Source organism: Xenopus laevis, chromosome 1S (assembly GCF_017654675.1).
Source record: "Xenopus laevis strain J_2021 chromosome 1S, Xenopus_laevis_v10.1, whole genome shotgun sequence".
Lineage (NCBI taxonomy): Eukaryota > Metazoa > Chordata > Amphibia > Anura > Pipidae > Xenopus > Xenopus laevis.
Window position 1 is genome coordinate 88,008,241 of NC_054372.1, and position 144,179 is coordinate 88,152,419.

Sequence of the window (144,179 nt, forward strand, 5' to 3'; positions counted from 1 at the left end):
TTGCAGATTGGTTTTTAAGCTGTTTGTACAGGTATGGAATCCATTATCCAGATGCTCCGAATTACAGAAAGGCTGTCTCCCATAGGCACCATTATAATAAAATAATCCAAATCTTTAAAAATTATTTTCTTTTTCACTGTAGTAATAAAACAGTACCCTGTACTTGATCCAAACTAAGATATAATTAATCCATATTAGAATAAAAACCAGCTTATTGGGTTTATTTAATGTTTACATGGTTTTCTAGTAGAGTTAAGGTATAAAGATCCAAATTATGGAAAGATCCAATACCTGGAAAAGCTCATGTCCCAAGCTTTCTGGATAACAGGTTCCATATCTGAATATGTATTGCTATTGAAAGCAGTGTTTGTCTGTCCCTTTCTATTCTCTGCCCTGATGGCTCAGACTGTTGAAACTTGTTAGACAAGGCAGTTGTTTAACAGACCTGTCTTTGCTGGACTGCAAAAACTGTTTCAAAAGTAAGAACCAGGGGTTAAACGTAACTATTGCAAAAATAATAATTTAATTTAAGCTTCATCATACTGAAATAAGACTTTTTTTAAAATACAATCAATTAAAAATTCTGCATTGTTTCTAATCAAGTTTATCTTTACTATTCCTCTCTCAGCATCTGTTTCTCTTCATTCTCTCTTCATACAGCAGTTGGGTGTCAAATATTAATTCACAGTTTGATCCAATATATCTCATAGGGGGGCTTCCTTTCTTTTTCTGTGTGCCTTTGCATCGACGCTAGCGTCCAGAGGGCCTCAAGGTGGTGCGGGCCTGGGTGTGATTAAACTCCCTGCACCCCTGGTAGTTCAACCCCTGAAAAAAATGCACAAGCTGCGTGCATCCAACACGATACGACTGTCAGATGCAAACGCCGCACATTGCGTCTTCACCCAACAGTTGTGTTGTGTCAGATGCACACAGCTTGTAAGTTAGACATTCCAATTACTTACATTATATTCAGCAAATCCGTCTCGTCACATCCGCTTCCTCTCATCGCATTGGATCTGAAGAAGGGGCACCATGTGTTTCAGCCCTAAAAAGAAGGGCTTACAAATAAATGTTAATTCCATTGAAAAATTATAATGAATATAAATTGTAAAGTTACTTAGAATTAAATTTATTAGACAAACATTTTCATCCACCAACTGATGCAGTTGAAATGAGATGCAAGTTAATAGAAAAAAAAAATAAGGGGTTGTTCCCCTTCCAACACTTTTTCAGTTCAGTTGGTTTCAGATAGCTCACCAAAAATAAAGACTTTTCCCAATTACTTTCTGTTTTCTATGTGTGCCTATTTTTCTCATAATCAAGTGGAATGGCATTATAAGTCTTAATCAACATTTTTGATTAGTAGAACAGATCAATTGCCACATAATAGGGGTGGAATGATATTCCAGCACCTGAAGTAAGGAAAGGCCAGCTTGTGGGCTGCAACTAAGTGTCTCTACAGAAAGCAGTAACCCAGCACCTTGAAGCAGGCCTAGTACAACAAAACAGCAACAAAACAAGGCACTGCTTTTAGACAATGCAATGGTAACAGCCCGGTACCTTGAGCCAAGCCCAGGAACATGAACCAAAGCTCTAAGGTTAAGTATAATGACAATCCAGCCCCCTGAGGTAGTGTTAGAGAAGCAACTAAGTAGAGGTGACAGACATATGACAGTAACCTAACATGTGCTGACAGTACATTAAAGCAGCACTTCAGGGCAACAACACTAAAGTAACCAATCACTCTGAGAGAGATGCAACCATGCAACCTTGTGCTTCCAGGCAGTGAAAGTAGTTACCTCACAACAATCCCGCTTGTCCCGGGGCAGTCCAAGTTTTTTAACATTCCCAGCAGCCACGAATCGATGTTCAAAAGTCCCGTAGCGGTCCTTCCTGAGTTAATCCATACGTCAGAAGTTATGTGTCGTGAGACTGTAACGTAACGCTATACGTCTGCTGTGGAAAGTGCTGGCTGGAATTCATAGTGGGGGTGCTTGTAATTGCTGCTGGAGTCCTTTCACCTATAGGAAGGCATGTATATAATTGCTGCACACAGTTTCTACTTGTGTTAATTAAAAAAAGGTCTCTACTTGTCACTATGAGAGCCTCTTCTACCAATTTGACAAAAATTAAAGAGTTTAACAAGGGGCAGATTTTTCAGAACTAAAACCAATGGCTAGTTTAGGAGAAGACAATAGGTAAACTTGACCAGAAGTAATAGTTTACTCTTTATTTACGTCAGTCCTAAAACTCAAGTGTGCATATTCCACACCAGAAAGTTCCAGGACCCCAAAAGGATGTTGGTGAAGACCGGTACTGTTTTACTGAGGGAGTTAAACCACATCAGCTGTCGTCCACTGTTAAATCATTAACAGACTGCTAGTTATTATGAGCTCTGGTCCTGTGCTTTATGTGAAGACTAGAGGCAGTAGTTTTTACAATTTAGTAACAAATTATAATCTAATTTCAGATAGTATAATCCGTGAAATATACAAACATTTAATTTTTTTAGGCTCTTTTTTTTCTACAGTGGCATCAGAGGGTCACACTTATCACAACTTGGAGATAAATAAATCTTTTAGGAGAAAGACAAAGTTTGGTTCACTGTCAGTTCTGCTGCAGAACATTCCGATGCCTCAAAAGAGAATTGGTGAAGATTGGTGCTGGAAAGGGTTTTTTCCTGTTTATAAGTAAAAGTAAAGCTCCCTGGCAAATGTTTGCACATAGTTGAAAGATCCATGATGGAAAAGGAGGTTACATGGCCAAAGATGGGGGTATAATTCTGCAGTTCTGGATGCGTCATGGGCCCCAGTTATGATGGTGCAAGTGTTACTGATGTAGTTGGGGAGGTAGGATGAAGGATTTGTGCAATGAAAATTTTCCAGGAGGTTTTAATTCCCCTTTAACACAAAGCAACATGTAATGGCTGCATTCATCAATTGAGAAATGAGAATTCAACTAAAATTTTAGGCAATAAAGCATGTGTTCTGCTATACTGGCCATTCAAAATCTTCTCTGAAAGTAAGGATTATTAGTACCAGGCACAGGTACAGCTGACAGCCATCTGATAACAGACTGACAAGTTTAGTAAAAATGTTGTACGAATGGCAAAATGTGGAAACTGTTTAAAAGACAAATTTGCACATTTGTGGTTTGTGAATATGGTGGGAAATCCAACAAATCTATCTCCATTTTTATTATTAGCACTTTTGTGAATTTCTCCCATAGATTTCCATCTTTCCATGTGTTTCATTTGCACCTTATACCCTTAACTGCTGCCACTGTGTACCTGGTAAGGACCCGAGTAAAAACATTAATTTATTCTCTTTACTAATTTAACATCCTCTCCTTGGGGCCCTGAGTGCAATGCAGTTTTAGATAATACTACCAACTTCTGTATTCTTACCGCCCACCAGACCTGTTTTGCAAACCTTGGAAAGCAAGCTTGTTTCTCTTGGAGTCTCCCCTAACGAGGGTGGGAAGCCTGCCCACTGCCATGTTCCAGTCCAGGAAAGGAAAATCTCGGTAAGTATGATATGATTTTCGCTTTTCCTGTTCCTTTCACATGGCAGTGGGCAACAATGGGATGTACAAAAGCAACAACTACTTAATGCTAGGGAAGGTATTTCTTTTATTTTTGACCCATAACAGATTTCAAAATGGCCGTTCCAAAAGCCGTAGATTTGTTTATAAAAACATCAAATTTGTAATGTTTCAGGATAGTGTGAAACGAAGATTATACTGCAGCTTTGCAGATGTCTTCAGATGAGGTTCTGGCTTGAAAAGGCCAGGATGCTGCGATTCCACTCGTTGAGTGTGCCTTAATGTTAGCGGGTACTGTGCTGGAATTGACAGAATATGCTGATCTGATGCATTCTTTTATCCATACCGCAATAGTGGATTTTGCCGGATGCTCGTCCCGTTTTTTTTCCTTCAGGTATAACCAAGAGGGAGTCTGTTTTCCTAAAGCTGTTCACTATGTCCAGGTAAGTTAAGATACATCTGACTACGTCCAGTGTGTGCCACTTTTCTTCTTCAATGTTTTCCGGATTGGGAAAAAAAGAAGGTAATGTTATTTCCTGTGTCATATGGAAATCTGACACTACTTTTGGGATAAACCTATCCGCTGTTCTCAAGACTACTTTGTCCTCGGGCTAACAGATAACGCATGCAGTTCCTCCTACTCTTCTTGCCGATGTGATTGCGAGCAGAAAACACATTTTTAGGTTTAACATTTTTATTGGAATTTCAGCTATAGGTTCAAACGGTTCTCTTGTTAGAGCTTCTAAGACTAGACTCAGGTCCCAAGGAGGGACTTGTGGTCTGGATATAGGAAAAAAAACATTTAAGTCCCAGAAAAAATCTTTTGATCAGAGGTTTGTTTGCCCAGGATATCTCAGTGAAATTTGATATTGCAGTAATATGTCCTTTAAGCGTGGAAGCGCTTAACTTCAAGTCCATGCCCTTTTGCAGGAATTCTATAATCTGAATTTCTGAAATTTCTCGGAAATTAATTCCATTAATTTCACGCCAATTGTAAAACTTTTCCCAGACAGTGAAATATTTTTGAATGGTGTTGGTTTTTTTTTGCAGCCATTAATGTAGATATGGAGGCTGCTGAGAGACCCGATGCTGCCAGGTTTATCCTCTCAAAAGCCATCCATGACATCCATGACATGAATTTAGTGAATTTTGTCGGTGCTATCCCTGAAGCTTCTGAAAAGCATTTTTCACATAGCCTTTTATCCGGCATAGCTGACAAGATGCACACTGTCTCCTTGTCTTTTTCCTTTGTCCAGAAGGAGAACTCCTAAAATAAAATCACCAGCATTGCGGCTGACAGCATCAAACGGCACCATTTGGCCTTAGTCCACCTTTGGACTTCCCTGGGCACACAAGAGGGTTTGGGAACCTCGGCCTGGGACCTCAGGAAAGGAGAGCTACTTTCTCTGGCAAGTCTGGGGGGAGCGACAGGAGAAAAAAAGATGGCGGCCGGGGGAAGTCAGGAATTTATTTGGTATTTCTTGTCCCATTTGCATGGCAGGAGGAATTAACCCATTGTTGCCCACTGCCATGTGAAAGGAAAAGGAAAGATTAGCTCTGTAGTATTCTATGGGATTATTCAAAACGTACCTGTTCCTTACCATCTACTGTGTATCTTATGCTTGAATAACTGTGTAGTATACAATGGGATTCTTCAAAATGTACCTGTTCTATACCTATCTATTGTGTATGCTTAAATGACTACACAGCAACTTGTTTATATAAACTATGTTTCTGAAGCACGAGGTCTGCTGGTAGATCCCGATCTACTTTTTGGGCACCCCTGCTTTAAAACACTTTAATTTTTTGGTGTTACTGTTCCTTTGAGTCTGTTTTACAAAAAAAAAACCTTTAAGCATTAAATAAACCCAATAGGATTGTTTTGCTGCTAATATGAATTCATGCAAATTAGTTATTATCACGTGCAAACTACTTGAAGTATTTAATTACTAAAGAGAAAATGAAATCATTTTGAAAACTTACATAAAAGAGGAAATACCCCTAGAATTAGAAAATTGTAATACAATTCAGTGGAACTCATTTATAAACTTTGCCAATTTGCACCTGGACAGTAACCCATAGCAAACAGTCATATGTTTGTTTTCATTGTTCTACCTGCAGCTAGATGAAAAAATTCAAGTCATGATTGTTAACTATAGTTTATTGCTCAATTGAAAATTTTTCCAAAAATAAAATATATAAAGTAATAGGAAGCTTAACAATAATGGAACATAAAAAGATTAAAGGTATACTGTCATGGGAAAATGTTTTTTTATCAATTAATAGTGCTGCTCCAGCAGACTTCTGCACTGAAATACATTTTTCAAGAGCAACATTTTTTTAATATTTAATTTTGAAATCTGACATGAGGCTAGACATATTGTGAGTTTCCCAGGTGCCACCAGTCATGTGACTTGTGCTGTAATAAACTTCAGTCACTCTTTACTGCTGCACTGCAAGTTGGAGTGATATCACACACCCCCCCCCCCCCCGAGCAGCCCATCAGCTCCCTGGTAGATATAAGAACAGCATTCAATAGTAAAAATCCACATCCCACTGCAAAACCTTCAGTTACATTGAATAGAGAAACAATAGCCTGCCTGAAAGCAGTTCCACCCTGAAGTGTTGGCTCTTTTTGAAAGCATATGACCAGGCAAAATGACCTGAGATGGCCATTTTGGCCATTTTTGACTGTTTGAGGCAGAGAGTTCTAGAGAAAAGAAGCCAGAGAGAAGTCTTGTAGACAGAAGTGATGAGATGAGAAGAGAGGTGAAGGTCAGAAGCTGAGCGAAGGTTGTGTGAAGTAGTGTATTTTGAGATCAGAGCTGAAATATAGGGAGGGGCTTCATTGTTAAGGGTCTTGAATATGTCAGTAATATGAATTTAATTCTAGAGAAGTATGGGAGCCAGTAAAAGGATATGTATAGGGGAGCAGCTGATATTAAGTGGTGAGATAGATGAATGTATTCAATTGTTTGCTCCTGGGAAGGGTGATGCACATCACATGAAACTTTTCTGGATTTATTATACCACGAGGATGGAAAATGTCAGAATCCGAAAATCCGGCATCTCGGAACTGCTGAGGTTGCATTGATGTATTGATAAATAATGGGAAAAAACCCATGCGGATTTGGTCAAAGTAGTTTTCAGAAAATAATGGACTTTGATAAATGGGCTTCTAAGTGTAACCTTCATAATCACTTACACTTTGTGGTGTTATAATTAGTTGAACATACTACACTATATTATTTTTATCCGCTTCCTCATAGTTGTTTAGTATTTACAAGCCTAATCAGAGGGGTGAAAGCAATTTAATCATCTGTTTGGACTTATAATCACAAAAAAACCATGTCAGCGCAGAAGCAGCATTTAGAACAGATTTGGAAATCCCATAGGAATGAATGGAGAGTGGTGGAATTTTACTCGAGATGACTGTGGTGACCTTTTAACTTCACTTTTTGATAAATATACTCCAAAGTGTCTTAGCAAAGCCAATTAGCTGCTACTAGTAGCTCTGTGTGTCTTCACGCTTAGACTTTGCCAGGAGAAGATCGTTGGTTACTTTGGCGAGTGCAGTTTCAGCTGAGTGTGTTGGGCAGAAAGCCGATTGCGGGGGTTTATATGGGAGTTGTGATTGAGATGCTGGACCAGGCGTTGTAAACAAGCCTTTTCAGCAATCTGGATGCAACAGAGAGCTGAGGTCAAAGGAAGGTTTTTTGAGGATAGGAGTGATTAGTGATTGTTTGTATAGAAATTGAAAGGTTAAATAGGTGGGTAAATGTCTATCTGGGAGATAGGGTAATGGAGGTGAAAAGGTATTGGACTTTCTCCACTGGCATTCAACTGATCTACTATATCTTCTGAGTTACCAAGTTAAACTAGTGTGCCAGGGTTGGGGTTTAGCTGGTCAACTCTGATGGGTGGTAGAAGGGACAAGGGAGTCAAGCTGTTGAAAGGGCATTGTTGCCGAGAGGAGCTGCCATTTTTGGACAGGAAAAATTGTTAATATGAGAGATCTGCTGTGCAGCTACTATTGATAATTGTTGTAGATCAAAATTTGTAAGATTTCTGTATGTGTGGGTGGAAAGAGAAGGTTATGATAGCGAAATTGAAAGTGTTATCTGAAAGGAAACATGATGGTCAGATGGGGAAAGGGAGTGTTTATAAGGTTTGAGCGGTGGCAGGAGTGGTAGAATATAAGATCAAGAGCATGACCCTCAATGTGAGTCGGTCCACTGAGGGAGACTGTAAGAAAATTACCTGAGTCGCGGCGGCGTGGACGGCCGCCACGCCGCCGCGCTCCTTCTCTGTCGGCTTCCGGGTCCTAGTGCGTGCGCGGCGCGCATGCGCATTATTTAAAGGCGCAGGCGCGCTGACGTCATACAAAGGCGCGAATTTCAAATGTATTTAAAGGTACAGTTTTACTTTATGCATTGCCCGTGATAGGATATTGTTTCCTGGTGCTTCTGAGCCTTGTGCTATATTCTGAACCTGTTTGAATCCGGTTTTTGACCTCTGTCTGTTTCCTGACAACGCTCCCATCTGAATCCTGACCTGTGCCTGTTAACCGACTACTCTATTGCCTGAACCCCTTCTGCTTGTTACCCGGTTTTGACCCTTTCCTGCCTGACGATCCTTGCTATCTGCCTGCCTCGACCCAGCCTGTCTGACTATCCTCTCTGCCTCATCCTTGCCTGTAACCGTGATCCTCGGCCCAAAAGACTCTAGATACCTGCCGTGCCCCATTGCCTGCCAGAACTCTAGCCTTGCCCACTCATAAGTCCAGGTGGCACCCCAGTAGGCGGAGGGCCTTCCCGAAGCCCAAAAGTGGTCACACATACTGGTGAAGAGAGCTCTGACCACGGTGCTTGGCTCTAGTTCTGGTATTGGGTGCCGGCCGTGACATTATCACGGGCCCACCTAGCCTGTCTAGGGTTTAATCGCTTAGCTGACTCAATATAGAGCAAATTCTTATGGTCAGTATAGACCGTAATCTGGTGTTTAGCCCCCTCCAGTAGGTGCCGCCATTCCTCAAAGGCCCACTTGACTGCCAACAATTCACGATTCCCTATATCATAGTTTACCTCAGCGGGCAGGAACTTCCTAGAGAAGAACGCACAGGGATGCAATTTGTTGGTAGTCTGGTGCCTTTGGGAAAGAACCGCCCCTGCTCCTACCTCAGAAGCATCTACTTCCACAATGAAAGGTAAAGCAGTATCAGGATGGCGTAAAATTGGGGCGGAACTGAATTCCCTCTTGAGGGTTTCAAAAGCTTGAATAGCTTCAGGGGGCCACATGCTGGGATCAGCACCTTTTTTGGTTAAATTAGTGATGGGCGCCACTATGACAGAAAAGTTTTTGATGAATTGCCTGTAATAATTTGCGAAACCCCAAGAATCTCTGGGTTGCACGCAGTGAAAGGGGTTGAGTCCAATCCAGGACAGCTCTCACCTTGCCCGGATCCATTTCAAGACCCTTAAAAGAAATGTTGAACCCCAGAAATTGGACAGAGGTTACCTCGAATGTGCATTTCTCTAACTTAGCATACAGACAATTCACCCTTAACCTACGTAATACCTCACAGACATGAATGCGATGTTCGCAAAGGTTTGCAGAAAAAATTAGTATGTCGTCAAGATAAACCACAACATATACCCCCAACAGGTCCCGGAAGATGTCATTGACAAATTCCTGAAACACTGCTGGGGCGTTACATAGACCAAAGGGCATTACGAGGTACTCATAGTGGCCATCCCTGGTATTGAAAGCAGTTTTCCACTCGTCCCCCTCCCTGATCCGTATGAGATTGTAAGCTCCCCTCAGGTCTAATTTGGAGAAGATTTTAGCATCCTTGACCTGGTCAAACAATTCAGAGATAAGGGGTAAGGGATAGCGGTTTTTCACAGTGATCTTGTTCAAGCCCCTATAATCAATACAGGGGCGTAAACCACCGTCTTTCTTGCCTACAAAGAAAAACCCTGCCCCCGCAGGGGAACTGGAAGGCCTAATAAACCCTCTATCAAGGTTCTCTTGAATATACTCTCTCATTGCCTGGGCCTCAGGCAATGAGAGGGGAAAGGTTCTGCCTCGAGGGGGAGATGATCCCGGAAGCAGATCAATAGGGCAGTCATACTGCCGATGTGGGGGTAGTGTCTCAGCTGCCTTTTTGGAAAATACGTCAGAATAGGCAGTGTAGGCAGATGGTAGCCCCTCAAGGATGGTATTACCCACTACAGATGGAGTACACACCCCACTACAACCAGAACCCACTGAATAACCTCCTAGAAACCCAATCTATCAGAGGGTTATGCCTCTGGAGCCAGGGTAAACCCAGAATGAGAGGACAGGAAGCTCCCTCAATGAGGTACAAAGCTATTTCTTCAGAATGCAGATTACTTATACACAAGGACAGGTTGATGGTCTTTTGGGAAACCACCCCAGACCCCAAGGGTCTTTTGTCTACAGCAAGGATTCTCATGGGCGGATTAAGGGCAACCAGAGGAATTTTGAATTTTGCAGCAAAAGCCGCGTCCAAAAAATTACCCTCTGCCCCAGAATCAATGAAAGCCGACACTTCGATAGTGCCCGTAGGCCAGGTCAATTTAACTGGTAATAGAACCTTAGAGGCAGATTGGGGAGAGGAAACGCCTGCACCCAAATGGAGCTCCCCTTCTCCATTTAAGCTTGGGCGTTTCCCGGCCTCTTGGTGCATTGATTGAGAAAGTGACCCTTCTCCCCACAATAAATACACAGCCCAAGGGACCGCCTGCGTGCCTTTTCCTCAGGAGTAAGGTGTGAGATGCCTAGCTGCATAGGCTCCTCCTGAGGTTGAGACACAGAGGGGTTTGAAAACTTAGCACTATGAACATGTTTATACCCAACATAAGTATCCTGTTCATCCCTATTCACCCTTTGTCTCCTATCTATCTGGATGGCCAAAGACATAAGGTCATCCAGACTAGAAGATAGGGGATAGTTAACAAGGCTGTCTTTGACAGATTTGGCCAGACCAATACGAAACTGACTCCGTAGAGCCGTATCATTCCACCCCGTTTCCACCGCCCACCTACGAAACTCAGTACAATAAGTTTCCACCTCCCGTTTACCTTGGCGTAATTTACGAATCGCGGAGTCGGCCGAAGAGGCGCGATCCGGGTCATCGTATAGAATAGCCATAGAACGGAAGAACTGGTCTAAAGATAAACGGGCAGGATCGGTGGCTGGCAGTCTAAGTGCCCAGATTTGGGGGTCACCCACTAATAGGGTCATAACGAATCTGACCTTTTCCTCATCAGAGGGAAAAGAATGGGGGAAAAAGCTGAGGTACAGCTTGCAGGCTTCTTGAAAAACAAAAAACTGGGCTCTGTTCTTCACCAGGTTTGATTTTTCTTTAACCTTTAGACCTGGTACAAAGAACATCAAGGCAGATGCTCTCTCTAGGAGCTTCGACTCAATCTGTTCTGACTTAGATGATAATCCTTCTATTATCCCAAGTGAATGTATTGTAGCCACATTGGAATCTGACCTCTCTTCCTTATTGTCCTCTGTTCAAAATGATGCTCCCTCCAACACTCCTGAGGGGAGGCTTTTTGTTCCTGAAAATCTCAGAGAACAGGTGTTAAGAGAGGTTCATGATTCCAAAATGGCAGGACACCCCGGTGTAAGTAAAACTACATCTTTGTTGTCCAGAAGTGTGTGGTGGCCAACTTTCAAGCAAGATGTAAAATCGTTTGTAGACTCTTGCCCTGTTTGCCAACGCTCTAAATCTTCTAAAAATTTGTCCCAGGGATTACTCATTCCCCTGCCTATTCCTGAGAGACCGTGGACCCATCTTTCGATGGATTTTATAGTGGACTTACCATCGTCCCAGGGGAAAACAGTAATTTGGGTGGTCGTGGACAGATTTAGCAAAATGGGTCATTTTGTCGCACTTCCACATCTCCCTTCCGCTAAAACCTTATCTGAGCTTTTTATTCAGCACATATTCAAGTTACATGGTTTTCCTGTTAATATTGTTTCTGACAGAGGGGTTCAGTTTGTCTCCAAGTTTTGGCGAGCATTTTGCTCTTTAGTGGGGATTAATCTTTCGTTTTCTACTGCTTATCACCCACAAACCAACGGGCAAACTGAAAGGGTAAATCAGACCTTAGAACAATTTCTAAGGTGCTATGTCTCTGAGAATCAGTCTTCTTGGGCAGAATTGTTACCCTGGGCAGAATTTGCCTACAATAATGCTTCACACTCCTCCACTGGGGAGTCTCCGTTTTTTATTGTTAATGGGTTGCACCCCAAGGCATTTTCTTTTTCAGGGTCTGGTTCCTCTGTTCCATCTGCCAACTCCTCTGTCGAACAGTTTTCTAAAGTCTGGTCACAAGTTCACAACTCTCTTAAGACAGCTACATCCTCTCAGAAGAGGGCTGCTGATAGGAGACGCAGGGAGGCACCCCAATATAAGGTGGGAGACTTGGTGTGGCTCTCCACCAAGAACATTAAATTGAAAGTTCCTTCCCTAAAATTGGGTCCCCGTTTCATTGGTCCATATCCCATCACTTCTGTTATCAACCCTTCTTCTGTTCGTCTTAAGTTACCTGTTAATTTCAAAATTTCTGATTCCTTTCATGTCTCGCTACTAAAACCTGCTTCTAACACCCGCCTTGTTTCTGTTCCTCCTCCAGTGCAAGTTGACGGTCAGCCTGAATTTGAGATCCAGGAGTTCCTTGATTCCCGTTTGGTACGTAACAAACTCCAGTACCTCACTAGATGGAAGGGATTTGGTCCTGAGGAGAACTCCTGGGTCTCAGTTGATGACATCAAGGCTGACCGCCTCAGGAGGCAATTTCACATTAAGTTTCCTGGGAAGCCTGGGGGTCCAGTGGCCCCCCCTAGAGAGGGGGGTAATGTAAGAAAATTACCTGAGTCGCGGCGGCGTGGACGGCCGCCACGCCGCCGCGCTCCTTCTCTGTCGGCTTCCGGGTCCTAGTGCGTGCGCGGCGCGCATGCGCATTATTTAAAGGCGCAGGCGCGCTGACGTCATACAAAGGCGCGAATTTCAAATGTATTTAAAGGTACAGTTTTACTTTATGCATTGCCCGTGATAGGATATTGTTTCCTGGTGCTTCTGAGCCTTGTGCTATATTCTGAACCTGTTTGAATCCGGTTTTTGACCTCTGCCTGTTTCCTGACAACGCTCCCATCTGAATCCTGACCTGTGCCTGTTAACCGACTACTCTATTGCCTGAACCCCTTCTGCTTGTTACCCGGTTTTGACCCTTTCCTGCCTGACGATCCTTGCTATCTGCCTGCCTCGACCCAGCCTGTCTGACTATCCTCTCTGCCTCATCCTTGCCTGTAACCGTGATCCTCGGCCCAAAAGACTCTAGATACCTGCCGTGCCCCATTGCCTGCCAGAACTCTAGCCTTGCCCACTCATAAGTCCAGGTGGCACCCCAGTAGGCGGAGGGCCTTCCCGAAGCCCAAAAGTGGTCACACATACTGGTGAAGAGAGCTCTGACCACGGTGCTTGGCTCTAGTTCTGGTATTGGGTGCCGGCCGTGACAGAAACCAAATTAAGTTGCTATCAAGAGGAGTTTAGAGGTGACAGGAGAAGCAGAGCTGTCAATGGTTATGCTAAAGTCACCTAAAATGAGAGCTGGAGTGTCTCTGGAGAGAAAGTATGAGAACCAAGCAGCAAAGTGATCCAAGAAAATTGATGGCTTTATATGAATAAGGTTTGATGGATTAGAAGTGCATAAGGTCTTAGAGACTGGAGAAGACAATGACAAGCGTCTGTGTGTGAGAATAACTGAGGGTAGGAACTATGAGAGAGTCGGAACAGGGTTTGGGGAGATGTACCCAGCTGCAAGTAGTAGCAATATGGAAAGTGACACAAGGCATGACCTAGACTTGAAACTTGCATTGCATTGTTTGATTCATAAGGGTTACTTGATTTACCAATGCAAAACAGTGTGCTTAGATTGAGAGAGGGTGATGGGAACAGTGAAAATATAAGAATTTCAGAATAATTTAATGGATGTTGGAGTGCAGATATATGGAGAAGAATAGAAAAGAGAGAGAAAAAGAAGTCAATTTAAACATAGTTTAATGGTATAACCAGGCTTATCTTATTTACAAAAGTAAAGATGAGCAGTGATGTCTGGATGAGATGTCTGCTGGGAGTTTCCAATCCAACTGAGTTGATCCAACTGTGCTCCAACTCTGTCTAACTCTTTATGTTATACTTGAAATTTCTGGACTTTAAATTACCTTAATTTAATTTTTTAATCTGCCATAACTCGCCTGCTATGCTCACCCCTACCATGATTCTCCTTAAGTGAATGACTTGATATACACAGCAAGGGTGTCACATGGGTGAGGGTGGGTAGAAGATCTTGTGGTTACTATATAATTCCCTCTAAACACTTGTTTATGTTTCTTCTCTGTCTCTTTGTGATCTGTACATATTTAGTTAGATGAGTGTTCAGCCGTAAAATGAGTTAGGAGATGGGGCAAAATTTGTCTTCCCTCAAATGAGATAGCTACCAAGTGCAATCTTCTGTTGTATTATCACTCACAATAGGCAGTACCTCCTCCCACAGACTAATGTTGTTGTTTGGCAAAAACCAGTGCACTAGAGACAAACAATATTTTGATGTTGAGTCTTCAATCTTGGATTATGTGTCCTTAGAAGAAGAGACATTCTGAAATGTTGCTTAACATAAAATAACATCTGCCATGACTGGCCTGACGTAAGACCATCTTTTTAAAAACTGCTAAAAGTACCCTAGAATGGCTGTGTTGTGTTAGTATTGAAAGTCAAGGCCTATAAATTTAATTTCTTTTTTTCAACACATGATAATTTCACTTTAAACAAAATGGCTTCCCACTAAATTTGGTAAAGAATGCATCTCTCATTTGAAAGTTTCCCTTCGCATCTGCCATTAGCCTGATCTGCCAATAGGATTTAGTTATTCCGACTGTAAGAGCAATCCACTTTATGTGAATTATTAGTGTGGCAAAAGCTAGGTGTCCTGTTTGGGAAAACAATTATATTAATGTCAACATTTTATATGAACTACCCCAGTTTAATTAATTTGTGCTGGGATAATCTAAATACTATTTCTAAGGTGGCTATTTCACTTCCAAGAAACAGCATCATTTGTGTTGTGGCTATTGTTTACCCTTCTTTAAGAAATTCATTATATTTATTTGATATGGCTATAGAATTTAATTTTTAAACCTAATCTATGACAATTTGGGGGTTAGCATAAAATGATTGATCTGGAATTGTCAAAAACTAGATGGAAATCCCTTAATTCCTCCTTAGAAATGATGAACCCTTCTGAAAAACTCATCTTAATTGGCTTTTTGGCTGCTGGGATATATTTATATGAATGGTTGCATTTCTTGGGGGAGGAGCCCTAGGGGTAAAGTTGTAGACCAAGTATAAAATGGTCTGGGAATTAGCAACCCCATAGACAGATTCATGTCTCTTAAAAACCCAATTTAAGCAGTTAAAAACCCAAGTTAAGCAGTTAACTACAATTTTCTGCCAAAATTTATGTTCTTTAATAAATTAAGCTTCCCCTCCATAACTGTTTTAAGCCTCTGGAACAATACCTATATGCTTGAAAAGATCAAGTGGTTCTTCAGGAATATATTTGCAGAAATACAAAAGGCCTGCAGCCAGCTTGACAAGGTATCAGATACATACAGTATCTACACCAGGGGGCAGATTTGCTAAGGTTTGATTTTGAATTTTTGAGTTGGGATTTTTGGTAAAATTTTGAGTTATAAATTCCCCAGCTCGAATTCAAACTTGAATTCAAACTTGAATTCGAATGTGAGATTTATTACAGTCAGACCCTTCATCCTAAAATCTTCATGAAGAAGTCGAAGGCAGAGGTCCCTTGAACTATGTGAAGATGTTAATAGTAGTGATGAGCCAAATTTTTCCCAAGTTTCGCTGCGAAAATGATGCCCTATAGACTCCAATGGGAGAAAAAAAAAATTCATATTGCTCTAAAATTCGGCCTTTGATAACACCCTAAGTATAACTTTTTCACTGTCCCATCTTTTTGTCTTTTTTAATACATATGTTAGATAGTGGTAACAATAATAGTATATGTATTTACCCACTGTAAATGGAGACCTAATGGAGAATTGACATCTCTGGTAAAGGCACCTCTAAAGTTTTATTGTTGATGTACCAGGAGTGTTGGATAATTTAGCAGCAATTAATTCTTGTAAACAGGCAATTAACCGTCAGTCTTACCAAGCTCATGAAAAATGCATGAATCACCTTGTGGCCCCTGCTGGTTGGCCTGTGTATAGGACTGTTGTGTGGTTGTGATGTCCACTTGCCTGCATCTGCTGATCTGGGAAGACAGAGAGAGGGAGGGGGGGGGGTGCTGCAGCTATGAGACTGTCAGCTGGTCTCGGCTTCCGATCCTGTGTGAGGAGGAGGAGCAGCTGTGACAGTGTCTGCTGTAGCAGCTGATTTTGTCAGGATTGGCTTGAGATGGGAACCGATGCTCTGCTAAAGCTTCCCATACCCATTGGCATTTCAGATGTGCAAGGGGGAAAGGGAGGGCCAGACTGATGTGCTTTTAGTGATGGTATGCGTCGCCAGCCTAGTACAGCCACTTTCTGGTTCACCCTCCTCCTACTTATATGTGCTGATCCGGATGTAGACACTTTAGGGGCAAACGCCTTCTTCTTCCTCTTCAAAGGATTGGCCCTGACAGGTTCCTGTGCATCTTCAGCACCCCCCTCCTCTTTGGATACGCAGGCTTCGTTCACCTCTACTTCTTCCTTTTCCTGCCTGCAACAGCAGTAGGCTCTGGCAATGGCCTCCACTCATCTTTCCTTCCTGAGCCAATCAAACATCTTTTCAGCACTCAGCTGTAGAGTTGCCACGGCTTGAGAACATTTTGAAATCATCTTGACACGCTGGGAGTCTCAAGACCTGTCCCAATTCCAAGGTGAGCGTCCTGTTAAATCCTCTGAATTTATACGCCTGGTAAACCACGTTTTCCATTTCCATCCTCTTGATAATTCCTACTTTCCCAATGACCTCACCTCATAGCCCCTGCAATACCTGTATGCAATAGGATTCTAACTCTGTTGACATTGTTGAAAATGTATCTATTAGCTGTCACAACCATTTGTTTCCCAGCAGCTGCTGTCCCATGCAAGTTGAATGCTAATGGACTTCCCCTATACTTGTCAGATATGTAGCCTCTGAACATGAATAGTGCTTTGCAGTTCTAGCACTGCCCATCTGATCATGCAAGTTATAAGTGCAGTTCAACACCTGAAGTAATTTTTTACCAAAGATGCATGACTTGCGCTGTGCCTTATAGGCAACTTATGTTGTGCATTACATTTTCGACCCGAATTTGGTACCTTGTGGTGCTTTGCTGCTGCATTTTGTTTTGTGCCATGCACCTGCAACCATATTTATTGTTGTTCCCTGAAGTAAATACATGTGCAAGTGATGGCTGGAATAACTGCCATCCTGAAGGTGGCAGCAGTTCCAGGGTTCCACTAGAAAGTAGATGACTTGTGGCAAATAAAAAAGTAATACCATCAACTCTCAACAAATGTTAGCTGCAACTTGTGTTTGACTTGACACAATATATGCATTTTGGTGCACTGCCTGAAATGGTGGCAGAGCACACATTGGCATGCAAACTGTAATGACGCTAACGTTCTGGAGGGTAAAACACTGCATTGTGTGTGTGTGTGTGGGGGGGGGGGGAATATTGAAATCTTTGCCTGAAAAGTAAACTTAGCATCATGCTCTGCAGGTGTTTTTGCCTTGTAGCCTTGGCGTCGCCACATCATTAAAAAATGGGATATGGTAGAGCATCATTTTCTTTACAAGAACGGATGTTCTACAGTATGTGCTGTTGTGCCATGTTTACCTAGATTCAGGTGCACATTTACTAAGGGTCAAATATCGAGGGTTAATTAACCCTTGATAATCGACCAAAGTAAAATTCTTCGACTTCGAAGTTGAAGGATTTACAGCAAATACTTCGAATGATTAAATCCTTTGAATCGATTTTAATCCATCGATCTAAGGATTTTCCTTCAATCAAAAAAAGCATAGAAAGCTTATTGGCAAGGTCCCAATAGGCTAACATTGATGCTCGGTAGGTTTAAAGAGCCGAAGTAGGTAGTCAAAGTTTTTTTTAAAGAGACAGTACTTCGACTATGGAATCGTCGAATAGTCAAACAATTTTTAGTTCGAATCGTTCGATTTAAAGCCGAAGGTCGAAGTAGCCTATTCGATGGTCGAAGTACCCAATAAAAAACTTTGAAATTCGAAGTTTTCTTTACTTCGTTTCCTTCAGTCGAGCTAAGTAAATGTGCCCCTCAATGTGCATGCACTGATGTGCTTACAACATGGAGCTTATTTATAAAAAGGTAATCAGACCTTGCATTGTGGATGCATATTCTTCAATATCAGTATCCTAGCACACACCACAATACCAGTATCCTATGGTTTCCCATACCATAATTCTCATAGCTTAAAGCTCAAACTTCCTAGTTAGCTTGCCCTCTGTGTGCTAAAGCTGTACAATACCCATTGCAACACAAAGGTGTGATTTATTCAGTCCTATTGTCCTTTGGCCTGTTTTATAGGATGGTGAGGATGCGCTGTGCAAAGAATTGCTGTAAAACATGAGATAAAATACACTTTCAGCCCTATGGTGATCTTCAGTGTTTTGGTTACATTGACAGGAACATAGAAAAGCTTTCCATCCCTTTTTGTTTATAGAAACAACTGCAACACTAGAAAGAACAACACTAAGCTATTTGTTTGATCCGTTTTCTGACATAAGCTGAGAGAAATTGTGTTTCCACATGAAATTGTGTTTCTGCATGGCACTGGTAGCCCACTTCTCCTGTCAAAGAACCATGGGAAAAATTCCCCTTATTCTGCAACTCATATTTAACCTGTTGAAAGCCATACATCATCATGTCGTCTGGTGAGCAGGGCCACCATCAGGTAGAATCCTGGCAGTGGGGGACCTGAACAAATCTGGTCCTGTTAGCTAAAGAAAAGCTATCAGATGTAGCCCAAAACATTGCTATGATTTTGACAAATTCAAAATAAAGGCAGTTATGTGTGTGCTGAAGTACTTTGCTATATGGGATCAGAGGTAGACCAGGGGTGCTATTTAAAAAAAATACTGTTTCCCCATTCGATGTGGCCCAGGGGGCCCTGTTTGTCAGCAGACAAATGTACAAATGTTGTTTTTTTCATGGATATTGGATTTGTAAAGTCAGGTGCAACAAGAGTAATAGAGACATAACCAATTATATGATCAGACATCCTACAAGAAGAAGGAAATCTTTATTCATATACATTTAAAAGTAAATACTGTTTATACATGCTTATGCACATAATTCATTTTTTCATTGTATTATTGCAAAAACAAGATGTGACTTCTAGCAACCTATATACTAATCAGCTTTATGCCCTTATTTATTCTTATTGCTTCTCCACCTTTTGTTCATTTTGATAAAAATGTATTTATACTGTACCTAGCTGTTACTACTAGCTTCCCTTGCATGTAAAAATACATATTTTAATGGCACATGAGCAAAACAGCCCATCCCCCATATATACAGACTAACATAGATTAATTTACAAAGTGAGATGTTTTCCCTCTGTCTCCGATATATTCTGCCACCCCCATCCCATCTTTGCACCATTTTTTCCAATAAAAAAACCCATAAAATTCCATGTAATATCCAGAATGCGGACACTAGAAAAGAAGATAAGGATTGAGGTAGGAGAGAAAGGGGAATTATTTCAGGGAAGTAAGTAAATGCAGGGTCAGATGAGGTGAGATAAAGCAGGCTGGAAAATGCTGCAGATTGTAGGGAGCTTGAATGCAGTGCTACAGCAGGCGGCCGCGTTTTAGCATGTCAAGAAACTGATGTGCCTGTATAACATTGCTTATACTCAACGATTTTTTAAAATATTAATTTAGTAACGAATGCTTTTGTCTGCCATCATTGTATGCCTGAAACATTTATATAAAGATAGCTTATTAGCTGTGTTTCGTTGAGAGAATGCTTCATGGATATTTTCTACAGGGAGACATCTTATTAGTGTTGCTTCTTGAGGAAACCTGCTGGAAAATGAGAGGAGCCAAAGATATACAGCAAGGAGGAGAACTGCTATTGTTACCCCAGAAAACTGGCAAATGGAAGATTCCTAGACATCCTTTGAAAATAAGGAAACATTGTTTATTATTGGGGATATAAGTGGATTAGCTGGTCATCGCTAATCTTTCAATCCAACTGGGGTTTTACTGCAATACCCTACATTTTGCGTGTCAGTCACAAGCCATAACTGCTTAGCTGCACTGAGACATGGGTAAATTAGAACAACAATATTTTACCTCCAGATAGCAATGTCACTATTTGGATTGATTTTTTTCAGGTTAATGTATGCAATTAAGTACAATAAGCAGGCATTCCCAAGTGCAAGACTAAAGTCACTGCTGATGTAACTATGCTGCCACCACTTCTCCTCAATCAGTGTCGAACTAGGATGCCTGGGGTCCACCAGGAATCCTGATCTCAGGGTCCCGCATGCAGGGCCGGACTGGGAGTAGAAAGCAGCCCTGGCAAAAAAAAAAAAAAAAACCAAAGCAGCCCACACATTAATGCGTGATGGTGTTTTACTTATATACACGCATATTTTATATATGTCAGGACATAGGCAGCAGAAGATGTTTTTGTCTGGGGGGGGCAAAGGGAAAGAGTTTTGGTGGCGTGCGTATCGTGGCAAAATAGGCCACGCCTGTCGTTTTAGGCCACACCCACTGAAATCCACCAACTTCTACATTTATTTTTACAAGATTTTTCGGAGCACCATAGCAGCAGCAGCAGAAACATTTGCTGAATGCCTTATAACCCAGAGCAACAGCATAATATTAAAGGAATTGTTTAGTGTAAAAATAAAAACTGGGTAAATAGACAGGCTGTGCAAAATAAAAAATGTTTCTAATATAGTTAGTTAGCCAAAAATGTAATGTATAAAGGGCTGGAGTGACTGGATGTGTAATATAACAGCTACAACACTACTTCCTGCTTTTCAGCTCTCTTGGTTTACACTGACTGGTTACCCTGGTTACCAAGCAGTAACCAATCAGAAACTTGAGTGGGGGCCACATGGGTCATATCTGTTGCTTTTGAATCTGAGCTGAATGCTGAGGGTCAATTACAAACTCACTGAACAGAAATGTACCATGTGGCCCCCCATCAAGTCGCTGACTAACTCAGAGTTATAGAGCTGAAAAGCAGGAAGTTGGATTCTGGCTGTTTTATTAGACATCTGTTTACTCCAGCCTTTATATATTACATTTTTGGCTAACTAACTATATTAGAAACATTTTTTATTTTGCACAGCCTATCTATTTACACAGTTTTTATTTTCACACTGAACTGTTCCTTTAAGATTATTCTGCAGTAGACTAATAGTAACCTGGGTTCTATGTATAGGTTATAAGACCTAATTTACAGTAATAGAAGAGGACACTGGACCCTCAAGCACATTATATAGTGACTAGGCAGTACATTATACATTAAATGTTAGGGTTTCTGGTACTCCCATCAGATTATACAAGATGCAACAGGGACTGTCACCCCAAGCACAATATGTCATGAAAGCAGGGGGCACAGAAATCGAAATCACAATAAATAGAGAGAGGCAATAGATACTGCTATCCGATGCACATTGTAGACAGTGAGAGGTAGTGGGGGCTGACACCACAAGAAAAGCAAGCAGAAGGCAACACCAGTTCTTTGCCACTTGAAATTATGAGTATATTTTCATCAGTTGTTTTGCTGAATACTTGCTGCTCTCAGTTATGCTATGAGATTTTGCAAGTTCTTTCTGTGCTTCTGTTTTGAATTTTGGCAGACAACTGAGAAACACAGCATAGTCAATAAAACAGTGATCTTAAACTAAAACTGGGTAAAGAAGAGCAAGTGTGCCATTTACTCTTTCTAGATGTGCCTCTCCTTCTTTTCCACGATTCTTTATGTCCAGTCTCCTTATTCTCCATGAATCTCCATACCTACCTCCCACACACACACTCGTGTCAGTTTTTCTTTTCACTCTAATGATTTATTTGTAGGTCAAGCTCCGGAGTAGCATTGGTGGTTCACTGGGCTCTCGTCCTTACACTATTCTGTAATCTCCTTGGTCAGACGCATGCTGTGCCTGCGTGCAGCTCTCTCAGGGGCAAATTCACTAACATTCGTAGTTTCGCCAGGCGTAGTTTCGCCAGCGCTCCGCAAATTCACTAAAATCCGAAGTTGCGCACAGGGGTAGTGTAAGATTGCGAAGTTGCGCTAGCGTTGATTCGCTTAGTGAAGCGAAGTTACGCTAGCGAAGGCTAATTTGCATACGGCGCCAAATTCAAATTTCAATGGAGGAATACGTATCAGCACTACAAATGGCTAGAAAACCTTCAAAACATCAAATAAAATTTTTATTTTGCCCTACGCATGTGCCCACTGTCTAGGTAAGTTGCCATGAGTCAGGAAATGTAGGGGGGAAGAAGGGGAGCCCCAAAAAAAATTTGGATCTTTTTCAGTCTATCACCCATAATGTAGAAAACACGCCAGCGTTTTTTGTGACTTAGAAAAAATTTTGACTTTTTTTGAAGCAATCCCTATCTACTCTATTGCGCTTCGCCTGGTCTGAGGTGGCGAAGGAAGTCTAGCGTAAAAGGTAGCGTTCAGTACACTGAGCGCGTTAGTGAATTTGCGTAGTTACGTCGCTAGCGAAACTTCGCCAGGCGTAAGGGTGCGAAGTAACACTAGCGAAACTACGCCAGCGTTCGTTAGTGAATTTGCGCAGTAACGAAAATGCCAAATGCTAGCGAATTAACGCTAGCGTTCGGCGCTTCGGCGCTTAGTGAATTTGCCCCTCAGTGCGCAGAACAAGCCTGGGCCAGGAAAAGCAAATGATCACTGAACGGAGAGTTCAAGCCACCCACTGAAACACCAATGCTGCGATCCCCTGACATGGCCCCCTGGTTCTGACGCCTACAGGTTTACTTGAAGTGTTTAATAGTGCAGCAAGTGCCGCATCAAATCAGGCAGTGGGCGGCCCACTTAAATACAGGGTAGAGCGGCCCCTCGGGCATTTGCCCGAACAAACAGGTTACCAGTCCGGGCCTGCCGCATGCCTCCTCGGTCCAAAGCAGCACCCACAAATAAATATCAAATTAACATTTTAATTTAAAAAAAAAAAAAAACTTAAATGGGAGCAACAATATTAAATTAGCTAATTAAATTTCTCTTTATCAATGAATAAATTGTGACAGTGAATGGAAACACCTACAGTCCAGGTTAATTTCCGTCTATGTTTTTAAAACAACAGATTCAGTCAGTTTCAGCAGTACCTAATGCAGTGGACTCACAAACGGTCTGGAGAGTTCAAGTTGATTTTTTTGTTTGCTGCCAGGGGATGGATTGTGCCAGGCCTGCCTGCCTGCCAACTCTAAGCTCTCTTCCTGGCCCATAGTATTTTTTTCAGCAGCAGCTTGCAGTCTGCTTTACAGAAAGCCCCACGCCCGCACCTCCACGAATGTGCACTGGAGTTGGGGTTATGTGCAGACGCACCACACACAGACAGACCAGACATCATGTAAAAGAAAGGAAGGTGATGTATTTCATGTCCGCACCGGCACCACTCTAGTAACTTAAGTACAGGCTAGCCATACCGACACGAACCTGCTGGCTGATGCTCTGCACTGGTTTGCTGCCCTTGCACTAAGCTTCCTGCACTAAAAAGCAATGGGGGCAGCAGTGGGCTTGCTCACTGCCACACTTGCGAGGGCCTACGGGGTCTTTACCTGGTGCCCCGGGAGGCCAGTCCGACCCTGTCCTCAATCTTTGGAACGATCCCCAACCAGTGACTCAAGAGCAACACGTTGCTCACCAACCCCTTAGATGTTGCTTTCTGTGGTCTCAAACAGGTTCTTATTTTTGAATTCCAGGCATGGAGGCAAGTTTTAATTGCATAAAAAAGGTGTAGAGCCTCCTGCAGGCTGCCAGTCTGCAAACAATCTACCAATAGTCAATCACAGCCCATAACTTGCACCCCAAGGAACTTTTAGCATACTTGTGTTGCTCTCCAACTTTTTTTCATATTTGAATGTGGCTCACGGTAAAAAATGTTGGGGATCCCTGCTCTAAACTGTTTCCCCCAGCAGATCAGCCCAATAACCTAATTATCACTGTTTCTCCTCAATTCTGTGTAAATGAAGGCCTGTTTTGAACACTATTTTATATATATGTAACACTATTTTGGGCTTTACAGGCCAACGGGGTTGATCACCAGCTAGTGAACTACAGCATTGGTTACACATGACTCTAACACTTCAGGCTAGGGCCTTCGCTAAATGGAGAATAAAGGTGTGGTGTAGTATAACTACAACTCCCACGTGCTACTGTGCAAATAAAACAGTTTGCAATCAAACAGAACAAACTTTTATTTGCCAGAGACAAATGATCCACAGAGTACTTACATCAGTACAGAGGCATTTGCAGAATATATAGGCACACCCCGCTCACACAGAGTTTCAGAGGTGAATGCAGATGCATTTCCTGAGGATGTAGTCAAGGCAGTACAGCATACCTCAAGGTATAAATACCTCACACATGGTCTGGGTCCCACCAGTGGAGTGATCAGGGAGGAGAACCTAAAGCCTAACACCCTATCATCGTTGTCCCTTCACTGTAGGCAAATCTTACAGCCTGGGAAGCTACTTGATGGAGCACAAAGCTGCTCTTTCTATCTTCCCTCACTGTCTTACTCTCCTAGAGAGTCTATAACAAATATATTCCTGCAACTCACTAGCCATATCACTTATCTCTCATGGTGTACACAGGCTCCCTGGAAACATCCAGCTGGGTCAGCAACCAGAAGCCAAAGAGGAAGATCCACCCCTTCTCTCTCACTATACCAAAGTTTTACAGGGTGTGGTCACAGCGCCTCCTGGTCAATAACTTTGATATGCAAATGGTAAACTAGATACATGGGCTTTTGCCCAGTAACTAGGGAGAAAGGGTAGAGAATTAAAGCCATAGGGACATATTAACCCTATGGGTCCCATATATATGTATAGGCTAGAAGGGAGATCAACCTTATGGTATTTGTTATAAGTTTGACATTGTCAGTCAGGGCCTGTTTTATTTATCTGTGTATAGCATACACCTTGTATCTCATTTCTTTTTAGACTTTTCCTATTTTGAAGTACTGGATAACATGTTGGGGCTTTTAATAATTAATAATATACAATAATGCATTTGTATGTATAGATTATTCCACAAAACTTTTTTTTAAAATCTATTTCTGTTTTAATTTCTTTTCTAGCTGGCTCTTACAGAACCTATTACTATGGAAAGAGGAAGAGGACAGCGGGAAGGTGCCGGTGTGAGCCGTAATATTTACCCACAGCAGTACAGCTACCCTTCATCACAGAATTTAGAGATACAAGAGCTTGCATCTAAAAGAGTAGATATTCAGAAGAAAAGGTTTTACCTGGATGTAAAGCAGAGTGCAAGAGGACGTTTCTTAAAGATAGCAGAAGTATGGATTGGCAGAGGAAGGCAAGATAATATTCGGAAAAGCAAGCTGACTTTGTCTTTGTCTGTAGCTGCTGAATTGAAGGACTGTTTAGGTGACTTTATAGAGCACTATGCTCACCTGGGACTGCGTAGCAGTCATGCACAGAAGAGTGAACATGGAAGTGAGAAAGAACATGAACCTAGAAGGAGGCCACGCGCATCTTCCCCTTCTGGATCTGTAGGATCAGAAGAACCTATGACACACAGTGTTCTGAAAACTGAATATATTGAAAGGGACAACAGAAAATATTACCTTGATCTTAAAGAGAACCAGCGAGGTCGGTTTTTACGTATTAGGCAAACAATGACAAGAGGTCCTGGAATGATTGGTTATTTTGGTCAGAGCTTAGGTCAGGAGCAAACTATAGTTTTGCCAGCACAAGGGATGATTGAATTTAGAGATGCTTTGGTCCAGCTTATCGAAGATTATGGAGAAGGAGACATAGAGGAAAGAAGAGGTGGGAGTGAAGAACCTCCTGAGCTTCCAGAAGGAACTTCTTTCAGGGTAGACAACAAGAGGTTTTACTTTGATGTGGGCTCCAACAGATATGGCATTTTCTTGAGAGTAAGTGAAGTTAGGCCCCCTTATCGCAACACAATTACTGTCCCTTATAAAGTGTGGACTAGATTTGGGGATAATTTTGTAAAGTACGAAGAAGAGATGAGGAAAATTTACAACAGCCATAAAGAAAAGAGGATGGATGCACGTGTGGACAGCAGTGAAGAGCAAGAATGTCCTGAATAAAATATTTGTAAAATTACTGTGTGGAACATTTTACATTTCTTTTATTTGGAGACAAATTCTGTAGGCTTTCAAAAGGATTTTCCATTTTTTTGTTAATTTTTTGTTATTTTTAGCTACGCGTCATTCAAGAGTCTGGTATGTGTAAACTACAACAAAAAACACATGTGAGTATACCAGCCTCCTTAGAGCTACTTCAATAGAATTTAAGACTATAGAAGTATGTTTTTGATCAGCACAAAAATGTCAACACTTAAATACCTTAGGTAAGGCTTGAATTGCACTAATCAAATCTAATTCCTTTATATCTATATTTCTACCTGTATAGATATATTCTACACGTACAGAAAGAATTATATATTCAATGACTTTTGCTGTATGTATTTGGTTTGAAGAGAAAAGCTTTGCCAAGCTTATTATATACTGGGCATTTAATACTGTGAATGTATAGGAAATGCATTTACATTTTTAAAAAGATGAAATATACAAGTTTAAGTAGCTGCTGGATACTATATCAAACTGTCAGCGTAACAGTATAGGAAGCTGGACAGTGGGTATTTTAGTGCTCAGCTGTTTACAATGGTTATAGCCAAGGAATATATATACATCTCCTTATGAAATAAGCTATTTAAATATATGATTATAGATGCACAGTTGGGAAAAATGGGAGGGAAAAAGAGCCTTTACCTTTTTAAAAATCCCAGTGTTGCCTTCAGATTTATTAATATTGCAGAGGTAAAATAAGGTAAGACAAATTATATATAAACAAAAATGTTCTCCTTTTTCACAACTGTTCTATAAGGGGTTAGATTTATCAAATGCTCACCACAGAAAAACGCATTCATGTTCTATTCAATCCTATGGGATTTTTAGAATTATATTTATCATTTGATAAATATGCTTTTAAAAATCCCATAGGAATGAATGGAAAGTGAGTGAGTTTTATTGTGGGGAGTTCTAAATTCACACTTAGATAAATCCGCCCCTTAAATATTGGTGCACCAACACGTAGTTCTGTTCTAAGATGACAATTTGTTTAAACTGTCAGAATATCTATTTGTGTATGGTTATGGTTAAAAAATGTCAGTTGTTTAGATATTATTTAATAGCAGTGTGGTGCAGCATCCCATAGCAAAAAGAGCGGATGGGTACAGATATTGGATCCACAATAATAATGAGAGAGGGGTCTCATTAGTGTTTGTGGACAGCAAAATCATATTAAATCTGCCCTTGTATTTTTGCACAATGGTTGCTGAATTGGTGAAGAACCACTGAAAAGTTTTATTTTGTTAAAAATGTATATATATATATATATATATATATATATATATATATATATATATATATATATATATATATATATATATATATATATATATATGTATGCCATTAGTGTTAATTTGATTAGTTAAATGAAAAAAATTAAATATATATATATACAAGTATATCAGAATTATGCATGTAAGCAATACCCAGAAAGTTATTTTAGGGCAGTTAATAAGTGGGGTACATAGTTTGTATCACTTAATGCATTTGCTGCTAATCTCAGTGCCTGTAGTAATGGGGGGAATTACACAGTGTATTTGGTGTATGAATGTAACTGCGACTATCATTTATGTTAGGCATTATCAATAAGGAGAATCTGTTACCAATAGTTGGAATTATTAATGGACCACTAATTCCAGCATTTGAAATTACTTAAAAGCATTTTCAGTTGGGACAGGTTTACTACAATCCATGAAAAAACTACTTTTTTCTGCTTTGTCAGGGAAAAACTAGTTTTCTGATTTTTAACTATCATGGGTTTCAATTTTCTCTTGTACAAAATCATGCAAGAAAATATTTTTGCACCCATTGAAAGTTTTACATAAGCAGCTATTATCAGAATTTTCTCGCAGCATAAAAAATTATTTTGGGGACTTTCCAGATTATTATTGTGATAGAATTCTGGCAGGCTTGCTGTAATTTTAATTATAGGATAAAAATAGGTGAAAAACACTGAGGGAAAGCTGGAAAATGTTTTAATAAGAAGTGTAAAACCACATTTGCATACAAAATACTTAAGAAAAAAAGGGGGCAGTTGAAAAATTAGAGAAATATTCTCACTTCAAAAAATGTGTTTGTTTTAATTAATTAAATGAAAAATATTTTGAATCTACCCTAGTGTGCAGTTTGAAAAGCATGACATTTCTAGAAAGCATGATATTTGTATACCACTGTATACATTGTATTCAGTACCTGTTTGGGTTTTTGGCCATTCAGAAATATGTTTTTTTAAGGCTTGTTGAATGCAATAGACTGGATGGGGCTTTGTTTAGACAACAAGTAATATATGGCTAGACGTTAGACGCATCAAAACCAATAGTAAACTAGCTGCAATAAAACCTAAATTTTTGGTGTTGCTGGTACTTTAAGAATGGCCATTCTGTTAATATATATTAATATTACATTTTAAAAACAACACAACTAACTCAGTATGCTTTATGGACAAAATGAAATGAATGGTAAACATTTATCTCTATTAGTTGGCTAAAGGCCAGTAACAAACATAGGCATTTACAGTCTTAATCACCCCCAGAATAAAGCAGGGCATGGATATGTGTCTACTGAGATTACATTTTTTTTGCCGTGTTCTATAATGTCTGATCAAAAAATATTTTTATGGTGTGTACCCCAGAAGACTATAACATATTTACTGTCACAATAGCATCAGTGAAACATTTTCAATACCATGTTAATTCTGAGACATTTTGTGAGTATATGAAAGTGTTTACCTGTCAACATAATCATCCTACCAAAAGACTTATTGAACTAAGCACACAATCACTTTAGGACAGCAGGGATCCAGAGTTCTGGGTTTCTCTGTTCTCTGCATCATAAAACTTAATACGATTTTTTTATAGCCACAAAGTCTTCTGTAGCATTTCAGAAGTTTAAACATATCTTTTATCACATTCATAATGCAAGCATTTATACATGCTCTGTTTGAAGAAATGCATTCCATTTTCTTGATGACATTTAAAATTCAATTTTTTTTATTATTTGGAAATAGAATTATTAAGTCATTTTACCCGGAAATCTAATGCTTATTATGACTGAGAAGTTAGCATTGCTTCTGCACTAAATTGGAGACCACTGAGTATTCTGGTCTCCCACACTCCAAAGACATACAGGCGGGTTAAAATGCTACTGATACAATTTACCCTAGTGTAGGGTGATGGTGATAATAGAATCTGCATTATAACTCTATTTGTGGTTTACACCTTATGCTAAAGTAGTAAACCCTATTCTTTCAATGCAGTCTATATGACTAAGAAATATATAGCAACATTTACCTAGATTAGTGGAACTGTAGTTACAATGCTGCTTATGCTATAACATTTTATATGTGTTAGGCATAGAATAGGTTTTAAACATGCTCCAAACAAAAACCTGGGTCAATTTCAAGACAGCTAGAGTTGTTTAGTGCTAAGTGTTCCAGTTGCATTTATGGTGGTTTGTGAAGCCTTGTTAATTGTGTGAATAAAATAGCTTTCCATAGGGCATAACGTACATTCCTGGATGGTGTGTTGCATGGTTTAGTACATTGTTTTTAAAACTTACTTTTGTTACAACATGTTTTCTGGATGTACAGATATTCATGCTGGCAGATCAGTAAATACAAATACTGGACAATCCTTCAAGCTATTCAACCAATTAGCCTATTGTCAGACAGAGAGATAGTGTACACTTATTTGAGCAGAATTAGAAGTGAAGAAGAGCTGTGGATTATCTTTGTTTACTCCAGACATGTTCAGCATGCTGGAGGGCTTGAGAGACTAGAATTTACTGCAATCTTTACATTACAGATTGTCAAAACCTTTCCACGGGTTTCTACAGAGTCGGTTTTGACTTTGAGGATGCTGGGTGTCGTTATTTACAGCAACTGAAGTACCAAAGGTTGATTATTCTAGTCTTGGGGTTTGCCAAGAGATGTGCGAAAGCGTACAATACACTTGACCATCAAAGAAGGACCTCAATAAAAATCCATTCCGCTACCCAGGCTTTCAATTTAAGTTTAGCCTTATACAATGTCTTTTAAGTTCTAGTAGACAACTAAACAAATTATGGACTTCTGTAGTATGGTTATCCAGTCTAAAATATGTATGTTGTTTTTCATATCATGCCCTGTGACACCAAGGGGCAGATTTACTAAGCTCGAGTGAATAGTTTGAATGCAAAAATATTAGAATTTCGGAAAAAAAAATTTGGGTAGTTCGACCATCGATTTGGTCAAATTTGATCAAATCGAATGATTCGAACGGTTCGAAGTAAAAATCGTTCGACTATTCGACCATTCGATAATCAAAGTACTGTCTCTTTAAAAAAAACTTTTTATCGAATAAAAATTGTTCGATCGATCGCTTAAAATTGTTCGATTCGAAGGATTTTATTGTATATTTTTATATGATCGTTCAATCGAACCTTTTGCGCTAACATCCTTCGAATTCGATATTCGAATTCTAAGGATTTTACTTCGAGGGTCGAATTCAAGGGTAGAAACTTGCTGTGTTTCATGGATACTGTAAGAATAAGCCTGCATAGTTAGCCTTCTGGATACTATATTCCTTGGTCATGGGATTTATCTAGTAGTTTTACAGCTGTACAGGGGGTAGCATGTTGTGCAAAGCATGTTGTGGATTGAGGAGAAAAGAATGGCCATAATAGTGCCCCCTAGAATGTTAGTCATTTCCTGCTGTATACGACCGGTGTTCCTTGGAAGCAGCCCTATGTAGTCATTCAAACAAAACAGTGTAAAACTTTTTTTTTCGAGATTTATTATACCCCGAGAATGAAAAAAGTCAGAATCCGAAAATCTGGCATCTCAGACCTACCGAGGTTCTATATAAGACAATGGAAGAGGCCCCTATCCTATTTGGACGTTTCTGTGATTTGCGCTGGAATTATCCCGAAAATACAACTAGTTTGGACATTTCAGGCTAAAATCCGAAAAACTTGTGCTTTTCGGTAGAAAGCCTGAAAAAAATCAAGCGATTCAGAAAAAAATAATCCGATTAAATCAGGCTTTTTAAAATAAGGTCCAATCGTGGATTCTAGTTTGGTCATACTTTTTTTAATTAAAGAACTAAATAAGGCCATTCAGAAAAGTCTTTGTTTATAGTGATTCATCTGAAAACAACTTAACTGAAAAAAACGTGTTTGAAAGATGAACAACCCCCTTTAAAGAAATGTATACACTGTTGCAAAAATGGAAAGAGTTACAGTAGGTATTAAAGAAATATCTATTGTACTTGATGGCTTGCTTAAATTGGCTAGCCGCCTAGCCTATACACTACCTATTTTATGTTTGTCTGTGTATGATAGAAGCCTCTACTAAGACAGTGGCTAAAGATGATGTTCCTGATATATATTATGAAACATTCAAATGAATGTTACTTTATTGTTGTCTGCACTGAGCAAACAACATTATGATTTAGTTAGTTAGGGCTGGTTTCTTGTTGCTGTAGTCTGCCTACTACTAAAGAGTTTTGTACTAAATAGTTAAAATGTTAAAGGGTAAAACTTAAAAATGAAAAAGAATTAAAGAATGTAAAGCAAGTACTGTAAAAAATTAAATTTTAAATAATAAAAGGAAATGTATTTCGAAGACATACATTAAAGGATAAGGAAAGGTAGTCTAAGTACAGTCTATGATATAATGATATATTGGGTTAATACTGCTCTTCTAATCTGCCAGATTTTTGGTTAAATCTTTGTAATACCTGAATATTGTAACCATAAAAAAGTTGCTTATTTTCACTAAAGAAAATAAAAATGGGATTTTATTTTTGCCTTTACATCCCCTTTTCATATGATATAGCTAGTTATAGCTATTTGCAATGTATGTTTATTTGGAATTTCCACAGCTATCTGTTTTCTAGGGTACAATTTACTACTGCTTAGAATGAAATATTGTAAAATAAATAGAAGAGGTCTGACCTGAAAGATACATTTTAGAAATAAAAAGTATATACAATAACAAAATTGCAACCTTACAGGGAATAGCTTTTTAGATTGACCCCGACATTAAACCTGGAAAGAGGCACAACAGTTTGACAGATAAATCAAAAACTATTTCAAGAGGAAACAGGACAAATCAAAACATGCTAAAAGTTAACCCGTTGGCAGCGGTGCATGTGGAATAAGGCAATTCAAAACATACAAAAAGTTAACTCATTGACAGCGGTATATGTGGGGCTTGTATGGATAGGCACATAAGCTTCCCTTATCATGCTCCCAATCTATCCTCTAACTTACAAAGATGCAGAAGTTGAAAGAGCTTTAGCAGGAACAAGGTACACAAGTTATTTGGGGGTTTTCCATAGTCAGTGACCCCAAACAGCCACATAGTATTTTAGAAGTCTAATACATAATAAATAAAAAATTAACTGCTGATGTCCAAGGTCTAAGCCATGTGTTTGGAATAAAGGCTTTTTATCGTGATATATGTTTGTTCTATAAAATTCCTGAGATGGGAAGTGACCATTAATATATGTGCATCATGAAGAGACAAAGAGGGAATATAGCAGCTGTCTCTGAAGTTTGTAATAAAATATATAGGCCAAATGAAAATTTGCTTATTGCAGGTCCATCTATGACACATTCAAATAGTTAAAGGTGAGCGTCTCATTAAGCAACAGGCTAATACTAATTTTATTAATATTACTTTTACTACTACACTATACAACTTATACTTATACCTAATACTACTACTAATAATACTTATTATAATATAATGGCACCCTAACAACTAAGGATTGGTAGGGTGTTTTTTTTACATTTGTGGTTATGATAATTAATAACAGTAAAGCCTTGTACTATCTATCAATTATTAGTATCTATTATTAAATAATTTAAAGGAGAAGGCAAGTCATTTATACTCTGGGGTGCACCCAAGTGATTGTATTTACTTACCTGACACCCAGGGCCGTGCTCGTATCAGCAGAAAACTGGGGTTCTGCCAGTGAGCACCACGGAGCGATCATTTTCTTCACTTCTCTTTTCAAATTTCCCGGGACAGACACAGTAGAACGAAATAGCTGGCTTTTTCGGTAAAGCTTAGCTTTTCTCTCTACTACACAGCTGCATACTGAAAGAAGAAGCTGGAAGAGAATATCTCCGTGGTGCCTAACTTTTGGCACCCCCAAGTATAAAAACACTTTTCTTCTCCTTTAAGTTGTTAGCTACATTTTGTCCCAAAATTAGCTATAATTTTGTTGTGATAAAATATAAACCACAGATTATGTCAAAGATATATAAAAAGTAATGAAAATAATATACTTGCCTCATTTTAATTCCTAAAGGATGGAATAATAGTTTAGTACAGTGTACTGCATTATATTGCTCCATCAATGTGTTTTCTCTAAAGAAAGGATTCTTATACAGGTAATATGTTTATAACACAGGGAAAAAATAGAATCGTAATGGAAAGGATATTTAAGTAGAACAGGCATCATTTTCAGAGTCACAGTAGTTTTAAAATAATGGGCTGCATAACAGGATAGATGACCTCTGAATTGGTGCAGTTTTTAAGATACTTGAAAAACAGGACACCTGCCCATCAGAGTACATTTAAAAGTAAGGCGTTTCAAGGACTTGGCACAATAGTGTAGCCGTTCATAACACACAGTTTCACATCTTCACTCTTTAACACAAATTGAGATATACAGGTATGGGATATGTTATCTGAAAATCCATTATCCAGAAAGCTCTGAATTACAGAAAGGCTGTCTCCCATAGGCTCGATTATAATCAAATAATCCAAATTTTTAAAAATGATTTCCTTTTTCTCTGTATACCTTGTACTTGGTCCCTGCACATGTTACTACATATGCCTATTGGTTATTTGGAGAGTACAGGTATGGAACTTATTAATCAGAATGCTCAGGACCTCGGGTTTTCCATATAATGGCTCTTTCCGTAATTTGGATGGCCGTGCCTAGAAAATCATGTTAACATTAGGGGGCAGATTTATCAAGGGTCGAATTTCGAGGGTTAATAAACCCTCGAATTCGACCCTCGAAGTAAAATCCTTCGAATTCGAATATCAAATTCGAATGATTTTAGCACAAATACTTCGATCGATCGATCGAAGGATTTTTATTCGATCATAAAAAACTTAGAAAAGTGCTGGGGAAGGTCCCCACAGGCTAACATTGAACCTCGGGAGGTTTAAACTGGCGAAGTATGTAGTCAAAGTATTTTTTAAAGAGACAGTACTTCGATCGAATAGTCGAAGGTTGTAGTAGCCTATTCGATGGTCGAAGTAACCAAAAAAAAAATTCAAACTTTTTTTCATTCGAATCCTTCAATCGAGCTTAGTAAATGTGCCCCTAAATAAACCAAATATGCTGGTTTTGCTTCCAATAAGGATTAATTATAGCTTAGTTTGGATAAAGTACAAGCTACTGTTTTATTATTACAGATAAAAAGGTAATTTTGATTTTTCAGATACAATGGAGTCTATGAAAGATGACCTTTCTGTAATTTGGAACTTTCTGGATAACGTGTTTCCGGATAATAGATCCCATACCTGTATTAGAAATGGAGGCACAGTTTAACCCAGGTGTAGTAACCCATAGCAACTAATCTGCTGTCATTATCCTGAAACAGACCTATAAATGCCAGCTGTTGGTTGGTTGCTAAATATGGAGAACACGAAGCTATTGCTAAATTTCCCATACTATTTCTTATCCAAAGTGAACTGCATATTTTATAAGAGCATAGTTGTGTAGGAAGGTTTTGCAAAGGAAGTAGAAAATAGAATTATATATATATATATATATATACACACACACACACACACAGACACAGAGACATGCACATATTTATAGGTAGCCATTATTAGATTTGTTTAGTAGTAAAAATGAGCCACGCTCAAATGCCATCTCCGGCTGCATTATACATTGTTCTGCTGTAAAGAACAAAACTCCACAAGTGATATAGTGTTATTACCATATGGCAAAGTTGTTACCTTTGGTGATTATGATCTCTAGGGGCAATAGTCATGCTGACAGTATTCCTGGAAACACATACAGTATATAACAGGTAATTGCAATCCCCCTATCTTATGTTGCTTGCTGCTTTAAGCACACAGAGCTACTAGTAGCAGCTACTTGCCTCTAGGACACTATGGGGCCCATTTACTAACAATTGAATTGTGTTTTTTCCCCACGAATCTGTGTTTTACTATGTTTCTAAAATCTTTTTTTAAAACTCTAAATTTATTGAGTGAAAAAAGCACGACCGAAAAGTTGTTGCAGTGTTATAGAAGTCAATGGCAGCTGTGCTGATCTTATTGGACTGCTTTAAATTAAATCAGACTTTTTTGAGGTTTGCGGATTTTTTTTCGTTAGGAATTGTCTGAAAACTTTTTTAGCGTTGTTTGAGGTATTTGTATTTTTTACTGCATTGTTCAGCATTTTTTTTTGTTCACACTTTTTATATTTGGATCTTTAAATAAATTCAATGGCAATTGTGGTTTTAGAGAATGTGAGTTTATTCGTGGTTTCAAAAACCTCTAAACACCACTAAAATTTGACCTTCAATAAATAAGCCTCCACGTGTATTTTAGCAGAGGCAATTCTCAGTATTGTCTGTGGCAGGGTATTTTTTGGGCATTTTGTAGCTGTGATCACTTCTGACAGAAATTAAGAGATTGTTTTGGTTGCTTTTCTTTTATAGTTGTTATTTACCACTACTTTAACACTTTAACAGCTGCTTTGAAAACAAGTTCTCAATTTCTGTTGATTTCTGTTCTAATGAAATAAATTCCTCCTTGTAAGACTATACCAGCATGCAGGTCCAGACTGAGAATTAAAATAGGCCCTGGCATTTCAGGTATGCAGAGGCCCAATCAGCCCACACAGAGGCCCAAACAGCCCCCACCAGCCTGTGGTCTATGGCGCCTTATAGCAGCCCCTCTGGCATTTTCCAGAACCCACAGATTGCCAGTCCAGGCCTGCCAGCATGTACCATAGATCTGCTTCAAAATTCAGGTACTAATATTATGTTTTGGTAAATGTAAACCTTCAAAATTAATTTGCATTCTTACTTAACCTTGACTTTATTTTCTTTGTAAAGTGACTGCTAAGTGAAACATCAGACAAAAGTAGGTCAATTACAAGGATTCTAAATGCTGGCTGAATCAGTAACGTTGGAAACGACTTAGTTTGTTCAGTTATGTAATAGTTGCTTTCTTTCTTTATTCTTGGATTTGAGCTTATTTTCCATCACAAATCTGTATTACGATGTTCATTCTATAATTTCCATAGTGCAAGACTGCATTTATTAAATCAGTGGCCTGTTTTTCACTATTTATAAAAGGTATTTGTCCATCTGTGCATTAAAATACTTTTTAATTTCAGGAAAAATTTTTGAATAATAGAGCCACCTACTATGTTATAAGAAATGGAAACTTGGCCCTTACATTTACCAGAGGCAGAATTCTGCTGCCAAGGTGGGGTTTCCACCTTGTGACACAGATTCTGAGACACAGATTTACTAAGCATCCAAAAAATGTAATGATTTTTTTTAATAATAGTGACAATTTCCCTTTAACTTTTTATTTGGTAGTACTGGGATCCTGAGTCAGTTTCTAACCTAGTTACTATTTGCCAAAAATGTTGTATGTTTTGCCCCTGCCTGCATGGATTTCCTCCAGGTACTCCGGTATCCTCCCATGCTCCAAAACATGTAGGTGGGTTAATATATTCCTTTAACTCTTATTGTTAAAGGAACCGTAACTAAAAAGTAACTAAGCAAGTGAGGCAGAAATGTTGTATATCAGTGATCCCCAACCAGTGGCTTGTGAGCAACATGTTGGTCTCTGATCCCTTGGATGTTGCTTCCAGTGGCCTCAAAGCAGGCTCTTATTTCTGAATTCATGGCTTGAAGTCAAGTTTTAGTTGTATAAAAAAACATGTGTACTGCTAAACAGAGCCTCCTGTAGGCAGTCAGTGCACATAGGACCTACTTACAGCAATTCACTTCCCAATTCTGTTTTTGTTGTTCCCCAACTCGTTTTACATTTGAATGTGGCTCACAAGTAGAAATGCTTGGGGACCCCTGTCATTATAGGGGTGACTCACCTTTAAGTTCTGTAAGATCACAGTCCTTTAACAATGAAGATCTGTGTCTCTAAAGATGCCCTCAGTATGTTTCATCTTCTTTTTTGTTGATTCACTGCACACTATGGTAAATTTTACCACTGTCTGTATGTTTGCCATATTCAGCCAAATGTTTTAAGAATGGTTCAGTGATCCAAATATTATGGTTTCTGTCCACCCCTTGTGCTGTAAACTAAAAGGCCAATCATCTTATGTGACTGCGGCTTGAGAATTCTGTATATAACAGCTGTAGCTCTGCAAGACAAATTAACCTCTAGACAAAATGTTTTTTTTTTTTTAAAAAAAAAAAATCATCATTCTTTAATGTGTCAGATAAAATATATAAGTTTTAGAAATAACCAATATCCAGTTTTATATATGTGTGGATATATGTGTTGCTGATATATTTTATGTAATTACTACCAGTTAAGAGGCTCACCAAAGAATACACTAGGATTAAATTGTGATTTTATTTTTATCATGGTTAATATACTATTTTAGCAACCAACGTCTAATATCAGTTGTTAAGTGTAGAGAAGTTTAGTATGCATGATGTACAGTAAACTATTGCATTGAGAAGCACAGTAGAAATTAATCTTCTGCTGGACATACAACAGATAAGGCTTTCTGCATCATCCCAAAAAAAGGGCTGCAATGCAGTTTAATTATTATGAACTAACATACATGGTGATAACTATTCTGGTTTCCCAGAGATAAAATTCCTTGGCGGTTGTGGGATTGACCCCATAGTTGTTACTTTTGTCCCGTATAAGATGCCAATGGGTCAGAAAACGTAAGATACGTAACTTCATCCATCATGGTTAGGTATATATGATAAGCTTCAGTGGTACAGAATAACGTTGGCATGAAAACTTTCCCAGCAAAATGTGGCCTTGTTTTAATCAGCTTGAATTGTTCTCTAGTAAACAACATCTACTTTCTTTCAAATAATTTTAGGCTACAGTCATTCATTCCATTTTGTTCTTTTAGTACTTTATTTTTAAAATATGGATTTTTTTTTAAATTTTGATAATATATTTATTCACTGCCCACTATGTCCCTGTAATGAATGCCCTGGTTGAACCCCATCTGTTTCCATTCAAGCATGAAAAAATATTTTATGCTTTAATAGCATTGTGCTGCTGTACTTGCAGTATATGGTAGTAAATGTTTTGGTGCTAACATGTATGTCTAGTCTGGTGCAGATTTCAAGTTTGCTTAGTTTGCTTAGTAATATAAATATTGGTAAAGATAGATATATTCTCCCCAGTGGTGCTGTTATACTAAAACTAAATCTATTTCCCTGCTTGTATTTTGATGAAGAAACAAAAAAGATGTCTTATTGGAATATTGTGTTAAAGAAAGTGCAGTACTGTATAATTGATGTGTTGCATCTTTGTCTTTCATGTTGTTACCTTGGAAAGATTGTTTTAATACTGGACATATTGCTTGGCTGTGGATACCAATGTTAGCTACATTTCAGAAAGTCCCAATATCCTGCTGGTGTTCTTTTGATTAGTTTGTGTATTTAATAAAAGTGATAGCTGACATAGCAAATGGGGGAGTTCAACAGGGCAAATAGACTTTCTGTGAGTGCTGTGGCTTATTGTGTTTTATAACATATTCAGCTCTTTGTTGCACATATCCTCCTTATTCTGATGTAGCAGTCTCATTCTAGCTTGAAAATATTTAGACCTATCTCAGATGAAATGTTGTACCATGTTAGCCATGTATAGAAGCAGGAAGAAGTGTACTTAAATGCATATGCTTTTTGGCTAAACAAATTAAGTCTTTTTTTCTGCCCCATTAGGAATATGCTTGATAATGGGACTGATTTAGTACTGAAACCTTAACATCTGAAATACTTAAAGGCTTTACTTTCAGATTTTACTGGAAGTGTATATGGAAAACACTGTACAGTATATAAATACTTTTAACAGTTTATTTTTCTGATGAGCTAAAATAAAATAGAATGTTACTATTCACAGAGATAAATGATAAATCTGAGTATGAATAAACTCCCTATATTATCATAACTCATAAAGATATAAAGATTCTGCCCAAATGCTATGAGATTTTTAAGTCAAAAGTAGTCAAAAGCTTGAATTCGGTCTCCAGAGCTTTATCCATGCTGTTATAGACATATGTACGTGTATATATGTGCACTGCAAGTAGAATTAAGTGTACAGGCATCAATGGGGTGATTGTAGTTTGATGGTTTGCCGGAGTTATGCTTGCTTGAAATACTGTAATAGAAAATGTCCCCTTTTCTCTTTTATTAAAAGCTGTTATCCTACAAAATAGTTGTAGCAAAATTACCCTCTATATCTAATTAAAAATGAAATAAATTATGGCTTGACTATTGGAATCTCTGCTAAAACATGCTGCTGCAACACATTGCAATAAAGTCATTGTGGTGTCCGCTCAAGAGTGGTTGCAGAGTGCAGCTGCAAATGCTCTGTCTGTTTGAGATTTGTAAGTCAGATTTCCCCAGCACTTCCACCCTTTATCATGTGTATAATTGTGTGCATTTTATACCTGCCACAGGGCAATTCATTGAAAGCAAAGCAACCATTGTGAAAGGAGAATGCTCGTCTTTAATTAAAAAGTAGACTAATCTGCTGTCCAACTGCATTTAACAGACAGTGGTTCACTTTTGATTTAATGATACTCCAGTGTCAGTGGGGCGCATGGTGGTATTCCCATTGTACTGTACTTTAAATGTGCTATATTAAATGTATTGTACTGTATTCAGATATCTTTAAATTGCCTTGTATTGGACCTAAATGTGTACCATCACTAATTTTTCAAGTTTTTCTATGCAGATTGCCAGTTAGCTTCCACAACAATTACAATTTTCCTGTGGTGCTATTTCTTCTTATGGTGCTTCTGTGGTTGCTAACTGCATTCATGCTAAGCAAAGCTTGAAGAAAAAAAATGTCCTATATTGCAGCGTCTGTCTGTAACAGCATAAGAACAATTTTTTGATAAACTTGAATTTCCTTTCAGACTCATTGACAATCTAAGTGAGATTTTATATGTGACCTTTTGTTTGTGTCTTCTGATTCCCTTTTTCTTGATAAAGCAGCTCCTACACAAATCATACTTCACTCTCAGAAACCACAAACCTGTCTGTTCTAGCCAAGGAATTAACAAGACAATTCTGTTTAGTCCCTTCTTCAGTATTGAAGGGGTTATTACTTCACTCTGTAATCCTGATATGGCCAAGAATCTTCTTCTATGCTTCATATTAACCTGTACAGAACTAAATGGATATGGACTAACATATGGGCTGACCAGCTTAGTACAGTGACAGTCTGTAAAAATGTTATGTTATTGTTACTTTATTGCATGGTGCTTTTGGAATGCAGTTTGCATGGAACTATATTTGCCACACAGGCCCTTTAGAAAACAGTTGGTCACATTCGCACAAGAATTGCTGAGGAAAATAGCACCTGAAACTATACTGTGCCTAAATAATCTTAGGGCTTTTCTTTTTTATCCTGTCAACATACCTCATGATTTACTTGCTAGAGTGGTTTATTAGTGCAAAGGCCTATGAAGGGCACAAACTGCAGGGCATAGACAGGAAGCATCCATATTTTGTTAGAGAAATAGTTTTGTATTAATACTATGCACTAACATTTTACCATTTATCTATTGGGAATGACTTACATTAGTGTATGGTTATGGGAAATAAATGGATTGTGAACACAGCTGAGAGGATGATTCTCATTCCTCATTATACATTGCTGCACACTCATAATAATCTACTTAGCCTCTAAATTCAGTATTGTACAAACTGTATTCAAGGCTACAGCTGAATAAGGTGATTGAATAAAGGAAGACATTTACATTAATGTAAATATTATAATGCATGTATTATGGTAATGCACTTGAATGATAGCTTCGGCAACAACTTCTTAAAGTAAAAGACAGTGACATCCAGGGCAACTTTAAATAAAACTCTGTCTGTTTTATTCACGACAGAGGTATTCAAGAGAGAAATGGTATTAGTACATCATAAAAGTAACAGCAGCTCACAGTTTTTGTCCATTAACCAGAGCAGCCTGGTTCCCTGGCAGACTGACCACACAGGTCTTGCTTCCTGCAAAAAAGTCCTAGTCCAACTTAGGGCAGTTATTATATATATATATATATATATATATATATATATATATATATATATATATATATATATATATATATATATATATATATATATAGATTTATATATATATATATATATATATATTTTTTTTTTTTTTTTCTTCCCATTTGCTGTGTCTCATAGAACAAAACATCCTGTAAGGTACCTTCCCTCTAGTGCTTTCCCAGACACTGTGCCACAGTATGTAGAATATTGAGTGCAGTAGTTCAGTAAAAAGAAACGCTTAAACGTCATAATGGTTAATATAATATTGGTGGCTAAAATAATTTGCAATGCGAATAAATGTTATCAAAGTGAACAATTTCATCTTTGCAAACTAAAATGATATTGATTGCAAATTTTGTAGTTATAGGTTATAACGTTTGTTTTAAAAAATTACACCACCTTCAAGCAGGTGTTAATGGTTTGCAATGCGCAATTAAGATTCACAATGAAATAAAAGTCTAATGAAGAATATTACATTGTACTATGGGAATTTTTATTCACCAATTTGTTCTCTTCAGAAATGTTATTACATTTCCCCCATAGTGTTTCCTGCACTTCTTGCTTTAGTATTCAGAGAAAGGTCTGATATTCCCTGCATTTTAAAATTGACATAAGGAAATATATTACGGGTGAAGGTAGCTAATTATTTCAAAGAATGCAGTTGTGTTCATATCTCCCAACATTCTCAGAAAAAAAGGGGACATTTTAGTCTTATTATAGTTTGCCCAGATCCTAGTTTTTCAATATGAAACCTGACTGTTGTGTGACTCTGAATTAATTAATTAATTCATTCATTTGGAATAAATACTGCTGCAAACACAAGGTTGAGTTTCTGTGATGTGCCCATGACAAGGCAAATATATACAGTTTCATTGATTTGATATTTATTGGCCAGCCTTAACAACAGTGTGCTGTTACATCATATTTTTTACAATTATAGTTGCAGCTTACATATTTTTGAGTTCTCATATTGGTATGTGAGCAGCCCTGCAGATAGAAGTTACAAACTGGTGCTGACTGGTGTAAAATAGCAAGCAGTTGTTTCAGTGCAATTTTCCTCATTACAAAGAAGGCTTGTTCATTCCATCTGGATTGAGTCAAGCTTTAGGTAACTCCTTTCCTTTGCTTTCTTGGCCTGATGGATTAAACCGGAAATAGAAACTTGCTGTGCAAATATCAACAAACACAAGACATGAGCTGCTGTAAAATAATTTCAATAAAAGCAAACACAAAATAATATTAAAACAGTCAGTATATTTTGTATCAATTTGAAACAAAGTCTTGAGTAAACTTGCATATTGGTGTTTGCCACTATATTTGTTCTGTCTTAGAAATAAATTTGCTTCTGTGTGTCATAAGTGTCTGAGTATTATTTAATCAAGGTAATTTTGTTTAATGAATTCATTATTAATTTTGTATATGGGATTTTATTTATGTTGGAAGAGGTAAAATATTTAAAGAAAGCAGTGAAAACCAAATATTGTTTTAATATGGGACCTTTGGGAGTGGTCTCAGTATAAATGTGATAGATACATGCACCAAGCTTGCAAATGTTACATAGATAAATACGTTTCGACATGGTCATGAGGCATTGTGCAAATATCTGTAGTCCTGTGTACTATTCCTTGAATCAAGCACTGCCTTCTTTAGGCAGAGCTCAATTCAAGAGATGCGGACATGGAGAAGCACATAGTAGGTGCAACCCACATCAGGGCCCAGACCTTACCGCCTACTCTAAGACAGGCATTGAAGCAATAGTGGGATACACCTCCTGATGCTGCTTTTTGATGATTTGTGATCCAGCATCACCCCTGGGTGCTAGTGATTAGTTGATAAGAACCCCTTAGAGATCTTGCACTTACGCACAGGTGTTTTGTAAAGGACCTCTACTGTTTTCAGTAGTTATTACATTTACAAAAAACTTGTTATTTATGTTATGTATATAGTATATATAGAAAGTTTCTTAGAATGTAATTTATTTATTAAAAAAATATTTTTGGTTGAAGATGCCCTCTATAGGCTTGCTGTTTTAAAAGGATACTTGAAGGAGCAAAATTCTTTATCTGATCCCGATTGCACAATGAGTGTCCAGATCTAAAACATCACTGTGCAAACACCTGATTGAGTCCAATCAGCAATTATTGGTGGAATGTTGGAAAAAAGGTAAGCGATGGAGCAATTACCACCAGAACACTTATGTACTTAGAGCATCTGTGCTTATGACAGTTTGTCCCCCACAGAAAGTGTTTGTCTATCCATGTATCTATTGTTCATTGTTCTGCACTACTAACCTTTTAATATGGGGTTGAAATATGTTGTGTCTTTTGCAATCATTCCATTAATGTCCCTTAGGCAACAAAATACCTACAGAAGTCACTTACCAAGCTACAGCCAGCCATGCTAGTACTATGCGGATCAATCAACTAAAATCTTTCAGGCTGGATTATGAAAAGAGAATAAGGAAATCAACTGATTACCTGCCCTCATAACAATTACTGTGCTATGGTATATGTTGGGTACTATAGAAAGAAAACAGGAAAGCACACAGAAGTTCTGAACAACTGTTGCACCATGGTAAGCACCTGTTACAGCTCTTAAAGGTGCCACCTAGCAGAACCTACCTATATTCTCCAGTTACAGATTTTATGCATGTCTCTTTTTGTGTACGCTTTTGGGTGTGAGGTTGAACTCCCTGTTCTTGCTCTTATTATTAATTCATTAAATTTATATTTAATTTAACACTGGGCAAATTTGCACCTGGCAGTAACATATGGCAACCAATTGGACGATTGCTTGCACTGTTAAACCTGCAGCTGGCTGATTAAAGTTAATTACTGATTGGATGCTATAGGTTGCTGCCCAGGTGCAAATTTGCCCATTGTTGATAAATGAGCCGTTTTTGAATTTGCCCAGCCCTCTTGTCTCCTCTAGAAGGGTTCTATTCATTATTCCTACTCAGCATACCATTTTCCTAGTATGTGAGATTAGCTGTAGAATGCTTTATTATAGACCTAGAGCTTGCTGTTCTGGAGAGGTTACCTAAGTATATATGGGTAGCTTAAATTTAAGTACAAGTATAGTACCCGTTGCCCAGAATGGGGTTTTCCAAATAATTCCATAATTCAGATCTTCATACCTTATGACTACTAGAAAATCATATAAACATTAAATAAATCCAATAGGACTGTTTTGCCTCCAATAAGGATTAAGTAAATCTTTGTTTGAATCAAATACAATGTACTGTTTTATTTTTACACAGAAAAAGGAAATCATTTTAAAAAATGTGGAGTATTTGGATAAAATGGACTCTGTTGGAGATGGCCTTTCTGTAATTCCGAGCTTTCTGGGTTTCCGGATAACAGATCCCATACTGTAATTGGGGGGCTAAAACTTTGCAAGGGAAGCTGTCCTAATAGACGAACCCCCACAATCATCTGCTATAAACATAAAACCCTCTATTGGAAATCCAGGAAGTGACCTAGCCGGATTAATGCCCCAGCACTGCCAGAGCCTGGTCTAGCCCATTCTTCCCCTCTAACCCAATATTCAATATGGCTATGGGATTAAGATGCACTCAATCTTTACATAAAATTACAGAAGTGTCTGCTTCCAGCTCCTTATGTCTTTTAGCAATACCCCCAATGTGGTGCATAAATGTTGAAGACACATTAAGCTTTCTCCTGAATCTCTCTAATGCATTCAAATTTACGCCCCCCCCCTCCACACCTTACAGGTTATCATCTCTGACCATCTCTGATCAAACCATTTAACACGTCACTTGGCAATATTTTGCTTAATGTTGCATATCAAATATAATTTCTTTGTCTGTTCCTTCACCCCACCTCTGTGTGTATTAGAAGGTTCTTGGGCCCCACCCCCATGCAGCTGCACACCTCAGAAAGCACCTGGGACCAATTTATGTCATGGATATCCCTCCGGTGTATATTTATTACTTCTTGGGGTGTTCCTAATTGCTTTCCATGGGGGGTACCGCAGTTCTCTTCACTGCCCAGAAAAGGAAGGAGTGACCCAATATCTGTGCCGTGACTGGAGGGACTGATGGAAAATGTGAAGAAAGCATTTACATTAAGTGGGGGAGAACATAGGATTTAATTGTGCTGATTTTATCTGCCAATACATTTAAAGTGATACTGACACTTAAAACTAATTTTAAAATATGAATGTACACTAAGGGTCGAATTTCGAAGTTAAAAATACTTCGAAATTCGACCCTCGAATTGAAATCCTTCGACTTCGAATATCGAAGTCGAAGGATTTAGCGCTAATCCTGCGATCGATCGAACGATTAAATCCTTCGAATCGAACGATTCGAACGATTTTAATCCAACGATCTAAGGAAAATCCTTCGATCAAAAAAAGGTTAGCAAACCTATGGGGACCTTCCCCATAGGCTAACATTGACTTCGGTAGGTTTTATCTGCCGAAGTAGGGGGTCGAAGTTTTTTTTAAAGGGAAAGTACTTCGACTATCGAATGGTCGAATAGTCGAACGATTTTTACTTCGATTCGTTCGATTTCGTTCGAATTCGAACGAATTTAACCAATTCGATGGTCGAAGTACCCAAAAAATACTTCGAAATTCTAATTTTTTTCATTTGAATCCTTCACTCGAAGTTAGTGAATCTGCCCCTAAAAGTTACCTATACAGTATGTCATGTTGATCAATTTTTATTGAGAGGTTTGTTTTGAATGTAATTGTTAGTTGAAGTTCCTAAAGCTGACTGTTTTACCAACCTGACTGTCCCATCTCAGCCTGTCAGTTATAGTTTCTAATGCTACAACAAATATGGCAGCCCCTTCATACAGGAACATGGGGGATCAGACAGGTAATGTAAAAGCATTGTGCAAATACTTTATGGCAAAGTTATATAAGTTGCTTTCAAAGGCAATATTATGATAGATGTAAAAAAGACTTTAATTTCTGGTGTCCATATCTCTTTAAAATATCTCATTTTTCATCAAATGAAAGCCCAATCTATTTGCTAGTTGCTGCTTTAATTCTGAAAGAGTGTGTGCCATAGGCACTCCATTAAAGTCTAGCTGCTGTTACTGATTGCCTTTGTCTAAGCCTAAAGTATCTGACATTAAAGTACTGAGATTAACAGGTCCCTGCATTGTTCGCTGCTCAGATTCAGACCATAAAAGCACTGCATTGTTCACACCTGTAATCCAATGTACTGTGCACAACTGTTTTATTTACATCTGTAAACCCTGCATTAGCTTCCATTATTGTCCCTCTATGTCTCAGGCCAGCAAAATTCCGACCCTTGGTACCACAGAAGTTGGACAGTACTGCTCTACAACATATGCTGAGGCATTTGCAGATGAGAATGAGCTCTCTAAGGACCATTAATATCGGGCTTGATATTTATCCTGCACCTCAAATTAGCACCAAGACCAATAATGGGAAGAGCTCAAGGACTGTCATATTAAAGGGTAACTATCATGAAAATCAAATTGTATAAATGGACAGATATGGTAAAAATAATAATATTCTCAAGTACATTTGTTTAACAAAAATGCTTACTTTTTAAATTAAAGAAACACTATTACATTTTTTTAGGATCAAGTACTTGCTGAATGGGAGTGGCTACACCTTGCTGTGATGTCACAAACCCACATGCAATGTCCCACCCTCCCTGAATGCAAAGCATCCTGCCAACAGCTGTAAGCACTGAAACCTCATTCAAACTAAGGCTATTTGACAAAGGTTTTTCATGTGTTTCACCACAGGGGAATCCAAGAAAACCATATATTTATGGAAAGTGGGCATTCAGATGAAACCAAAATGGGCAACCATGTCTTTTTAACTCAAATTACCAATTTGCAAAGCCTTCCTAAAATTAGTGGTTTTGATCTGAAAATTGCCTCAGAGCTTGCACTTTCTAACATCTTATCTCCCAGATGTCATTAGGAACCAAGATAAAACAGCCTAAATATAAGTGTCAGGATTCTACTGAATGCCAGTGTGCCCCTAGGTATGTTCACATGTAGTCAATATTGTGTATTACCTGCATTATGGTAAAAGGCCCATAAAACCATATGAACCGTGTAATGCTTGCAATTTACAACATCATATCTTCCACAAACATTATGTACCACCATAAACCATCCTAAAAATAAATGCCAGGGGTCTTATGAACAGTTTGATGCCCAATGTGTACAGGATCACCTGTATCTGGAATGTAGAGACCACAGAATGTACATTATAAATACATAGTTCATGTCATATATTTCTACTACTTTTAGAAAGTACACATTATGCCTAATCCAAAATGGATATACAGTATATGTCTTTGTATGGAAAAGCACCAAACTGCAAAGCTATGCTAATTTCTGAAAATTGTCTCAAAGCTTGCTTGTTACCCCAACATATTCCCCACATCATAATTATGAATGCCCAATATGCATAGATTTACCAAAGTGTGTGGTGTGCAGAGGTAGCCAGATGAAAGTGTAGCACACAAAAAACTAAGTTTTGCAAATTTTTTGGCAAGTTTTGCTGCGAAAAATTATGGCCATAGACTCCAATAGGTTAAAAAATTTGTGACGCGTCAAAAAAAATTTGTTGCCCATTGACCAATGCATTACAGCAAATTTTTGGTCAAAGGAAACATGTCAGATTCACCCACCATTAGTTTGGGCTCATACCGACAAGCATTTTTCTCTGCACTTAATTGCGTTTTGTCGTCCGCTCATCTGTAGTGGAACGCATTAAAAATATGCGGGGGAACGCAGAAAAAAATGTTTTCAGTATGACTTTTTAGTGTTAAAAATGTGTGTGTTTGTGAGTGTGTATGCATCAGTTACTTGTAAAACAAGACAGGAGGGCTGAAGCAGCAGGTGCCATCAGCACTCAATGGGGTAAATTTATCAAAGAGTGAAGTTCCGCCACTAGAGTGAAATTCCACAGCTCTCAATTCATTTCTATGGGATTTTGAAAGGTGTATTTATCAATGGGTGAAAGTGAAAGTTCACCCTTTGATAAATACGCCTATAAAAATCCCATTAAAATGAATGGAGAGTGGCGGAATTTCACTCTAGTGGCGGAACTTCACTATTAACTTCACTCTTTGATAAATATACCCCAATATCTGGAGAAGGCAGTGGTAGAGACCACAGGAACTACAGGCAGCAGTATACAAGTACGTTTGCTGCTGCCTATGCATCCCTGGACCTCAGGGACTACTGAAGTGAAATCCCCCTGCACACTGTTTGCCGCCACCAAGATAGCTGACTGACGCAAGTAATCGAGCAGCGGTGGTGGAGCCGATGCTTTCCAATGGGGGCTGGAGGGGATGAGAGCCCCCCTGAAGATTATTTTTGCAGGGGGGGCCTGGTTAGCTGTAGTTACACCACTGACTTCAACAAGATTAATATGCAAAAATTTATATGAGCAAGGAGATAGGGGGAAAAAAACACAATATAATGCAGTGTGTATAATAAGGGGAAAAAACACTATATAATGCAGTGTGTATACTTTATAGAAAAAAATATTATATACTCTATTATTATTAAATCATACTTGATAAAATCACAAAAAGCTATTTTTGGTGCTGAGTTATAGATGTATGCTCATTTAAACATAAAGATCCAAGTGCTTCTACAACTGAATGTATTCATTCATATTATATTATCACTTAGTGCTGTGAACAGCGCCGACCCCGAGGCAGCAGCCCAGATGCCGGCCTTCCTCTCCTGCTCCGTGCTTAAGAACCAGTGTCGGAGCGGGTCAAAAGGGGGCAGCATCGCTAGTGCATTGAGTGCAATTGCGCTCTTTACACTAGCGGAGCCGAGTTTAAAATCCGGAAATTTTGGCTCTTAAAGGTACAAGATGTGGCTTTTTGCTGCCCCTTGTAACTGGCCGCTCGCTGCCACCTGAAGCAAGGTTCTCACCTTGCCTCATGGCAGGAGCGGCCCTGGCTGTGAACACTGTCTGTTGTAGAAGTGCTTGCACTGTGTTGTTTAAACTAGGATACAACTATAACAATAAATAGCTTTTTATACACACGTATGCTTAAATAATAATAGTATTATTGAGTTTATATATTTTAGTTGTCCACAGTTATCACTAGTAACACACTATATGGAGTTTCCTTCATCTAACTCCTCTTTACAGACTGGTAGCTCAGTGGCTTTAAAGAGTGAATTGATCATGTCAGCACATACACACAGAGAGAGAAATCTCCTGCTCTTTCCTTCCTTGCCCCTACCCCAGAGGCAAAAAGAAAAGCCAGCAGCATCTTAGTGAAGTAACTGCAGAAGCTCTGTTTTCTGTCCCTGACCAATGCAGACATAACTGCTCTCACCCCCCCTCCCTCTCCCCATAGAAAAGCATAATCAGTATCTTGACCCCTGACTTTACCATGCTGATGTGCTTGGGGGGCAGGGGTTGATAAGGAAAGAGCAGAGATTCGGTTTAACCTTTGAAGTAACTTTCCACATGCTTTTCTGGAGGGGAGATTGAAGATACCAAGCAGGAGTTTGTGTCTCAGGGAAACGAGAAGGAAGCCTGCACATTGCCTTTCTGGTGGCGTAGGATTGGAAACTGGCTGACTGAATGACAGCAGTAATAACCAATAAGCGTGATGGCAGACCTGTCAATCAAATGTATTTGATTCCGACGCAGAACCTGCCAGAGGCCAGATAGGATAGCAGTAGCTGTTGTTAGGACCAGTATAATAGTTGAAAATCTTGTAAACTATAATACTATATTTAGAGAATTGAATAACTTGATGTAATGATTCATTTTGATGATTTTTAATTTCGTGATAATTCCCCTTTAACTATCAAATCTGATTCAGACCATTCCTGTAGCCACTTTTCAGTGCACCAATGCGTATAAAAATGATCCTATTCCAACACTATCCAAAGTTAAAGTCCTGCAACGGTCTGGTTTGCCAGACCCGCTGACCTGACCTACACTCACAGTCACAAGGGTTTACTCACCATCACTTTGGTCACTCTGGAGGCACATCAAGCAAGTAAAGGAAAAAAAATAGCTAAATCAGCGAGGGTGGGAGGGAGGGATAGACCCACAGCTGAATGGATACCCAACAGGTACCTGTGGACTGCCTGCCTGGCTGGTGAACTGGAAACTTTGTACCCGCTACCCACTGCAGGTCTCTACCCAATGCATCAGAGACGAGGTTCATATCTACATTAGAGAAATTCTTTCCTGCCAGCAAGTTCAGCCATTGCACCAGGAATTGTTGCCAGTCCAAACGGCTGTCCTTTGACAAATAGAATGGTGAGGAGCTGACATACCTTTAGTCACTAATGAGAGACTGCAGCATAAAATCCTACAAATAAGGTTAACTCTAGTGGCAAATTTTAAATGGCCCAACAGCATCTGAATTTGCCTCAGCATATACTACTTAGTCTATCCCCTCCTTATCAGAATTAACTTTTGGGAAAGCGAGGTTGTGATAAGGCACACCTTGCCAGCCTGACACTTCTAATGGGTATACATGATTATATGTACAAGGTGCTCTACAGGAGGCATATACATTGGCAAAACAGGACAAAAATGACGTACATGGATTAACCATTAAAGACATAGGATCAACACCAAATCATGTGACACACCAGTGGGGCAACACTTCTGCAATCAAAATCACAGTCTTCAAGACATGAAGGTCTTTATTCTAAAAGGAAACTTTAAAACTGATCTGTAAAGGAAGATCTATGATTTCAAATGTATGGAGTTATGTAACACATTAAGACAGGGCCTTAATTTAGGGTCAGGTTTCATGTCACACTATGTGACCTGACTGAATCCAGACACCTGGACTATTTACAACCCACCCTAATTAATTTTATCTGTACAATTGATCTCTATCTATCTGTAACTTCCTCATTTATTGCCCATGAATACCTCTCACCAATCTAACAGTATATTTGCTATTCCTTTCCAGCTTTCATTTGTATATTGCCAGAGGAAGGGGCCTTGGTGCTCCGAAAGCTTTCAATAAATTTTTATTGTAAGCCAATATATGTATAACTTCTACAATAATTTTTGTATTTGTTATTTTATTTGTTATTGTAACCAATAAAAAGTGGGCACACCCATAGGAAATCATTTCAGTGGCCCTCATCACTCCATAAAGGATTTAAGAATTTTGGTTCTTAAGGGCAATTTTAAAAAAAGTAATGAAAAAAAAGTGTGGCAGTACAAATTAATGGAAACGTTCAATTCTCTGGAAAAGGTACTACACCTGGGTCTTGGATTTATGACTAATTCCTTTTATTCCACACTCTATTAAAGGGGTGGTTCACATTTGAGTTAACTTTTATAATGATGTAGAGAGTGATATTCTGAGACAATTTGCAATTATTTTTAATTTTTTTTATTAGTTGTGGTATTTGTGTTATTTAGCTTTTTATTCAGCAGCACTCTAGTTTGCAATTTTTGCAATATAGTTGCTAGGGTCCAAATTACCCTATCGACCATGCATTGATTTGAATAAGAGACTGAAATATAAATATAAGATGACCTGAATATAAAGATGAATAATAAAAAATAGCAATAACAATAGATTTGTAGCCTTACAGAACATTTGTTTTTTAGATGGTGTCAGTGACCCCCCATTTAAAAGCTGGAAGGAGTCAGAAGACAAAGGCAAATAAGTAAGAAATAAATAATAAAGACCAAGTAAAAAAATTGTTTAGAATTGGCCATGCTATAACATCCTAAAAGTTATCTTAAAGGTGAACCACCCCTTTAATTCAGCCCTAATTTATATTCAGAGAACACCACAGCTTCATTGTAATCAGCTTGAAAAGGGAATTAAAATGTCCTGAAAGCTTTTTATGATTAGCAAATAAGGTATCACCTTTATAACACTTTGTTATTTTTTAGTTTAAAAGGGTTGCCCTGGAAAAAAAATTTACTGGCTAACACGGTACAAAACTTTACCTGCAATAACCATGACTATGGAATACTTTGCAATAGATAAGGTGTATGGCACAAACTATGATGTAAAAGGTTATTTTGATCAGTACCATTTCTAGATGTAGACATGAAGGGTATCAAACCGGATACCGTTAATAATAAAAAAGGAGATTGTCAGATTGCCAATATGGGTTGTAAAGCGCATTGTGGTAGGGTGATTGTTTAGTTCCAGAAACATTGACCAGAATTATTCCAACGAACCAGTTCATAGCAATAATAGATTGTCAATAAAGTGGAACAGTTTAAAGATACCTAATATGTATGTCTGCTCATCATATGACATAAAGATGGGGCCACATTAGACCACATACTAGTCCCACTGATCTATAGATAATGTAATATTAATCAAATCAAATAAAATAGTTAAGTGTCACACAATGTCTTACAAATGATAGTAAGAATTCTGTTGGTGGTCTGGACGGTTCACCATCACCACAAAACCCCTGATGACAGCAATATCCTTGTCTGTTTTTTGAATGACAATGTGGGATCCTTATTGAGATTATAAATCAATTGTCAGTTCCACATCTTGATTAATCTTCACTTCTTTTAAGTCCTGTGAGTATGGTAGGTTGATCCTTCACTACACATAATTACTTAGGACTACATCCAGGCTGATTTATATATCTTCTAAATGTGAGTGCTGGCTTTTTCTTTATATATACCTGTATATATATATCTACAGAAAGCTCCAAATTATAGGAAGGCTATCTCCCACAGAGTGGATTTAACGAAGTAATTCTATTTTTTAAAAAAAGGTTTTACTTTTTGTCTAAAATAATACAGTAGTACCTTTTACTTGAGGGTAACTTAGCTGCATGAATTCATATTGGTGGCAACATTTATAATGTGTTTATTTAATGTTGAAATGATTTGTTGCAGACAAGGTACTGTGATCCAAAATATGGAAATATTTGTTATCCGGAAATCCCAGATCCCAAGCATTCTGGATAGCAGATCCAATACCTGCATACAGTTTCCTGTATAAACTTTCCTGTGAAAAGCCATCCACAGTTAACCTCTACAATGGTGTCCACAGGGTTGGGAGATAGTGATGTGTAGGCTGCAAATGTTCCTTCGCTACAGACCTTATTATAGTTAACATGAACATATTCAGCAGTACTGTAAAAAACTGTACTGTACATAAGATGAAGAGGTCAAAAGAGATATTATTTTAAAACCTCAACCTTTTCAATTGTAAGCTCTTGCATTAGGGCCCTCTGATCCTTGTGCAGGGTACAACAGCCAAAAAATGCAAACATAGGTCAGATTTATCATTATGTGGTGTAAAAACAAGTCGGAATTATTCGCCACACATTGCTAAATATGTCTGTGTAAAAAAACACTTTTTCTTTGAGCAACTTCCGCCGGAACTTACAAATAAATAAAATAACAGCATTAAATCTGATGTTCACATGGCATAAAAAAAAAACACACCCTACAAATTCGCCATATAATTGAAACAGCTTTTTAAACAATTTTTTTGCAAATTTAATTTTACGCATAGGGATGCCACCTTTCGCACAAATGGCATCACAAGGGCCTGATGATGTCAAAGGGGGTAGGGCTAGGGTTGCCACCTTTTGGCCCAGTTAAATCTGGATGGGGAGGGGCTGTGGCGCAATGGGGGCAGGGTTGATGCTGCGGGGGGGGTGGTAGTGATGTCAGGGGCTGGGCTATGAACTGGTGATCGGTCAGTCATAGGCGCGACATGATTTTCCAAATTAGCAAAACCGGGCAGGCAGTTTTGACCCAGGCAGCCCTTAAAAAAACCGAGCTGTCTGCAGGGCTGTATTTAGGTTCGATGCCGCCCCTACGTTGTGTACGCCGTCACGCGCCGTATGCGCTGGTGTCACGAGACACGTTCAGCAGGTGACATCATCACATCGAGCGCGTGACGTCACTTCCGCCGTGTTCCTCGGATCCCCTACCCCTCAGCTCTGTCACCAGATTTCCTATGGAAATCCATGGTGGAGGGTTTTAAAAAAAAAATAGGCACACTCAAGGGCCACCCCCAAAACTGTGCCACCCTGGGCACAGGTCCTGGGGGGGGGCTATTTATAAATACAGTCCTGGCTGTCTAGATGAAAATCTGACAGGTGACAACCCTATGCGGTGATACAAGGGGACAGGGACATAAAAGGTAGAGATCGGGAAAGGAAAAACACTCTATTAACCCTTGACAAGCCAGTAAGATCACTGCAAGAATGGGTAATAAGCATTCTATTAAGTACAGAGGCATCAGTAAAATGAATACATACAAATATAAATTATAATCTTTAATCTGGTTTAAACCTCTGTAAAAAAAATAAAGCGTTCCATGGCGGAGGGGTACAGAAATTTGAATTTTTGTTCCCAACATGCAGAGGGCTGCCAGCGCCAAGGAAAAACCAAAGAGTAGACAGGCAAAATGAAACAATCTGGGACAACGGGACGAATATCGATACAGCTGAATGTTATTGGTATGTTGCCTATATGCCACCCCAAGCCCACAATATACAGCGTCCATTTTATCGCTCCCTATCCCTGTGCGAGCGAATGCTTCTCAAGCACAAAAATAGGAGGCAGGAGCGCCGTTCTATTAGGGGCGTGGCCACAGACGTAGGCATCGTGATACTGCCAAGCTCCTCCTAGTAGGAAGGATTCCATTCGTGAGTCCCGTTGATGCGATTGCTCCTGCTGTGAGTCCCCTGCCAGGCTTGTGACTGAGCAAGTAGTGCTTATTCTGAGAACAGGGAAGGTGAGTGAAAAGTTGTTTTATGTTTTAGTAATTTGGAGTATCATGTTTGTTTTGGCGCAGTCTCCTATTTTCATTGGGCAGAAAAGCTGCGTGATTCGGTTTAGAACAAACTTTGAGGTTTTTATTCCGTAATGCTACAAAATTGAACTCGATTATGCCCAGTCTTACCCAGAAATCTCATCTCCCACTGAGGCTGAATTATTGAGAGTTGCAATCGTAGTGGAGCCGTGGGTTAGTCGTATCTGAATGCAGTACTGGGGGAAAAAAACCCATAGTATAAATAATTTCTTCTTCCAAGCTGGATTCTGATTTCTGATCTGCTTCTGCACTGATAGATTGATTTGTCCGTTATTATCATTATCCTAATTGGTCTTCTACAGGCATAGCTACATTTTGTTCCATGGTATGATTTTGTAATACAGGCATGAGCATACTACACACAAGTAATTCCAGATTGCACTGAGACATTGGTATTTAAGTTTAAAGAAGCACAGTCACTTAGATTGTAAGCTCTTCAGGGCAGGGGTCTCTCCGTCCTCTATTTCCTTAAAACTTAGCTCTTCATCTTTAATGGCAACTGTACTTTGTATTTATTACTGTTTGTCCTATTCATTTATTCTACTGTACAGTGATGCATACAGTGACACTATATAAATAATAAGATACATACATACAATAAACAACAAGCTTCGGATTTTTCCTCGTCGTCTGAGAACTGAAAATCTGAATTGCAATACCATATAGATAACATAATAATCACATCTGTAGTACGGATTGATATAGTCTGTAACAATGTACAGCATGTCCAAAAATGACACTGCATGCACTGTTGTTATGGAATCACTGTACAATAATAATTGCATGTGCTTGACAAGGGGGAGAAATAACCAGCCGGGTTGCCTAGGAGGCCCGGCAGGCTTGGCCCGCCACTGGATCCATTATCAGGAATCCTGTTATCCGGAAAGCTCCGAATTACGGAAAGGCCATGTCCCATAGACTCCATTTTATCCAAATAATCCAAAATTCCAATGTTTTTACCTTTTTCCCTGTAATAATAAAACAAGACCTTGTACTTGATCGAAACTAAGATATAATTAATCCAGCCTATTGGGTTTATTTAATGTTCACATGATCTTCTAATAGACTTAAGATATGAAGATCCCAATTACGGAAAGATCCATTATCCGGGAAGACCCAGGTCCCGAGCATTCTGGATAACAGGTACAATACCTCTGCCTGCAACAGTTGTAGGATAGGAAGGAGCATCACAATCCGCAGACTTGGCTGCAAAATTCCTTTAGTGATAATAAAGGAATTTTGCAGCCAAGTCTGCGGATTGTGATGCTCCTTCCTATCCTACAACTGTTGCATGAGTACAAATTTGGCCTGGCTGGTGTGGCCTGAGTAGGAAGGTGAGCTACACAGGTGGAGATCGTTTGGATAAAACTACATTTTTGCAAATACCTCTGCCTGGTATTTATGCTGTCATACAGAAGGCATACAGAAGAACATGTCTATGTTAATGCTTAAGTCAGTGGCTTATCTAGAGTGCGCCTTGCCCCCCTGCAAAATAAATCTTCAGTGCCCAGCGCACTCTAATCCACATCCTCCCGCCCTGAACTCTCTTTGTCAAAAATGTTTGCTGTTGCTGCTGGGCTGGGCGCTGGCACAGGTACATAAATACTTGGGGGCAAAATGATGTGATCAGATTTATTTTTGGCTGCTGCTGACACAGGTAAAGATTGGGGGCAATATGATGGCTGCAGGAGGGCTGTATGATTGGCTGCTGAGCTTGCTTGCACAGGTACAGGCGGGTTGTATTATGGATGGCTGCTGGGCTTGCTGGTACAGGTATAGGGAGCAGTAATATAAATTAAAAAATGTTGTACACTTTCTTGCTCTCTTTATTTAAAAACCATCATGGTAAGGAGGGAAATGGTAATGCAGGACAGGGGGGCACTGATTGAAGCTCTTGCCTAGGGTGCCAAACTACCTTGTGCCTGCCCTGGCAAGGATGTCACTCATATGTGAAAAAAGTTAAGTCATATTAAGACATACCCACAAATCCATACGCCCCCTCCTCCCCTTTGTATAATACAGTAGCCCAGCATATGATTAAACACCTTAGGGGCCACTAACAATAATTTTCAATTGCTAACAAACCCCCAGAACAAATACCAAAGTATGACACACACAGGGAGCATAGGGAAGGCAGAACAGAGCAGGAGACAGGAATCAGGACCAGTCTAATATGTACTACATACAGTGACACAGTGCTGGTGCCTCATTAGCTTTTTTGTGAACAGCAGTGGCGTAACTAGACCCCCAAGGGCCCTGGTACAGAAATTTACAACTGGGCCCCCCCTAAAGGGATTGTTCACCTAGGAGTTAACTTTTAGTATGAGGCAGAGAGTGATATTCTGAGACTATTTGCAATTGTTTTTTATTTTATTTGTGATTATTTAGCTTTTTATTCAGCAGCTCTCCGGTTTACAATTTCAGCAGTCTGGTTGCTAGGGTCCAAATTCCCCTTGCAACCATGCCCTGATTTGAATAAGAGACTGAAATATGAAAAAAGAGGTATGAATACATAAATGAGTCATTATAAAGTAGCAACAACAGTAAATGTAAAGGTTACACGTAAAAAGGACACCTAAAATTGAGCTTTTGCTGTATTATAATGATATACAGGATAATGTACTCCCTTCTGTAAATTATAAGGATATTAGAAGTCACTGAGGGGTTGTTCTGTGACCATATAAAGACACAAGACTGCAGGCTGAGTTATACAGGGAACTCTGAGTATAACTCATGTATTATAAGGGATAATGTACTCCCTACTGTAAATGATAAGGATATTAGAAGTCACTGAGGGGTTCTGTGACCATTGTGCTTAGTACAGGGGAATACCTATGATGCAATAGTTTTATGGGATCTCTCTGTACAGACTATGAGAAAACTTAGGGGCTGTTCCTGCTGAATTTAGACCATGCCCACTATGGTAGAAATATTAAATGTATAGATAGCTAAACATTTCTTTTAGCTGTACCTAAAGCACAAATCTCATCATTCTGATATAAAAGACACTGATGCAATTTAATTATTAAAACATTAAGCAGAATAAACACAGTTGCAGTTCCATGTATAATAGCACAGAACTAAAAGTAGGATGAACATAATAACAATTTCATTTTTAAAACCCCCAGAACTCATAGTAGGATGATACATTGGCAATTCCATGAATAAATAACCCCATAAATCACATAAGGTGGCACACTGTCAGTTCCATGTACAAATACCACATTTTATAATAGGAGGTCAGAAATGAAATTTTTGCTGTTGAAAGCAAGGAAAGGGTTAAAACCACAATGCAGTGTAATAAATGTGATTTGTATCCTTACCAGCCTGCCTTCTTTCTTTCTTCACTGTTAGTCTTGGGGGTGGGTGGAGAGGAGGAACCTGCACCAGCAGCACCACTGTCTGCCATCCATTCATCCTGCCTGTTAGAGTCCTGGGCAATTTGAACTAATACAAGTGCCCTTTTCCCCTGCTGCATTTGGCAGTAATTTATCCTGCCCGCACACTCTCTCAACCCCCCCTGCACACTCTCTCTCAACCCCCCACACTCTCTCAAAACTCCTCCCCCACTCTCTCAACCCCCCCCCACTCTCTCAAACCCCCCACTCTCTCAAACCCCTCCACTCTCTAAAACCCCCACTCTCTCAAACCCCCACACTCTCTCAAAAAAAACCCCACTCTCTCTCAAAAAAACACACTCTCTCAAACCCCCCCACTCTCTCAAATCCCCCCACTCTCTCAACCCCACCCCACTCTCTCAAGCCCCCCCACTCTCTCAACCCCCCCCCACTCTCTCAACCCCCCCACTCTCTCAATCCCCCCACTCTCTCAAACCCCTCCACTCTCTAAAACCCCCACTCTCTCAAAAAACCCCACTCTCTCAAACCCCCCCACTCTCTCAAAAAAAAACCCCACTATCTCAAAAAAAACCCACTCTCTCAAACATCCCCACTCTCTCAAAAAAACCCACTCTCTCAAAAACACCACCCCCCACTCTCTCAAACCCCCCCACTCTCTTAAAAACACCACCCCCCACTCTCTCAAACCCCCCCCACTCTCTTAAAACCCCCCCACTCTGCCACTATATTTATATATACCGGGTCCGTATATCAGCCAGGGTCAGACTGGCCTGGGCCGGCTCCAGTGGGTCCTGTAGGCCCAGATCCGCACTCTGCGGCAAAAAAGCTAATGCGCAAGCGCGAGTGTACACCTGATAACGCGCATGCGCGAACGCATGCTTGCGTACATGGGTATTGTTTCTGTTACCGGACGGGAGCTAGTGAGGCAGCATCCCCCGGCGTATTGAGGGGGGGGGCCCTGAGGCAGAAGCCCCTGGTGAACAGGTGAACAATGTGGGCAGTTTCAGTCTGGGTCTGAGGTGTGAACAGTACAGGGCTTTAGGGGTGTGAACAATAGAGGTGTCACAAGTGTGAACAATACAGGGGGATCACAGGTGTGAACAATGAGGGGAGATTACAGTGTGAATTTGAGGTTTAAACAATGCAGGGGCCAGTTAACCTCTCTAGTGATACCTTTTAAAATTTACATATGGTAAACAGACACAGCAGGCAGACTTTGATGTGGAGGGCCATAAAAGGGGGGGTCCAGTTGGACAGCCCTGGACTAGAGTGTTACTCGGCTATACCTCTGTGTATAGATATTTATTTGTGCTATATTGGTGTACCTTTTCTAATTTTATTTAATTTTTCTACTTTAATACCATCTTCTTATCTAGGATGTTAGAACTGGAGCATTATCTGCACCTGGATAACGCTGGTCTATGCATCCTACCATTTTCGCTGCAATGGCACATTAAGGTATATCCCATGCTTTTCGTTATGAATGCAAAATGTCTGAAACCTTCAGTACAGGTGCTTTTAGACAGCTCTGAACAGGATCTATCAGTGGTGCCATCAGAAATCTTGGGACTCTGTACAAGTTTTGCATGGGGCCTCTCCATAACTTCAAGTACCAAAATGTTTAGTCACGCCCCTTATATGCTCCCTTTCCAAGTGGCTTTATTTAATCTTTTAGATATCTCCCTTCTTGCACAGCAGAGTTCAAAGGCACCATCTTCTGTCTGTCTTGTGATCTTCTTCTGTAGAGCACCCAGATCTTGGAGGGGCATACAAAGTTAAATCTATGTCCTGAATCAGCTTCTACTGCACATGCTCCCGCAAGAACCATTTTGGCAACTGTTAGAAGGGGATGAGAATACAGACAGAAGATGGCTCCTTTGAACTCCGCTGCACAACTAATTTTGTAGCATGTCAGCAGAATGGAGACATCTAAAAACAATAAATACTGCGGGTAGGGAGCTTGGAGTGAGGGCAGTGAAGTGAGCAATGGAGGGGTGGAGGAGGTCAAGGGTTTAGTTCTCCTTCTTTTAGTCTACTAAAAATAATTTAAATGTTAACTAAACTTAAAAGGATTGTTTTTCATCCAGTAAGAATTAATTGTGTCTTAGTTTGGCTCAAGCACAAGTACTATTTTATTATTACAGGGGGAAAGGTCATTTTTATCACCTTGCTTTATGTGTAGTATTCATCCTGAAACTAGCCCCCCTCCCCATAACTATTGTCTCAAAGTTGTGAGCACATAAGTCTTGAAAATGGGTTTTTAAGGTCCAGGTTTTTTTTGTAAGTTAATGTGACAGTTATAAGTTTGATGTGCTGTTACCTTTTAGTATTTCCTTTATTGAGATTATGAGTGGAAACCAACAGAATGCATTTGAATTCAATATGAAAAATAAAGCTATGTCATGCACTAAGTCAGTTGGAACCTGTGACATCTGTCCACAGATAATTATCTAGATGAGGTTATATACTGTTTACATTGTCATTTGAGGTAAAGGAAATCAAATAGAGGCCCTAGTAAATTTTCAGAAGATCCACAAATCGAAACTAATATGACCATCCTATAATGAGAAATAAATTAGTCATAACCACCCCATTCCCTAAAATGTGCATGTGAGGGTCACGGGTACATACCAGGGTTTGTCTTATTAATATGGACAGGCTAAATAGTGTTTAGTACTCTAATCAAACATGTAGTATGGTGGGAAATGTGTAGGTTAAATGGCATGTACCCCCTCAAACATCCAGTGTAGTGGATATTTATATACTAATATAAACATACAATAATTATAATATATACTACATTAATTGTTTATTGGTTATACTTCACTGGCAGTGATTATAAAGGTCTGGGATGCTTGAAACCATTTATCCAGAAAGCTCTGAAAAACAGCAAGGCCATCCTCTATAGAGTCCATTTTCAGCAAATTATTGCAATTTTCTAATGATTTCCCTTTTCTCTGCAATAATAAAGCAGCACATGTTTTATGTTTGCATGAGTCTATTGGAGGCAAAACCATCCTTTTGGGTTTATGTAATGTTTAAAAAATAACACATGGTATATAGGTGAAACCTTTTTTGGCTAATTAGTATGTAATCAAAGCAAGCTTTCAGAACATTTTAGTTCCCTATAAAAGCTGAATATAATGAAGCTGTGATGTTCTCTCTCTCTCTCTCTCTCTCTCTCTCTCTCTCTCTCTCTCTCTCTCTCTCTCTATATACACACACACAACATTCAGCTCATAGATCAAATGACCAACAAAAATGTAATGTAATGTAATCAAAGCAAGCTTTCAGAACATTTTAGTTCCCTATAAAAGCTGAATATAATGAAGCTGTGATGTTCTCTCTCTCTCTCTCTCTCTCTCTCTCTCTCTCTCTCTCTCTCTCTCTCTCTATATATATATATATATATATATATAATATCAAAACAGGGGGGTTGTGGGAGCACTCTAAAGGCTTTAAAGTATATATATATGTATAATAAATGCTATTGCATATGTACCCAAAGCAGGGGTTATTTTGTTACAAAGTTATGATCATAAAATTGATAAGCCACCATACCACGTCAAGGTAAACCCCGAATGGCGGTCCCTAACTTGTTTTATATTTTATGTGCATTTTAGCATTACCTGTAATCAATGTCCGTTGAACGCTGTTTTTTCACTGAGGGCTAAATCCTCCCCAGCCAGCAATCAGGCTTTTAAAGGAGAGATATTCCCAAAACAAACGCCCAATTTTAAAAGCATAGGATCACCACTAGTTAAAAGGGGGGTATGGGGTGCTACAACCACTGAAGCTATGCCACAGCTCCTGGCTAAATATACAATATCAAAACAGGGGGGTTGTGGGAGCACTCTAAAGGCTTTAAAGTATATATATATATGTATAATAAATGCTATTGCATATGTACCCAAAGCAGGGGTTATTTTGTTACAAAGTTATGATCATAAAATTGATAAGCCACCATACCACGTCAAGGTAAACCCCGAATGGCGGTCCCTAACTTGTTTTATATTTTATGTGCATTTTAGCATTACCTGTAATCAATGTCCGTTGAACGCTGTTTTTTCACTGAGGGCTAAGGAGCCAGGAGCTGTGGCATAGCTTCAGTGGTTGTAGCACCCCATACCCCCCCTTTTAACTAGTGGTGATCCTATGCTTTTAAAATTGGGCATTTGTTTTGGGAATATCTCTCCTTTAAAAGCCTGATTGCTGGCTGGGGAGGATTTAGCCCTCAGTGAAAAAACAGCGTTCAACGGACATTGATTACAGGTAATGCTAAAATGCACATAAAATATAAAACAAGTTAGGGACCGCCATTCGGGGTTTACCTTGACGTGGTATGGTGGCTTATCAATTTTATGATCATAACTTTGTAACAAAATAACCCCTGCTTTGGGTACATATGCAATAGCATTTATTATACATATATATATACTTTAAAGCCTTTAGAGTGCTCCCACAACCCCCCTGTTTTGATATTATATATATATATAGATATATATAGATATATATACACACACAACATTCAGCTCATAGATCAAATGACCAACAAAAAAGGAATGTCCCTCTCTGTGTGAGGTTTCATATACAAAGTACAACCAGATAAGGTACAATATAATGTGGATCAAAGTGGTTGAATACCAGTTACGGCAGAATTAATGGAGTGTGAAATAAAAGGAATTCCATATGAGCAGTTAGTCTAGTGTCCCAACACACACATGTTTGTGTTTCTGATTTGGTGCAGGCCGTTCCTAATCCACATAATTAGCCATAAATCCAAGGCCAGTTCAGTCCCTTCTCCTCTCGTTTTCTGTTTTAAAATTTCCCTTTAAGAAAATAGGTCATCCAGACAGAGTACAGATTCCAGACTCATTTGATGAATACAGCATCCAGAGACAGTACAACTGTTCTTCTAATGTGGTATACTTAATACAACACATCAGACGCCAAACAGGAGGACTGTATATAGGAGAGACTGGTCAAAGTCGGAGAAAGAGAAATATCTTTCTGTAATTTGGATCTTAATACCTTAAGTCTACTAGAAAATCATGTAAAAATTAAATAAACCCAAATAGGTTGGTTTTGTTTCCAGTAAGGATTAAGTATGTCATATTTGGGACTGTTTTATTATCACCATAACCAATAAAAAACTGGACACTCCAGTACAAAACCATTTCAACAGCTGTCACAGAATCTTGGTTCATAAGGGAAACAGAAAACAATTTGCACTGGTGCACTACAGTAAATACAATAGGATTTAAACTGTAATTCTGTTTGTATTTTTTAGCTTTATTGACTCTTCATTGAGTGGACCAGATATTGTAAGTATATACAGTTCCCTCACTGGAAAAATAAACTGAAAGATATATATTCAGTTACTCCTAAATATCTTCATCTGTCAGACTCATTACAATTTTCTTTTATCGTTTTTATTGGTATACTTTATTATGAATATCTTTATGTTATGCATTATATTTTCATCAATTCACTTGATGCTACACAGTATGCAGAACTTGTATCCAGACAGAGTACAGATTCCAGACTCATTCGATGAATACAGCATCCAGAGACAGTACAACTGTTCTTCTTCTAATGTGGTATACTTAAAGGAACAGTAACGTCAAAAAATAAAAGTGTTTTAAAGTAATGGAAATATAATGCAGTGTTGCCCTGCACTGGTAAAACTGCTGTGTTTGCTTAAGAAACACTACTATAGTTTATATAAACAAGCTGCTGTGTAGCCATGGGGGCAGCCATTCAAAGGAGAAAAGGCTCAGGTTACACAGCAGATAACAAATAAGCTCTGTCTGTCTAATGGTGTTATCTTTTATCCATTAGTTAACCTGTGCCATATAGCCATTTTTCAATTTCCGCCATTGCTCCCCAACAGCTTGTTTATATGAACTATAGTAGTGTTTCTGAAGCAAACAGATTAGTTTTACCTGTGCAGGGCAACACTACATGATATTTTCATTACTTTAAAACACTTAAATTTTTTGGTGTTACTGTTCCTTTAATACAACACATCAGACGCCAAACAGGAGGACTGTATATAGGAGAGACTGGTCAAAGTCTGAGAAAGAGAAATACAAGGGCTTTCCGATAAATAACTTTCTGTAATTTGGATCTTAATACCTTAAGTCTACTAGAAAATCATGTAAAAATTAAATAAACCCAAATAGGTTGGTTTTGTTTCCAGTAAGGATTAAGTATTTCATATTTGGGACTGTTTTATTATCACCATAACCAATAAAAAACTGGACACTCCAGTACAAAACCATTTCAACAGCTGTCACAGAATCTTGGTTCATAAGGGAAATAGAAAACAAAAGTAAAGTATGGGAATACAAATTAATTAAAACTTTAAACTCTCTGGAGAAGGGACTGAACCTGGATTTTGGATTTATGGCTAATTATGTGGATTAAGAACTGCCTGCATCAAGCAAGCAACAAAACCATGTGTTGGAACACTAACTGTTCATATGGAATTCCTTTTATTTCACACTCCATTAATTTAGCCCTAATGATATTCAGCCACTTTGATCCACATTATCTTGTGCCATATCTGGTTGCCCCATGCATGTCCCCTTGTATATGACTCTGTTAACACCAAACACAGAGATGGACAATCCTTTTTGTTGGTCATTTGATCTATGAGCTGAATGTTGTGTGCGTGTGTGTATATATATATATATATATATATATATATATATATATATATATATATATATATATTAGAGAACATATCAGAGAACACCACAGCTTCATTATATACAGCTTGAAAAATGAACTAAAATGTTCTGAAATCTTGCTATGATTATCTTAGTTAACCAATAAAGTTATCACCTTTATACCAATTTTTGTTATTTTTTTTTGCCATGTGACTGGCTAACACGGTACAACAACTTTACCTGGAATTGTAATGGTTAAGTGATTTTTAGCAGACTTAGGGTAAGGTCACACTGAGCGTTTCGGGGAGATTTAGTCGCCTGGCGACTAATCGCCTCGTCTTTGCGTCGATTTTTCATTCTAGCCAGCGCAAGAGTGAGGGAAGTCGTTCTGGGAGATTGGTCGCCGCAAAGACGAGGCGATATGTATATATATATATATAATATATATCGTTTTTAACTGAGTTCAAAGCTATATGTGTGTATGCACATGTAGCACAGTTACTATCACTAGCTAGCCATCCCCAGAATATCTGGACCCATGGGATTGACACTGCTGCGTCATTTAGAAATATGGTTTTTGCTTTCAGTATTCCTTGTTAACATACCACCTTTAGGGAGGTGCTGATATAATAGGGATAACAATTAGTGTTGTGCAGGTTGACCTGAAACCTGTGGGGACTGGTTTACTGTCAGTTGGGTGGGTTTGGGTTGAAATTTGGCCAACCATTGCGGGTTGGGTGTGGGTTAGACTGCATTAGTACACTCCTCTGCTGTCAAAGACTCCCTGATTTGGTACTAGAGGCTCGCAGAGAAGTAGCGTACGGGATAAGCCTGGCTCCAACTATGGCAAAATTTTACAGGTTAAGGTTTTTCTGGGTCAAGGTCAGTGTGGTTTGGGTTTTTCCTAACCTTCACATCACTAGTAATGATCTGTTAACAGCCCAATAACTATAAAGTGAATATGAAATTCTAAGATGAATGCAAATTTTTCTGTCTACATGGTGCACTACAGTAAATACAATAGGATTTAAACTGTAATTCTATTTGTATTTTTTAGCTTTATTGACTCTTCATTGAGTGGACCAGATATTGTAAGTATATACAGTTCCCTCACTGGAAAAATAAACTGAAAGATATATATTCAGTTACTCCTAAATATCTTCATCTGTCAGACTCATTACAATTTTCTTTTATCATTTTTATTGTTATACTTTATTATGAATATCTTTATGTTATGCATTATATTTTCATCAATTCACTTGATGCTACACAGTATGCAGAACTTGTAAAAAAAACTGTAGTATGCAGAATTTGCAAACAACTAGGGACCTGTGTTGACGGCTTATTAGTGTTAGGCTTATAGCGCTCCTTAAGTTTCTCAGACAGGCTGTACAGTCAGGGTATCAAGCATTTCCAATATAAAAGTTCTCAGTATTTTTGGAAAACTACTCCAACCAAATCCACACTGACTTTCCCCCCAAAAAAAATCAATAAAACAGTGAAAAAAATGACACATTTTTAAAATTTTGTCGCTGAAAACTGTGACTTTTTCGTATTTGATGCCCAAAACCTGCAACTTTTTCAGATTTAATGCCTGGATACCACAAATTCTTCAGATTATTGAACGAAACCCAGTGCAGATCATATATTAAATGGGACATCTGCCATTGACTTCTACATGAACTTGGCAGGTCTGAGTTGGAGTACTTTTTTTATTCTGACTTTTAACACCATCAGGTTTAATAAACCACAAAAAGGTTTGTTTCATTTTAGGTTAAAGGGGAGGTTCATATTTTGGACAGTAGAGCTAATTTAACAGCCCATGTCTTAAAAAACTCTTTTGTAATTTATCTTTATTACTTGAAATGTTTCTTTTCAGAGATGCATACCATATAAGCTGTGGATCAGCACTGCAAAAGCTCTCTCAGCTCACTCCCCTGGATTGGCGACACACTGTGTAAAGGTGGCCATAGATGTTACAATTACAATTTCCTGGAAAAGATCTTTCCAAGAAGGGTCGTTAGTTTCAACACACACATGTAGAGCTGAATCGTCAGATATACAGATAGAAACAATGGAATTCTACCAGTAACTGACAATGGTCGATGTTCGGATTCCTTAAAGGAAAACTATACCCCCAAAATGAACACTTAAGCAACAGATAGTTCATATCATATTAAGTGGCATATTAAAGAATCTCACCAAACTGGAATATATATTTAAGTAAATATTGCCCTTTTACATCTTTTGCCTTGAGCCACCATTTCGTGATGGTCTGTGTGCTGTCTCAGAAATCACCTGACCAGAAATATTACAACACTAACTGTAACAGGAAGAAGTGTGGAAGCAAAAGACACAACTCTGTCTGTTAATTGGCTCATGTGATCTAACATGTATAGTTCGTTGGTATGTTTGTGAGTACAGTGAATCCTACGATCCCAGGGGGCGGCCCTTATTTTTTAAAATGGCAATTTTCTATTTATAACTACCCAATGGCACATACTACTAGAAAAGTATATTATTATGAAAATGGTTTATTTACATGAAGCAGGATTTTACATATAAGCTGTTTTATGCAATATCTTTTTATAGAGACCTACGTTGTTTTGGGGGTATAGTTTTCCTTTAAAAGGTGCCTGATCAAAATTTTCAGGCTAGCCTGCCCGACAAGCTAACTGATATCCAAGTCTTCTGCCAATATAGGTCCTCTAGTCTCCCACCATAGACATACCAAAAATTAGCTTTGAACAATATTACCGGTGCGTCTATGGCCACTTTAAGAGATGCAGGCTGGAGAATAAGGAAGTTCAGGACTGAATCTGCACTGTACACCTTCTCTCTCCTGCTTCATTTGCATAACTTCGATTCCATTGACTGTCAAGATTCAGCCAGTCGGAGCAAAGATATGCAAATGAAGCAGGAGAGAGAAGGTATGCACAATGCAGATTAAGTCCTGAACTTACTTATTCACCAGCCTGCATCTCTTACACAGAGTGTGTCTCGATCCCACAACAAAGAGAGAGAGCTGAGAGAGTTTTTGCAGCTCTGATTCACAGCTTCTCTCTGAAAAGAAACATTTTAAGTAATAAAGATAAATTACAAAAATGTTTGTTGTGGCATGGGCTGTTAAATTAGCACTATTGTCCAAAGATGAACTTCCCCTTTAATGTGTTAAAACATATCCTTCAATATTTAAAAAATTATTTTCTGGCTTGAAAAGATCATTTCAGCAAAGAAAATAATTGTCCAAAATCATTAATCTCCCACATGTGATTTGCATCAGCAGTTAACAGCTGGCATTGCTAAGTGCTGCTGTTTAGCTGCACCGAGTACTAATATGACATTATATGCTTTAGGGCCGTTAAACACAGGAGTCTTACCTTACGTTCTCCTGTGGTGGATTTTTACCATGTTCCACTGCATGGGAGCATAGGATGAAATGCAGACCATTGTTCCATATCCGACTGGTCTCATTCAGGTACATACAAGTGACAAATGCAGGTGGAATACAACTTGATGTGTTTAAGGACCCTAAAGCAGTCTAATACATGTGGATGACTTAACACAGTTTAGTGTAAAAATAAAAATTGGGTAAATAGATAGGTTGTGCAAAATAAAAAACATTTCTAATATAGCTAGTTAGCCAAAAATGTAATGTATAAAGGCTGGAGTGGCCAAATATCTAACAGAACAGAACACAACTTCCTGCTTTTTTGCTCTCTAACTCTGAGTTAGTCAGCGACTATAAGGGGGGCCACATGTGACATAACTGTTCAGTGAGTTTGCAATTGATCCTTAGCATTCAGCTCAGATTCAGAAGCAAACAATTATGGCCCATGTGCCCCCCCCCCCCTCAAGTCACTGATTGGTTACTGCCTGGTAACCAATCAGTGGAAGCCAAGAGAGCTGCAAAGCAGGCATTAGTTTTCTGGCTATTATGTTAGACATCCAGTCACTCCAGCCTTTATACATTACATTTTTGGCTAACTAACGATATTAGAAATGTTTTTTATTTTGCACAGCCTATTTACCCATTTTTTATTTTTACACTGTACAATTTCTATAAAGCAGTCACCATGAACTGTATATCAATCATTATGAACTGATTGTCAGGAAATTGCTGATAAATGGGAGAGAAATGGTCAAATGACTTTAAATCCTGAATCAAGCAGAGAATTGTAGCTATTCCTCTAGGGTGGGTATTGTTTCACACAGTTATAAGCAAGGCATAGCACTGGTACTTGCTTAGCCAAGAGCTTTAGACACAAGAGTACAATACGTGAATTTCTGCAATTGTTGCACAATTAGATGTAGATGGTGCTAATAGTGAATGCATTGCACATAATGACTTACAGTGTATCAGAATGTAACTCTTATGCTTTTGAATGCCATTTATGAACTTGCAAGAATGCTTTAGCAGTTAAGTCATAAGTATGCAAACAATTTGTTATGGTTTAACACAGCCCTTTCTTTTGTATGTTGAAATGTACTTGGCAGTTAAACTGTAAAAACCTAAAGTAGAAGCTTTCACTTTACAGCAGTAAACTTACCTTAAAGTGGACCTGTCACCCACACATAAAAAGATGTATAATGAAAGTCTTTTGCAAATTAAACATGAAACCCAATTTTTTCAAAACACCCATACATTTTATATACTCATTTAAAAGTTTGAACTGTCAATCATATATTGCCTGCCCCTCCTCTAGAGGCGGGGCAGTCACTTCCTTTCACTTTCCATTTAGTACTTCCAAGATGTCACTGCACTCCTTACATTCACCCTCCCTCATCATACTCTATAATTGTGTAGGGTACCATGTATGGGCATTAGGTCCCCAATTCTTGCACATACACAAGATTTTGGGTGATAAACAAAATTGCCTTGTCACAAAATAGCACCTGCCTGCTTACTATGATTGTGAATTCCAAGACTGAAGGAAACCAGATTTACTTTAAGAATAAATAAAGTGTGAGTAAACTTTATTTTGCTCAACCAACATGATAGAAAAGAATTTGGAATTATTTCTTAGGGTGATAGGTCCCCTTTAATTTCCCCTTTTGCCATTATAATAGCAATAGAGCATAGACCAGCAGATACAAGTAGTCACAGTGAATGTTTCTAGCTCTTTTCGCATTGGGCCATCTTGTGGACAATAGATAAAATGCATTTCATTTCATCATCATTTAGTTAACTATCATTTTAATATACAGATCAGTAAGAAAACATTCCTGAAATCTCTACCAGGCAACTAAAAATATAAAGGCTAATTGTTTTCTTAAGATGTCAAAATTAGGGGGGTACTTTTCACTCTAAATTCTGTATTTGCTATGCAAAATGCCCTTTGTGTTTTGCTAGTTGTAAGCTTAATACTTGTGTTATATTTTAGAAGAGAGAAAATGGAAGACAGCATGAAGTCCCTGAAGAACTATATCATTCCTAAAATTAAAACAGCTGCTGAGAAAGGTTGGTATTAAACCTTTGCCATTTAAAGCATAAAAAAATTAAACTATGTTTAAGTTTCATTAGAAATAACATTTCTTGGATTGGAATTTTAGGTTTAATAATCCTAATGCATGAGATATCAGATATATCATCAGATATAATTTATTTTCAGATAGCATGATCCTTAGCATGCAGCTCGGATTCAAAAGCCTTGTTAGATATTTATTTATCTAATATATCTATGTTTGATATCCAGTCACTCCAGCATTTATACATTACATTTTTGGCTAACTAACTGTATTGAAAAAAAATCTTATTTACCTAGTTTTTATTTTTATACTGAACAATTCCGTTCAAAAGCTTCAGCGGTGCCTTTGTATTCTTGTACTTGAATATGATTGTTAAGAGTGATGTGCAGGTATGATCACAGATTTCACCTACTGTTATGGGTTATGTCACTCAACCTTAGAGCTAGTAGTTTTAGCCCTTTGATCACAGAATGATTTAAGCAAATTTGCCCAAGCACTATTGGAGCTTGGGGACAAGATGTGATGCTAATGACCATCCGTGTCTTATTTTCGCTGTCTGTATTGTAGATATTATATTTAGAAAACTATATACATTTGCATCGTAAATATCTTTCGTTGATAATTATATAATAAATTAACATTCCATGGCTAATTGTTGGTATTATCAAGATTATAGGTGTGACGCATGATAATATAAATTGTGTTGGTCATTTAGTTTTATTACATTTTTCTGTTTGTATCCATAGGGTATCTTGCACGTGACATGACCAATAAGAGGGAATATAATGATGTTCTTAATATTCTGAATGAAGCAAGACTAGACATATGCTATGATTTAAAGTCTTCATGGAAGTTGGAAGATCCAAAACTAATTTGTAATTACAATTTGGAAAATCATTTTATTGAAAAAAGGTAACTGTAATCTGTAAATAGGGTTTTTGTATGTCCAGGAGCCAATTAAAGGTGGGGCTTGTAATACTATTTTATGTTTAATTTGCTCTATTTGTGTAAGTATACAATTGTAACATACTGTAACTATTGAACACATACTCAAAGTTGCTTGTGCTGTCCCACTTATGGCCTTATTCTAGCATTTGACATATAATATTTATCAGTGTGATGAATTACTTTTTTTTTTGTCATGACTCCATGGGCAAGATGTTTTGTTATCTATTTTACAGCACTGGGATGTTTATGTATATTTTTCATAATTCATATTAGCCCCTGCCCCAGTGTAACTTATAATATATGTTCCTTATCACACAGCATGTATACACTAGAGTCAATCTTTGAGAATTCTTTACTACTTTACTAATTATAGTATGGATACACCTACACCATTATCACATTGGATTCAGCTGAGTAAGTTTTCACTAGACATTTGTTTAAATAACAAAATAAATCCAAATCAAACTTAAAGCCTCATCTGTTAATCATTTTTAGTACAGTGCTTTAATATTGCTTTGTATTAAAGGGGTTATATAATAAAAGGTGCAAAGTTTGCTACAGCTCCATTCACCTATAGCAACCAGTCAGCATTTACCATTTACTGGGCATCTCTTTAAAAGGAAACATTTTATTGGTTGCTATAGGTTACTGCTCCTGGACAAACTTAGTTCCTTTTATTTCATTATAGGGAAAGAGTACTTGATTTGGATCTATTTGGTTGAATTCTAAGAATATGGGCAATTCATCGTGATAGGAATTTTTTAAGTGAGTCCTGGATTCTGTGCTACCTTGGTTTTTGTGGCACTAAGAGATCAGCTTTGAACAGTATGTTCTGCAAAAGAAGATACAGCCCAAATAACCTGCAAGCAGGTAATGTTCTCTTAGCATCCTTCAATCTAAGACTCTTCCTTTCAAATGCAATATGGAGAAGTACAAATCATTAGTACATTGAACATTCCACTGCTCCAAAGTCCTATTGCAAGAGATGTTTGTATTTTTTTATTTGACATTTGGCTTTGTGCATGGTAATGTTAGGCATTTGTTTGTTTGTTCTTTCTTGACAAACTATATTCTTAAAGGAAAGGGAAGACATCTGTATAAGATCAGTATATAAATATAGAACCACCTATTAGCATGCAATATCTGCTTTGTTTGAAAGTATTTGTAGCTGCCCTATCCGAAACTTGGCTACTAGCAAATGGCATTCTGTGAGAAGTCACTTTGCATATCGTTGATTGGGTCAATTCTTGCAGGGCCTACATTTCTTGACAGGTGTCAGTGTTGTTTAGATATATATGTGTATATAGAAAACAAATGGGTGTTTGTTTTATTGTTGTTTAGGTCTGAGATGCGAGAACTCGGAAAAAAAGATTTCAAAGAACAGTTCTGCTTTCTAGTGGTACCTAAGACTGCAGTTGTTGACATATGCCAGCATGGCCTAAGTGTTAAAAGTTCAACCATCACAATTTTAGGGAATCCTCAACTAGGAGTATACGTCTTCAGGCACATTGATGTTGCACTGCATTATGCAAAGATGAAAAATAGTAAATCAAATACCATTGTAGTTTTTAAGGTACGTATTCCTAAACCTCTTGCGTGGACTACCTCTCAATATGAAGAAAATAGTAATTAAAATAGTTTTATAAGATAACTGCATTCCTTTTTGCTTTAAAGTTTAAATAAATACTCCAGAAATATTATTCGTTGTGGCTTTCAGTTAGGCCATAGTTCATGCAGTACTATTTTCTTGGTTTCCTGTGATGTGGAAAGAGTCAGAAGAAAAGGGCAAATGATTAAACAACTATAAAAACCGAATACCATTTTAAAAGTATATTACAATAGGCCATTCTATGAAGTACTAAAAGTTAACTCAAAGGAGAACTAAAGCTTAACAAAGTAGCAGGGTCGAAATATTGCACATTAAGCTCTGGAGTTTTATACCCTACAACCCTTTGTTCCTCTACAGATGCTCATGCTAGTTCCTAATTATTTTGGGACTATGCTATATATTGTATATCATTATATCTATCACTATATATATCCTTTGAGTTAACTTTTTATATGTTATAGAATGACCCATTCTAAAATACTTATAGAATGGTGTTAATTTTTTATAGTTTTTGATACACACATATATGTCACTGTAGTAATAAATTCAGATTTTCATTAAGTCAGCCCCAAAATCAGCTCAATTAGCATCAGAATGAATAAGCCCTGTAGCATCAGCTTCATAGCAAACTTTTATTTTCTTCTTGATGGTTTGCTATGACTCATGCTTGTGTTGCTTCCCAACTCTTTTTACATTTGAGTGTGACTCACAGGTAAAAAAAGGTTGGGACCCCTGTATTAGACCACAACACTTCACCAAGATTAAAATATTGAATTTTTGAAGTGTTTAAATGCCATTTACAATGTATCACTATTGGATAAAATAAATAGAATATTAGCTGGATAAGTTGGCATTTACCTATTGCTTTCCTATTATAAGGCACTTTTTCAGTAAGGTGATCTCTTGGCCTGTGACTGCAGACGTTTATACAGTTCAGAGTTGAACACTTGGTTTAAGACTATAGTTGTATGATGGAGATGAAAAGTAAAATGTAGCTGCATATACTTTATTTAATAAGTGTATCTTATATGTGTATATATACGTGTATTTTTAATGAGATAGCATATTGTGTTACATTTTAACTTCTTTTATATTTTAATGATGCAGATGTATGCAATGTAAAATGGAATGCATACATTGTATAAAGACATTGCAAACTGAATTGAGAATACTCACTCCTAGCACCATTTTTCAAGACATCCATGTTATTGTTTTATCCCTATTAGGCACTCTTTGGCAGAATTAAGAAAGTACAGCCAGTTTTGAATTCTAAGAAAACTCCACTGGATCCTGCACCTAACTATGATAGCCATATGTCAAAAAAGTCTCCATCTTGGACTGATTCCTTTGAAAAGCAAACAGCAAATTCATTAGTATGTATTTTACATGTATTCACACATGTATTTGTATGCTACTGTTACAAATAGCAGTGGGGTAGTAATGGGGTTGCCAACTCAGAAAAAGTTAGTGGGGGTTGTAAATACTCGTTTATGAACCTACTAGGATTAAGTCTCTTTTGGACCTGGTAATAACTATTAATACAGAACTCATCTCTAGCATTTGCGTGGGTGAGCATTTAGAGAATAGTAATTATAACATGATCTCCTTTGAGATTATGTTGCAGAAACAACTCTATAAGGCAGGAACTATAACACTAAGGGGCACATTTACTATGGGTCGAATATCGAGGGTTAATTAACCCTCGATATTCGACCGTCGAAGTAAAATCCTTTGAATATCGAAGTATTCAAAGGAGTATTTCCTGCGATCAATTTAATCCATCGATCGAACGATTTTCCTTCGATCCCAAATTGGCTAGAAAGCCTATGGGGACCTTCCCCAAAGGCTAACATTGATGCCCGGTAGGTTTTAGGTGGTCGAAGTTTTTTTTAAAGAGACAGTACTTTGACTATCGAATGGTTCAATAGTCGAACGATTTTTAGTTCGAATCGTTTGATTCGAAGGTTGAAGTAGCCAATTTGATGGTCCAAGTAGCCAAAAAAATACTTAAAATTCGAAGTATTTTTTATTCTAATCCTTCACTCGAGCTAAGTAAATGTGCCCCTAAACGTTGGCATGCAAACTTTGACAGTATAAGGGCATCTCTGCCACATATAAACTGGGAAAGCTTGTTAGCAGGGTTAAACAGAAGAAAAGTGGGATGTCTTTAAAATATATTCCCTTGTAAGCAAGCAACGTCGTTGTAAAGCAAAACCTTTGTGGTTTGACTGAAGTGTTGCTGTTGGTAAGAAAAGACGTCCTTTTAAGGCTTTCAAGTTAGCCGGGACAGCTAAAACATTTCTCAAGCACTGTACAGGGAGGCCATAAAATCATGCAAAAAACCGACCAGACAGGCTAAATTTGAGATGGAAAAGGGTATTGCAGCAAGGATTAAAATTAATCTAAAATGTTTTTTAAATATGTAAATAGTAAAAAAAAAATTAGCAGGATGGGGTGGGACCCTTAGAGGCACATTTATCAAGGGTCGAATTTCGAATTCATGTGAGTTTTTTAAATTTCCCATAAATTCAAAATTCGACCAATCGAAATTAAACAGCAATTGTTATAAATGTTTTAAAGGGCGTATGATGTTACTTTTCATCAGTCTACACAAATGGTGCCGCTATTCAAAAAGAGATCCCGTTCTCAGCCTCAAAACTATAGGCCTGTTAGTTTGACATCAGTAGTAAGAAAGCTTTTTGAAGGGGTATTAAAGGATAAGATACTTGACTTAATTGTAAGTCACAATACTATGAGTTTGCGCCAGCATGGTTTTATGCATAACCGATCACTCTAGGTTAATTTAATTGCCTTTTATGAGGGGTGAGCAGGAACTAACTTAATTGGCTTTTGACACAGAGCCAGAATAGATACTTAGATACTTTTGTAACAGTTTAAGATAAGCAGGTCTCTTGGGAGAACTCACATCTTAAAGAGCAATTCACCTTCAGTAGCAAAACTGTAATACTTGTACTTAAAAACAACAGAATTGTGTTCAATCTTTCATAACCTGCCAAATTTTGTAAAATGGCCATGGTAATTAGGGGTGTGACTAAAAATGGGCCTGGTCAAAGAATTTTCACTGCAGTCCGTGCAGCAAATCAGCAACTGTTGCAAACACACTTCAACATTAGAGAATTTGTCCAGGTTCACTATGATCAATATTTTACTGCACTTACCATGCACCCAGATTTCACCTCCAAAATAGGCCTCCAATTTGGCACCTGTCTCCATATAAAGAATATGCATCCTGTTTGTGGAATATAAATGCATGTTAATAGTCTATGTAAGCACTCATCTGTGTAGCTTTATAGAGATACTCACACTAGAAATGAAACCTTTTTTACATCTAGCATAACATTGCCATAAAAATGTGTACACTACCTATCTGAGCCCCCAGTATTTCTTTATGATGGGACTGCTTTATTTGTATAGCAGTAGTCAGTATTAGAAACTCACTCTTATGGTCAACATGACTTATAGGTAACTTTTAATGTAGATAAGTATTTTTAAAGGGCACCTGTTGGCTAAATATATTATCTCCAACCAAAGATGCGGTATAATATATAATAAGTGTCAGTATCACTTTCATATCACAAATACATTGTATAGCCCAAAAAAAATCAGTTACAAACCTATAACAGCAGCAGCATTCCAGATGTTTTGCTCACTTTAACCTTGTGAGAAAAAACAAATTATTGGTTGCTATCTCCTGTTAAAGTATATTTGCAGTTATGCTACCTGTGGCGCAAACAAGTCAGTATTTGTGGGGGAAACAACAGCATAAAAATAATGTTATTTTTATGTGTGGGGGTTCAAACATTTTGAGACTATGACATTTTTCATAAGCATATAGTGAAACAGCTTATTAGCCAAGGCCCCATTGTGCCTCCTATACATCATGAGTCACCTCAATAGTTGCTATCCTCTATAGTTGCACAGCACAGTTCCATTTCATTATAATGAGAGTTCTCTGCTGATCACTGGTGATTTAATCTCAGGTATTGGTTCAACAGATTTTTCTGTCTATACAACTGTTAGTTTTGTCATTTTGTTCCATAGCATGCCTGGTAGTTTACCTGGCATGTTTGGTAGAAGCAGTCATGAATTAGCTTCCTCTGTAGGCTTGTTAACTGAGTTTGTGTGTAAATTATTACACCTAAAATCTTTTATTTTTTGTCTTAAGAGGGATACCTCTGGTTGGCTTTTGCTGCTCAGAACTCAGAACAGTTTTTTTTAAAAAATGCATGCTGAAATCTCTGGATCACAACAGAACCAACTAATATAACCATATATGTTTTGCTGTGTCAGGTGTATTTGTATGAGTACGACCAAAATTTCAAGCCTGCCGACAATCCAAGACATTGCCTTCCATATGCTTCAGTGTCTGTCACATTTATTGAACAGAAGACAGAAATAGGGCCAATACTGCCAACGGTAAAACTTAAACCAAAGCTGGTTACCTCTGGTAAGATCACCTTTGTTATGATTTCAAGAATAATGTATACTGAAAGTCTTTAAGGTGGTTTAAAGGTTTTTGCTTTGCAGTAAAGTAAGAGAAATCTTTGGACCTGCATTTTTAACAGACAATAGAAACTCAGTGCAACAAGGGGCTTCACAAGTTAGTTTGAAATTACTTTTCTTGCTCATAAGTTCCTCCAAACTGAGTGTATGCCGACATAACCATATTTGAGGCATATTTCCACTTTGTCTCTTCTTTGTACTTTTCTATAACAGAATGTATTCTGAAGCGTCATGAGCAGTTTATAGATAGTTACAGATAGATAGATCTGGTAAATCTGCTTTGTCATTATTTCAGGCAAAATTTCTGCTGGTTTTACACCCAGAATCTTATCAGCTGTCAAAACTAAAGTGTGGCAATAATTACATTTGTATTAGGATAGTAATAACAGATCTACTGATCTCTTTTACTTCATCTAGTGTGTGAGGGAGTTTGAAACAGTAGATAGTCAAATTAGCTTACTTTTATAGCATTGGTCTGAATCATGCTTACATTTTGGATTTCTTCTAGTATGCATATGGCAGTACTAATAATCTATCTTGGTGATGGGATACTAAAATTAATAATTATGAGATTAAATAAAAATCATAAATTAGGCATCTGCAATGTACTACAATATACATCTGCCGTGCTGCTGAATAATGCTTAGAGCTATAATTAGTAGCAGTTGGAGATCAACGATATACTACATACTTTTAAAACAAACTTTCTCTGACTATGTAGCTGTGTCACTGAAAATTATTCTGAAATGTTGGCATTATTGTGAACGTTTTATGCCATTTTATGCATATTGCATAGCCGATGTTGCTTCCAGTAAAGTGTAGAAATGTAATAAAGACTTGAGGAGCAGTCCTGATGCTTTCCCTTATAATTTATGTAACTCCCACACAAAAGACCACGTTACTCCATTGTAATACAGGTATGGCACCTGCTATTCAGAATACGGAGAAAAAGTAAATCATTTTTTAAAATTTGGATTATTTGGATAAAATGGAATCTATGGGAAACAGCCTCTCCGAAATTAAGAGCTTTCCGGATAATAGGTCCCATACCTTTAATAGAAAGAAGCAGATTCATGCCATCTTTAGTGCTGTTACAAGTGCCACAAATTCATGTAATAAACCGTGCATTGTAGAAGTGTTTTTTTTAAAAGGCTTCTATGTTTTGTTTTTTAGGCAGTGCTAACTTAATGAACTGCACAGTAGCAAAACGAATTGGTAAAGGCAAGGATGCAAAGATTGTTTTTGAAAATGTTCGCACAGTAGCGCCAAAGTCACCTCTATTATGTCACAATGCACAGCAAAATGAGTTCCTCCTTTCTTGTACTGCCATAAATCTTATGATGGAAAATCTTCTAGGGACTTCTTCCTTTGGTAAGCAAGCTGTGGACCCCACTATGCATTTGCCTTATCAGTTGCCTCACCAGTTTGATCAAAAGGAGAAAACTGGAAAAAGAACAGATCATGACATGGATGGGCTGATTTCTTCAAGCATGGTGATTACATCTAAATCAATAAAAGATCCCAGAATAAGAAGAGAGGAACAGGAATTAAAACCTTGTGATCAGAAAATATATTATCAGTGGAATTCTCAGAAATGTGAGGAAAAATTAAAAAAGTCATTTTTTTTGAGTTTTGAAGAAGCTCGACTTTATGACAGTTTAATAAAAAAGTCTGAAGTAAATAAACATTCATTGTTGAATGAATGTGAAAATGACAATAATATGGTGATGAAACAAGATGAAACAGTATGTTATTCTCAAAATCTACCTGAGAAAGCGATAGTTGAGGAAAAGGGAAAGCAGCAAAATCCAAGTACACTCTCTGAAAAAGAACATTCCTCTGCTACACAAGATTTTTTTCATGTATCTAAGACTTTATCTGTCACTAACACAGTCTGTGGAAAAGTTGTTAAAAAAAGTGATCACATTTTAAAGAAACACAAAAAAGAAAGAAGTTTCAGTATTGGGTCAACAAAATCGGAATTGACAAAGAAAGCTTTCATTTCTAAAGAAAAAAAGAAATTTGCAGGAGTGGTGCAATCTAGTGGATGTAACTCTTTTGAAATAAGCCATAAACATAAAATGCAGAAAAAGACAGCAATTTCTAATGATAATAAAGAGAAATCAATCAATAGTAAAAAGATTGTTGAAGTTTCAAAGTGTAGTACAAATTTTGAAGAAAAGGTATTACCAGCTATTTCAACAAAATCAAATCACAGAGTAAAAGCTGAAAACATGGCACAGACTGTAAAGAATGTTTTTAAAACATCACAGAGCAATCACAAAATCAAAGGTAGTAAGGTTCATGGTCAAAAAAGCTCTGAGAATTCAAGAAAAGCTTCTTTACAGAAAAATGCCACCTTACCAGTTAATAAGATGGATGTTGGCACCAAAAGAAGATTTGGAAAAGGTACAGATAAAAGGAAAGAACACTCATCACTTGTGAAAGTACAGAAGAAAACAGCTAAAAATGAGACCTCAGAAAAGCTATTTGCAAATGCAGAAGGACAACAACAATGGTTAAAAGAAAATCTAACTGACAAACAGGAACATCAGTGCAGTAAAACAATGATTACTGGTATAACATTGGCAAAGGAAGAAATACTGATCCCTCCAGAGAAAAAAATATCACAGATACCATATGTCACTTCTAATGATAACTCTGAGATGGGTGATTTCCAAAATGATCATTTTGCAAACATGGAATTTCAGAATGAAACTGTTTGCTCTCAAGAACCTGTTATTGTGAAAATGAATTCCCTTAAAGAAAGATGTAAAAATATGTTTACAGCAAAAACTTCAGAATGTACACAAAGTGAAACAACAGATTATTGTGTAGAAAATATTTCCTCCTTGCATTTTAAAGAACTAGCCTTTGAGCATCAAATTTCTTATATACTTTTACCTGAGGCAATTGTAAATCAGAATTGCGTAACTGATGAGGTTTCTTTGTTTGATGCTGGTAATGTTGGCATACCTATGGAAAATAGCATTTTCGGGACACATTTGTGTTTGCAGAGTTATGAAACAGAAATAGGGAATGAGGATTTATTTTTTGAAGATATGGAGGTTGGCGGTGAGATTGAAATTCCATCTTTCGATAATCTAAATGACCCAAAAGCCCAAATGCCAGTTGATTTAAACATATCCTTAAACGTGTTGCTTGATGATATTGATTGTAGCCACTTGGCAAACCGCATAGATTGGAATAGTATGTTTGGTTTGGGCGGTTCCACTACAGTAGTAGGAGAGGTGCTAGTGCCACAGTCTAACAAATCACCCCTCCAAAAATGTGAGCTCCAAAAATGTGAGCTCCAAAAATGTGAGCGTGAAAAGATAATCTACCCTGATTTACAAATAACAGTAGAGAACCATAGTAAGCTGCATGGTAACCTCACTCCTGCTTGTGGGAATCAAGAAGTACAACATAAAGTTCATAATGATGACATTCTTTCATCACTTGAGACTACTGAGAACAAACTTTTGGTGGATAGCTTTGAAAGCAAATGTAAAGGAAATGCTGCACCTTTGATAAATTTTATACAACCACCCCTTGAAAATGTCAGTATAAATCTATGTGATGAACAGCAGGACTGTTATGTTGGTCTACACATTTCCTCTTCTACGTCAAATAACATGCAGGCCATGCAAAAAACAGATGACACTGCCAAACAAGAACAAGACTTCAAAAGTCACATGGGGGCAAATAATGGCCAGAGTGAGACAGATGTAGAAGGCAAAATGAAAGGTTTTACACAACAGAAAACCAGGTCCCTGAACAAGTGTTCAACTGTTTCATTAGACTTATGTTCAATTTTAAAAAAGGCAGATGAAACATATTGTGTAAATGTATTGCAGGAATATAAATTAATTTGCGAGAAACAGCTTCCCAGATTTATAAAAGCTTTTGAAGAGAAGCAGCTTTGCACAGTCAAAGAAGTCATGTTTGACCGCAATTTTTTGGTTGAAAGCAAACTCAAAGCAGACTTTAAGCATGTCTTAAAACCACAGGCTATAGAGTCATTTATTGAATTGCAAATGGTCATGGAAACCAAACAATTTATAGAAAATCGAATATACAATCTAAAAGGTGAGCCCACATTCAGAAGTCTTCTGTATTATGACAGCTCTCTCTACCTTGAGTTACTTGATGGAGACAGGGGATATCAACAGCAGTCCAATATTTATGTTGGATTTCAACAGAAGCTAAAAAGTAGTGCTCTTGTTACACTTCAAAACCATTACACTCAACTTTGTGATGTTTTTGAGAAAATTCATGAAAAGCACAAATCATATTATGTCTTCCTTAAATACCGAAGAGAAGCTGAGGAATGTGAAGCTGTTTTAAAGAACTCAGCTGATCATTTGGATTTTTGTCTCTCAGTCCCATTATCTTGTGGAGTTCATATTGGGGACACATTTGAGGACTTAAAAATGTTGCAGACAAGAACTTTAGAGATTATTAAGGCCTATTATAATCTTCCAAAGTGTGATGCTGGAAAACTTGAACATGCACTGTGCCTTTTAGAATTAATCTGTGCAAAGATTGATTATATTCAGACCTCTGAGTCTTTGAACACTGAACTGTCCCTTTTTGGAATTGAACATTTATTGTTTGATGCAGCCAAATGCACCATTTTGAAGGAAAAAGCAAGATATATTAAACAGAAAAAAATTCCCTCACTAATATCAGAGTCTATACACAAACTGAACCATTCTGCCTTATTAAAATTATATGAAGTCTATGGTACATGTCATGAAGAAACCACAGTTATTTGCCCACAGCAAAAACACAACCAGTCAAACATCAATCCAGAGTTTAACAGTCAGGAAGATGAATATTATGTTGGAAAAATCATAGACCAAGCACAGTGTGCAGACTCTACAACAATGAATGAAATGATCGCTGGCTGTAAAAAGCACTTAGAAGCTCTAAAAAAATATTTTCAGATAATGCAAGAATGTGATGCAGATGAAGTCATAATCACAGAATATAATGTTTTGGATGCAGCTAAAAAACATAATCAGACCACAATTCTTCTGAAGCCAGAGGCAATAGAAAGCTACATTGATATCCTTATGGTTTATGAAACTTTACATTTCCTAAAGTGTGTAAAGGCTTCCAGAAAGAACAACAAGAGATTCAGGGGGTTGCTGTGGTTTGACAAATCTCTCTTTCCTGAATTACTTCAGTTTCAAAACAGAATTGGATTGTATCTTAAAGGGAACTTGAATTCGGATGTCTTACAAATTATAAATACTAATATATATGAGATCAAGACAGAGCTAGAAGCAATAAGCGATTATTCAGATTCTGTCAATTATACCTATGCCCTTCAGATAATGACACGGGAACTTTCAGAGCTCTCAGAACTCAAAACATTTGTTTCAAAATCCAGGTTTGCCATGCATTCCTATGCTCACTTCTCTCCGCATATTGCCTCTCTAAACTACGGAAGTACTTTGGCGGATCTTGATTATAACTACAACCAGTTTTCTGATCTGCTTGGCCTGTTAATGTCTTGTCCAAAAAAAGATTTGGGAAAAATTGCCCAAACAATGAAAATCATGAAAACAATTGAGTTCATGAAACAAGCCACTTCTAGGTCAGACACTTCAGCATTTGATGTATGCATTTGCCAGATAATGGAAAACAAAAGGAAACAAGATCAGCTACGAGGTAAAGATGATCAAGGTTACGGGATGCTTAACACAAAGAAAAGGCCACCATTGAATCAGGATGAACAGACACATTCCATGAGCCCAAAAAAGCGAAAGGTGAAGTATAATTTAATTTTACTGAAAAGGCAACGTGTTTTTTCTAGCGGGGATCTCAATATGGTATGTTCAAGTGTTCTGCTAGAAGCAAAACAAAAATACTCATAGATTAAAGAGCAATACAAATTATTATGACTTATATGGAAGCCCTTTGAATAAACTGTTAATATACCAAACCCCCCTCTATAGTAGAGGTATATGTTTAATATCTGTGCAAGTGTATATATTTTCAAAAATGGGTTTTTAGGTACAAAATTATGATCATAAGATTGGCTAGACACCATACCATGCTAAGGCAAACCCAATATGGTGGTCCTAACTAACAACTGACTAGCCATATCCTCCCCCACCATTAGGGGGGGAGGATTTCAAAATTGACAATATGTCTAGCCCCATGTCAGATTTCAAAATTGAATATAAAAAAATCTGTTTGCTCTTTTCAGAAATGAATTTCAGTGCAGAATTCTGCTGGAGCAGCACTATTAACTGATTCATTTTGAAAAAAGATTTTTTTTCCCATGACAGTATCCTTTTAAAGGAGAAGGAAAGGTCTTCTAACTTGGGCATGTACTTACCTTAAACCCCCCGACCGGTGCTCCAGGCCCAGGATTTTTCCAGCGAGCACCATGGATCGATCGTCTTCCGGCTGCTTCTATCTTCAAATTTCCCGGGGCAGACGCATGCGCAAAACAACGAAATAACTGGCTTTTTTTATTAAAGTTCAGATTTTCATTCTACCGCACATGTGCAGTCGCGAGAAGAAGCCAGAAGACGATTGCTCCCTGATGTTTGCTGGAAGAATCCTGGGCTGGTGCAGTTTTCTTCTGATAGGAGGAGCACCAGTCCAAGGTTTCATGTAAAAACATGTGGTCTAACTTGGCACCCCCAAGTTAGATGCTTAGTGATCAATTATAATTAATGCTTAACAATGTCACTTTTATCACATGATTCGCTAAAATAAGTGAGGATTTTAGAAGTCACCTTGGAGTTCCATGACCTGTATAAGTATGGTCATGAACTCATCAGTGACTTCTAATATGCTATTTTGCTGTCAGTCTCTCTCCTTCTCTGTAGCAGTATCGTTTGCTGTAGCAGCCTTGATTTTTTGAGATTGTTTTTCATTTTCACTAAAATTGAATTGAATATTTTTTTCTTTTATAGGTGATGAATTCCCCTCCACATGATTCCAAAGAAGAGCTAGAAATAAGCAAACAGAAAAGCAACTCAAGGTATCTATATTATTCTGTTTTCACAATATGAACTGGTGATATTAGAGCAGCAGTGCTGGAATAATTTCAAGTAAATTAAGGAAAAGCACATAGATGATTCTATGAAGAAGAAGGAATCCTATTGAGGCAGTTTATTGCCAATAAATTAGCCACAATAGTGCAAGCTATAACACTATATTTATTCTACAGAATGCTTTACCATACCTAAATAAACAGCTCTAGAAACCCTCTCTCTGCTTGTTTAGGATAGCAGCTGCCATATTAGCTTGGTGTGACATCACTTCCTGCCTGAGTCTCTCCCTGCACGCTCATAGCTCTGGGCTCAGATTACATCAGGATGGGGGGGGAGCAGCAAACTGTGTATGCTCATGTCGAGCCCTGTCGAGGTTTAAGCTGAAAGAAGGACGTGTGATACAGAAGCCCATGTGTACACAATAGAAGGAAAGAAATGTGGTGTTTCTTTTGACAGAGGACAAAGCATTACTTTGAGGGTTTACTGGTGTATTTATATTTGTATTTAGACCTTTCTGATAAAGCTTACTTAGTTTTAGCCTTTCCTTCTCCTTTAAGGTATCCTGACAAGCAACATACTTTTTTGTTTTAATCCTTTTTCTAAAAAATCATTTACTGTTTATAAAGTATATTAGGAGCTATTGGGGGAGATCTATGACCTTATAAAAGTGCAGGGCAAGAAGGCTATGTCACACAGCTTTCATATCATTTTTAACTTTATTAGTAGGAGGTTTTAGTAATTATCCTATATAGTAGGTAATAACGTATTGTAAAAATTTGCCTTCACCAAATCAGTCATAATCCAGCAAATATTTCTGCTTTTCAATGGTGATGTGTGCTGATATTATAGTTTGTATTTTTCTTCTATTTCTAGGATGAAAAACAAAGATTACAGTAACGCAGCTGATAAACAATGCAAAAACTCTGAAAAGACTCCAAAGGGCATAACAGCTGTAGAAAAAAAAGATCAATCTTCATTTGCTATTGAACACATATTTCATAGAAATTATGTATTATCTCCAGTCAAAGCAAAAGTGCTAGATCATGCAAATGACAGAGAAGCTAAAATAAAATGTTCCACTGATGGTTCAGTAAAGGAATTACTAAATGATTCACAAGTCACTCTCCACGCAAATGGTCAACTTCAGGCACCAGATAAAAATATAAATGTTGCATCAGGATACCAGTATCTCTCTGATCGAAGTAAAAAAAACATAGATGTAGTATCTCAAATGCCTCGAGGTCAAGCTGAACAGAAATCTATTCTTAAAAAGCTGTATTTTTCAGATAAACAAAAGAAGAGCTATAATGTACACTTTGCTGACAAATGCACATTACATAGTCCTTTGAAGGAACAAACAAATGAAACTGCAACTTCCATTATTGAAGCAAAAGACAAGAAGAATGAACCGTTGTTACAACAAAATGGCCTTTCCAATTGTAGTGATTCAAACAGCCATTCTCAGAGTCAGATGACTGACACATATTCCCAGCCATCCAGCTGCCTCTACCCTTGGCAATATTATTTACATTACTGGTATCTAAATAGCAGTAACACAAGTGTAGTGACCCATCCTTACCAAGCAATGCCTTACAATACACAGCAGTCCATGCCATGTAGTGGGACATCCTCATTTACAATACAAAATCCTTATACTGGGAACCAGCCATACCCAAACTTTAATAGCCAGGTTCAGCCTCAGAGGTTCCAGACAACAGATGCACTTAAAGCTGCTATGAATTACAGTTACTCTGCTCCACACCCTGCATCACACCAAGCTTCTGGGCAGGCTAGGTATTCTTATGATGTTACACCAACAGGAACATGGTCATTGGGTAAGTTTTAGATTATTTCCTTAAATACACTATTTTTTAATTGTCTTGTAAAGCAAACAAATGTTGTAATTCTGCATAGTTTAAGTTTATTTCAATATGCACTTTTACAATTATAGAATAAGCAAAACATAGTTAATACTTGCACTGGTAATAAGTAACTTATTCAAAAGTACAGAAGAAACGTACTGGCAAATGTCAAAATTTATATTTTGTGTCCATTCATAAGCTCTTAGTGGCCTCCCTTATTTCAAGAACTGACATCTATGAAGAGACATGCACTGTGATGTCACCACTATTGACTATACATATTCTGTGTTAACTCCAGAAGTTGGTTATTTTAACAACCTTATCACACACTAATGCTAGAAGTTAAGATTTGTACCTATATTTTTGTTTAACTTCTGGATGATGAACATTAGTGATGGTTGAATCCGACCCGTTTCGCATCACCGAAAAATTATTTTTGCATTGAAACCTGGCGAATAATTTTGCTCATTGCTAAATCACACACAGAGTGACCTGTTCCAGGTGTTGGTGTATTAACTTCATGTTGTCTGCAATTTCATATGCAAATATAAAGGATTACAAAGAAAATTAGGAAATTGATTTTACTATACATTATAAAACAGTCTCTGCAAGTTAGGATATTGCTTTTATTATATATTAAAAAATGGTTTTGGTAAACACACTGTGTGAAAGAAGTAGTGAAACATTAATTTCCTGAAAGTGTGCATTTGAAACACTTTTTTTACCAAGGGGTTTCCCTAATTTACCTAACATTGGCCTCATTCTTAGATTTACTCCTGAAGTACCCATCGCCAACAAAATTAGATCTCTCAAAAACTAAACTAATATTGTTTTCCCTTGATGTGGACTCATATACTCCTCTACTTTAACAGATGATGGAAGAACAATAAAAAGGATGGGCTAACTTTTCTTCACTGATCAAATCAGTCCCTTGATTCACCTATGGGACTTTCAGGCATATATTATACTTCTAATTCCTGTCCTGTATTACTTGCAATCATTAGCTAACTGCCCTATTACTAGTATTATTAGTAGTAGTAGTAGTGGTAGTAGTATTAACATGTATTATTAAAATGTCAACATATTCTGAGTGTATTCTGATTGCACAATAACTGGAAGTATAAATAAAACATACAAAAGCAACCAATACAATAGTTAGGGACGACCTTGCCCAAAAAACTCAGAGGTCAGATTTATCAAAAGTTGAATTTTGAAGTTTTGTGAATTTTTTTAACTCTAGTAAATTTGAATTTACTCACAACTCGATTGTAGGTTAATTATGAAAATACTCGAAGTCTAATATTTGATTGAATATGAACGACCCTAAAAATTCAAATTGAATTCGAATCAATTTTGACTGGTGTTTTCCGTCTGAAAAATACTTGACTGTCAAGACAATTAACATATTCAAATGGTTCAACGGGCCGCTGCCATTGACTTGAATGAACACAGGTTTTGGGTGGAGAATATTTGAATTAGAACTGTTTCCATTTTCAAGGTGTGAAAAATCTCACATTCAAATTTACATTCGAATTGGTGCTTTTAAATTCGTATTTGTGAGTTTTGACTCAAAAAAGAAAATTGAAAATTTGAATTTACCAATCAAACTTTAATAAATCTGCCCCAGAGTGTGGGAATGGGTAATATCAAGTAGGAGATGTGGAACTGAGCATTCCATTGCGTTGTCCCAATGGAAGTGAGGTCTCCAATATTTCTTGATGACATTGACAGCATACAACAGAAAGAAGATGGAGCAGCACCAGTCCTGTGCATGATTTATCTCTTTCTTCCCTGTTTGCTGAAATGGTGATATTTTGGTCAAAGTAGAATACTTGGACCACTGTATTTACCACATTGACTGCAAGCAACTTGACCCTTTAAATTGGGCTCTTCAGTAAGGTATAAAACATAATAATTCTTGGAATATTGTCCAAATCTATACAGGAGTCCTCCGTATACAAATGCTTTAGCAATTCTGTGAATAGGGTGTCATTGTCAAGATTTCATGAATGGCCTGTGTTTGCTGTTATTTTACTAAGGACAAACAGCAAATGATCATTTTGCAATAGAGGAATATACCATAGCTACTAGTTGTCAGATGTTTTTATGTTGCTTCAAATGATCATTTTGCAAATAATTTGTGAAATATGTATGCCATATCTACTAGTTGTTGTTGTAATGTTGCTGTAGTCTCCACCTTCAGTACAAAACTCAGACTTTTGTTTTTCTACGTCTTTTCAGGTTCCTGGTAGTAAGATTTCCTGTCCTTCATCTGGATGATATTGTCATCACCGGAAAAGGACAATTCAATGGAGCATTCTTCCTTGTGATTACTAACATAACAAGATTGCACTTAATATAGTGAATGGTGAAACAAACTGTGTGTAATGTGTACTGTTGATAAAGTTAGACATAGCTTATTCTGCCCAGTAGTTTTGAGATTGTGTGCAAATGTGTTAACGTGGTAGCGGCAGCAGTACAGATAAAAATTAACATGGCCTCACTAATGTTTTTTTTCAGTTAGGAGAAGCAAAGATACACTTCCAGAAAATTCTGTATGTGCAGTTTTTATTTTTATATTTTTTCATTTATTTAGGCTATTGGAAATACAGTTGATAGCAATAGACCAAAGCAAATGTTTAAATGGCTGCCAATCTGCCTTAGGCACTAGACACTATTAGCAGCTGTTGAACTTTGATTATTTTTTTACCCCACTTAACACTCAACAGCCATAGTGATCATTGTACACGAGGAAGACATCACTTTGAACACGTCCTACTACTCAAAGCTGATTAATAAATTAGCCCAATTTTGCTCATAAAATTCAGTACATTTTCTAGTATTACCAACTTTATTCAAAATGGAACTAGAAATGCACATTGCATTTTTATCTTTTAAAAATTATTAACTTTGCTTTGGGTACAATTTGTACTATTTCTTGTTTAATCAAATTTATGTTTATAAAGTATGAGGGCTTGCATATTTGTCTTTATATACACTTGTGGATGGTTTCCCTCAGGAGAGGATCTTTCCATTTCTGCAACATCACTTTAGTAAGCTTTTATAGATTTTTTTTTTTTGCCACTTGAAACATATCTTTGTGATATGTTCAATGCACAAAATAAGCCATTCATCTGTTCCCAAGTGCCTGTATAAAAAAAACTATTGAATTGCAGTGTTTTCTTAAAACTAGCTGTAAATGAGATTGTGGTACATGTGCAGGGTCAGTGGCTCCATTTATCTGTGTTAAGTTAAGGCATTCGTTTGGTGTAGACCCCCATAAAAAGAATGTCCTCTTCAGTGCTGTCAAAGAGATATCATCTTCTGTCCTAGACAGCCTTTGTGTTGTGTGATGTCTAACTATCCTATTATTTCAGTTTATGGCTCTAAGGGAAGAGGTCAATAGCTTTCCATTGATTTAATGATAGCCCTTCCCAGTGGACATCCTAGTAGGACATCCTACTATAGCGTTTAGTGGATCACTGGTTAGCACTAGGTGGTGGTTGTTGTATGGCACTGGGTAGAATGTGTGTCAATATATTAAATACAATAGTTCATCTTTAAAATACTAACCACAGTTTGTCAAAAGCAAATATAGTCACTTTGCCTGCATCTGTCACTCATTTAAAAGTAAAGAAAAAAAACCCCTTCTGCAGGCCAGGATGCCAGTTTTGTTTTGTTTTGAAATCTTTAACTACTAATTTGCTTACTTAAAAGGAAGCAGTGTCCAAAGGGCCCCTTAGTAGTGATGTGCGGGTTGACCCGATACCCGCAGGTTTGGGACGACTTCTGCACACTGTTTGTGGGCCGCAGGCAGGTGCGGGTTGACCTCTTCTTTCTGCTCTCCCCACGACCTTACTGTGCCGGCTTGTGCTTCCGACAGCTGCTATATAGAGATGCTTACCCGCCTCGGCCCAAAACCTTTCGTGACATCATGCTGGTTGGGATCTATAAATAGAAGTGCCGGTAGGGTTTGGGTCAGATGCAGTTTAGGAGCAGGTGGGTGCACATCACTACTCCTCAGTTCAATAACAGGATGGTGGAAGCAAAATATCATTCTTTTTGAGGGGCTGTAATTTCACAAGCCTGAAATGTAAAGAAAAAGAAGTGCTCATAAAATATTCTCCATGTCCATAACTTCCACAAGAATAGACAATATTGTAAACCAAAAGATAAAATGCACACAATATCACATTGATTTAAGGCAATGTTAAGGTTCCTGTACTGAATAATGAGTTCTCTCTGAAAAAAATGCACCCAAAATATAAAGAAAATCATGGATGGATGCATCTTCAGAGCACAAATGGAATAGGCTTTCGTACCCAAGCTCTTGTTTAATTTCAGCTCTCTGGCTTATTATCATTAAGGGAGTTTAGTTGAACAACAGCCTCAACACTAAAGGTATCCTGTACTGATAATATGTTATTGCATGACACAGTTATTCCACAACCAGGGGAAGCATTTTTTATTTTGAGTGCAAACTGTTTTCCGTGTTTATAAAAATGGCTGAAAACTGCTATAATTCTTGCCTTGGTAGAGGCAATGTCTGTAAAAGTGTTCATCTCGGGTTGTAGTGATCTAGTAATGGCTATGAAGAATGCCTCTTAAAGGCTCATTTGCATGTGCTTCTAGATTGAACCATATTTATCCTGTCTACAGTTTTACCATTGGGTTTCCATATTACAGCGCTGCCTGTGAAATTGGTTCCGTATTAACATACACTGATGTCTTGTTTCCCAGGACTTAATAAGTATTGTCTGTGCATCTTTGTATTGTATTTCAACTTTTTTACTATTGCTGCAACAACACCACGTTTTTATAAGTATTGTTTGTGTTGTGGTTTATAATTAAGCTTTTTGAAAGTTTTACTATTTCTGCAGTATTTCTTTTTAATAAGCAGAGCTAACTTATTTTCATATTTTTGTACCATTTCTACGAGAGAATAAAAAATCAATCTCAGGTTAATGTAGCATAGCAAATTGTGTTGTTTGGAATTTTTTTCTGAAATGTTTTGTTGTAAATTGTAGTATTGTTGTTGTATTAAAGTAACACTGTTACCAGAATTTAGCATCTTGTGTTCTCTGTTTGGGTGGTGGCTTTTTATTCTTATTTCTAAAATATGAAAATGGCTATCCCATAAACACAACCTCAAGTATAAGACTTGGCTCTGATCCCAAAAAAATCCCCCAAAACAAGATTTATTTACCTTCTTCCCAAAAAAAATCTAAAAACAAGAATTATCTTCCTTACTCCAAATTTCCAAAAATAAGAATTATTGACTTCCTTCCAATAACCCACATTATATTCAGTAATATTGGAACAAGCTATACACTGTATAATAGATTTTCTCACTTGAAGTTAAAATATATATCAATTAACTGCTGAAAGAGGTAAGATTTTGTTTATTTCTGCTCCTAGTTTTTTTAAAAATAAAATGTGTATAGCACAGAGATTTTTATTACATCTGCTAGAGATACTGACTGTTAACTGTAATAAATATTTTCATAGGTATCAGCATTTTGGGGTATTTTAGCTTCAGTTTAGTAACACCTCAACATCTCAGGTGAAGCCCACAATGAAGCTTGTCTCTCTGTATATTTTAAAAAGGGGAGATGTTATTGGTTGCTGGAAAATTTGTAGCAAAATGGGCTGTGTTCAGGTCTGACTAGGATTTAATTAGTGAGATTTGAAAGCACAGCAGTGTTTTGACCCTTGAAGAAAACAAGTATCTATTACTTAAGAATAGTTGGCACCATAACTGTGAGTAAACTGATTTTTAACAAGCCCTGGTCAGAGTTAATTTGGTGGAAGTGACATCACATGCATGCACACAATGTCTCCTGAAGCCACGGATTCTGTGCTGCGCATGTGGACATTGCTCTCTGTATTCTGTGTATGCGCACATCAGAATTTTGCCCGTTTTGGTGAAAATTGGTGTTTTGGTGAAATACCTGAAGATTTCCTTAAAGCTTCAACTTTCCAGCATTGTATTGTCCATGTATCATTACATACAAAAAAAAACACCCTAAATATGATTGCCAGGGGTTCTCCAAACTGTTTGATGCCAATTGTGGATAAGTTTAGAGACCCCAAAATGAAATTACCGCATACAAATTGTCCTGGAGGTCAGTTGAAAAAAAGCAACACATTTACTACAGTTTTTGCAGGGTAAAAACCAAAAAAAAATGTTGACCCCCAAAACCATATATTTTTGGAAAGTACGCATTCAGACAAATCCAACGTGGATAACCACATCTTTCTACTCCAATATTTTCACAATATTTTCCCAAAACTGTCAGTTTTGATGAAATAGCGGAAAATCTTTAAATTCTTCCACTTTCTAGTATCTTATCTCTCACATATCATTAGGTACCAAGAGAGAACATCCTAAATATGAATGCCAGGGGTCCATGGAACATTTTGATGCCCAATTTGCCTAGGTTTACCAAACTATGTGGCGTACAGAGGCACCCAAATAACAATAGTGTATATAAATGTTCACAGCTGACGCTCTGGCTGCTGTAATACAAGCTCCTGGTATGTGTACTAAACTACTGAGTCATAATAGTTTCCCAAAATTGTCAGTTTTGATGAAATAGCAGAAAATTGCCTCAAATATTCCACTTTTAGTATCTTGTCTCTCACATAGTATTAGGTACCAAGAGAGAACATCCCAAATATGAACGACAGGGGTCTACTGAACATTATGATGCCCAATATTCATAGAAAATAATTGTTACAAAATTTCAATCCAGTAGAAAAACATCTTACCGTATTTTCAAAACATCATACAGTGCATTATATGTGAGTTAATAAATATCTATAATGATATTATTACCACTGTGATTATTTAAATACGATACCTAAGATACCGTTTCCTTAAGAACACCTTTATAAAACTATGGTATCAAATATATTCAATGAAATACCTAAACATATCAGCCGGTCAGTCTATTAATTCTTCAGAACCTAGTTCTTTTTTTGTATATATAAAAAATTTACACACTATTAAGAATTAATCCATATACACAAACTGGTAAAAACAATTCATCAGTTGTCTTAATGTCCAGTTCAAATATATTAAAAATCGACTGATCAGATGTATATTAAAAGTGCCTACCGTTAATGTTATATATTTTCATATTTTACATAGTTAAATTGGGTTGAAAAAAGACAAAGTCCATCAAGTTCAACCCCTCCAAATGAAAACCCAGCATCCATACACACACCCATCCCTACTTTTAATTAAATTCTATATACCCATACCTATACTAACTATAGAGCTTAGTTATTATTATGATATTTTTTATTTGTACTCTTAAGTTATCCTTTATATATTTATATTAATCGGTGTGCGGTATTATCCTTGGTATTTGTTGTCCTAGCCCAACATGTTGTTTTAATATAATGCTAATGCTATTATTTCTTTTAATTAATTATTAGTAGTACTAGCGTGTTTTACGGGGTTATTTACTAGGTGTTGCAATTCTTATTGTGCAACAACCCTTATTTCAAGGTGTATATATAGAGTTGATAAAAATTGTAACTACAGTCTTATACTCATATTTCAGTCTATGACTGATTTCACATTGCATTCTTTGTTAAGTCCCCATGGTGTCACTGTTTCCAACAAAACCAGCTTTTATAAAGAAAAAAAACGAAAACCCTTATGATTGCGCCCTAGGCAGGCGCTTAATCTGCCTACCCCTAGTTCTGGCCCTGAGATGCACCAGACCAGTATATACTGCCCAATATGGATGGATTATTCAAGAGTAACTAACTCTGCACCTGTTCTTACAACGATCAGCTTAATTAGCATTAGGTATTTTTCTGCTTTGTACCACTAGGTGTCACTATTTAACTATTCAAGCTGCAACTATGGGTTAAAACAAGTACTCCAGCCTTCTCTATTCAAGTATCTGTTTGCTTTGCAAGTATTGCACAACAAAGGGTATCTCTCCCAAACAAGCCAATACCACATATGTATAGTTATATGGAAATGTTTGACTTCTATGAATCAAAAACTCCCCGCAATACACTAAGAAATTTCTAATGCTCCAGAAATCTGCATACTTTACATTTCAAGGCCAGAAAATTCCACTAGGATTAAACAAGGAAACCATACTTTTTTTTTTATATAGAAATAACACCTTCTAACTAACCCAAATAATGAACTATGTCTTTCTACTCTGTACTACCCACTGGGATACTGATAACTCACTCAAGTTCTTGGAAAAATTACCTGCAATTTTCAGTTTTCTATCTCCCACAGGTCATTAAGTACCAACATAAAACACCAGCAATATGAATGCCAGGGGTCTACTGAACAGTGTGATGCACAATGTAAATAGGTTTACAATGTGGCATGTAAGGACCCCAAAATGAAAAGTGAATATGATCTATCATTTCTGTCATTTCAGTTACTGGAAAATCAACACATTTGCTACAATTGATGTAGGCTAAAGCCACAGAAATTAAGTTCTCCCCGGAAAGCCATGTTTTTAGAAAGCATGCATTCTCTCAAATCCACAATAGGTAAATATGTCTGTTTACTCCAAATTATCAAACTGCAAAGTTATGATAAATAAAGTGCTTTTAAGAAGATTTCTGAAAATTACCTATAAGTATTGCACTGCTGAATATGAGAAGGAACTTGGACTTCAAGAATTTCAAGTAACCTGCAGGCAACCGCTCCCTAAGCCATAAAGGGGTTGCTCACCTATAAACGAACTTTTAGTATGATGTAGAGAGTAATGTTCTGAGATAATTTGCAATTGGTGTTCATTTGGTTATTTTTGAGGTTTTTGAATTATTTAGTTTTTAATGCATTAGCTCTTCAGTGTGGTATATCAGTAGCTATCTGTTTGCTAGAGTCCAAAGTACCCTAGCAACCTGGCATTCATTTGAATGAGACTGGGATATGAATAGGAGAGGGCCTGAATAGAAAGAAAGTAATAAAAACTAAAAGTGAACATAAACTTTTAGTCTCACACAGCAATAGTAAGTTGGCTGCCAGGGTCAGTGACCCCTTGGAAAGAGGCAAAAGAAGAAGGCAAATAATTAATTTTTTCTTTAACTTGATCTTTTGTGCTGATAGCTCATAGTAACAGTACATCTTTGCTGCAGCTGTCTTTTTTATTATTATTTTTGAGAATCTAATATGTGTAAGATGAGAGAAAAAATAGTTACCACACAATTATCCATGTTGTTATTTTATATATTTATTTTTTTAGAAAATGTCCTGTCATTTCAGTAACAACAGCCTGTTATTGCAAAGTAATATGATTTTGTATGCAGCTTTTGTATATTTTCCTCTCTTCTGCATATTTATGCTAGAGTGCAGAACAATAGAAACCCCTACTCTTTCAGACATACACTGTTCTTGAAATTAGTCTTGTAAGAACACTGCTCTATTTTACTGAGGTACTGAAAATTACAAGCATAAACGTTTCTGACAGAGAAGAATTGCCACCTCTAACAAGAATGCATTTATCCATGCAAACAAAAAAAAGGATTATATCGTTTTTTCGCTCTACTCTGGGATGAAGACAATCTGTTTTTATGGAATAACAGGTTGTAACTAAAAATACATTTTTTGCATTGACAAAATGAATGAAAACAGATCAAAATTTAATTAGTGTAACCCAGTGCAACAATCTACATAAAGCACCGAGAATTAAAACCAACCCTGCACAGAAAGAGAGCAGATTAGAGCTACAAGCATTTGTTCTGCTACATGACATCATATTGTATCAGTGTGTCTGTGTGCCACAAGCTGTCTCCCAATTTGGCATGTTTTGAACAATTATTCTTTATTGCTCCTGTACTCGATTAAGGAGGAGGCTCCTGCAGCTTCCCAATATATTGATGCAGAGATGCACACATTAAACTGTAATGATGTTTTTACTCGCCATTCTTTATCAATCCAAACTCTGTTTTTCAAATTCAAATATGAGAGAGAAGGAAGAAAGAGAAAACAATATATAAAATTGTTGCTTTTTATTGTCCAGCAGTTTAAACTTACATGACTTTGAGGATTTCAACTGAAATTAAAATTTGGCCAAATACCAATACAAACTGTGGATTCTGTGCTCCCATACAAATAACAGAACAGAAGGCATACTATTTTTAAGGCATTTATTCTACATTAAAGGAAAACTATACCCCTGAACAATGAAGGTCTCTATAAAAATATATTTCATAAAACAACTCATATGTAAAACCCTGCTTCATGTAAATAAACCATTTTCATAATATACATATATACATTTTTAGAAATATGTGTCATTTGGTAATCCTAATTAGAAAATTGCCATTTTAAGAACTAAGGGCAGTCCCCTGGGATCCTATGATTCATGGTGCACAAAAACAAACCAAGGACACACATACTTGTTAAGTCAATTAATGGACAAAGTTCTGTCTTTTGCTTCCACACTTCTTCCAGTTACAGTTAGAGCTGCATTTTTTCTGATCAGGTGATCGCTGAGGCAAACAATATCATATATACAGTATTATACAATGGGAGCTAAAGGTAAAAGATTTAAAAGGGCAATAAATACTGATATCTAAATTTCAGTTTAGTAAGTTTTAATTTTGGGGTTAATATTTTCCTTTAAACAGTTATGTGTAAGAAGGTAACGGTTTTTCCCACCTTTACTTTAAAGTGGACCTGTCATCCAGACACGTCCTTTTGAAATTAAACATGAAACCCACGCATAGCTGTTGTAAGCGCATTTAAAAATCTCAGCTGTCAATCAAATATTATCTGCCCCTCCTCTATGCCTTAGGCATAGAGGCAGGCAGACAATTACTTTCACTTTCCATTCAGCACTTCCTAGATGTCACTGCTCTCTTCACCATTTAATTGTTTAGCAAGGGCATGGGGATGGACATTGGTTCCCCATTCTGGTGCACAAACAAGATTCTGAAATGATGCAAGGCTTGCTTTAAAGGAACAGTAACACCAAAAAATTAAACTGTTTTAAAGTAACGAAAATATCATGTTCTGTTGCCCTGCACTGGTAAAACTGATGTGTTTGCTTCAGAATCACTACTATAGTTCATATAAACAAGCTGCTGTGTAGGAATGTCGGAAATTGAAAAAAGAATGTATGGCACAGGTTAAATAGCGGATAATGGATAACACCATTCTGTTCTACAGAGCTTATCTGCTATCTGCTGTGTAACTTGAGCTGTTTCTACTTTGAATGGCTGCCCCCATGGCTACACAGCAGCATAATTATATAAACAATAGTAGTGTTTCTGAAGCAAAAACAACTGTTTTACCAGTGCAGGGCAACACTGCATTATATTTTTATTACTTTAAAACACTTTCATTTTTTGATGTTACTGTTCCTTTAATAACAGTGTCCACAAAATGGCTCCTGCCTGATTGCTATAATTATGAATTCCCAGACTGATGGAAACAAGATTCAAATAATTTATATAGTGTAATTAAAGTTGACTAATGTGATAAAATAGGATTTTGAATATTTTTTTTGGGTGATGGTCCCCTTTAAGTAAACCCATAGTGGTTAACCAGACAAGGGCTGGGCCTGCTCACAGTTGAGAGGGGAAGCTGTTTCCCCTTCAAGATTAGAGGTTCTCTTGTAGTGCTGTAATTGGCAGGCCTGGACTGGCAATCCAGTTTTGGCAAATGGCAGAGAGGCTGCTGTATGATATGATAGTCACTATTTATTTAGCTGGTTGGCACTGTTTGGGCCTTTGTTTACTTGAAATGCCAGGGCACATTTCCCTGTCCTGGTAATTAGCCGGGTATATCAGGTGACCCTAGTCTTAAAAAATGGGAGTCAATGTGTGCTCTGTCTCTTTGGACTCTATTCAAGGGGAGGGGTGGATGCTACTGGAAAGCCTGAAGCAGGAGACCTCAGTAAGGGCCTTAAGTGGAAGAAGACCTTAAGATTGTAAAAGAATTAACACTTAGAGAATTTGGGGGTGCAGGGTCCTATGATTGAGGATCACTAAGTGACTTTCTCCTGTTATAATACACCCCAGGGGTTAAAAAAGTCAGGCCCACAAGGCCTGTTTGCCTTTAGAGCAGGGAACTCAGTTGATAGGCATCTAGGTTAGCAAAGGACTGCCTGTACCCTACCTGATTGATCCCGATCCCCTCATTGGCAATGTCGGTTAAATGAGAATTGATGTACACCTGTCTGCTGATACCTTTAGGAGTTACGCTCTGATCTGACTGTGTTTGCCACTCTGTCCACTGTGGTTCCTGCTATATCCTACAAATACGTGTGAGTAAACCTGATGTCATTTGCCTCTGGCATAATAAACCTGTTCCATCTGTTTTACCATCAAAGAACCTCCTGACATCCAATCAATCTATCTTTTAACCTGCCTGTGTTGTGTAGTTCTACTACCTCTTAAAGGGAGAGCTTCCACTTAGGGAAGGCCCTGCCCTGTAGTGTAGGTTGTAACCCATGCTCATAGCTTAGCCTGGACCTCTTTATTTGTGTGCTATACAGCCAAATAGATGTTACAATTATGACATCATGCCTTTGCTCAAGTTGGCACATGTGCATTTACATTGGAATTCACAGCCCCCATTCTAGTGTACTAGGGGTGTAGGGGAGGAAGAAAGTCAGAGCAGCCAGGGCTTCCCAAGATCTTTCTACCTAAACATAACGTAAAATGGGCCCGATTGCTGTAAATGTCAGACAGAACAATAGCCTTATGCATGAATATAAACAAATAAGCAATGCTTTTTAAACATTTTGTTCCAGTTGACTACATTATAGATTTTATCTTGGATTGTTGTTCTGTTTTTGTTGTTTATTCCTTTTGATTGTGTAAAATATGATGAGTGCTATATAATTACCTCTGTCTTATAGTGTATATGTAATTTGTTTTTTGAAAACCAAAAACCCCAGTTGTACACTACATTTGGACTACATTTGGTATAGCATTTTTCTTATATTTAATACTTACATTTTAGATATTTTATGTTGTTTCCTTTTCTTGAAGTTGTGCAATAAATGCAGTTTTACAGCATCTCTGATATTTTTCCTTATTGGGATTTCTATTGCCTTAGACATGAATGCTCTATTAGTAGCAACAATCAGATTGTACCAAACATTTCTTGGCTTGCTATCAGAGTTTATTATTCTGCTGTTCATAATATGAGAACAAGCTTTTTTGTCAATACAATCAGTGGTATTGACCTGATTTTAAAGGAACACTAAATGCCTGTTAGTCATGGATTTGGCGTTGTTTCTATATATTTAATGTTCTAATTTTCCATACAATAAAATTACATGCTCAGTGCTTTATTGTTTGCAGTGAATCATTAATCCAAATGCATGTTTATTTTACACTATGAACTCATTTATACCTTTTTGGATCTTGCCATCATTTTGCTATATCTGAATATGTGTGGGCAAGGAAAATGAAACATTCTTTTCTGAGCTGTGCTATAAACTGGCATTGGCCTATGTACAGCTTTTTTAATATTTAACATTTAACGGTCTTTTGAGATTTCTGGGAAAATAAGTTATCACATGCCATTTCAAATTAAGAAAGACAGAAAAGTCTATAGAAAATACTGTAGATAACATTATTGCCAAACAAAATCTGTGTTAAGTAAGAAGAAGCATATCAAAAAAAGAAAAAATATGGTATTTGGTGGGTACATAGCTGCACCATTAAGGATTGCTCTGCGTGTTGGCAGTGAGTTTTGATAATTTTGGTCTCTTTTAAAATTTGCATTAAGGGTAACTAGTGAATAACCACCTGCACTTTCAGCCCATTATATTAATGAACAGTTCAATGTAACAATAAAAACTGGTTAAATAGATAGGCTGTGCAAATTAAAAAATGTTTCTAATAGTTAGTTAGCCAATAATGGAATCTAAACAAAGTAATTTTTCCAAAGGGGAAAAGAAAAGCACCCCACAAAAACTATCTTAAATTTCCCTTTGGAAAAATTACTTTGTTTAATTTTACTATTGCTGACCCAAGTCAGACCTCAACAGCAACTGAGAGATACGATTACAGGTAATCGGGAGTAATGATTTACTCTGCTATTCCAATAATGGAATCTATAAAGGCTGGAGAGAAAGGATGTCTAACAGAACAGAACAGAACCCAGCTGATTTTCAGCTCTCCAAGTCTGAGTTAGTCAGTGACTTTAAGGGGGGCCCACATGGGACATAACTGTTTATGAATTTGCAATTGATCCTCAGTATGTAGCTTTGATTGGAAAGCAAACAGTTATGCCCCATTTTGATTGGTGGTATATTGCCACCTGATTTAGGCTGGATTGGTTGGAAATTATTAATATGGAAAAATGGAGAGATATACAGGTATCATATTTATTACAGGTTTGGGACCTATCATCCAAAATGCTTGAGACCTGAGGTATTCCAGATGAGGGGCCTTTCTATAATTTTCATTTATCTACTAAAAAAATATGTAAACAATAAATAAACCAAAGAGGATTAATTTACTTCGGATAAGGATTGATTAAATCTTAGTTGGAATCAAGTACACAATACTGTTTTATTATAGAGGAAAAGGTAACCATTTTCAAAAATGTGAATTATTTGCTTAAAATTTAATCTATCGGAGAAGGCCTTCCCATAATTGGGAGATTTCTGGATAGTAGGTGGATAACGTATCTTATACCTGTATCTGAAATTGTTTGAAATACAGGAATGCCATTTTCCACAGACTCCTTTTTTAAAAAAGCAATTCTTATTGTATGAATGATTTCCATTTTCTCTATAACAATAAAGTGGGTGCTATGTAGTATTATGGTAGGGCTGGCTAAACTGGGGATGATATAAGCTGCAAAGATAATAGAATGTTGACTCAGGACGGGAATTGCTTACCCTGCTACACATTGAAGATTTGCTTAAAATGCAAGTAGAATATTAATAAAAAATCAGCCATTAAGTATAAAGGCACAATGACACCCATTTTTGTAGCATTTATCCATTTGTGGGCCACTGTTTTTTTTATATTCCATCAACCAAATCAGCAAATGGATGACGTCTGTCTTTCCATGCAAGTAGCCAAATCACACAACATACAGCTGTTTATCCTGAGGATTGTGGAATTGTGAGCAAGCAAACATGAATTATTAAAGGGTTTGGGATCTTCTTAGCTTAAGTTTATATAGCTTATATTTCTTTTTAACAATCAGTTCCAACAACCAAGTTGTTTTATTTTATGGGATAACTGCTAGGTTCAAATACTTTTTATTTTTCAATTACCTTGACAGTCATTTAAACCTTTCCAAGTCAATCAAAAAAATCCACTGCTTCTTTTATGATGCAATGCCTTCTGTTCCAAACCTACATCAATTGCTGTCCTCAATAAATGAATTGGAAGGCCGGCATCTGTTGTACAAATGACTGTGACTCAGACATCACTCATCAACCAGCCTGCTTCCATGAAGGACAAATCCATGTGCTGTGCTGATGAACAAACAAAAAAAGCACAAAACCTGTGGCGTTAAAGATTATCGTCAGAGAAAGGTGAGAAAAATCTTATTGTATGATAAGTATATATATTGTATAAGAACTGAGAAGAGCAGTCTGTAAAACATGTATTGGAAAGTACAAGTAGAGTGTTGGGTATTGAAAATATCTGTTTGCTGCATTATTTCTCATGGCAGACCTTCTGGCTGAAATCTTGAAGGGTCCAACCTGCTTTCAAACTGTTTTGGCATGACCTGCGTTCTGTGCTTAGACTTGTTAACCATATGGTCTCCCACTCTGAAAGCTGTAATTTTACCCTCACTGAAAGATGGGGTCTTGATTTTCATAAGTGGCAGCAATAACGTCTGTGCTAGATTGTTAAAAAGTCTTACTTTTTTTGTGATCTCCCATGAATGAAAAGTCATAAAGATTGGTGTAATTAAAAAAACTGATTTTGTATATGTCAGTATGTTTATAGTAACATTATATAGCACACCCTTGAGTGCACTTTCACTGTGTGTATTGCAATGCGTGACCACGACTACTGATGCTTGTACTGTGCCAATGATCCACAATGTACCTGTGCAACTCCCTGTACCTGATGTAGTTCCATGCACAAAGGATCCAGTCACAGAGATAATTCCTGCAGCAAAATAACTGGTTTATTTACAGTGAACAGTTGCAATGAAGTAGGTTACAGGCACTTTGATGTCAAGCAGAATCCCCTTTCAGAAGTGAAATAGCACAAATAGGTTTCCACACTCCTGGGGCAAATCCTCCCATGATGTAGAGCTTTGTGTGCAGGGATACTCAGCCTGGGGTCTTGTATCTTGGCACCCTCACTGGTCCTCAACTCACCCACTAAAGTCCTTGCACTAGTGGTGGAATCAGTGTCCTAACTCCACTATTGGAGCAGAAGCTGCTCACTGTCTTCCCTGAGCCTTTCTCTTGCTCCTAGAGCAACTATGACAAAAACTTACTATTCCTATATAACTCTTTCTAACTTTGACTAAACTGCAGATCAGGCCTGTAACACCTCACAGAAAGGTGAGGTTCCAAGAAAGACCTTTAGCACATAGGGCTAAACCCCTTTATACTTTTACATGCTGCCACCTTGTGGGCAAACCATAGCCTAGGCAGTGATCGCCAACCAGTAGCTTGTGAGCAACACGTTGCTCTCCAACCCCGTGGATGTTGCTCTCAGGGTCCTCAAAGCAGGTGCTTATTTTTGTATCCCAAGCTTGAAAGCAAGTTTTAATTTAATAAAAACCAAGTATAGTGCCAAGTAGAGCCTCCTGTAGGCTGTCAGTCCACATAGGGTCTACTAAACAGCCAATCACAACCCCTATTTGGCATCCCATGGGACTTTTTCATGTTTGTGTTGCTCCCCAACTCTTTTTACATTTGAATGTGGCTCACAGGTAAAAAGGTTGAGGACCCCACTAAGCTCACCCACTAAGGACAGTACTTACACAACAATAGTACAGGTATAGGGATAAGGGATATTTCTGTAATTTGGATCACCACACCTTAAGACTTACAGGAGAGTGACAGAAGGGATGGGAGAACGACAGAGGGGAGAGTGACAGGAGGGAGGGCTAGGTGACAGAGAGGGAAGGAAGGGGAGTAAGACTGAGGGGTGCGAACACGGACTAGGGGTAGGCAGAAGACAATTTTAGAAATAATTGCCCAGCACCCCCTATCATTGCGCCCTATGCAGCTGCCTCTTCTGCCTACCCCTAGTTCTGGCCCTGGGTACAAGACAGTAGAAATAATTTGCAAAGCTGAACACTGTATGCAAAGTACAAAAAATAAAGGTTGTAGTTGGCTTCCCCCACAAATACCATGCTGACTGTGTTACTTTGTGCTGTATTGGTGCAGGACTGGAAGGTGGCACATAGTCATCTCCCCTCTCGCCCTCTACCTGTCCTCCAAATTGTGTGGTATTCAGATGCAGGAGATGTGGCAGAATTTACAATGGGACTGTCCTTACCACTTGCCCTATGGTAGGTGGTGAGAACAGAACTCATCTGGGCCTTCTGATGCTGCACTGTGCTCTTTGTAAGTAGTAAGGATCAGACCACATCTTTACTTGGGGTACAAGTGCTTGTTAGATGAACATTAAGAGTTGTGCTCTTGCACCCATTAGCACTCTAATATTTGCACCCTGGGGATCAGTAAATGAGTGCTAATATTTGGCTGAACCTTGCAGCTGCTGACTGAAATTGCTTGTAACAGACACATCTATTAACCACAAGTACTGCATGGCTCTTCTTTATCAAGGAAGAACAGGGTGAACCTCAGCAATAAGGATATACCAAAAACAACACACACCACAAAATTAAATGTAAACATCTGTAACAGTTTTAACAGGAACTTTATGTAGTACACAGCTGATATCTATGGTAGGGCTTCCACTCAAGTATGCATCGCATACAGGTATGGGACATATTATCTGGAATTCTTTGGGTCTGTGGTGTTCTGCATAAGGGTTCATTCTTTAATGTGAAGTACCAAATCTTAAAGATTACTACTACGAACTTTAATACATAAAAAATTAACCAACATGTTTGCTATTACCATTAATTACCAGCTACTGTCATAAAATTACAGAACAGTTTGTTTAAATAAGGAATTATGGGGAATGTATAATAAAGTACTTGATATGTGATCCCCTATCCATTAAACCAAATGATTAGGGGGCACATTTACAAAGCTCGAGTGAAGGATTCGAATAAAAAAAACTTCGAATTTCGAAGTGTTTTTTTGGCTACTTCGACCATCGAATGGGCTAGTTCGACCTTCGACTTCGACTTCGAATCGAACGATTCGAACTAAAATCGTTCGACTATTCGATCGTTCGATAATCGAAGTACTGTCTCTTTAAGAAAAACTTCGACCCCCTAGTTCGGCAGCTAAAAGCTACCGAACTCAATGTTAGCCTATGGGGAAGGTCCCCATAGGCTTGCCTATGTTTTTTTGATCGAAGGATATTCGTTCGATCGATGAATTAAAATCCTTCGAATCGTTCGATTCGAAGGATTTAATCGTTCGATCGTTCGATCGAAGTATTAGCGCTAAATCGTTCGACTTCGATATTCGAAGTCGAACGATTTTAGTTCCTGGTCGAATATCGAGGGTTAATTAACCCTCGATATTCGACCCTTAGTAAATGTGCCCCTTACTCTATATTCTGATAAATAAGGAAAGCATGAGCAGACAGAAAATGCAAATGCAGTATTTTTTTCCTCTTGGGGAAGGATAGTGTGTTTACATATTTCAAAAAATCTGCAGATTTAAATATTAAAAAAAGTTGCCAGTCACAAAGTCACTGCTCACTTCTTGGTTAAGGTTGTCTACAGGATGCAAAAACAATCTTCTTAGAGCATTAACATTTTTTTCTTACCTAATCTACTTATAAACATACCTTTCCTCGCTTTTAATTAGAATTTTCCTTTAATCAGTAAATTTTGTATTCTGTTCTAGTAATTTACAATGAATGTGTAATTATTTTGTGCTATATTAAGCACAATGAAGTCAGCTGAAGTCCAGAAAAGCCCATGCAAGCATGCTTTCATTAAATAGCAAATAGCAAATAGCCTTACAATCTTTTGAACATGCCAATACCAATTTCCTGTACCATTTAAAACTAGTCTGTAGGAAAGAATTAAATTAGGTTTAAGTGAGAAGGAAAGGCATAAACACTGGAGTCACAGTGTGTCAATTTAATAGGCATCCCCCAGTGATATAATCTCTTACCTAAGACCCAGGATGGTCCTGTTTGCTGAAAATGACTCCAGCTTGGTTTACTTCTGCAGGAGCACCACATTCCCGTCTTCCCTTATGGGTGGTGTGTACTTTTCCACATGCACAGGTCAAAAGCTCAAAAAAAGTCAAAGTTCTGCTCCACTCTGATGTTGAACAATTCTACTGTGGCATTGTATTTGACTAATGTATTCATGCATTAATTCATTACTGTTTGTTAAGTAACCCCTGGCACCAATTCTGATTAAGTTACAGATAAAGTTTGAGTTTTAGGGCTATTCCACACGGGGAGATAGCCACGCGTTTGCGGTCGCGGCGACAAAGCGCCGCGACCGGCGCAGGCGACAGTTTTGTATGGGCGCCTATGTAAAAACGCCTGTGCTAACCACACGAGGCGATGCGCTTTTCAACAGTCGCCTGAAAATGCCTCACCAGGCTTTTTCAGGCGACTGTTGAAAAGCGCATCGCCTCGTGTGGTTAGCACAGGCGTTTTTACATAGGCGCCCATACAAAACTGTCGCCTGCGCCGGTCGCGGCGACTGGCGCGTCGCTTTGTCGCCGCGACCGCAAACGCGTGGCTATCTCCCCGTGTGGACTAGCCCTTAGGGATTTGCAAAGGGGCACAGTTATTTGTATGGAGCAGGAGAACCCATTGTAGAAAACAAAGGGTGAACCCTTGAGACAGATGTGGGTATGAATTTATCACTGTATTTTCACAAATGAATAGGGAGTCTGCCTTTCTGGAGTGAATTGGTGTGGTTGGGGAAGACATTTCTAACCTCAGATAGGGAACCAGAGATTATAAAACTCCAAGAAAAGATAGTTATTGTGGGTTCCATTATTTCAAAGCTCACATGGGTTTAGGTGCTTGTGACATGGCTTTCTTGTTTTATCAAGAGAAAGAGAAATTGTGCTGGTATACTTGCTAGCATTCCATATGATTGTTACAGAGAAATTTGGGGAATGTCAGGAGGTATACATATATATATATATATATATATATATATATATATATATATATATATATATATATATATATATATATATATATATATATATATATAACATTTTTCCTGCAGTGTACCATGAGTCCATAGGTTTTTAAGCTTTGATGTAAGTGGATAAGTTACATAGTAGTACATACTGTATAGTCGTAAATATATTACTCTGGTGTCCCATTAGTGTGAAAACAGGCATGTAAAAGTAGAAATATATGTATGTACAGAAAGAGGCCTGTATGAACAGGGAAAACTTTATTAGATATCGTGTTATGAGAATGAGAAAAAACTGTAAAACAATTAGAAGTGGCTAGGGTTAGCTGGTAAAATACTAGTCAAGGCTGGGCCAGTATTAAAAATTTACAGGCTTATTTGGCCCAATTCCCACCTTCGAAATGGCCCTTGTTTCCTTTCCCCTTTATACCCCCAAACCCATCCTCTCAGAATTTGAACTGTCTCTGTCCAGCCCCAAACCTGCAGCGTCACTACTCTGCCCCTTACCCCTAATGTCATCAGCCAGTAAAGGTCTGAATTAAAAGTGGCAACCCTAGAAGTGGCTAATGATACATTGGACTTCAAATCATTGTGCTTAAGTCAATGCATGTGTTTCCTAAATATAGTAGATATATCAAATGTATTAAGGGTACTTGTTTAAATGAATATAATTAAAATAATGAATGTCAGAAAAACAGGAGACAGAATTCACAGCAATCAACATTTATATTGTATCCACTTGTATCCAATAGCATTCCCTTATTAGAGGAGCATAAAATGTAAACAGTCTTTTATGCTTCTGTCCTGGGGAAGAAAAGCACTAGAAAGTTTTACTAGAAAATGCTTTATGAGTTCAACTCAGAACAACAAAACTGATTTTCCTACACGTACTTCTCAATTTATCTAGTGCAGTGGAATAAGAACCATGTGCCCCTCCCTGAAAAATAGTCTTCTGATGGCCCCTCGCACCACAGTAGGTAATAGAACGTCTGGGAAGGAAACATTTCTCAGAACTACTGTTTATAGGAAACAGCCCCCACAGTCTGGGCCTCCTTGTTCCCTGTGCCCACCCTCACTGAGTTACACCACTGACTGTGAGACATTTTTTGTGGTATATTATTTATTGGCTACATATGCAAAACTTCAAATAAAGAGAAAAAAATCACCTATCACCAATCAGGCTGATTTAATGAATATTTCTGCAAAAAGCCTCCCTTCTCTTCCCCTTCCTGCTCCCTGAATAGTCTGGCTGTGCAGGGGAGCGGGCGGCACTCAAAACACTGCACCGTAGGATAGGAGCCAATCAGCAGCTAGGGTGACCTGTTAGAAAACTGAAGTGAGCATCTATAGGGAGCTCCAATAAAGAGGCTATTTTTAAAGATAATATAATTTTTTTAGCACAATGTGAAACCAACACCATATATTATTCATACTTGCTTAAAAATATTAGGCTTTTTTCATTTATCTCATATTTGTCCTTTAATATGCTTTATGTACTAAATCTTAATATCTACTTTATTGGGCACCAGGGTAACTACTAGTTATGTGCGAAACATTTGCGAAACTAAAATTAGTGAAACGCATTGAAATCAATGGGCGTGCGACAATTTTTCTACACGCAACTATTTTGTCCAAATGCATTAAAGTCAATGAGTGTCTGAATAATTTTGACATGCAACAATTTTTTTTTTTTTTAATCCCCTGGATGTATGTGGCTGGCCATCATCTTGTTTTTATTCTAATGGCATTACTGAATTTGATTTGGAAAAAAAAAACACTTGCCTAAATCACATTGTACACTCTAATTGCAAGGGGGAAAGATACTTTATTCATTAGCAATCCATGGTACACTCTATCAAGAAGAAGAAAAAACTGATTATTTATACCCAGTCTTATTATATTCACTTTACCTCTCTAATGTTTTTTTCTTTCTCCAGAAGGATGATTAAAAATCTGCTGACGCAATGGCTCCATTGATCTTTCTGGCCTGCATTAGACAATGTATCCCTCTGGTATCTCGTGTTCATATCTGAATTTTACAGCATATGTTTTCTTTTATTCATTTCTCTTTTAAAAATATAAACAAAACCATACTTTGACACATAAAATAAAAAAACATTAAGTTCATTCTGTAAATGGTTGTAAAAGACTAAAAGCTTGTTTAAAAACATAGCAATAATTCATTCTTATGCTTGTAGATCAAGTGCTAAAAGGGGATGTTTCTCCTGTTGCATGAAGCAGAGGCTATAAGGCTCTTTGCCAACTGAAAAGGCTTTTATTTCTGGGAGATGTGTAGTTTAAAAGTTATTGTGGTGCAAAGATCATACTTACCCTTTGTGGTCTGTGACTTAAAGATCATGGGACAAATTCACTAATGGGTGAATTTTCGCCAGCGAAGGCTTTGCCACACTTCTCATCACTTCGCCAGGCATAAATTTGTTACCTCTACGCTAATTCACTAAAATGCAAAGTTTTATCTCTGTAGCCAAACACTGGTGAAGATTAATTAGTCAGCCCGAGCATTTCATAGCGAACTTTATTATTTGAATAGGGTGGGTACATATAGGTCATATTTAGGGCGGGTACATAGAGGTCATATATATGTCTTTATAACAGGTATTGGTGGAAAAGCTTGAAGTGGCCACTTATTATTAAAAATGTCCAAGGACGCAAAATAAAGACAAAAGAGATCCTCTAATGCCCTAGACGTGAGCCCACCCTAAAACAAATGTGGCAAGCAACACATTCCTAAAATGAATTTGTGCTTCAGTTAGAGATCCCAGTTGTTAATGAATACCCTTAAAGGGGTGGTTCACCTTTAAGTTAACTTTTAGTATGTTATAGAATGGCCAATTCTAAGCAACTTTTCTCAGTTGATAGTTTTTAAATTATGCGCTTTCTTCTTCTGATTCTTTTCAAATTTCATATGGGGATCACTGACCCCATCTAAAAAATAAATGCTCTGTAAGGCTACCCATGTATTGTTACTGCTACTTCTTATTACTCATCTTTCTATCCAGGTCCTTTTCTATTGATATCCCAGTCTAGGGTGATATGGACCTTAGCAACCAGACTGCTGAAATTGCAAACTGGAGAGAAAAGCTAAATAACTCAAAAAACACAAATATTACAAAATGAAAACCAATTTCAAATTGTCTCAGAAGATCACTCTCTGCATCATAGTAAAAATGAACTCAAAGGTGAACAACCCCTATTTATTTAATGTTGAATTTGTAGCTTACATAATGAAAAACTTTTATTTGATCCCAATGAGGATGTGTTTCTGTTGACTATGAAAGAGTCTATATAAAATAAACCCTTTACATACCAATATGGAGTAACTTGTTTGCAATACCAAGCTTTCAAAGCTTAATGCTGTGACCACACAGGCTGATTCTTGGCTTGCAGAGCTGCTGCTCCCACTTGGGTACAGGCACATGGAGTTGATTTTGGAAAAATCAAAATGCCTATTCATGTGTTTCGCCACCGAAATCTGCTTGATGGGTCTATATCTGGGTTGATGTTGCAAGCGCATGCTTGCACCATATATTGCAATATATTTAAGCTTGCCAATTATGTCAAAGACATCCCCGGTGTGGCCAGTTCCTACACTCAACTTGCTATGATTCATTAAGAATTCTATTGCTTCATGCCAGATCCATGTTGTAGCTCTCACCCTTTCCAGCTAAAGTCAGGTGGTCCCACTGGTGGCTGATATAAGGGCAACCAAGTTTGGGAGTTTTACTTTGAAAGCAGCAAGTAAGTTGCAGGTAAAACGTAGTCCCTTTATAAAATTTATCATGAAGCAATAAAATTCTTAATGAATCAGATGCAAGTTGAGTGTAGGACTGGCCAGATATGGGATGACTTTGACATAGTTGGCCAGCTTAAATATATTGCAATATATGGACAAACAATTCCTGTTTTGTTTAAAGGGTAAGGCACTTTAGTAGCTTTAGGCACAAAATGTTTCAATGTCCTTAATATATTGATAATGGGTTGAGTGCAGAGGACTCTTGTATTTGTCTAAGTTATAATTAATCCTTGTTGGAGGCAAAACCAGCCTATTGAGTTTATTTAAACGGGGACTATCGTGAAAATGAAAATGTAATATTATCTTCATCATACTGAAATAAGACACTTTCTAATTACAATCAATTAAATATTCTGCTTCATTTCTGAAATAATCAAGTTTATCTTCACTATCCCTCTCTCAGCACCTGTTTCTCTTCATTCTCTCTTCTTGCAGAAGTTGGGTGTCTGATATTCATTGACAGTTAGATCCAATATATCTTATCAATGAATATCAATCAATATCTGACACCCAACTGCTGCATGAAGACAGAATGAAAAGAAATAGATGCTGAGAGGAATAGTGAAGATACACTTGATTAATTCAGAAATTATGTCAAATATGAAATGAATTGTATTTAGAAAGTTTCTTATTTCAGTATGACAAAGCTTATATTACATTTTCATTTTCGCAATAGTTCCCCTTTAATGTTTAAATTATTTTCTAGAAGGCATAAGGTATGAAGATCCAAATCACAGAAATATTCATTATCCGGAAAACCTTAGGTCCCGAGCATTCTGGATAACAGGTCTCATAACTGTGCCTTGTTTCAGGAAAAGCAAAGCACTGCATCTGAAAAGTAATCAATTTGAATACCATGCCATAGTAAACAGTAAACTTGTTTACTTATCTTATTATATTGCTCAAACATTGCACACTGCACTACACTTTAATACATGAACTCATCTTAACCTCCCTAAGCTGAAATATCTGTAATTTCTGCAGTATAATCAAGGAAGTATTAGAGGGTTTCACCTAATCTTTATTATGTTGCATGCTTAATTATTTAATATAGGAGATGTATATGCAAATCAGTACAGAAAGTGGTATTGTTCACCTGTAAGTGAACAGCATATACAGTAAGTTCTGTTAACTGAATTAAAATGCTCACTTTTACAGTAGCATGAATTATAAAAGAAAGCAAACAGAACAAATGAATAGCTCAGGGAAAATAGGGTCACAATAAGAAATGCAGACAAAAAACATTTTAAAAATAAAGTATTACTGAAGGAATTTACTGTATTTTAAACAGAATTACCGAAAAGCATATGCTATTGGGCATAGGCCTTTTGTATGGAACTGAGTCTGTTTCACCATGTTCCATCTACACATTTTTTCCTCCTGAGTGAATATGCTTCTTCAAGGAAATTAATTCTACTGTTGTGTAGTGGACAATCTAGCTTATTGGTGCTCATTCAGGAAGTCATTAAGTGAAAGGGGACAGGATCAATTCCATTATTGCGGCTTTATGAAGAAAAAACAGTGCCTTTAGGATTAAAACTGACCTTGAAATGCATTAGTAAGAGAAAAACATAACCAAATGCCCATCTTGCAAAATATCCAGTATTCTGTTCTATATTTCCTAAGATAAAAATGGAGTAATTGGAAAGGAAAGGATTTTTTCTGACCATTTCAGCTACTTTATGTTCATTTTATTAATAATGATGAGAAAAACCCATATCTGGCATACATTCAAGCTCCACAAAGATGTGGACATGGATATAAGGAGCTGCTTAACTATCATTTTTGTAACCAGTGTTTTAAAAAAAGCAGTGAAGCTCCATGTACTAATGTACTACCACTGACAAACTGTATCCTTAAGTGCTGAAATAAGTCTTAACCCTAAAGTTCTGGCTGCCGGCATTTAAGCACAATTAGGTGGACCTTGGACCATGACTGAAAGAGAAAGGTAGTGAAGGTGGGAGGCTGAGTAACTGCTTTGTATCTGCACTGATAAAAGATGACATACTTTTTTTTTGTACTGAAATTAGTAAAATAACTATAACTCATACAGTACATGCCAACATTCTGTTTAAACACAGAAACATATGAAATGACAGTATGTTTATTATGAGGCACATTTTTTAATAAATTCGAATATACTTGAAATTAATTGGAGGTTATTTGATAAAAAATCGAATATCTAAAACACGCACAAATTTTACTGACTCGAAATTGAATGTGTCTAAACTTGATTCAAGTTTTTTCTCCGAAAAATACTCGAATGTCAGGAAGGCTAGTAACTAGGGATGGGAAATTTTTTTGAGTTTCACCGCGGGAGAAATTATTCACAAAACCACTTAATTTTTTTGGAAAAAAAAAGATGCGTGACAAACAAGAACATAATTTTTGCCTCCCCCTTTCCTTCCACAGGAGCCATTTAGATAAGAGACCTCCCACTGTCTCTAAGGATGTGCAGAGGTGGCCATTACTCATTTTTGGTAGTGGACAGATTAGGATATGGGAACATCTGTGTTATTTAGCTAATAGGAGTTTGTGGAGCTAGCTGTCTGAGACAGTGGAAGTTGTGGATTTCAGTTTACTGTTTTCCCTGTTCCGCTTGCCTGCTCACCTCTGAGACCCAATAGCCCTTGTTAGGGCTACGTTTCTTTGTCTGTCTGTTGGTGTGTATCCCTTGTGGGTGCACACTTCTGATGAGGGGTTTTAGTTTAGGGTTTTATTTTTTCTCCTTTCCTTCCCCCAAATATCCAAAAAAAAACCTTATTTTTTTTTTTTTTTTAGTTTAGGTGCAGCCAGTATGATGGACTGTGGGAGACGGAGGAGGTTTGGGAGGTCTGGGTGGTGGTGGGAGGAAGGGTGGGATAGGGAGATGTGGGAGACTAAGAGGCTGTGGTGCTGGCCGTGGGCATGCTACCCCACAACAGCCCAGCCCATGTGCCATGCCCAGTCTGAGTCTGAGGGACACCCTATCCCCCTTATTGGTTGATCCTGAGGTGGACTTGGGCCCAGACACCCAGGATCTTTTTGATGAGAAGAGGGGTGTATTCCTGTCTGATGAGAAGAGGAAGAAGGTGTGGCACAAGCCACCACATCAGTAGGGGATATTTGGCAGGGTCCCCTAATGGCAGGGCAGCAGTCTGCTAGATGTGGGTGTGGATGCCACGTATGATTATATGGTCTGGGGGAGGATTTTGAGGATGACAGGGACATACCCTGGGGGCCGGCTCAGGAGGATAACAGCAGCAGTTCAGGGGGGGGCTGTGTGTTGTTGTTGATGTTGATAAAGAGCTGGCCCCACAGAGGCAGAAAACCCCACCAACCACTGCTAGGGGGGACAGGCAACAGGGCAGCACTGTACCTGGGTCCAGAGCCTCTGGGCGTATGGGTGTGGACCATCTCCAGCCCTCCACAGTAGGTAAGGCGGTGACTCACACTTCAGCAGTGTGGGCATTTTTCACGTGCCAGACAGAGGACCAGTCATTACCAGTGTGCCAGCAGGCATGTGTAGGTGAAGGAACATGTCTTATACCACCCAATGGGTCACCCTCATGAATGGCATAGTACGCTCTGGAGGTGCTGGCTTGCGCCCCTGCCAGTGTCCTGTCAGAGCATGTCTTCATTGCCGTAGGTGGGGTGGCCACTGAGAAGCAAACACAGTTATCCACTGGCAGCATGGATATTCTGACATTTATAAAAAATTAATGAGGTATGGATAAGCGGGGATATCCAAGTGCCCATTGCAGACATCAGAGACTAGCCTCCTCCCCTCCTCTTTCCATTGCTGCCTATACTCTCCTCTCATAGATCCCTCATCAATAGTTTTGCTTTTCCCCATCTGACCGATATCTCTGCTGCTGCTACCGCTACTACTACTGCTGCATTGTGGGCAAATGTTTTTCTGGGGGGCCTATCAAGGTTCCTACTGCTGTTACTCATAATACTGTTGCATTGTCAGCAAATGTTTTTCTGGTGGGGGCCTATCAAGGCTAATAATAATGTTGCTACTAATACTGCAGCGTAGTTGGCAAAAATCTTCTGGTGTGGAGTCTGTCAAGGCTTCTAATAATATTACTTCTGATACTGCCACAAGGTTGGCAAATTTCTTCTAGTTGAGGTTTACCTCTTCTAATTATAATTCTAATAATGTTGCTTCTAATAAGGCCACATGGTTGACAAATTTGTTCTGGTTGGGGTCTGTCAAGGCTCTTAATAATTTTACTTCTATTACTGCCATATAGTTGGCAAATTTCTTCTGGTGTGGAGTCAGTCAAGGCTTCTAATAATATTGCTTCTAATACTGCCACATGGTTGGCAAGTTTCTTCTGGTTAAGGCCTATCAAGGCTACTGATAATGTTGCTTCTAGTACTGGTGCTGCTGTTGCTACTACTGCCGCATAGTTGCCAAATTCTTCTGGTGTGGAGTCTGTCAAGGCTTCTAATAATATTGCTTCTAATACTGCTGCTGTTGCTACTACTGCCGCATACTTGTCAAATTTCTTCTAGTTGAGGCCTACCTATTCTAATTCTAATAATGCTGTCTCTAATACAGCCACATGGTTGGCAAATTTCTCCTGGTTGAGGCCTACCAAGGCTTCTAATAATGTTGCTTCCAATACTGATGCATAGTTGGCAAATTTCTTCTGGTTGAGGCCTACCTCGTCTAATTCTAATAATTTTCCTTCTAATACTCCCACATACTTGGCAAATTTCTTCTGGCTGGGGTCTGTCAAGGCTCCTAATAATTTTAATTCTAATACTGCCGCTTAATTGCAAATTTCTTCTGGTTGAGGACTTTAAAGGCTTCTAATAATGTTGCTTCCAATACTGCTACGTAGTTGGCAAATTTCTTCTAGTTGAGTCCTGTCAAGGCTAATAATAGCTTTCCTTCTAATACTGCCACATAGTTGGCAAATTTCTTCTGGATCGAGTCTATCAAGGCTCCTAATAATTTTACTTCTAATACTGCTGTGTAGTTGGCAAATTTCTTCTAGTTGAGTCCTCTCAAGGCTAATAATAATGTTGTTTGTAATACTGCCAGATAGGTGGCAAATTTCATCTGGGTAGGGTCTATCAAGGCTCCTAATAATTTTACTTCTAATACTGCTGTGTAGTTGGCAAATTTCTTCTGGTTGAGGCCTACCAAGGCTTCTAATAATTTTACTTCTAATACTGCCACATAGTTGCCAAATTTCATCTGGTTGGGGTCTGTTATTTCTAATACTGTCGCATTGTTGGCAAATAATTTTCAGGTTGGGGCCTATCAAGGCTAAAGATAATGTAGCTTCTACTACTGCAGCATGGTTGGCAAATGTAGTCACACTTTTTCCCAAAGTCCAGCTAAGTGCTGCCAAGAAGTGAGATTTCTGCAAGTACACAAATGAGGTCTTTGAAACTAGTTCTGCCAAAAGTCCTGCTGCCTCATCATCATACAAATAATAATCTCTTCAAAGTCTTTAACTAATGCTAGTGTTGTGTTATTCTTCTATTGAAGGTTTGCAACAAAACAAAAAAAAAGTATAATGGATTTGAGTGCTACTCAATTCAATAGCAAATTTATCAATTTAAGTGCCCACGCATCAAACCCAGCACTCGTGTATCAAACTCACGTGACACGCTCGTCATACACATGTCAAAATTAGGCGTCACCAGTATAAATACCCATTGCCCTGCACACCTGTAGAAGTGGAAAACTTTTCCAGCAACACGATGCAGGTCCTGGATAGGGATGTAGCGAACGTCGGAAAAAAAGTTCGCGAACATATTCGCGAACTTGCGCAAAAATGCGAGCGGTTCGCGAACGGTTCGCGAACCCCATAGACTTCAATGGGAAGGCGAACTTTAACATCTAGAAAAGACATTTCTGGCCAGAAAAATGATTTTAAAGTTGTTTAAAGGGTGCAACGACCTGGACAGTGGCATGCCAGAGGGGGATCAAGGGCAAAAATGTATCTGAAAAATCTGCCTGTGTGTGCTTGGAAGAGATAGTGTAGGGGGAGAGCTGTTAGTGATTTCAGGGACAGATGATAGTAAGTTTGCTGGCTAGTAATCTGCTTGATACTGCTCTGTATTGGAGGGACAGAAGTCTGCAGGGATTTGAGGGACATTTTAGCTTAGGTAGCTTTGCTGGCTAGTAATCTACTGTTCTCTTTAAACAACTGCTATACGTTGACCTTGTAGGCATTGTTTGCCCAGTTTTTTTGGACGCAGCCACTGAAGCACAGTTGCCAGAAAAAATATGCCATATAAATGCTGAAAATAGTCATTTTTCGCCATACGTTGACCTTGTAGACATTGTTTGCCCAGTTTTTTTGGACGCAGCCACTGAAGCACAGTTGCCAGAAAAATTATGCCATATAAATGCTGAAAATATAAATTTTTTTGGTTGCAGCCACTGAAGCACAGAGGCCAGAAAAATTACGCCATATAAATGCAGAAAATATGCATTTTTTTGGTCGCAGCCACTGAAGCACAGTTGACAGAAAAATTATGCCATATAAATGCTGAAAATATAAACTTTTTTGGTTGCAGCCACTGAAGCACAGAGGCCAGAAAAATTATGCCATATAAATGCAGAAAACATGCATTTTTTTGGTCGCAGCCACTGAAGCACAGTTGACAGAAAAATTATGCCATATAAATGCTGAAAATATAAATTTTTTTGGTTGCAGCCACTGAAGCACAGAGGCCAGAAAAATTATGCCATATAAATGCAGAAAATATGCATTTTTTTGGTCGCAGCCACTGAAGCACAGTTGCCAGAAAAAATATGCCATATAAATGCTGAAAATAGTCATTTTTTGCCATATACGTTGAGTCAACGTATGGCAAAAAATGACTATTTTCAGCATTTATATGGCATATTTTTTCTGGCCTCTGTGCTTCAGTGGCTGCGGCCAAAAAAACTGGGCAAACAATGCCTACAAGGTCAACGTCGTTGACCTTGTAGGCATTGTTTGCCCAGTTTTTTTGGCCGCAGCCACTGAAGCACAGAGGCCAGAAAAAATATGCCATATAAATGCTGAAAATAGTCATTTTTTTGGTCGCAGCCACTGAAGCACAGTTGCCAGAAAAATTATGCCATATAAATGCTGAAAATATAAATTTTTTTGGTTGCAGCCACTGAAGCACAGAGGCCAGAAAAATTATGCCATATAAATGCAGAAAATATGCATTTTTTTGGTTGCAGCCACTGAAGCACAGAGGCCAGAAAAATTATGCCATATAAATGCAGAAAATATGCATTTTTTTGGATGCAGCCACTGAAGCACAGTTGCCAGAAAAAATATGCCATATAAATGCTGAAAATAGTCATTTTTTGCCATACGTTGACCTTGTAGACATTGTTTGCCCAGTTTTTTTGGTTGCAGCCACTGAAGCACAGAGGCCAGAAAAAATTAAACCAGTAGGGTTTGCACCCTAGTTTGTAACGGTGGCGGAGGGAGGAGGAGGACGCTAAAGGACAGCTGTGTGTGGAGTCATGAGGCTTGAAGAGAAGGACAGCTGCATAGAAGTCAGAACAAGTCTTCCGGCGTGCAGTAACCCTCCGAGATCCACCCCTCATTCATTTTAATAAAGGTCAGGTAATCGACACTTTTGTGACCTAGGCGAGTTCTCTTCTCAGTTACAATCCCTCCTGCTGCACTGAAGGTCCTTTCTGAGAGCACACTTGAGGCTGGGCAAGACAAGAGGTTCATGGCAAATTGTGACAGCTCTGGCCACAGATCAAGCCTGCGCACCCAGTAGTCCAGGGGTTCATCGCTCCTCAGAGTGTCGATATCTGCAGTTAATGCCAGGTAGTCCGCTACCTGCCGGTCGAGGCGTTCTTTGAGGGTGGATCCAGAAGGGTTGTGGCGCTGCCTTGGACAGAAAAACATTTGCATGTCTGACGTTACAGACTGGCCAAAGGGCTTTGTCCTTGCAGGTGTGCTCGTGGCAGGATTACTGGCACCTCTGCCCCTGGAATGTTGATGAGTTCCTGAAGTGACATCACCCTTAAAAGCATTGTACAACATGTTTTGCAGGCTGGTTTGTAAATGCCGCATCTTTTCGGACTTGTGGTATGTTGGTAACATTTCTGACACTTTATGCTTGTACCGAGGGTCTAGTAGCGTTGCGACCCAGTACAGGTCCTTCTCCTTAAGCCTCTTGATACGGGGGTCCTTCAACAGGCATGACAGCATGAAAGACCCCATTCTCACAAGGTTGGATGCAGAGCTATCCATCTCCGCTTCCTCATTATCAAGGACTGCATCATCCACGGTCTCCTCCCCCCAGCCACGTACAAGACCAGGGGTCCCCAAAAGGTCACCACTAGCCCCCTGGGAAGCCTGCTCCTGTTGGTCCTCCTCCTCCTCCTCCACAAAGCCACCTTCCTCCTCTGACTCCACTTCTGGCACCTCTCCCTGCGTTGCAGCAGGTGCCTGGGTTCGTTCTGGTGATTCCGACCAGAAATCGTGCGCTTCCAGCTCCTCGTCACGCTGGTCTACAGCCTCATCTGTCACTCGTCGCACGGCACGCTCCAGGAAGAAAGCGAAGGGTATTAGGTCGCTGATGGTGCCTTCGGTGCGACTGACCATATTTGTCACCTCTTCAAAAGGTCGCATGAGCCTGCAGGCATCGCGCATAAGCACCCAGTAACGGGGGAAAAAAATCCCCAGCTGTGCAGATCCAGTCCTACCACCCAGTTCAAAAAGGTACTCGTTGACGGCCCTTTGTTGTTGCAGCAGACGTTCCAACATAAGGAGCGTTGAATTCCAGCGAGTCTGGCTGTCAGAAATCAAACGCCTGACTGGCATGTTGTAGCGCTGCTGAATGTCAGCAAGGCGTGCCATGGCTGTGTAGGAACGTCTGAAATGGGCCGACACCTTTCTGGACTGGGTGAGAACGTCCTGGAATCCTGGGTACTTGGAGACAAAACGTTGGACTATTAAATTTAACACATGTGCCATGCAGGGCACATGTGTTAAATTGCCTAGTCTCAACGCTGCCAACAGATTGCTTCCATTGTCACACACCACTTTTCCGATCTGCAGTTGGTGTGGGGTCAGCCACCGATCGGCCTGTGACTGCAGAGATGACAGGAGTACAGATCCGGTATGGTTTTTGCTTTCCAGGCACGTCATCCCCAAGACAGCGTGACAACGGCGTACCTGGCACGTCGAATAGCCTAGGGGGAGCTGGGGGTGCACAGGTGTGGAGGAGGAGAAGGAGGACCCAGCAGCAGAGTAAGAAGAAGAAGAAGACGAGGTAGAGAGCGATGGAGGAGTAGAGGTGGTGGCAGAACCGCGTGCAATCCGTGGCGGTGACACCAACTCCACTGTTGTTGTTGAGCTACCCATTCCCTGCTTCCCAGCCATTACCAAGTTCACCCAGTGGGCAGTGTAGGTGACATACCTGCCCTGACCATGCTTGGAGGACCATGCGTCAGTAGTCATATGGACCTTTGGCCCAACACTAAGTGACAGAGATGCGGTAACTTGGCTCTGCACATGTTGGTACAGGTGTGGTATTCCCTTTTTAGAAAAAAAATTGCGGCTGGGTACCTTCCACTGCGGTGTCCCAATTGCTACAAATTTGCGGAAGGCCTCAGAGTCCACCAGCTGGTATGGTAAAAGCTGGCGGGCTAAGAGTGCAGACAAGCCAGCTGTCAGACGCCGGGCAAGGGGGTGACAGTCAGACATTGGCTTCTTACGCTCAAACATGGCCTTCACAGAAACTTGGCTGGTGGCAGATGACTGGGAATGGGAACAGGTGGTCAAGGTGGAAGGCGGAGTGGAGGGTGGTTCAGACGGGTCAAGGAGAGCAGAGGTAGAGCAGTAAGATGCTGGACCAGAAGGAGTGTGGCTTTTAGTTTGCCTGTTGCCTTTGAGGTGTTGCTCCCAAAGTGCTTTGTGCTTGCCGCTCATGTGCCTTCGCATAGAAGTTGTACCTATGTGGCTGTTGGGCTTACCAAGGCTCAGTTTCTGACTGCACTCATTGCAAATTACAATGCTTTTGTCAGAGGCACACACATTAAAAAAATCCCACACTGCTGACTTTTTGGAAGTGTGCGATCTGGCGGTAACAGTAGAAGTTGGCGGAGTTGGCGGTATTGGCGGCAATGGCGGGTGCGTTGGCCGGCTGAACACAGGTGCCGATACATGTTGTTGCCCTGCTGATCCCTGCGGGCTGTCCTCCCTGCTTCTTCTAAGTCTTATTCTCCTACTGCCTCTCTGACTCTCCGTCTCTCCATCTGAACTACCCTCCTCTTGCTCTCTTCTACTAGGCACCCACAAAACATCAATCTCCTCATCATCATTCTCCTCAGATGCATCAATTTCTTCTGACACATCACAGAAGGAAGCAGCAGCGGGGACCTCCTCCTCATCACTCATTATGTCCATCTCTATCGTGTTCTCTGCCAGAATTAAATCTGGTGTAAGGTCCTCATCTCCTTCATCTTCTTCTGGCAATAATGGTTGCGCATTACTCAGTTCAAGAAACTCATTGGAAAATAACTCCTCTGACCCCAGTGAAGAAGGGGCACCGGTGGTGGAGGAAGTGTTACGTGGGGTGGCCATAGCAGTGGAGGATGAGGAGGATGTTGTGGTAAAGTTAGAAACGGTAGAGGATGGGGTGTGCTGTGTAAGCCAGTCAACTACCTCTTCAGCATTTTGGGAGTTCAGGGTCATTGGCTTTTAAAAACTGGGCAATTTGCTAGGGCCACAGGATTGCATAGCAGCACGGCCCCTAGCACGGCCTCTGCGTGGCGGCCTGCCTTTGCCTGGCATTATTTTTAAAAAAACAACAACAACAACAAAAACTCAGTTGGTTTTTCTGGAAACGATAATACACACAGCTAGATGGCGGGTTGAAGAAAACACTGTGCAAATAATGCCTACAAAGTCAACGTATACACTACTACAGCGGTGGATACGGATTACGTAAAATATATGAATGCTGCTTGAAAAAAAGTAACTCAAGTGGTTTTTCTAGAGACGATAATATTATCAATATTTAGACAAAATGTGAACAAGCTCACACAGCTCGATGGCGGGTTGAAGAAAACACTGTGCAAATAATGCCTACAAGGCCAACGTATACACTACTACAGCGGTGGATACGGATTACGTAAAATATATGAATGCTGCTTGAAAAAAAGTGACTCCGGTGTTTTTTCTGGAGACGGTAATATTATGGATATTTAGACAGAATGTGAACAAGGTCACACAGCTCGATGGCGGGTTGAAGAAAACAGTGTGCAAATAATGCCTACAAGGCCAACGTATTCACTACTACAGCGGTGGATACGGATTACGTAAAATATATGAATGCTGCTTGAAAAAAGTGACTCCGGTGTTTTTTCTGGAGACGGTAATATTATGGATATTTAGACAGAATGTGAACAAGGTCACACAGCTCGATGGCGGGTTGAAGAAAACAGTGTGCAAATAATGCCTACAAGGCCAACGTATACACTACTACAGCGGTGGATACGGATTACGTAAAATATATGAATGCTGCTTGAAAAAAGTGACTCCGGTGTTTTTTCTGGAGACGGTAATATTATGGATATTTAGACAGAATGGGAACAAGGTCACACAGCTCGATGGCGGGTTGAAGAAAACAGTGTGCAAATAATGCCTACAAGGCCAACGTATACACTACTACAGCGGTGGATAAGGATTACGTAAAATATATGAATGCTGCTTGAAAAAAGTGACTCCGGTGTTTTTTCTGGAGACGGTAATATTATGGATATTTAGACAGAATGGGAACAAGGTCACACAGCTCGATGGCGGGTTGAAGAAAACAGTGTGCAAATAATGCCTACAAGGCCAACGTATACACTACTACAGCGGTGGATACGGATTACGTAAAATATATGAATGCTGCTTGAAAAAAGTGACTCCGGTGTTTTTTCTGGAGACGGTAATATTATGGATATTTAGACAGAATGTGAACAAGGTCACACAGCTCGATGGCGGGTTGAAGAAAACAGTGTGCAAATAATGCCTACAAGGCCAACGTATACACTACTACAGCGGTGGATACGGATTACGTAAAATATATGAATGCTGCTTGAAAAAAGTGACTCCGGTGTTTTTTCTGGAGACGGTAATATTATGGATATTTAGACAGAATGGGAACAAGGTCACACAGCTCGATGGCGGGTTGAAGAAAACAGTGTGCAAATAATGCCTACAAGGCCAACGTATACACTACTACAGCGGTGGATACGGATTACGTAAAATATATTATGGCTGCTTGAAAAAAGTGACTCCGGTGTTTTTTCTGGAGACGGTAATATTATGGATATTTAGACAGAATGTGAACAAGGTCACACAGCTCGATGGCGGGTTGAAGAAAACAGTGTGCAAATAATGCCTACAGGGCAAATAATGCCTAAAAGGTCAACTTATACACTACTACAGCGGTAGTAAAATAAAAAAAGTAAAATAAAAAAAAAATGAATATTAAAAAAAAAAAATTAAAGTTGGTGCTGCTGAACTACTAGGAGCAGCAGATTAGCACACCAGTCCCACTCCCCAACACTGCTAGACTAATAGCACTGGGCTCTTATAGTAGTAGTAGTAGTAGTAGTAGTAGTAGTAGTAGTAAAACAACAAAAAAATAAATAAAAGCAGTCCTTACAAGGACTACTGTTATTGCAGCAGTCAGCAGATGAGATCAGAAGCAGGACAGCTGCCCACTGCAGCTACATACAGAGCACTGCAGTAGAAGGTAGATTACTAGCCAGCAAAGCTACCTAAGCTTAAATGTCCCTCAAACCCCTGCAGACTTCTGTCCCTCCAATAACAGAGCAGTATCAAAACGATTACTAGCCAGCAAACTTTCAACTGTCCCTGAAATCACTAACAGGCAGCAGCTCTCTCCCTACACTATCTCTTCAGCACACACAGGCAGAGTGAAAAAACGCTGCAGGGCTTCGGTTTTTATAGGGAAGGGGAGTGGTCCAGGGGAGAGCTTCCTGATTGGCTGCCATGTACCTGCTGGTCTGGGGTGAGAGGGCAAAAAAAAGCGCCAACAATGGCGAACCCAAAATGGCGAACGTCGCGCGACGTTCGCGAACTTCCGGCGAGCGCGAACACCCGATGTTCGCGCGAACAAGTTCGCCGGCGAACAGTTCGCGACATCTCTAGTCCTGGAATGCTGACTGAGGAGCAGCTTGGCTTCTTCATTAAATAACTGCACTGACAGGGGTATGATAACATCCCCCCGGAACCTCCGGGATACAGTCCCTGCAGCGAAATATTATGGACAGGCTGTGGCACAGGCTGAGGAGGCGTTTCAACTTGTCTGAGGCTGAGTGTTTTACAGTGGATCTGGAGTGAAGTAAAAAGGCAGCACCCAGATCTAGTTATTCAGCTAAGGGCAGAAGTAGAAGGTAGATTTATTTCAACAGAATGAATAGATTTCTCTTCTTCACTACAATAAAGCCACATGATTCCTATTTGTTTTGCTATTTTGAGCAAAAGTGTATTTAGTTGAATAGTTTAACATCAGGAACAGTGTAATGGAAGATGGTGAACTTACCCCACGAGACGTCCAAGATGGCGACCTCCTGCTCCACCATGCGGTTCTTCCTGGTCGCAATGTGACTGCATCAGAAACGAGTCGCCCCCGGATTGGTCGCCGGCGACGGAATGGACGCGTCAGCGTCAGGACGCTAATGTGAGGACGCCGGCGTCGGCGTCATGACGTCATCGCGTCAAGTTTTGGCGCCAAATTTGGACTATTTATTCCTGACTGCCCTTTACCTCCTTGCCCAATTATAGGTCTATCTTGCATAGTTCCTGGGTGTGATTTACTGCTTTCTGATTATCTGTGTACCGACTTCTTGCCTGTTTTACGACTCTGATCCTTGCTGCCTGTATTTGACCATTTGCCTGTTTTCGACCATCCTCTTGATAAATCCTTTTGTACCGAGAACTTGGTATTATTGCCTCCTCCTTGGTCCACACTACAACGGAGCCTTCGGGCCCTGACAGTATAATTGGGCCATGGACCCCTCGGAGGAGCCTCAAGTTTCAACTGATGTCGGCAGGGCCGTTCGTGGATTGGCTTCTCGTATGCACTCTTATGAAGCCCAGCAAACCCACTTCGGCCAGGCACTAGAAGCAATCTTGGAGAAATTGTCTGCTTTGTCTCCTGTGGCTCCAGTTCCTATACCAGTTCCTGCAACCCCGCTCCAGGTTTCCGAGCCTCGCATTCCTGCACCTCCTCTCTACAGCGGTGATCCGGAATCATGCCGTGGTTTCATCAACCAGTGTGAAATCCAATTCACCCTGCTTCCAGGTCAGTTTGTCTCAGAGCGAGCAAAGGTGGGCTATATTATTACCCGCCTGCAAGGGAAAGCTCTGGAGTGGGCTTCTCCTCTTTGGGAGAAGGAGGATCCGGTAATCGATGATGCCAGGGCCTTCATCCGGGACCTTCGCACTGTATTCGATGCTCCTGGTCGGGCTACGTCTGCCTCTGCCCCTTTATTCCAGCTGCAGCAAGGGATTCGTTCAGTTCCTGAATATGCCATTGAGTTCCGAACTCTCGTGGCGGAAACTTCGTGGAATAATGATGGGTACCATGCTGCCTTTTACAACGGTCTGGCGATACGCATCAAGAACGATCTCGTATCCCGTGAGATTCCTCCTCGTTGGGAGGACCTTGTTGCATTGGCTGTAAAGGTTGACACCCGACAGAGGGAGTTCCAAGTCGAACTTGAAAGGGATCGTGCTAGGAAGTTTTCCAGGTTCCAACCCACCCTGGCTCCACGCTTCCAAAGACCCCTACTCCCCAGTCCGGCTTCTAATCCTCTTCCTCCTCCTCCTGTGGCACCTGCTACTTCTTCTTTGCCATCTGAAGAACCAATGCAGATCGGTCGGGCACGCCTTTCCGAACAGGAGAAGTTACGAAGAAGGGCTGCTGGGTTATGCCTCTACTGCGGGGGAAAAGCTCACTTCGCCCAAGAATGCCCAGTGAAGCCGGGAAACTCCAAAACCTAGGTAAGCTTGGGGAGACTTACCTGGGTGGAATTTGTTCTTCTCCCCATTCATCTGCTCAACGTTTTCTCCTTCCTGTTCAAATCCAGTTCGGCTCCAAGAAGATTTCTTCTCAGGCATTCCTTGATTCTGGTGCTGCAGGCAACTTCATGGATCGTGCCTTTGCTGATAACCATGTCATTCCGCTTCAACCTTTGGCAACCCCTCTTCGTGTCCTGGCGATTGATGATCGTCCCCTTTCTTCTGCCATCATCTCGCAGTCTACTCAGGAACTTTCCTTCAAGGTGGGCACTATGCATTTGGAAAGACTGTCTTTTCTTCTTATTGATTGCCCTTCAACTCCTGTGGTCTTGGGACTGCCTTGGTTGTGTGTTCATAATCCAGTTATTGACTGGTCCATCTCACAAATATCCCGTTGGAGCCCATTTTGTGTACACAACTGTTTGCCTGCTGCCCCTGTCATCAAAGTTTCTTCAGTGTCTTCGAATTCTTCTCTTCCTCCTGTGTACCAAGCCTTTTCCGATGTCTTTGATAAGAAGTCCGCTGAGACCCTCCCACCTCATCGCCCCTATGATTGTCCTATCGAACTTTTACCCGGCTGAATGCCTCCTCGAGGCCGCACTTATCCGCTTTCTCCCTCCGAAACTTCTGCTATGAAGTCCTACATCCAGGAGAATCTTCAAAGAGGTTTCATTCGTCCTTCTACCTCCCCTGCCGGAGCAGGATTCTTCTTTGTTGAAAAGAAAGACGGAAGTTTGCGGCCCTGCATTGACTACAGTGGGTTAAATAAAATCACCGTAAAGAACAGATATCCCCTTCCTCTCATCTCTGAACTTTTTGATCAGCTCAAGGGGGCTAGTTTCTTTACCAAGTTGGACCTACGTGGCGCCTACAATCTCATTCGGATTCGCGAGGGAGATGAATGGAAGACCGCTTTCAATACTCGTGATGGCCATTACGAGTATCTCGTCATGCCTTTCGGCCTTTGCAATGCTCCTGCGGTCTTCCAAGAATTAGTCAATGATATTTTTCGTGATCTTTTGGGACAGTGTGTGGTCGTGTACCTAGACGACATTCTTATTTTTTCCAAAACCCTCTTCGATCATCGTTGTCAAGTACGTGAAGTTCTTTCTAGATTGAGGAAAAACAATCTCTTCGCCAAGCTGGAAAAATGCACCTTCGAAGTTTCTTCTATTCCTTTTCTTGGCTACATCATTTCTCCTCAAGGTTTTAAGATGGATCCCGCCAAAGTTTCTGCAATTTTGGATTGGCCCCTTCCCACGAGCGTTAAGGCAGTCCAGAGGTTTATCGGCTTCACCAACTATTATAGACAATTTATCAAAAACTTCTCTTCCAAGATCTATCCAATTCTGGCTTTGATCCGTAAAGGGAGTAAACCTCAACTCTGGCCTCCTCTAGCTCTCGAAGCCTTCAAGACCCTCAAGGAAGCCTTTTCTTCTGCTCCTATTCTTCGACACCCTGAACCCTTACAACCCTTCTTCATTGAAGTCGATGCCTCCGATGTGGGAGCCGGTGCAGTCCTGTCCCAAAGATCTTCCTCTGACGGGAAACTCCACCCGTGTGCTTTTTTCTCTAAAAAATTTTCCTCCCCTGAGCAGAACTACGATGTGGGCAATTGGGAGTTACTTGCCGTTAAGTTGGCCTTGGAAGAATGGAGACATTTGCTTGAGGGTTCTTCTATTCCAGTGACTATCTTCACCGACCACAAGAACCTTGAGTTTATTCAATCCCTCAAGCGCCTCAATCCCCGGCAAGCCAGGTGGGCACTTTTCTTCTCTCGTTTTAATTTTATTATTACTTTTCGTCCTGGCTCCAGAAACAGGAAGGCTGACGCTCTGTCCAGAAGCTTTGCCCCTGAAGATTCCTGTCCTGAAGATCCTGTACCCATTGTACCCTCTACCAAGATTATCACCGCCTTATTTCCCTCCTGTGCCTCTCAGTTACTTTCTGCTCAGTCTTCGGCTCCTGCAGAGACCCCTCCTGGTGTTGCCTTTGTCCCTCTGGAATTTCGTCTTGACATTTTATCCCAAGCTCACAGTTCCAAACAGGCTGGCCATCCTGGGATTAAGAAGACAACAGAACTCTTGTCCCGTTTGCTCTGGTGGCCTTTTCATCAAACATATATTCCGTCTTCATGGTTTTCCTACCGAGATTGTGTCCGACCGGGGGTCCCAGTTTATTTCCAAGTTTTGGAGGTCTCTTTGTAAAGCCCTTAACATTTCTCTTCAATTTTCTTCCGCCTACCACCCACAGTCGAATGGAGCCGCTGAACGGGTCAATCAGGCCTTGGAACAGTTTCTTCGCTGTCATGTGTCCTTGTGCCAGGATGATTGGTCGGATCTTCTTCCCTGGGCTGAATTTGCCCACAACAACGCCCTGCATTCTTCTTCCCAGAACTCTCCTTTTTTCTGTGTTTATGGTCTCAATCCTTTGGCATTTTCTCAGGATCTTCTTCTTACCAATGTACCTGCGGCCAATGATCAAGCTGCTCACATGTTGGCTATTTGGCATGCTACCGCGGCAAACTTGGAGAAGAGTTCCCTGGTGCAGAAAAAGTTTGCTGACAAGAGAAGGATTTCTTCCCCTCCATACATTCCTGGTGATAAAGTTTTTCTTTCCACACGCAACATTCGTCTCAAGATTCCTACACCCAAGCTTGGTCCTAAATTCATCGGGCCCTTCCCTATCATCGAAATCATCAACCCTGTGGCTGTTCGTCTTCAACTCCCTCCTGAACTACGGATACCCAATGTTTTTCATGTTTCCCTGCTTAAACCTGCTATGTCTTGTCCTTCTTCTTCTTCTTCCCCAGCTCCTGTTTTGGTTGACGATCATATGGAATTTGAAGTCAAAAGAATCCTGGACTCTCGTATTTCCCGGGCATTCTTCAATATCTCATCGAATGGAAGGGGTTCGGTCCTGAGGAGTGTTCTTGGGTGAGAAGTTCCGACGTACATGCACCTGTCCTGGTTCGTAAGTTCCACAGACTCTTTCCTTCCTCCCCTAGCCTCGGTGGTCCTGAGGCCCCCCCTAAGGAGGGGGGTACTGTAATGGAAGATGGTGAACTTACCCCACGAGACGTCCAAGATGGCGACCTCCTGCTCCACCATGCGGTTCTTCCTGGTCGCAATGTGACTGCATCAGAAACGAGTCGCCCCCGGATTGGTCGCCGGCGACGGAATGGCCGCCGGCGTCAGAATGTGCGTCGGCGTCAGGACGCTAACGTGAGGACGCCGGCGTCGACGTCATGACGTCATCGCGTCAAGTTTTGGCGCCAACTTTGGACTATTTATTCCTGACTGCCCTTTACCTCCTTGCCCAATTATAGGTCTATCTTGCATAGTTCCTGGGTGTGATTTACTGCTTTCTGATTATCTGTGTACCGACTTCTTGCCTGTTTTACGACTCTGATCCTTGCTGCCTGTATTTGACCATTTGCCTGTTTTCGACCATCCTCTTGATAAATCCTTTTGTACCGCGAACTTGGTATTATTGCCTCCTCCTTGGTCCACACTACAACGGAGCCTTCGGGCCCTGACAAACAGTTAACTGTCATATAATTGCAGAAAACAAATAAATCAAATGTAGATTATCTGCTGCTGCAAAAAAAAAAACTATCTTAATGGTGTTGCCTGCTCCATACCGGCCATCCTTATAGATGTTGGTTTTCCTGTAGTTACATGACATACCTCATCCTGTATAATTTGTACTGTACAAATGCAAGTGCTGCATTACTGAAACTAAAATTCTTTCATTGGCAGCTGAATGGATCCAGGATGGTCCGGCTGCATATGGTGCAGCAGAAGGGGCAGAGGAAGAGGCAGCAGAACCTGCAGGTTCTCCAGCACCTTCGCCTCATTCTCCCGAAGAGGCTCCCCAGCTGCCACAGATAGCAAATGCAGCAACACAGATGGAGGACAACCTACTGCATCAAATCTTGAGGTAGAAGAGGGGGGTTGTGGGTGCACTCCTAAGGCCATATAAAAAATATTTAAATACAATAATCCCCTGTCTAAAAAGAGAAAAACAGGGTTTTTTGTTACAAAGTAAACCAAGGTTTTAAATTTTGATCACAGGTAAACAGGTTAGGGACCGCCGTATGGGGTTTACCTTGACGTGGTATGGCGGCTTACCAATTTTATGATCATAATTTTGTAACAAAAAACCCTGTTTTTCTTTTTTTTAGACAGGGGATTATTGTATTTATATATATTTTTATATGGCCTTAGGAGTGCACCCACAACCCCCCTCTTGTACCTGAAATCTTGAGGTAGCTCCAAGATTTCAAGGACCTTGTCCTAAATTTGAGGGCAACCCCTCCTCCTCCTCCAGCAGCCTTTTATATTTTTCTGCACTGTTGTGCTATGTTTTATTTTTTATATTAATAAAACTTGTTCAAACCTTTATATTTGGAGTTTTTCATTTAAAACTCTGATAGTACAGAGGTTGTGTGGATTCTATTACACAACTATGACTATTCTCAGTCTCAGTCATGTAACATTACATTACCTAGTATTTCCAATTCCTTACACATAAATATAAGGTTTATTCATTTTAACTTGGGATACAAAGCACCCAGATAGTATGTGTTCAGATTAATTATTAGTTGTATCTGTGTTAGTAAGCTATTAGTAACATATAAACTACTTTTTGGTTAAAAAGCAATATAGACTGAGTAGTAGTAGATACTATTACCAGTCGACCAGAGCTAATGTAAAAAAACACAGATGTTTTTAAGAAACTGGCAAAATATGAGCACTTTTTTTTCTTTTGAAAAGATAGGAGTCCTCTAACAAGGCTTGAAAGGAAGGGAAAATGTTTTATTGGTAGCCCCAAAGCTGACACAAACAAAACACCCATAGACTCTTAATTTAGTTTCAACAAATTGCATTGTACGACGGAAAAATAATGTTGCTTGTCAAAACACAGATGTGCATAAAAAAATACACATTTGCAACAAAAAAAATGTTGACAAATTAAGTTTGGATAATTCACAATTCAAACGAGAGTTTTGACCATAAAATTTTTTTCAGTTCGACCCTTAAAGGACCAGTAACGTCAAATTTTTTTTTTACAAAATTCGTTAGTATACATCGAAATATAAACACCAACACACTTTAAAATTTTAAATTGCAAAGCCTTTATTAAAAAATAACTTACTGAAACTCCACTTCCTGTCCTCTTCAGAAACGGCGACAGAGCGACCATCCTTCCTGCAGCAGTTGATTTCTTCTCCCTGGCTATCTCTCCTGGCCACTCTATGTCTGCCGCGCTCTGCCAGCAAGATTGACAGCCAGCTTCTTCTTCTCCAGTCACTTCTTGATGCAGCCATACTGGTCCTGGTGGTGAACATCTACGGGGCTTGCACAAAACCGGCGTGTGCTGGACTTCTCCCTGCACACTCGGTGTGCTGCTGCTGCGGACTCTGAGCCCTGCTGCCCCTTTGTTTCCCGTGCACCCTGTGTAATGGGAAACAAAGGGGCAGCAGGGCTCAGAGTCCGCAGCAGCAGCACACCGAGTGTGCAGGGAGAAGTCCAGCGCACGCCGGTTTTGTGCAAGCCCCGTAGATGATCACCACCAGGACCAGTACGGCTGCATCAAGAAGTGACTGGAGAAGAAGAAGCTGGCTGTCAATCTTGCTGGCAGAGCGCGGCAGACATAGAGTGGCCAGGAGAGATAGCCAGGGAGAAGAAATCAACTGCTGCAGGAAGGATGGTCGCCGTGTCGCCGTTTCTGAAGAGGACAGGAAGTGGAGTTTCAGTAAGTTATTTTTTAATAAAGGCTTTGCAATTTAAAATTTTAAAGTGTGTTGGTGTTTATATTTCGATGTATACTAACGAATTTTGTAAAAAAAATTTTGACGTTACTGGTCCTTTAATAAATCTGCCCCTAACAGAACAGTATATTTTTGTCATCCTTTGAAAAGAGAAATAACTGCAGCTATTGGTTACAAATAAAAAAAGGTCTGCAAGTTAAATTTCTGAATTTAAGTTATTGATGCTTACTGAGCACCAGGGTCGCTCGTGCCATGAGGCAAGGTGAGGACCTTGCCTCAGGCAGTATGGAGCAGCCACTTACCACCTCTGGTAACTTTAAGAGCTGAATTTCCATTTTTTAACAGGAAATTCGGCTCTGCCCCCCCCTGAACCCGCTCTGACACTAAAATCTGAAATCGCAGAGCAGGAGGGGGGCAGCATCGGGGGCTGCTGTGCAGTTTGCTTCTAAGTTAAAGTTGGGTCCGTGAGATTCATTTGTTACAATAGAATTTCTGCCCTTGATAAATCCTGCAAAAAAAGTAATCATGTGAAGCATTGTGATATGGGAAAAACTCCCTGTTCAAAAGTTACATAGTACTAGTACAGGTACAGGTATGGGATCCGTTATCCCAAAACCCATTATCCAGAAAGCTCCGAATTATGGAAAGTCTGTCTCCCATAGACTCCATTATAATCAAATAATCCAAATGTTAAAAAAATATTTCCTTTTTCTAGGTCCCATGTATATGAAAAACTGAACACTTATTAAAAGGTAAGAAAAAATAATCAGCCTATATTACTTATGTGCTTCTATCCAGTTTATCCTTGATTTCTGTTTCACAATCACCTGTCATCCTGTCTTTGTTTTCCATCCATATTCCATGCTTCTAAGTTAGCCTTGTATTTTTATGTGACTGATTTACAATCTTTCATGTTCTTTCTTCTCTCCATTGATTTATACCTATAGTATTTGCTTCATAATAATGTTAATGCCCCATTTTGAGTGATGCCGATGCTTTTGGGAATAGCCAAGAGTATACAGGGAAATAATATTAAAACAGAGATGGCATATGGAATGTGTGCAAATTAATTATACTATTTACGATACCTTTTCTGAATGTCTTTTTGCTCCATTTGCTACTTTAGTTGACACATGGTAGCTATAGCCTAATCTACTGGCAGTCTGTTTCAAATCGAAACATGCGGAAGAATACCCCCCCTCCCGCCCGACAGTCAAAAACTGTAGCTGAAAACAACAAAAAATAAGTTGGTCCTATGCTTACAATCTGCTGCATGCTATGAATAACTTGCCAGTATGTATTTTCCGTACTGAAAGAGTCACTTGGAAATGAAACAGACAGTTTCGTAGCTTTTCAGGCCAGCAGCTCAAATATTGCATCCTTCATTTCTAAATATGACGCAGAGATGCTTCTTTAGTGAGAACTGGGGCAGCAGCCAAGGGATAAGCACAGTGAATATTTGACTGAATTGCTTGTTTTTTTTTTTTGTGAGGACCACATTGCACTGTGTACACTACTTATGTATTTTATAGTGACATCTTGACCAGTTAAAAGTGGGAATTGCAAGCTCTAAATGGCAGGGACCTCCTTCCTACAGTGACTCTTACAACATGGCACTAAGGGCCTCATTTATAAAAATCCAAATGTATCTATTTAAATAAAAAAAATCTGACCAAACTAGAATTCACAATTGGAGCTTATTCATTATTTAAAAAGCACAATATAATCATATTGGGAACAAACACAAAAAAATCAAGCAAAAATCTGGATCATATGATTTTTTTCCCCCAAATTGCTCAATTTTTTCGGGCTTTTTCCTGAAAACCCCGGATTTTTTCGGATTTTTGCCCGAAAAGTCAGAAATAGTCAGATTTTCAAGCTAATGCCAGGGCAGACCACAGAACTTTCCAAATAGAATAGGGACCTCTCCCATTGACCTATATACAACCTTGGTAGGTCTGAGATGGAGTATTTTCAGATTCTGACTTTTTCCATCCTCAGTTTATAATAAATCTTGAAAAATTTAGGGTTTTTTTTCCACTCTAAAATAAACCCTAATAAAAATAAAATTTGGATTCTATAATTACAAAAACTCGAATTTATCGAGTTTTTTGGCTTCAGACTTTAATAAATAACCCCCTTATTGTCTGTATATTTATACACAATTATTGCAGTGCTTACCCTCCCTGTGTGTTTTATTCAAAATTGTAAAATTGGATAGCACAGTGTGTCTTAGTAGTACTGTAGTTAAGTTATACATATATACTTATTTTCTGACAGGCTCCATGCCAAGGAATATGAATATATGACCAAAAAGTTTATCATGAAATTTACACTGAAAAGCACTGCTATAGCTACACTGAAGCCCTCCAATACCAAAAGTTGTCGGTGCCATTACAGGCACAGCTGGATTTGCCTTTAGGTTACTCTTTCATGACTTTGAGTGCCATTCCATAGGTCATAGTAAAAAAATAACGGTTATCTACATTTCTGTATTAGAGCTATACAGGGCCCACAGGGTTACATTAAAGGGATCCTGTCATCGGAAAACATGTTTATTTCAAAACGCATCAGTTAATAGTGGTACTCCAGCAGGATTCTGCACTAAAATCCATTTCTCAAAAGAGCAAACAGATTTTTTTATATTCAATTTTGAAATCTGACATGGGGCTAGACATTTTGTCAATTTCCAAGCTGCCCCCAGTCATGTGACTTGTGCCTGCACTTTAGGAGAGAAATGCTTTCTGGCAGGCTGCTGTTTTTCCTTCTCAATGTAACTGAATGTGTCTCAGTGAGACATGGGTTTTTACTATTGAGTGTTGTTCTTAGATCTACCAGGCAGCTGTTATCTTGTGTTACATAGTTACATAGTTACATAGTTAAATTGGGTTGAAAAAAGACAAAGTCCATCAAGTTCAACCCCTCCAAATGAAAACCCAGCATCCATACACACACACCTCCCTACTTTTAACTAAATTTTATATACCCATATCTATACTAACTATAGAGCTTAGTATCACAGTAGCCTTTGATATTATGTCTGAATATATGAAGTTAGTCGATAAAGTAATGGTCTGAGCTTAATGAGTAAATAAAAGATTCAGGTGCACTGTATAGTACTTAGCACACTAGTACTCTATAAATAAACTCGTGCAAACACTTAAACAAAGAAATCTGTGCATACCACATAAATGCATCTATAGGTTAGTTTAAACTTGTATTTTTTGCAGAACCAGCCTCTTAAATCTAGATTACCATTTGTCATCACTTTGGGTTGACAAAGTGCCAGCCACGCAGTCAGTTCTGTTTGTATTACTTTATGGAATACTCAGGTGCAGCTTAATTGTGCTCAGGGCCGCCATCAGGGGGGACAGGGGGGATAGTTGTAGGGGCCCCCGAGAGCTGCTGACTTCGGGAAGGCAGGGGGCGTGAGCACAGGGGGAGGTATCTTCTGTCCATTACTTCCCCAATACACTAGACAGTGCAAGCATTGCTTTCTAAACAATTCTGTTGCATCTACACAATAAAGCTCATCAGCTTTCTCATGCAACATTTTATCACTAAAAATGTAATTAAAGCCCTTGTTAAATTTTTCTGGCTTCTGCAGGCCTTTAACCCAATGCATTATTGTTTTCTTTTTTGAGTTGTCTGACTTAGGGTAGTACTCCACGAGCGATTTTTGTAGCAGCACGCAGCGTCTGCATCCGACAGTCGGATTGCGTCGGATCAATGCTGCGACACCATGTGACAATTCTATCTCTTGCCTTATTTTTGTTGCTTGCGTCAAAATCGCTCGTGGAGTCCTACCCTTATACTTACAAATCATTCTTTTTTTTCTACATCAATAATGATTGCAAATGCATGGAAGTCACTGTTTGCTTCTGCCTCACTGGGGTGATTTCATAGTTTGTGCTTGTCTGCTTTGATAAGCATGAAATCACATTTAAACTCTTCAATTATTCCCCAGATTTCAAAATAGCAGCTCTTAAAAGCTTGCATGAGAATAGCAGGATATTGTTCATAAAATGAAAAACTTTGTTCTGTTGTCATTAGTGATACTGGTAAACTCAATAATGTGTCATTAATAATAGTGCAGCATACACACTTTCACCTACTGTATGTTACCTCTTTGACTCCAACTAAAAAACCTTTATGTCTGGGTTGCTTTTGTAATAACAAATCCTGGATTGCCAGCTCCTCATGTAAGGCCTTTCCCCATTTCTTCAAGGCACAATACACACAAGGAATTGCAGAACCACAAAACTTTTATTTGAACAATTTCTACATACTTATTATCCCTTTTTAACGTCACACAACTTTGGTCTTCATTCCATTTCTTACTGGTTGTCAGATGAACCAAGTACTTCCCAATGATAATTTGGATTTCTGAACCCTTCCAGGTCTGATGCACCACTTGCTGGTCATGCGGTCCACATACACTCTTTGCCCCTTCACTCAACCCAACAGGACTTTTCAATGTGCCACGTCCCTCCATCAGCCAGTCTAACACCACGTTAGTGCCCTTCTGACCTGTCCCGGTAGGAAATTTCCTCCTCCTGGCTCTTGTTGTCCACAATGTCCTATTCTCCCACTTTTGCCCTAACTGTGGCAAAGCTACTGCTCTTAAGCAACTTACTCCTCGTTGGGGTTCTTGCAACCCTATCTGGCTAAAGCACCTAGTGCCTGTACTTGAGGAGACCTCTATCTATCTGCACCTGCTCAGAAAAATGACCCCGCCCCTTTTATGCCCTAGACTCTCTCTTTACTACAGTAGTATTTTTTTTGTCTTCTTTACCAAATTACAGTTAACTTACCCACTTTGCAAGTATTGTAAAACACACAGCATATAGCATATTTAAACACATAAAACGTACATACATACAGTACATTGCACCTGTCCATAAAGACAAATCACACTCATCACCACATGCACATCACTCTTCACCCCCTACTAGTTGATTGTTCTCAGATTTTCCTATTACTCTGTGAATATTGTAAGTTTATCATGTTATAAAAATTGTTAACAGAAAGCACTTTGCAATTGCAATTATGCAATAATTATACATTTATATTGGTTTATTTTGCAACATAAAATCCCCTTTTGAATTTAAGATTATATTTTTTTTGTTGAAGTTTGCAACATGTGAATTTTCTTTCTATTAATTATATCAATGTTTATTCTGCTTACAACTTTTTTTTACATGCCACAATATTCTTTTTGTTCCTAATAAAAAAATAAACAATTCACATGAAGGTGCCCTGAAAATAATAAAGGTGGTGATCTGTTTACTAGTTCTAGCCTATGTGACGCCATAAAGTACAACTATAACTAGATGCTCTGTCACATATATACACCCACACAAACACACTCACAACTATGTATGAATGATTTTCTAGATAATTCCTAGAACTGGACACATTTGAAATTGTGCAGCCAACAGATGTTAGCACCGGTGCTAGTAGAAGTATTACTGATAACTGGGAATCATTGCTCATTAGACAAGAGCAGCTGTACTCTGTACTCTTTCCTGGTTTCCCTAACTTAGGCTTAATCTATTCCCATTAACGTATGTCAATGCTCATTTGGTTTTGGCCCAGTAATTATCTTACTCTCATGTTCTTATTGCATAAATGTGTGGTCTTTGTTTTTTGCCGCTACAGTTCAAGAATATTTTCTCTATTTAGTCTTGTTACAATGGAGCTCTTTATTAAGATGAGTTAAAATTGTGCAAAATTTTATTTTCATGATGAATGTGTTCCTTACCACATTTAACAAAGATAAAAACAGGAGTCATATCACCATAACTTTGAGACTTTGAACCAGCATATATACTGGGGGGGGGATTGGTGGGATCATCATAACCCTATAAGCAAAGTGAGGTTGGTATAGTATGGGTTTGCTGAGATTTCCTATATTATGAGCTGAAATATGTCCAGTGGCATAATTAAATATTACTGAGCCTCACAGCAAATTATTTTCCCCAAAATATCTACAGGTTGACATGTTTTATCAATATTTATTGAAACTGTATATTAATTAATTATATGACACCTCTTAATACATCTGAAAGCCAGGCCCGATCTCCAATATCAGTGGCCAGACTCAATAATGCTCTTGTGGCTGAAAAGAAGCATATTCATATGGATAACCTTAGTTTGGGAATAAGGTATTGAACAGGCAAGCGTCCAGATACTTTTGCCATGGCCCCCACAAAATCCCCCCCCTGGTTCCAGAATTTGATGTGGTGGGAAGCTGGGGAGGAAAGAAAAGGTTTTGCTCAGTGCTAAATCTACCTCTGGATCCCCTATGCAAAGAGAAGTGCCAGCCTGTGGTCTCAGTTTTCAAAGCCATTATAATCACTGCGATTGTGTAACAAACTGGTGCCCCCTAGTAATTGTACTTTAATTCTCTTTTAAATTGTCACATGCTACTTATCCAAAGTTAATATAATTTATATTATATGACATTATTATTTACAATACATTATTTTATTATTATTATTATTATTATTATTATTAATAATAATGTAAACAATAATGTGTTTGTGGGTCTGTATTTTGTAAAACAAAAAAAAAAGTTTTTCTTTTTAGACAAAACAGCTGTGTTTAAGAGGCATCAGCCACTAGTAAACAGGGATAAAGCTGAATTGGTTTATTATGAATGAATAACAAGTGAATACAAGCTTCACGCTGCAATAGCTTTATTTACAGGTTCACTTAATCATGTAATTGCTTCTACAAGGAACAAGATCAATAGCAATTTGGATTGAGAGAGCATGTGACAGAGCAATATTGCAGGTGCTAAGCTGTCATGCTTTCTTTGCACATACTAGATATAAAGCATTCACTTCATAATAAAGCTTTGGAGGCACATGTAATGTAGGTGCAAACAGACTTTCTGCCTTTTCCCTGTGTCATTGTTTCTATGGCAACTGGATGACTCATAACATCTCACAGCGGAACAGCAGAAGCTGTATTTTTTAACCGTTTCATGAAACCTTCCTATGATAACAGTCTGAATAAATACTAGTCACCCTGACAGATCAAACACATTGGGAATAATATACAGCGCCACTGATTATTTGTCATGTAACAAAGAGCTAATGTACATTTAGATGAGACATGGAAGCCCATTTCTCAATATTCTCATTTTGGCAATTTTTTATTGAGTTTTTAAAGAAATAAATGGTTTTAAAGAAATAAAAAAGCAAAGAATAGAAATTCGAATGTTAGTAACTAGGACCCTTATGTACTGAAATAAAAAATGTTTCACATTTCACATTGCCATCTGTCTAGCTCTGCTACTTTGGGCTCAACTATATGGATATGTGATGGCCACATTGTGCTTAACCATGTCTTTCAGCATTTAGCAGGTGCTGAGTGGTTTATACAGAGGCAACAGTTGTTCTTTTATACTGTGGCAGTGACCATCTTAAGTCATTATTCACAATAAAAACAATGCCCTGGTGCAAATCCAATCCAATAATTATACAACAACACATGTAGCAAAAGTTAATGGGATGTCTGATATAGTCCATTCTCAGTGTAGGTGATTTATTTTGGCATAGTACTGTTTGCATGCTGAGAAATTACAATTGCACTCAAGATAAATAAGAGGGATTGCTAAGGTGCTAGCAGTGTTGACATATGATACAGATCCATTGGCCAAACATTCAATATCATATCAATCATATTTATCATGCAACAAAAAAAAACTATGGAATCTATGGTGGGCTGTATAAATGCCTTTGAGACATATATTTGCCATGCAACAGCACTGTTCAGTTTTGGACTGGCCCACCAGTATACCAGGAAAACTCCTGGTGGGCCCAGGTGTGAGTGAGCCCTCTTGCTTCTAACCATGTGGCCTATTTCATGGTCATTTCCTTTTTCTTTATGGGGAACAAAAAGGCTTTATAATGGAAGAATACAGTATGTAGAGGAAAGAGACTAGGAGATTAATAATGACATTTTGTGTATATAGCTACCTTCCCAGCTATAATTAGGTGATCACTGGTGACTAATAAAAAGGCAGCCAAGTTTGGGAGTATTACTTTGAAAGCAGCAAGTAAGTTGCAGGTAAAACGTAGTCCCTTTGTAAAATGTATAATGAAGCAATAGAATTATTAATGAATCAGATGGAATTTGAGTGTAACACTGGCCAGATATGGGATGACTTTGACATAGTTGGCCAGCTTGAATAAATTGCAATATATGGACAAACAATCCCTGTTTTGTTTAAAGGGTAAGACATTTTTAGTAGCTGTATGCAAAAAATGTCTCAATGTCTTAAATATATTGATAATAGGTTGAGTGCAGAGGACCTCTTGTATTTGTCTATGTGTATGGTACTATATGGAAATACAGGATGTGTCTAGTTCAGTGCTCCTCTGCGGTGGAACGCAAGAAAACTGATGTTGCAGAAACTGAACCGCACTGAGTATTTAACTCCCAGACAACAGGTCTTACATTAATGCAGATGTTCAAATATAAGTACAGTATATCAGACCTGCAGCTATTGTTGTTTGCATTCGCTTGTCTACAATATCTTGGGGGTAAAATATTAAATTATGATACAGTGCATTACGTTCTAAGGAGTTTGTAAAATCAATACATGCTCTTCAGAACAGTTAGTATGAGCAAATAACGTAAAGAACCAAAGGAAATAAGCAGAAATAATAGGACACTATTTTTGTAGTGATGTTATTTCTTTTGTCATCTTCCTTGTAAAACCAAAACCTAATCCTTCTTTAAGATACAAAAAAACACAGAATTCATACACATTTATGAATTTACTATAAATAGCAGCTTTCACAGATCCACAAGGAACTTCCTGAACATATCTTTCCAGGGATCTTTCCAGCCAAATTACCATTTCCATGCAAAGATCTTTGTTTTATACCCACTATGCAGTGTATTTTTCACCACAATATAGAATCACTTTGGCTGTCCAGAAATTCAATATGACAAAGCACCATGCAATAGTTGAAAGATTTAAAAAGCCTTAATTGAAGACATGGCTTCATGATCTGTTACAAATATACAACGTTTCAGGCTTATCCCTATCAGGGCCCTTCACAAAGGGCTGGAGATAAGCCTGAACCATTGTATATTTGTAACAGATCATGAAGCCTTGTCTTAAATAAAGGCTTTTTAAATCTTTCAACTATTGCATGGTGCTTTGTCATATTGGATTTCTGGAAAGTCTGTTGGGAAGTGGACCGCTGGACACATGCACTGCATTATATAAAAGAAAAAAAGTAGTGAGTGCTGACTAAATAACTACCGGTATTATCACTTTGGCTGTGTAAGAGATATTTGGGTCATATGCTCTTAGATACTCTTGGAAAGTAAGCCGGAAGGTCAATTAGAGTGGTATTGTGAGTAAACACTCATTAGTTGATATTTAGAGAACTGTGACTGAATGAAAGTTAAATTGCTGTTTACATATGTTTGTAATCTTGTTATGTGCTTTGGAGTACCCTGGCTAAATGATGGATCTTAAAGGGATCTTGTCATCGGAAAACATGTTTTTTCAAAACGCATCAGTTAATAGTGCTACTCCAGCAGAATTCTGCACTGGAATCCATTTCTCAAAAGAGCAAACAGATTTTTTTATATTCAATTTTGAAATCTGACATGGGGCTAGACATTTTGTCAATTTCCCAGCTGCCCCTGGTCATGTGACTTGTGCCTGCACTTTAGGAGAGAAATGCTTTCTGGAAGGCTGCTGTTTTTCCTTCTCAATGTAACCGAATGTGTCTCAGTGAGACATGGGTTTTTACTATTGAGTGTTGTTCTTAGATCTACCAGGCAGCTGTTATCTTGTGTTAGGGAGCTGTTATCTGGTTACCTTCCCATTGTTCTTTTGTTTGGCTGCTGGGGGGGGGGGAAAGGGAGGGGGTGATATCACTCCAACTTGCAGTACAGCAGTAAAGAGTGATTGAAGTTTATCAGAGCACAAGTCACATGACTTGGGGCAGCTGGGAAATTGACAATATGTCTAGCCCCATGTCAGATTTCAAAATTTAATATAAAAAAATCTGTTTGCTCTTTTGAGAAATGGATTTTAGTGCAGAATTCTGCTGGAGCAGCACTATTAACCGATTCATTTTGAAAACATTTTTTTTCCGATGACAGTATTCCTTTAAAGGGGTGGTTCATCTTGTAGATAACTTTTAACATGTTATAGAATGGCCAATTCTAAACAACCTTTCAATTGGTTTTCATTATTTATTTTTAATAGTTTTGTAATTATTTGCCTTTTTCTTCTGACTCTTTGCAGCTTTCAAATGGGCGTCGCTGACCCCTTCTAAAAAACAAATGCTCTGTAAGGCTATAAATATACTGTTATTGTTACTTTTTACTAGTCATCTTTCTATTCAGGCCTCTCCTATTTATATTCCAGTCTCTTGTTTAAATCAGTGCATGGTTGCTAGGGTAATTTGGATCCTAGCTACCAGATTGCTTAAAATGCAAATTGAAGAGCTGGCGAATAAAGGGCCAAATAACTCAAAAACCTTAAATAAAAAAAATGAAAACCAAGAATATCAGACTCTACATCATACTAAAAGTTATCTCAAAGGTGAACTACCCCTTTAAAAGATAATTAGCCTGAAAAAGTAAAAAAACAAAAACACTGGTATATGGTAAAAGGGCTACTGCATTGTTATAGATAATGTTATACTATGATCCATTCTCAAGTACCTGTTTTAGAACCATTAAAAAAAGTAGTTTATGTATGCAGCTGGGGACATCTCCCCAGGCCGGATTTGTGGAAGGCCCGGTCCTAGGGTGGCAGGATTTTAGGGGCAGCATGAAGCCCAACCATACCCACAGTGGTTCAGAAGCTCCGGGGCTGATCATGAGATACAACAGTTTTTTAGATTTCCCATGCGCCAATCCCAAGTGCTTCCGACCTGATGATGACATTTGTGCATGTGCCCAAATGAAGGTGAGGGGACAGGGGTGAGGAATGGCAGTGGGCCTAGGGGCACCCAGTATGTAAATCCAGGCCTGCATCTCCTCAAACCCTGGTTCCTACCCTCAGCTATTCCCACACACAGGTGATTATCAATGTCTTCTTCAATCTCTTAAAACTTTGAACAAACCAAATTCACATAAAGCCATTGGACCTTGTAATAACAAATAATACTGAACTCATCTCTAGCATTTGTGTGGGTGAACATTTAGGGAATAGTGATCATAACATGGTCTCCTTTGAGATTCTGTTGCAGAAGCAATTCTATAAGGGAATAACTAAAACATAAATTTCAGACGTGCAAACTTTGACAGTATAAGGGCATCTCTGCAACATATTAAGTGGGAAATGCTTTTCACAGGGTTAAACACAGAACAAAAATGGGAAGTCTTTAAAATGATGCTTGATAAATATACATGTCAGTATATTCCACTTGTAAGCAAGGAACGTCGTTGTAAAGCAAAACCATTTTGGTTCAATAGAAGCGTTGGTGTTGAGGTGGGTAAGAAAAAACGTGCTTTTAAGGCTTTCAAGTTAGCTGGTACAGCCGAATCATTTATAAGGTACAAGGAGGCCAATAAATCATGCAAAGAATCTATATGGCAAGCTAAAATTGATATGGAAAAGGATATTGCAGCAAGCAGTAAAACAAATCCAAAATAATTTTTTTAAATATGTTAATAGTAAAAAAATGAAGCAGGAAGGGTGGGACCTTTAGTACCAGAAGGGGGTCAGCTGGTTGATGAAAACAAAATAAATAAAAGCGCAGCATGGTTTTATGCGTAATAGATCTTGCCAGACTAACTTAATTTCATTGTATGAGAAGGTGACCAGGGACCTCGATTCTGGGATGACAGTGGATGTGATTTACTTAGACTTTGCTAAAGCATTTGATACAGTGCCGCACATAAGTTACTGGTTAAATTAAGGAATGTTGGCCTGGAACTTAGGGGTATATTTATCAAAGAGTGAAGTTAATAGTGAAGTTTCGCCACTAAAGTGAAATTCCGCCACTCTCCATTCATTTCTATGGGATTTTTATAGGCGTATTTATTAAAGGGTGAACTTTCACTTTCACCCAGTGATAAATACGCCTTTCAAAATCCCATAGAAATGAATTGAGAGCTGCAGAATTTCCCTCTAGTGGCGGAACTTCACTCTTTGATAAATTTACCCCATAGTTTTTGTACCTGGATAGAGAACTGGCTAAAAGATAGACTACAAAGAGTGGTGGTAAATGGAACATTTTTTAATTGGACCAGTGTTGTTAGTGGAGTACCGCAGGGCTCTGTACTAGGTCCCTTGCCTTTCAAATTGTTAATTAATGACCTGGAGGTGGGCATTAAAAGTACTGTTTCTATTTTTGCAGATGATACTTGTTGTTGATAAATGCAAGGTTATGCACTTTGGCAAAAATAATATAAATGCAAGTTATACACTAAATGGCAGTGTGTTGGGAGTTTACTTAAATGAGAAGGATCTAGTGTTTTTTATAGATAACAAGTTGTGTAATTCTGGGCAGTGTCATTCTGTGGCTACTAAAGCAAATAAAGTTCTGTCTTGCATAAAAAAGGGCATTAATTCAAGGGATGAAAACATAATTATGCCTCTTTATAGGTCCCTGGTAAGGCCTCATCTGGAGTATGCAGTTCAGTTTTGGACTCCAGTCCTTAAGAGGGATATGAATGAGCTGGAGAGAGTGCAGAGACGTGCAACTAAATTGGTTAGGGGATGGAAGACTTCAATATTGAGGGTAGACTGTCAAGGTTGAGGTTGTTTTCTCTGGAAAAAAAGGCGATTGCGAGGGGACATGATTACACTTTACAAGTACATTAGAGGACATTATAGACAAATAGCAGGAGACCTTTTTACCCA

The 144,179-nt window shown here is 38.7% G+C and overlaps 2 protein-coding genes across 3 annotated transcripts; both read left to right on the forward strand.

Annotated features, from left to right (window-relative positions):
- Nucleotides 1-16,281: 16,281 nt before the first annotated feature.
- Nucleotides 16,282-26,827, forward strand: purg.S (purine-rich element binding protein G S homeolog). The gene is made up of 2 exons (XM_041579868.1): nt 16,282-16,523; nt 24,959-26,827. Exon 2 carries the CDS (start codon nt 24,983-24,985, stop codon nt 25,955-25,957), a length of 975 nt encoding a protein of 324 aa, XP_041435802.1. The 5' UTR covers nt 16,282-16,523; nt 24,959-24,982; the 3' UTR covers nt 25,958-26,827.
- Nucleotides 26,828-54,626: 27,799 nt separating this feature from the next.
- Nucleotides 54,627-89,903, forward strand: LOC108706828. Of its 2 annotated transcripts, XM_018243575.2 has the most exons (13): nt 54,627-54,971; nt 59,785-59,866; nt 63,699-63,732; nt 66,140-66,173; nt 70,467-70,543; nt 71,298-71,463; nt 72,841-73,072; nt 74,335-74,481; nt 77,420-77,576; nt 78,806-83,409; nt 84,571-84,638; nt 85,525-86,486; nt 88,755-89,903. In XM_018243575.2, the coding sequence occupies exons 5-13, from the start codon at nt 70,477-70,479 to the stop codon at nt 88,763-88,765; spliced, it is 6,414 nt and encodes a 2,137-aa protein (XP_018099064.1). In that variant the 5' UTR covers nt 54,627-54,971; nt 59,785-59,866; nt 63,699-63,732; nt 66,140-66,173; nt 70,467-70,476; the 3' UTR covers nt 88,766-89,903. The 2 variants fall into 2 exon arrangements, with proteins under 2 accessions (XP_018099064.1, XP_018099065.1); XM_018243576.2 differs by lacking the exon at nt 66,140-66,173.
- Nucleotides 89,904-144,179: the final 54,276 nt, after the last annotated feature.

Excerpts from the sequence above, each read along its gene's own strand:
- purg.S (XM_041579868.1), top strand. The coding sequence starts at position 24,983 with ATGGAAAGAGGAAGAGGACAGCGGGAAGGTGCCGGTGTGAGCCGTAAT.
- LOC108706828 (XM_018243575.2), top strand. The coding sequence starts at position 70,477 with ATGGAAGACAGCATGAAGTCCCTGAAGAACTATATCATTCCTAAAATT. Across the intron at positions 73,073-74,334 it reads ATACCATTGTAGTTTTTAAG|GCACTCTTTGGCAGAATTAA; the intron begins GTACGTATTCCT and ends TATCCCTATTAG. Across the intron at positions 74,482-77,419 it reads AGCAAACAGCAAATTCATTA|GTGTATTTGTATGAGTACGA; the intron begins GTATGTATTTTA and ends TTGCTGTGTCAG.